At 36.8% G+C, this 114,925-nt stretch overlaps 6 protein-coding genes and 1 long non-coding RNA gene across 8 annotated transcripts; 6 read left to right on the forward strand and 1 right to left on the reverse strand.

Moving 5' to 3' along the window:
* Positions 1 to 1,447: 1,447 nt before the first annotated feature.
* Positions 1,448 to 14,367, forward strand: LOC109081452 (receptor-type tyrosine-protein phosphatase alpha-like). The gene is made up of 22 exons (XM_042747556.1): positions 1,448 to 1,570; positions 2,466 to 2,553; positions 3,301 to 3,696; positions 3,849 to 3,863; positions 4,293 to 4,377; positions 4,664 to 4,737; positions 5,094 to 5,230; positions 5,431 to 5,521; positions 5,681 to 5,757; positions 5,872 to 5,908; positions 5,997 to 6,094; positions 6,294 to 6,413; positions 7,556 to 7,722; positions 8,287 to 8,422; positions 8,513 to 8,662; positions 8,780 to 8,873; positions 9,148 to 9,224; positions 10,319 to 10,453; positions 10,617 to 10,742; positions 10,839 to 10,990; positions 11,961 to 12,096; positions 12,364 to 14,367. Exons 1-22 carry the CDS (start codon positions 1,550 to 1,552, stop codon positions 12,436 to 12,438), a joined length of 2,487 nt encoding a protein of 828 aa, XP_042603490.1. The 5' UTR covers positions 1,448 to 1,549; the 3' UTR covers positions 12,439 to 14,367.
* A 2,194-nt stretch (positions 14,368 to 16,561) lies between these two features.
* On the forward strand, positions 16,562 to 18,494 carry gnrh2 (gonadotropin-releasing hormone 2). The gene is made up of 4 exons (XM_019096440.2): positions 16,562 to 16,885; positions 17,149 to 17,288; positions 18,126 to 18,209; positions 18,338 to 18,494. Exons 2-4 carry the CDS (start codon positions 17,151 to 17,153, stop codon positions 18,374 to 18,376), a joined length of 261 nt encoding a protein of 86 aa, XP_018951985.1. The 5' UTR covers positions 16,562 to 16,885; positions 17,149 to 17,150; the 3' UTR covers positions 18,377 to 18,494.
* Positions 18,495 to 21,148: 2,654 nt separating this feature from the next.
* LOC109081455 lies at positions 21,149 to 26,709 on the forward strand. Its single transcript, XR_002016225.2, has 4 exons — positions 21,149 to 21,265; positions 25,082 to 25,258; positions 25,469 to 25,501; positions 25,716 to 26,709. It is a non-coding gene; the product is annotated as an uncharacterized LOC109081455 (long non-coding RNA).
* Positions 26,710 to 27,961: 1,252 nt separating this feature from the next.
* Positions 27,962 to 31,113, forward strand: LOC109081454 (beta-1,3-galactosyl-O-glycosyl-glycoprotein beta-1,6-N-acetylglucosaminyltransferase 4-like). The gene is made up of 3 exons (XM_042748358.1): positions 27,962 to 28,596; positions 29,126 to 29,210; positions 29,300 to 31,113. The coding sequence occupies exons 1-3, from the start codon at positions 28,554 to 28,556 to the stop codon at positions 30,576 to 30,578; spliced, it is 1,407 nt and encodes a 468-aa protein (XP_042604292.1). The 5' UTR covers positions 27,962 to 28,553; the 3' UTR covers positions 30,579 to 31,113.
* A 14,735-nt stretch (positions 31,114 to 45,848) lies between these two features.
* LOC109046052 (beta-1,3-galactosyl-O-glycosyl-glycoprotein beta-1,6-N-acetylglucosaminyltransferase 4) lies at positions 45,849 to 52,044 on the forward strand. The gene is given in 4 exon segments (XM_042747907.1): positions 45,849 to 46,032; positions 46,498 to 46,590; positions 50,244 to 51,443; positions 51,445 to 52,044. Coding segments are annotated over 2 exon segments (1,257 nt in total). The 5' UTR covers positions 45,849 to 46,032; positions 46,498 to 46,590; position 50,244; the 3' UTR covers positions 51,503 to 52,044.
* Positions 52,045 to 52,923: 879 nt separating this feature from the next.
* Positions 52,924 to 67,779, forward strand: fam169ab (family with sequence similarity 169 member Ab). Of its 2 annotated transcripts, none has more exons than XM_042747904.1 (13): positions 52,924 to 53,053; positions 58,289 to 58,425; positions 58,898 to 58,997; positions 59,154 to 59,239; positions 59,951 to 60,122; positions 61,117 to 61,296; positions 61,989 to 62,111; positions 62,313 to 62,407; positions 62,807 to 62,849; positions 62,960 to 63,077; positions 64,021 to 64,180; positions 64,391 to 64,555; positions 65,378 to 67,779. In XM_042747904.1, exons 2-13 carry the CDS (start codon positions 58,291 to 58,293, stop codon positions 66,296 to 66,298), a joined length of 2,298 nt encoding a protein of 765 aa, XP_042603838.1. In that variant the 5' UTR covers positions 52,924 to 53,053; positions 58,289 to 58,290; the 3' UTR covers positions 66,299 to 67,779. The 2 variants fall into 2 exon arrangements, with proteins under 2 accessions (XP_042603838.1, XP_042603839.1); XM_042747905.1 differs by having other exon boundaries at positions 52,926 to 53,108.
* Positions 67,780 to 72,814: 5,035 nt separating this feature from the next.
* On the reverse strand, positions 72,815 to 82,953 carry lhx5 (LIM homeobox 5). Its single transcript, XM_019063848.2, has 5 exons — positions 82,399 to 82,953; positions 80,164 to 80,387; positions 77,704 to 77,981; positions 74,634 to 74,799; positions 72,815 to 73,757 (listed from the first exon to the last, which is right to left on the reverse strand). The coding sequence occupies exons 1-5, from the start codon at positions 82,569 to 82,571 to the stop codon at positions 73,393 to 73,395; spliced, it is 1,206 nt and encodes a 401-aa protein (XP_018919393.1). The 5' UTR covers positions 82,572 to 82,953; the 3' UTR covers positions 72,815 to 73,392.
* Between the last annotated feature and the right edge of the window lie 31,972 nt (positions 82,954 to 114,925).

Genomic DNA, 114,925 nt, shown 5'->3' on the forward strand with positions numbered 1-114,925 from the left:
GCATCAATGCACGGTTGCTAAGGTTTTTACCTTAACTTTTTTGCCCTTTTATGCCATTCGTTCAAATCACTAACCCCAAGGAAGAATGATACTAATAGTTTAGCAACCACCATAAATGAGTAGGAAAAACATCATGGTGAGAATCACACATGGTTTGAAATTTGGCATCACACAATTAACCAAGACAACCAGTTAAGTTGTTTGGTTTACATGGCTTGTGCCCCAGAAAACAGGGTTGTAATTGTGGGCATCTTGACCCCAGTGATTATATAGATGCCATGTAGATGTGGGAGAAAATGGAACGGAGAACTATATTTTGTATAAATTCATTGCTTTTAGAAAGTGACACTACAGTTGCAAACAAAAATGTCTAAAATCAATATTATTACTATAATTTTAATATGTATTTTTTGTAAAGTAAAGCTTTGTTGAATGAAAATAAATATTAACTCTAAATATTTTATATATGTTTATAATTATATAACGCATCATTTTTAGTGCTATAGCGCCAGTGACAATATTGGCAGGGTCCGTATAAATCTGAACTACTGACCCCACGGGGCCGTCAGACAAAACTCTTATTGTTGAGCTCTGTAAGAGTCTCGAACAACATGAGGGTGTGCAAATAACACAATATTCATATTTTGGATGAGCTATTCCCATATGAAAGGTTTCTTTATAAAAGTCTCCGCAATGCCATTTTTCGAATTGTGGCGTAATTATTGAAATTCTCATGTAAGCAGCTCAAACTGTCTCTTGATGATCCACCGAAAGCTCTTGGCGATTATAGGGCAGGGCCTGCTGATGTTTGGATGACAGGGGTTCGTTGCTAAGAAGAAATTGGAAGCTGATTGGCCCATCTGAAGAGCAGTGGCAGCACGGATGCTCTTGCTTGATGAGTGGCAGACGGGGCTGGATTATTTCAGGGTCTGACCCTTTATATTGACATGAGGATTATCACAGTTTAGTCAGTGAGACACCGTTGAGGTCAGCCTGCTATACTCTGGATCTTGGCTTCAGATGCTGTGATTATATGTTCACTCCTCACATCAACCCATCTCACATCTAAAAGCTTAATCCCCTCGGACCAAATCCGCAGGCATCTGCTGGATGAATAAAGACGCTTGGACGTTGACCGTCTAGTATCTGTTGCTCATGTTGAGATACATGGCCATGTGTGCTGCTTATGAATGGCGGTTGCCACCATACTAAAAGTCAGTTATTGATACCTATACCAGTCAAATTTCACTATTCAGTAAGGGTAATTTATGATTATCATCTTGTTTTTTATAGTTACCAAAATCAAATTTATTTAAATATTAAAAAATTCCACCAATTGCATTATCATTTTGAAGTAAACTTTTAATATTCATTGTAAGGATATTAATATTAAAGAATAAATCATTTTTGATTTTCCTATGTGATTGTGAACAGTATCATAAATGTGTGTTACTGTAGATGTAAATGTTAATGTTGTTGCTGAGTTTTAATGATAAGGCCTCCTTTTCTTTTTTCATCTACAGGAGATCATTGTGCGAATGAGTGAGTGATGCAGGTTTCGTTTCTCCAGGTAAGTTTATTAATTTGATCCTTGACAATCAGAAGGTTCCTGTGGGGACAATCCTTTCTAAATAATAATAATAATAGGATTTTGTTAGTGCTGTTAAATAGTTAAAGGGATAGTTAACCTAAAAATAAAAATTTGCTCATAATTTACCTACCCTCAGGCAACAGCTACCATCACTTGAGAATCCAAAAAATGAATACTTCATAATAGTTCCTGATGATATATTGAGGCACATGAAGAGAAACGAATGGCCTGTGCAAGAAATGTAACATTATTTACAACAGTATTACAGTCTGATTTGGTGAACTTTGTTCATCACTGAACATATTCATTTCTAAAGAACGATTCATTCACGAACCAGACTTCACTCTGGACTGTTTCCCTGAGGCTGTGGATTACAGATAATAATGTCGTAAATAACTGCACAGACTGACTTTTTCGCTTCATAAGACCTCAATATATCATCAGGATCTATGGGTATTGATTTTGTATTGCCTGCATATTCTTTTTTGACCCTCAAGTGATGGCAGCCGTTGACTTGCATTTTATGAATCACCAAGTTTGGCATTCAACAGGTTCGAATGAAACCCAAACATTCCATCAAATGGGTTTGTAGTTCTGTAACCAAATCTGAGTTTCTTTTCAAATGTAACGGGAGCCATGTTCCTGTAACACCCTCTGGCTCAGCTTGCTATAGTAGCTACGTCCCAAACTCTCGCTATAGCTTGAGTTGGAAAGATATTGATGGATCTCTAAATGTTTGGCAGAGCACTATATATTTTGATGGAGCCTGCATGGGAGGCTCCATCAAAAGAAGGGTTTCTGAATAGTGTTCATTTATAAGACTGAAACGTGGCATAGATTGCTTTTGGCTCATGTTTTGTTTACTCTGATTCAGGGCAGTATGGGTGTGTATCCCCTGCTCCTGCTACTCCATGTGGCCTTTGTGGCCCTCAGCACGGCCCAGACACTCCCTGACCCTTCAGGTAAGGCATCTTTATAGAACACAAAATCCTTGGTTAATGTAATCACCTTGCCTCCATTAGGAAAAAAAAAAACACTAAGTACCCTTAGAAGGCCTAGTTATTCTTTGGTGTTGATGCATTTCCTGCAGAGCAACTTTACCCCAGATTGGTCTTGGCTTGTGACTTTCAGTAATTTATTATGTCAGTTTATCAAATTGAGATAAGTGGTATTTAATCTGAAACATTCATGTATAGGACATTAAAAGAAATCCTTCTTTATTAAGTACATGAAGTTGTACCATTGCAATCCATCTGCTCCCACTAAAGAATGTAAAAAATTTGAGGCCCAGAAAATTACCTAGGAATTTCCTCACACACCTACTTTTGTTTAGTGAGATACTCAACGTTCACCTGTTAGAGTTTGGAGTTGGTAAGAATTCTAAAATGTTGCTGAAAGTAGTCTCTTATGCTCACCTAGGCTGCATTTATTTGACCACAAATACAGTAAAAAACAGTAATATTTTGAAATATTTTTACAATTTAAAATAACCGTTTTCTATTTAATATAATTAAAAATTAGATTTATTCCTATGATGCCAAAGCTGAATTTTTTGCATCATTACTCCAGTCTTCAGTGTCACATGATCCTTCAGAAATCATTCTAATATGCCGAGTTGCTGCTCATAAACATTTCTTATTATTATCCATGTTGAAAATTTGTGCTGCTTGATACTTTTGTGGAAACCATGACACATCTTTCTCTCTCAGGTGCAGTCCTGACCATCAAACCTACACACTCTCCTCCCACATCACCCTCTGTAGTCACCCAGACACCCCCGTCATCCACCCCATCTACGGGACCGTCCCCTGAAATTGTTGTAACTACAGGACTCAATGACTCTGTAGGCGTGGTGACCCCAGAGGTTCCCACAGCCCCTCCTGTTGTCACCCCTCCGATTCTGCCCGTCCCTACCAAGGCACCAGCCGCCCCCCCAACCCCATCTGCTGAATCCCCATCCCTCACCACCCTTAAAACTGGAGTTTTGGCAACAACAGAGCCCCCTACACCTGATCCAACACCCACTCAATCCACTTCAGAGCCTGAGACAGACACCCCGTCTGCCCCTGCAGATGCCACCACAGCTGACTTCAGCAAGCCTCCAGGTACCATTTGCGTTTTTGTTCATTTTGAAACAGATTGAGCTTTTATCCTAGTCTTTTCCAAATGTGTATAAAGAACTGTTTACACTTTCCAGTGTGTGTTCTGTCATTTTAATGGATTGCTGTTGTGTCTTTGTTTTTCTCATGTAATGAAGATGATGGTGGGCAAGGTAAGTTTCTGTTACCATTTTCACTCAAATTTTCATGCAGAATGAAGTTTTAAGAGTTGCTTATACATTACCAGTCAAAGGAATGAAGAATTGACTTGTGGTCAACCAAAATGAGGCTTTCTAAATGACTGCTGGCAATATATTAGGCTATACGTCTGATTTAAGATATAAAATAATAAATACATACATATACACATACATACATAAAAATAACAAATGAAATATCATTAAAAAATATATTTTACTTTATATATGTTACCCATGTTAAGTTTTTTTGAAATTCCAAAATGATTATTTTTACATACCGTTCAGAATTTTGGGGTTGGTAAGAGATTTTAATGTTTTTGAAAGAACTCTCTTATGTTCACCAAGATTGCATTTATTTTTACGAATAAAACACTTTAACAACTCATTTTGTCCTCAACTCAGATGACACAGCTATCATGGCAGTGATGGTTGCCCTGTCCTCTCTGCTGGTCATTGTCTTCATCATCATCGTCCTGTATATGCTCAGGTGAGCCCCAGTAATCAGAAACTTTCAGCTGTTAATTCAGTACAAAAAGTGCTTGCAACATAGATTCCAGTTAAAAAAAAAAACTACATAAAGACAAAGTTATAAGCTACAAGCAAAGTACGGAAGAACCAGCAAACATTTGCACTGTCATAATAGAACAGTTGAGAGAAAGTGTTCAGAAAGCTCCATTCATCAGGAAACCTATAATGGCAGCAGGGGGCCACAGGACTGAATTGTCCAGTTACCATGGTAATGATTGGCTTTTTGTTCCACTCCATTGTGGCAGGTTTAAGAAGTACAAGCAGGCAGGGAGCCACTCCAATTCCTTCCGCCTGACCAATGGCAGAGCTGATGACACAGGTAGGAATCAAAGACAGTGTGTGTATATCTGTGACCGTTCTTGGGAATTTTTGTTTTTAAGAGTAGCAAATATATTAAGTAACATTCAAATACCTTCTCAGCTTTTTATTTTTACATCTTGACTAAGAGATTTGTGTATCACATGAGAGCTTTATACCTTGAATTGTAATGTGTTGCCCCCTACTGGTTGTCCCGAACACAACACAGATAAAGGACAAATTGCAAGTCATTCTTAAAATGTAAAAAAAAAAAAATAAAAACCTTTTTGTCAGAAAAGATGCTTATGTTCCTTATGTTTTTCTTTTTTCCACTTCATGTTTCTACCCCATTCCTTACGCCTCTTTTCCATCTCACAGAACTTCAGAGTGTGCCGCTATTGGCCCGCTCTCCTAGTACCAACAGGAAGTACCCGCCCCTTCCTGTCGACAAGCTGGAGGAGGAAATGAACCGCCGAATGGCCGATGACAATAAACTCTTCCGGGAAGAATTCAACGTATGTGCACAAACAAACACAGAACCGTACTGCTCCAAATCATGAATGGACAGATCAGAGTCATGACTTGAAATTTCACCATCTTTAGAATGACATAAAAATATGGCATCTAAAATACATCATATATATTTGTGGTGTTGGTGTGTATCTCCTCGTCATGCTCTCAGCCTGTACGATTAGCTGTTTTTTTTGCTCTGCAGGCGTTGCCTGTATGTCCCATTCAGGCCTCATGTGATGCTGCCTCGAAGGAGGAGAATAAGGAGAAGAACAGATATGTCAACATCCTGCCCTGTAAGGCTTTCACACAACTTATCTCCAAACCAGAGCTGATAAAGCATGCTTATACCAGAGCTACAAGGCCTACAAAGGAGTTCATTATGTGAAAATTGCTGTAATAAATAATGCTGGGAGCCTTATAATCTCTGTTTTATTTTTTACACCTTTTCTCAGATGATCATTCTAGGGTGCATTTGACTTCTCTGGAGGGAGTTCCTGACTCAGACTACATCAACGCTTCCTACATAAATGTAAGTCCACAAGCGCAAGACGTTTTGTTTTGAGAAAAAAAAAAATTGGGGATATGAGCATGTATGCTTAAATTCTTAAGAATCCATTATAAACTATATTTTTTTTCTTTTCAGGGATACCAGGAGAAAAACAAATTTATTGCTGCACAAGGTAAAAATGGCTCTAATTAATTGCATTTATAAATACTTTTGCATTTATTAATCAACAAAAAAGCTAAACTCAAGATTGTTCATTGCAGGACCAAAGGAGGAAACGGTCAATGACTTCTGGAGGATGATCTGGGAACAGAACACTGCCACCATCGTCATGGTAACCAATCTGAAAGAGAGGAAAGAGGTAAATGCCACAGGAAATCTATTAGATGTAGTCTAGTGTCAAAGGAGAAGTAAGCTGATCTTTGATTTTACAGCCTAAGCTCTTATCGCGGTCTCACATAATGGATTTAGAGTGCAACTTTGAGTAGGATGGCCATTAATAAAGATGCATGATCACTGCGGCGATGATGATTATGATAGATTGTGCTTCATATCCGCAGTGTAAATGTGCTCAGTACTGGCCCGACCAGGGATGCTGGACCTACGGAAATATCCGCGTGTCAGTGGAGGACATGATGGTTCTGGTTGACTATACCATCCGCAAGTTCTGCATTCAGCAGGTTAGAAGCTCAGATGTTTCTCTACAGTCATTAGTGGTTGACCAATATAATGGATGGGTTGATGAGTTGGTTGTTTTTTGCCATTTTGAAATTTGAAAGTGGACAATAAATGAACTCATTTAGCTAATTAAAAGAAGTGATAGCTTCCTCTTGTGTCACAATATACCAACAGTCTTAACCATTGATAATGTGGGGTTTGGGAAGAGTCTTTAATTAGCGGCGGTTTAAAAAAAAAAAAAAAAATGCCGCACCTTCAAACAGTGTTCACACATTGTTCATGAATAAAGATCTTATAATGGCCTTGATAAACCTTCACCGGGGTTTAAAAATGACACTTTTTACATTTTGGAGAAACACATGAATAAGGGTTAGACTAGCACAGTAACTTCACTGGCATTCAGTTAAGTGTGAAATAGTAAAAGCAACAAGGAGTTAACAATATGCTTGGCCTGATGGTAATGGACAGTGATTGTTTGTTATAATAAAAGTTATAAAAGTGTACACAATAATAGCAAAATACCTTGGGGGAAAAATGTGCAAAGTAGAAATTTGAGGGAACACTCTTAGTATTTATTTATTAATTGCCATAACAACCTAGTTGTTTGGACTTTTGCTTGGTAAGCTCATCAACAATGAAAACATACACTGATATACATATAAATACATATATGTCCTATCAATTACAGGGAGTGAAATGCAGATGCATAAACAACAGAGGGATTAAGAGAATGAAGAATCCTACAATAAGTGCTGTTCAGTAAACGTGTAGACTTCGTTTTAATTGCTCTAAGGCGTCTACCTGAAGGTAGAGGCGTAAAGAGGTGTCTAGCTGAATGCAAGGGATATTTCAGATTTTTTTTTTCTGCAAACGTGAGACATGAATCTCATCAATAGTGGGAAGATGATCATTTTCGAAGCAGCCCATATTATGTTATTAATCTGGCTTCTCTGCTGAGCTGTTGAGCTACCAATCCACACTATAATTGAGAAAGTCAGCACATTTACAATGACAGCTCTATAAAAATTGAACATAACTTTAGATATGCCAACCTTTTAAGCTGTCTCAAGGAAAAAAGCCTTTGATGGGATTTTTTAAGTATTTTTGAAATTTTGTTTAGTTAATGATGATGAACTGTGTTTAGGTGGGTGATGTGTCTGGTAAGAAGCCTCAGAGGCTGGTTACACAGTTTCACTTCACCAGCTGGCCTGATTTCGGGGTTCCTTTCACTCCCATTGGCATGCTGAAGTTCCTTAAGAAGGTCAAGAACTGCAACCCACAGTACGCTGGACCCATAGTGGTTCACTGCAGGTAAAGAGCTTTATAATCTTGAGTACACTGTCATTCAAAGGTTTAGGGTTTGTACTTTTATTCAACAAGGATGCATTAAATTAACCAAAGAACATTTATAATGTTACAAAAATTTTGTTTCAGATAAATGCTGTTCTTTTAAACTTTCGATTAATCAAAGGGTCCTGAAAAAATAAAATTAAGATTTCCTTAAAAATTGCAAATGTTTTCAACATTGATGATGATAAATGTTTCTTGAGCATCAAATCAGCATTTTAAAATGATTTCTGGAGGATCATGTGATACTGAAGAATAGTGTAAAGGCTGCTGAAAATTCAGCTTTTCCATCACTGAAATAAATTACATTTTTTTAAATACATTAAAATAGAAACTACTTTAAGTTGTACTAATATTTCACATTTTTTCTTTATTTTTGATCAACTAAATGCAGCCTTGGTGAGCATAAAAGACTTTTAAAAACATTTTTAAAAACCTTACTTTTGAACAGTAGTATACTGTATATTTGAGCAGTTTTTTTTGAAAGTTCACGATTTCCAGGAACTGATTTTCATCTGTTTGTCTCAGTGCGGGTGTTGGCAGGACAGGGACCTTCATTGTGATAGATGCTATGCTGGACATGATGGGGGCAGAGAGAAAGGTCGACGTCTTCGGATTTGTCACACGGATCAGAGCCCAGCGCTGTCAGATGGTCCAGACTGATGTGAGCTCATACAAACCTCTCATTAACGCCCTAATACAGCTGTATTAAGTCTCAAAATACTCATGTCCCACCCTCCATCTCTCCCTACAGATGCAGTATGTGTTTATATTCCAAGCTTTGCTAGAGCACTACCTGTACGGGGACACAGAGTTAGAAGTGACGTCTCTGGAGTCTCACCTGAATAAGCTGTACGCTCCTTTACCTGGAGCCGGCTGTGGAGGAATGGAGGCAGAGTTTAAGGTAGCACACACAGCTTCTTTTTTCTTGCTTTTTGGAAATAATTACTGGTACCATGTTGAAGTGTAGTACATGTTTTCTTATCTTATGTTTTATTGATTATCTTTTTCTCCCTTTTAGAAACTTACCTCCATTAAAATCCAGAATGACAAGATGAGAACGGGGAACTTGCCTGCCAACATGAAGAAAAACCGTGTTTTGCAAATCATTCCATGTGTGTTGTGTTTCAGTGTTTAATAATCAGACTGTGATTTGGATGAATAACTTTTGAATAATCAAAAATGCACTACCGTTAATATGTAAGAGGTCAAAAAACACATATTTATGTAGTTTATACTTTTTCTAGTATATAATTGTTATAATTTATCTTTATGCTTTTATCTTTTTACATGTTATTTGGCAGTTGCTTTTATCTAAAGTGACTTGTAGTAAATGTATCAGCATGTGCATTCCTTGGTTACTTTCTGAACCTACACTGTTTCTTCCAGATGAGTTTAACAGAGTGATCATCCCTGTAAAACGAGGGGAGGAGAACACAGACTACATCAACGCCTCTTTTATAGATGTGAGTAAAACCCGTCTGACCTCAGCCAACAATTACTCGCAACTCACCGAGATATCGCTCAGGGAAGCCTGGAGGGAATGCTTCAATATTCCACGCTCTGTTGAGAGACCACACAGCAGGCTTTTCTTTTCTTTTGGGAGTGGTTTAAACATTTTTCTGTCATGAAGTTATATGGACGCCCATGTTGAGATTAGGAGCCTGGGATGCTGACCATTGCAGTGTTTTAAAACCTAGTGACAAGCTCACTGGAAAAAAATCAAATGATTATAAATGTATTTATTTTCATTCTATACTAAAAAGTATCTTTATTACAAACTTAAAATCAGTTGATGCTGAGTGTCGAAAGTTTAGATTAGTCACTTATGAGGTTTAATGACAATTAGGATGTTGCCTTAGAAGGCAGCTGTCTAAGTAGGCAGTGAGGCAGCTCACTAGGTTTTGGGAAAGACCTCACGTGTTCATCCCTCCATCGCAGATCAGTCAAAGTGTGGCAGCTTTGTTGTGGCTGAAGCTCTTAATCATAAGGTAATCAAACAAAGGAACACTTCTCCAGTGCTGCTATAATGGAAACTATAGTGATAAACAAAACGCCTTTTTTGTCGTATGTTTTGAGCCTTTTTACCGTACGTGGGGTCAGTAATTTTTTTTATTTATTTATTTTTAGAAAGAGAATTTATTACTTTTATTCAGCAAGGATGCATTAAATTGATAAAAAGTAACAGAGATTTATAATGTTACAAAAGAGATCTATTTCAAGTAAATGCTGTACTTTTGAACTTTGTTCATCTTTCGAAAACAATGTTTAAGAATTGAAAAAGTCTTCAACATTGATAATAAGTAGCATCACAGGAATGAATCACATTTTAAAATATATAGAAATAGAAAACAGTTATTTTGAATTGCAATAATATTCCACCATTTGACAGTTTTTACTGTCATTTTAATCAAATAAATGCAGCTTTGGTGAGAATAAGAGACTTCTTTCAAAACATTAAAATCGTAATGACACCAAACTTTTGAATGGTAGCATATATCCAAAATATCTAGTGTATACAAATGTAGTCATATTTGTGTGTGTGTGTGTGTGTGTGCAGGGTTATAGGCAAAAGGACTCGTACATGGCATGTCAGGGGCCACTGCAGCACACTATTGAAGACTTCTGGAGAATGATCTGGGAGTGGAGAAGCTGCTCTATCGTTATGCTGACCGAGCTGGAGGAGAGAGGACAGGTAAGTTCACCTGCCTCCTTTCTCTTTGTTCGTAACATCTGTAAATATGCTAACTCTACTTCTGTGGTTAAAGATCTGCGCTAGCAACAGAAACATTAGTGCATTTTCAACCCTTAGAGGTGGGGCAATAGAAAAATAAATCTCTCTCCCCCACTCTCTGCAGGAGAAGTGTGCTCAGTATTGGTCTAGTGACGGTGTGATGGTTTGTGGAGACATGTCCATTGAGTTGAAGAGGGAGGAGGAAAGTGAAAGCTACACGGTTAGGGACCTTCTCGTCACCAATAACAGAGTAAGTCCATTTCAGAGGATCTCTTGAAACACTGCACTGCATTTTAACGTTTGCCATTGATGTAATTGCCATTCTCCTTTTTCTGTCTCTCTGCAGGAAAATAAGGCTCGTGCTGTGAGGCAGTTTCATTTCCATGGCTGGCCAGAGGTGGGCATCCCGTCTGACGGGAAGGGTATGATCAACATCATCGCTGCAGTTCAGAAACAGCAGCAGCAGTCTGGAAACCACCCAATCACTGTGCACTGCAGGTAAGCCACATCTACTCCTCTAGCCAGTCAGGAAGCTGAAACATGAAATCTTATTTTACATCATTTGTAATAATATATTTGTATATTAATAGATATTTATATTCATATTGTAATATATTTTTGTATTTTATAACAACAGATTTATTTGTATTCTTTTGATTTCACATTCAATTTGGTGGCTTTTTGTGAGGCATGATTTACATTCCACATGCAAAACCTATTTTTATTAAAATTTTCGATTGCTAAATTGCAAGATTACACCATCATTCAAAAGTTTAGGATCGGTACAATTTTAAATGTTTTTGAAAGGCTGCATTTATTTGTCGATAAATACAGTAAAAATTGTGTTCAAAAGAACAGCATTTTTTTGAAATGGAAACTTTTTACAAATTTTTGAAATAGAAACATATTTGTCTTTACTGTCACTTCAATCAATTCAGTGTTGAATAGTGAAAAGTGCTTATTTATTGTGATTTTTTTTAAATCCTACTGACCCGTTTGAAAGGTAGTGTATTTTTAACTTGAAAAGGCTTTGGCTTGTCCTTTTGTGCTCCAAAGGGAACCCATAAAACAAAAACAGGAAATAACAAGTTATTTAATGCATTTGTGGTTGTTACAGCAGTATACTACTCGGCTTATTACATAATAAGTTATTCAAACTTACCATAAATCTTCTAGTGTGGATACAAGACATTTTGGTTAGACTGGAATGCCAACTTGAATAGGTCTCACTGGTTTGGCAGCTTAAGTAAGGTTTAGTGGTTTTGCAATGCTGGAAGGCATCCATGGGTGCTTGGTATGACTTAACCAAAACCTGTCCATAGTTACATCTCCAAAGCAATGATGAATGATGAAACAGTTAGAGCTGCAGTGTCCAGTGGGAATTCAGGGTCAGCCAATTAAAGAAAGCCAGAAACAGACTCATTAATATCCACAGAGCGGTGAGTAATTGATGTTTGTGTGTTAACAGTGCCGGAGCAGGGCGCACAGGGACATTCTGTGCTCTGAGCACAGTCCTGGAGCGGGTGAAGGCGGAGGGCATTCTGGACGTTTTTCAGACGGTGAAGAGTCTAAGACTACAGAGACCGCACATGGTGCAGACACTGGTGAGAAAACACGTCACTCACGATGCAGTGTAGCTCTACTGAATTGTTAATTGTCCTAGTAAAACATCATCAGAAGAGGAAGAATAGAGGGGCGGGGTGATATGTTATTTTCATTATAGAACTTTGTTTGTACCTCTATTTATTTGGAAAATAATCCTCAAAACAAAAGTTACATCACATTTCTACACCCCTGTTTTTATCTCGTTTTGTTTCTAGTACTTTAATCCAAGTCCGTCTCAACTCATTACATCCTGCTTTTCCCCACAGGAGCAGTACGAGTTCTGCTACAAAGTGGTCCAGGAATACATTGATGCCTTCTCTGACTACGCCAACTTCAAGTAAAGCCACACCCACCTGCAGAAGATCGGACAGACTTTCCCAGTCATGCACTCACGTCCACGCTTTCACAAAAACACAGCTAAACGAGACGGACTGCCAATGCAAAGCAAAAGGGAGTAAAAATCTTTTGGCTGGCAAGCATGAAAACACATTGGTGCTGAAGATGGAAAGAAAACAAACAAAGAAAACACCATTAGAGATGCCTTCTTGAATATTTTGTAATATTGCTCTTGTTAATAAGGGCCTTACCCATTTCTCTCAGTGTAAATATGCTCTTGTATTTTTTTTCATTTGTTTGGTTTTAGAAGCCATTCTGTTGCGGTTTTTAGAGTGACCTTAATATAGTTTACTGGTATATAAATGCATACATGAATGGCGCTATAGAGACAGAGCAGTAGCAAGATAAGGGTGCTTTTCACTGGGTGTTTTAACAAGAACTTCCTTCTTTCTTTGCAGTTGAGTGACTGAAACCTATTTGAATGGGAGCTCAATCCCACTATGCTGTTGCCTATAGCTACATAATGCACAACGCGGCCAAAATCAACCAACCGTGGCGCATCAGCGACTGTAAACGCGTGCGTTCGCAGAAAACACTTCACTGTGCTTTTTGATTGTGTTTACTGGATTGACAGATATAATTTTTGAATCCATTTTTTTAAACAGGGCCGTGACTAAGGCGTCCCTTAGAACTGAAGATGTTAAGTGTGTCTTTGTGGTGTCCGTTATGTTATAGTGTGCAGACTTGGTCCAAACTAGACAATGGTAGAGGAAGATAAGACTGAAAAAGACAAACAGGAGGAAACCCTGAGTGTTAAGACCAGAGAAATTCCACTTAATTTTTCTTTTGTGTTGTTTTGTCACCTTGAAGTTTCATTCCATTCCCAAATATCGCTCTAAAAGCACCTTCTGTATTTGTGATTATAATCAATGAAGTGATGCATTTACTTGCCCGGATGTCTGATAATTGGCTTAACAACTGTGATTGACCCCATATGGTTTCATAATGTACTTTCCTTCATTCGAAGATAAATGATCGCACCGGTTTCTCTAGTTGCAAGGTACTGGTGTAAAGTTGATCTAGAAAGTTCCAATAGAAATGACACATGATCACCTGATCATCTGTTCCTGCCCGTGTAAAGGACTTCAGCTGTGGTGCTGAAGTCAACGAGCCCTTTCCAGCTCCACTGAGCCAGTTAGATTGATATATGACGCTTCAGCCCTCAGCGGTGAACACTTTCAACTTTTCCAAGCATTAAGACCAGGCAGATGGTAGAATCACTCACCTGTCTGTCATTCCATGGTAACAGGGTTCTTGATGGAAACTGTTATTATTTCAGATCCATGATATTCCGAATGATGAATTGCGGATTTCTATTACAGCTTGCTGTGGGCTTCATCTTAAGATATTCCATGAAATGCTGACGGATTTGCTTGAGTATTGTGTGAGTCAACTAACCCTTTCAACATGAGACACTGTGCCAATAGAAGCCTCTCAGGGGCAGGATCCTTCTTCAGAGGTGGGAAAGTGCCTCATCACGTTCCTGTAGCTTCAAGCATATTCCCGCCTGCTCTTTTGTAGCCCACGTTCTCCCGATCCATTGGGACATTGTGGCCTGTACGGCGTATGATAATCTGTAATGGAACCCAAGTGGTTGCTTTTCTGTGCTTTTGGTTTGTTTTCAAACTATTTTTTCCTTCTTTGCTTACATACCATATAAAACCATCCTGGAGGAAGCACCAGACTTCAGGACAAGTCCCTCAAAACCCAAGCTCTTAATGTACGCAGAGCAATCTAGTTCTTCTGGTCAAGAAGGGAAGACACGTATCTGGGGCTCACTTCATTCTTTGGTTGAATGTGACATTGAAACGGCCTGCTTGGATAAGCGAAAGGACAAAGACTGAAAAGTAAAGGATTCCACTCTCCAAAAAAAACAATGAAAATTGAGGATTTCATCTGAAACCTTTCTCTTTATTTGGATTGTTTCTAAATTTCAAGCTACAGCCTATTTTATGTTCCGGGAATCCTAATAATGTTACCCTTTCTGGTTTTTCTTTTCTGTTCATGCACCCTTCTTGTACATAATGTAAGGTTATTTATATTTCATTCCTATCTGTTGCCTTGCTTTTATTTTATTTTTTATCTTTCTCTCGCTTTTTTAAGAAACTTGTATATTAAACTGTACTGGGACCATTTTGAAATGTATTAGGTTTTTTTTTTTTTTTTTTTTTTATTCGGTATTATTGTCTTAAAATCTAAAAAAAAAAATTTATTTACATCTGTTTTTTTTTCCTAGTGTTTTGTTATTCAAATTTGAATATATATGTATATATATAATTATATATATGATGCAAATTATATATAATTATATAATGCCAAATGGCCAAACCTAATAAAAGTGCTTGAGATTTTATCTGCAGTCATTTTACTTTGTGTATCTCTGAAACACTAGAAATATAATTTACTATCTATACTAATATATATATGTATTATTTTTTTTAATTTTTTTTGTATGTAGTAAATTGATCTATAGTGACAGTGAAACATAGTACAAATTCATCAAACGGTCCTGAAACAAAAAGTATCACAGTTTCCATAAAAATATTAAGCGGGGCATCCTTTTTCAACTTGAATAATAATTTTAAAAAAAAGTTATTGAGCATCAAATCGGCATATTAGAATGATGCCATCACAGGAATAAATGTATTTTATTTTAAAATATATTAAAATAGAAAAAAGTTATATTAAATACTGTTTTGACTTATTTTAAAGAAATGCCGCTTCTGTGAGACTTGATCCCTGAGGGGCCATTCATGCTGAGTGTCACGTCACCTGGTGTCACCTTGTCTCCCATCCTTCCTGGCCCTTCAGACCTGGTGTCAGACCTGAGATGTGGATGGATTATCACCACAGACCCCTGTACATGTTTAAACACCATTTGACAGGAACTCAATCAGAGCTCGAAACTCTGCGATGAGTCAGTCGTACTCCGTCCGTCACACTGTCTGCTCCGATCACCCCGAGGGAGAACTTCTGTGTAATTAAGAACACAGTCAGAGTGGAGTGTTTGCACAGTGTTTTTCTCTCTGGGCCAGTGTGCGTTTCGTGTGGGTCAGGGGATCACAAATGACGGATGTGAGGTCACGCTGGCCACTTTTTACAGCTTAAAGGAAATGAGCTAGACATTTGCCTTTTTAATAAAACATGCTCATCGTCTATCGGGGACACTGGAGTTGCCATGGTTGAAAAAAATATGAAAAATTACAGAATATCCTATACATGTATAATAAATATCAACAGTTTAGATGGCTAGTGGGACAATAAATGTAGATTTATTATAGTTTTATATAAATAAAAATATACAATTTCTTTATAGCCCACACTGCTGTTGATTATTATTTCAAATAAATGCTGCTCTTTTGAACTTTTTTATTCTTCACAAAAAAAAAAAAAAAAAAAAACCTAAAAGAAATATATCATGATTTCCAGAAAAAATATTAAGCAGCACAACTAAAAAAAAAATAAAATCTTGAGCAGGAATTCAGTATACTGTAGAATGATTTCTGAAGGATCATGTGACACCAAAGATTGGAGTAAGTGCTGCTGAAAATTCAGATTTACTATCACAAATTGATGTAAAGTACATTTTAAAATATATTTAAATAGAAAGCGTTCATTTTGAATTGTAACAATATTTCACAATATTACAGTTTACAGTGTATTTTTGAATAACTAAATGCAGCCTTGATGAGCATGACTTCTTTAAAAACATAAAAAAAGTCTAACCAAAAACTTTTCAACAGTAGAATTATAGTGTATATTCCCATTTCTTTTGTTGCCTTAAAAAAGTTTACTAATTTAATTTAAAAATAATATTAAATTAAAAGAATAATTTAAAAATATAAATATATATTTATTTTTGTTTTAAAGAGTTCATAATTATTTGATAGATAGATAGATAGATAGATAGATAGATAGATAGATAGATAGATAGATAGATTGATTGGTTTTGAAGCTAAAAATCTGAATAGCGTCAAATTTACGCACGTGTGACATATTGTTGCCAAATCATGAGTGTTTTGTTGGAGAAAGGACACTGTCCCATGGGGGTCAACAGTGTTTGGAGATGATAATTGGAATTGAGCTTATCATACACATGCTCTTCTCCCATTGGAACCGCAATGACCACACAAAGTGTTTGAGAACTGAGGAGGTCAGTGTGTGTGTGTGTGTGTGTGTGTGTGTGCTTAGACAGGGAGGGGAGATCTGGTGTGATACATAAATTGTGAGGAAGAGGAGGAGGAAGATTCCAGAGAATGAGTGGCAGACGTATCTCTGAAGCTCACTGAACCGTTTACTTGAGGGAAAGGAGACCATATCAGGATTACCAAGACCAGGACTTCACAGTAGAGGAGAAGATCCTTCAGGAAAAGACGTGCCAAAAGATACAAGGTAATCGCAATGTTTTGGTTTGTTTAGTTTTGATTTTAGGCTGTAAAACTGATTTGGTTGTTATTGACGTATTGACAGTCATTCGGTCTCCATTGTGCTTTATTGACTCTTAAAAATCACTGTCATGATGCTTTTCAGTCAAACATTAGTTCTGAAATTGTTAGACTGGTAAACGCAGACCTGACTAACTTTTAAACATGTCTATAGCTTTTAGCCCCTCTTACACTCAGTTCAGCTCATCAGTCTCTGTTCTCTTCCCTCAGTTATGGTGCACATCTGCAGGCTGTTTGTGGTGATGGGGATGTTGCTGTGTCTAAGTGCCCAGTTTGCCAGCTCTCAGCACTGGTCTCATGGCTGGTATCCTGGAGGAAAAAGAGAGATAGACGTTTACGATACCTCAGAGGTGTGTGAATGAATATTACCAAAGAAATTTAAGTCTATAAGAAAGAACAGTACTGGCAGAGAAGGACAGTCTTTTTGCAATATGGCGCAAAATGTAAAAACGTTAACTGTAACCATTTGGTTGGTAAGTTGGTTTGGTTATTAGATTTTTGGAAATTTTATTAGATTTAAAATGAAAATACATGTAATTAAGAACAGTTTATTTATATGATCTATGTAGTTTTCAAAACAACAGCATTTATTTAAAATAGAAATTTTCTTTAACAAGTGTCTTTACTGTCATTTAGGTTTTGCTGTTTAAATAATGTGTATTGTATTATTATTGTATTATTGTCATGTGTCTTACGTTGATGAGGTTCTGCACTGTTTTTACGTTTATAAGCCACATGAAATAATACTAATTTATATAGTGTTTTTGAACCATACTATACTAAAGTGTATTATACTGTATATATTATAGTATTTACAACATTTATTAATGAATGCTACAGCATACTGTAGTATTAACGATAATGAACTGATAAACTGTAATCAAAACTAGCATAGTTTTTTACTACAGTAAACTGCAGTGTATTGTAGTATAATATACCCTGTAGTTGTAGAAAATGTAGTACAGTACTGGGTAAAGTCATCTGTTTATATTACTATAGTTGTTATATTACCACAGAAACTATAGAATTACAGCAACAAATTAAATCAAGTACTTTAGGTACTTTAGTAAGGTTCAAAACCACTATAGTAATTACTATAGTATTTTTTCATGTGGGTTGTTAAGGGAAAGGTTTATTTCGATGTGCTTTAAGCCATCATGTTGCTTTCTATTTTACTTTAAAATCAGGTTTCAGAGGAAATTAAACTCTGTGAGGCAGGAAAATGCAGCTACCTGAGACCCCAGGGAAGAAACATTCTGAAGACAATACTGGTGGGTACAGGTGTTGTTTTGGCTTGATTTTTTTCCAACAGCAAATAGCCTAGTGATTACATAAGCTAGACGTGACAGGATATTGTGAATATTTCTCTAAAACTTGACTAACTTATTGGCTTTAACAGCTGGATGCCCTCATACGGGATTTCCAAAAGAGAAAGTGACACCAAGATGAGGCAACAGCCTGTGTCCAAAGAAAAATCCTTTCCAGCAAACACATTAGGCCTGCATTTCCATCCAAATTATACATATAATTATTTTGTTATTCTGTGATTTGTTTTTGTATGTTTTGTATTTCGTTCTGTTCTCATATCCACTGTGAGTGTTTTTATATTGGTTGTGTTATGTAACCATTTGCAGCAGTTCCTACAATAAAGGCTTTATTTTGGTATTTTGTTTTAATCGTTCGGTGTCTTTTTATTAGTTATAGGTATGTTCACCAATTTTGCACAAGACAAGAGCGAAATTGTTTTAAAACTACAATGTTGACTGTATGATTAATATATATATATATATATATATGGGAAACATGGGAAAAAACCCAACCCCACATAAATATATTTATAATATTTATAATAAAATACTATAATAATTATTTATAAATAAAAAAATATTTACATAGGTTTTCACCATAATTAGTCTACTGTAGTTCTTAAGTCCAAATAATAGGTTATACTTTGGAATTATGAACTGAATTCACGAATTCTGGGGATGACAGTATGAATAGAATATGGGTGTGACCACATTACAGATAGCTAATGAGTTCAGACGGGAAACACTGCACCTCTCATTGATTTCATATGAATTACATAAACATAAAATTATTATTATTTTTATTTAAATTGTTGATTTTAAAAGTAGACATTTCGAGCTATCTATAGACATGGTTCTATGTCTGTGGTGCATGAGCCTAGTTTATTTCTGACGAGTTTCAGAAGGAAGCTCAGGGAGACAGACCGAAATGGCAGAAAGCACACCCTGTTAGATTTCTTTATTTTACAACAGAGTTTTGTAATGTTTTGTTGTATTGAGGGTGTCTTACCCATAGACATATAAATAGGTATTTATATGTCTATGGTCCTACCACCAAAACTGACGGAGCTTAAGCTCTTTCCGCTGTTATCAGGATGGCGCGTGCGGATCGAGATCCACTGACCGGAGATGTGCAGTGCCTACTTGTTGTGCTCTTCAAGATATAGCTTCAGTTGCTGTTGTTTGTGATAGAAATGAAGATATGTTACCTGTGATGTTTATCTTAAATAGGCATAGAATAAAATGAGTAGCCTAGGCTAAAAATCAGTTGGCTATTATAGGCCTATTCCATGTCATTGTAGATCACATACAGTAAAATTAAAATAACATTGAATAAAGTCACTTCTGTTTTGTCAATAACATGCAGCAGCCAGAAAAAAAAATGTCATGTGGTCACACCCACACTCTATTCATAGGTATCATTCCTCTTTATTTCATTTTAAGTAGAAAATCAAATGACCAAAAGATACACGGACCTAGGGGAATAACTTTTTTATCGTTTTTGTTTCATTATTTTGTTGTAGCCTATTTTAAAATATTTTAGTATATCAAAGGTACACACACACACACACACACACACACACACACGTGTATATTACATTTTTGCTAATCAAAATAAATTTTGTTTTAAATATTCATTTTGTTTAGCCACCAGATGGCGCAAATGTACATACTTATCAAAATTAATTCGGCCCAGGAAGGATCAAGTTAATATTGACAGTCCTGTAAAACCCAAACTTAATGCAATGCAAGACCTGTTCGTTTTTAAGGCTGAAGCAAATATGGTTATTATGTAATCAAGCATGTGCTGTGAAATTAATATTCAAGTCCAGTTAGAACATAATGATCCTACTCAAATATCATCATGCCTTCACCAGTGAAAAGAATAGAAATGATCAGTTTAGACAATATAACCCATTAATACTCAGTTGATCCTGGTACTGAGGCTGTTGATATCACAGGAGATAGTGAGGGATGTAGTGTAGCAGGTGAAAAAAACATCCACTGCTCCAGACAAGTTCCCTTCAGAGAACCTCAATCCGTTCCCTGGGTTATTCTGAGCATGAAAACACACTGAAACCGTTATGCCACCATCATGTCCTCTCCCCCCCCCTCTCTCTTTCTCTTAAGCACACACACACACAAACACACACACACACAAACACACACACGGTAATTTGTGACAGCCTACAAGACTCACACTCACATGGAATATAATGTATGTTCTCTTCTAATCTAGAAAATAGCACAACTTGGACAAAGGCATTGCATTCACGTGTAGGTTTCATATTAAGTGTAGACAACATAAATGTTTTCATCTGCTTCCAGCAACTGACGACATTCCCTAAAGGAATACAGATCATACAACAGAAAACATGCACAAAATACAAAATGTGCATACTTACTCATCAAATAGCTGTGCAATCACAATCATTATTTTTGTAATACAAATGTAACTATGTGATGATGAAAAATGAAATAAGCAGGAATGAGTTGATTTAAACATTGCAAGCACCCAGCTTTCATTTCTTCTGGCTGCAGGGACAGACCTTGAAATATGAAAGAGCATTTTGTTCACTACTGTAACTAGAATATTTACTGCAATAACACAGATGACTTTTCTATTTTCTCCTGTGTTGTGTATATAGAGATTTGGGGTTTCACTACACTGAAAAAAATTAACATGCATGGCAGGTCTTTAAATTTACAAAAATGAAACATGTATGTATGTACAACACAATTAATTTATGTTTCGGTTGTGAACATGCTTTAATCAAGTATATTTCACTTGTTCATAATGAATGTTGTATGTACACATTTCTCTGTGGTTATTTTTTAGTGATTTAGTTTTAAATTGTTATTATTGTGTTTGAGTTTTGACACAAAGTTGAAAGTTGTTTGATGTATTGCATCATGGAGAGGGATGACAAACTGCGTAAAAGGAGAAATTGAATCGAGCGCCAAAAACTTTGAAGATTCAGCAGCTCGCCTCATCTCAGACGACAACGATTCAGTGGGAAGTAAGTGAAGTCAATCAAATTGTTTTATATTTGTTTTCAAATAGGCGATATTTCCTCTAGATAACAGTTTACGTAGTGTATAACAATTACAGTGGTCAATTACCGACACTTTAACACTCTACTAGTTTATCATTAAGCGTCAAGAAACGGTGGCCAGTCTGTCTGTACTGAAACTTTGCTGACAGTGTGAATTGCCCTTCCACACGGGACGTGCCAGTCACGAGTATCTAACGTTAGCTCATATTTTTCTAGCTCATTTTTAATGAGATATATTTAGAGGTAAAACCCGGGCGATTTTTCTTCAGGCGGTGTAGAGACGGTGAAAAGTGGTGCTCCTGCGCCCGGTGTTGTGTAGTATTCGGTTCCTGTGGAAAACTGTTCCCGTGGGTGGAGTTAACGTGAATATTCATTAGTTTCCTTGTTGTGGGCGTGTCCTTGAAACAACGCGCAAACGAATGGAACTGAAAATATTAGTGCACGCTCCTCAAATCTCTACTTGTTTAATGGATTATTTTAATAACTGAACATTTAAATACAATAAAGCAATACAGAAAAATATATAAAGTTAAAAGTTTTACACAGTAAAGTGCAAAAGAACTATAAAGACCAATAGGTATCACTTTACAATAAGACCTCTTTAGTTAGCCTTAGTTAATGCATTAACATTCAAGGCAAGGCAAGTTTATTTATATAGCACATTTTGTACACAATGGTAATTCAAAGTGCTTTACATAAAAGAAGGCTGTAAAAAAAAAAAATCATGAAGAAAAATAACCACAAAAATAAAACAAGCAATTTAAGAACTTTGAAAATTATTTAAAAATTGACTTAAAAAGAATTTAAGACCGTTTAAAAATAGAAAATGATTTTACATTAAATACAGTGCAGTACATAAAATATAGTGTAATCAGTTCGGACATTGCATAGTGCTCATTCAATAAATGCACAGATAAACAATGAGCAATAGCTACATTTTGCTATAGAAGTTATTAATCTTTGTTAAAAATACCAGTCTTAGTTCATGTTAGCTCATTAAATAACACAGTTGCAACTTTCAGTTTTAACAATGTGTTATTAAATATTGGAATACCTAAGATTAATGAATGTTTCAGAAGAATTTTTCATTGGCAGTTTTGTTAACTAAAGAAGCCCTAATGTAAAGTGTAAATGAACAATAAAGAATCAAAACACTTTCAAACAAGTATCTAGGGCATGTTGTAGTCCAGATTTAAAAAAAAAAAAGAAGTTTGAAAATAAATAGCCCATTAAGTCTAAATATTTAAGTGTTTTGGCGCTTGTGATGAACACCACAGCAAATCCACAAATCTGAATGGCTATTTAAAATGATTTAAATATGTTTTAGAAAGTAGCAGCTGCTTATTTATGGGGTTTACAGGGTAAGGGCTGCATTTTAGCGCCATCTGCTGTCAGAGAGTGAAAGTGCTTTAATTCAGCGCGTCTCTCACATGTTCCTCCATGTGCTTCTCTTACGTGCTTGTTTACAGTAGAGCGCACACACTCTTTCAAGCAGCATACAGCGGTGTTGTGCATTATGACCAGTTGATGGGAAAAGTATTCTTAAAATGCATTCCAAATTCTGAATAATTTGTTATATATAATTATTCTCGGTATTCAGAAGTGCCCACGATAACAATGTCGTGCATATACATTATCGCATTACCGAAGACCGGCACAAGTCCACAGCAAAACAATCAACAAGCTAATAACCTATCGTACCTAATATAGTTTTTACTATTTGGTGTATTTCGCTTTTTATATATTTCATTTGTGGGGCTTTATTTTTAATAGTTTGGCTGAAACAAACCATTACAAATGTATCTGTGGCCTAATAAAATTGATGTGAGCATCCTGTGTCATTCTTTTCTTTAATCTTTTTTTTCATATAAATAACCAGGCTTTATTTTTTTTTTTTTTTTAATTAGTATATATATATATATATTAATTATTCTGTATATCAGGTAAAATTCAGCAACCCAAGGAATATACCTTTTTTAAAGTATATTGATACAGAATGAGTCATCAGAAGGAGTCATACAACACTGATTATATTTAAATGTAATGTCTCTTTAAAATGGACTTATAAAGTATATCTCATTAGCATAGCATATCACATTTTTCTTTATTGTATTTAGTTAACAGTCAAATACAGAGCTTAACAGTTTAGAGAATCTGAGAAAGAACTACTAATAATAAATACTATAATAATGAATATCATATATAAACATATTGTGTCGGTTCTTTGACCATATGTTGCACTGAAAAACAACCTCATCATGTCATGTTTAAGAATAGTGTGTGAAAACATCCAAACTTTCATGATCCATTGTGTTAATAATGTTTAACATTTGAACATCTTATTCAAAACTGTTTTACATACAATGAAACCCAAATGTTTTTGTTAGCCAAACTCTGTTCTCCTGTCTCCTCCTGAGATTAATATCCTCTGAGATTAATTAAAGTTAATATTTCAATAATTTAACAACACACTTAATGTTGACAGTTCTCTGATGTGGGTTAATAGTAACATGACATGCAGGTTAACAAATAACATGTTTTCTTTATAGTAAGTGTTTTATTTTTACTGTTTAAAATTATGCTAAAAAATGATATTGTAGATCACATAAATATTAGTTACATTCATTAAATGTTACTATGATAAGTACAGAAGTAATTGCTTTATGAATATAACTCAAATTAAAAAGACAAGGAAGGTTGTGTGAAAGTATGCATGTGGAATGAAGCAATGCAAAATTAAGTGTCTGAGATATTGGCACTTGATGAGAACAGCATCCATGTATGTCCAGTTCATGCAATGATCAACTACTGTACAGTGACTTCAGCTCTCTCATCCAATCTAAACAGGGACTTTACATGATGATAAATATATGTGGAAACATCAAATTATAGCCATATTATAACATTGGTGATGATGAGACATATGATTTCTTATCCAAATGTACAAATAATATTCTTGGAGTAGCTGCTGACCTATGTCCAAGAAGACTGCATCAGAACAATGCTTTAAGGTTTATGCAGTGTTTATTTATATAATCAATTACAAATGCGAATGATTATAATATTAATATTTTAACTGCAAGAAAAAATGTTCTCTGTATGTACGTAGCTTATTTAGGTAACAGAAACACTGGCTACATACAAACTATACAAGATTTTATAAATGATACAGGATAGCTATCTTATAGCTATATTTATTAGGCGACAGATATATTTGTTTCAAGCATTGTTGTGAACACACTGCAGTAATAGTCACCAGTAGCATAGGCTAATCAAACTGTAATTGTAATGCCCCAAAAAATGAAATGTATAAAAAGCTAAACACATCATAAAATAAGAAACTATATTACCCAAGGTTAGCATAGGTTATTCGCTTATTGTTTTGGTGTGTGCCTGTTATCAATCAAACAAAACAGCTTACAGACGATTATCATATTACACAAACTGCATTGTTTTGACACTGTTGCAATGCTTAAATGCTTAACATTGACACTATATTACATGTTCAAAATAATCCTTTAAACAAGTAGAGATTTGATGAGCGTGCACTGGTATTTTCAGTCCCATTCATTTGCGAGTTGTTTCAAAGACACGCCCACAACAAGGGAACTAATGATTATTCTCGTAAACTCCACCCACGGGAACAGTTTTTTACAGGAACCGAATATTACACAACACCGGCTTTCACAATCTCTTCACGGGTGAAATATTTATAATGTATTGAAAATAAATATAATATTAAATACTTAATTTACAATATAACGTTACTCTTTCTGTTAGCGGCAGTCACGTCGGTTTCAATTTGTTATTGAAACTATTATTAACAACCAAGTCAAGACTCGACTACACAAAACGCTGCTGCTGCGAGCCACTTCCACCGTCTGTAACTCCCCAACCGAACCTCGATGGACAACTGGACCTTTTTGGATGCACCCAGCGGAAAAGCCCTGTTATCATGTCAGTTGACTAATTTGTTTTATTCGCTGTCTCTCACAATAATAATAATAATAAAGCAGTGTTCTGAACATTAGAATTAGTGTGTTTCCTGTTGTTTTGCATTTTTCTTTGCCTTATGACTAAACATAAAAATGTCTGTTCATCTTTACTTTCTGAATTTGTATGTTGTCTTTTAATTATTAACTTATTATAAAAAAAAATATTTTATAGGTCCATCTTTGCGCACACACAAGCTTTATATGGGTAAGTATTTTAATTTACTTTTCTTTTACGGTTAAATCTTTATTTTTGTGACTAAGATACACATAATTCAAAATATACATTTTGTCATTCCAAATAAACCAGAAATTTTAAATGTAAATTTTTTTTTGTGTGTGTGTGCTAGATATTTCTCAATAGGCCTTTGTTAATAGGACTTACTTCCATACATTTACCTAAATCAGTTTGTTTTGTGCAGAGCATGAATGAAGTCTGCATCAATGAGGCCACTGAAGACACCACTGTTGGGATTTATGTTTTCAAACAACATGCTTCTGATGAACCAGAGGATGTTGGTGTTGTCCTTGAAAGCATTAAAGGGATAGTTCACCCAAAAAAATCTAAATACTGTCATTAATTACTCACCCACATGTCATTCCAAACCTGTAAGACCTTCGTTCATCTTCAGAAACAAAAAAAATTAAGATATTTTTGATTTCCTCCATTATGAAGAGTCCTTTTTTTTTATTATTACTGATATCCTTCCTATGTTTCTGGGTCTTGGAACATTTCAGTTGCATTGCTGTCTTCGGAGGGTCAGAGAGCTCTCAGATTTCAACAAAAATATCTTCATTTGTATTCTGAAGATGAACAAAGGTCTTACATGTTTGGAACAACATGAAGGGTGAGTTATTAATGAAAGAATTGTAATTTCTGGGTGAACTAACTCTTTAAGATGCATGGTTAACCTTCACAGTGAACTGTAACAAGCTATTGCTCTATTTTAACTTTTTCACATTGTGCAATGTTTGGATTACTATTTTGTATATGCGCTTTTAAGTCTACTGTGATAGTTAATATTTTTTACAAATGTCTTGCTGTTCTTCATCCAATTTGTCAATACATTATGTATTTTTGGTTGAATATGCTATTGATGCATTAAAGTGTTTTTTTTATTATTATTATTCTTCTGTGTAATCAATTTATAGCAACTGTGCTCAGTCCTCCATTTGTAAATGTGTAGTTAACAACTCAATACAAAAAAAATAAAAGTACCAACTCTTGCTTTTTGCCTTTGTCAATGCCAGATGCAATTTTAGAATTTTGATTTTGTATTCACACATTTGAACATGTCTACAGTACAGTACATGTAGAATTTAATGAAGCAAGTTAGGTTTACCCAACTCTGGTACCAGAGACATAATGAAATTGCTTTAGAGTTGCATAATATTTTTGATTAATACTAGCATTAAGAAATCAATGAAATCACTTTAACGGTACACAATGCATTTGTGTAATGACAATCAGGAACTACAAATAATATCTTGAATCAACATGATTATTTTAAGTAGTCTTAACATGAATGAAATATGTTGGTTTGGCAAGCAATAAGTCTTTGAGAAAAAGAGGAAAATTATGTCAGTTGAATACATTCTGATCATGTGGGACCGATGTACACATTAAAATTAAGTAAATTCAAAGCACTTTTTTCAGTGTATTGCACAATTAAAGAAATAGTTCAGCCAAATAAAATAAAAAGATCTTGTATTTTAGCTGGTAGTAATGGTTTGACATTTAAAAGCGTATAAGCCTACTTGTGGAATATTTTTGTGGATGTTTTTATCAGCTGTTTGGACTCTCATTCTGACGTCAGTGGCACCCATTTAGAAATATAAATATATTCAGACTCAGACTCAGCTTTATTGTCCCATTTAGGAAAACTAGATTAGCAGCGAAGTGCCAGTACACTAACCACAATCCATGCACACATCACCATTTCACCTATAAAAACATACAATGTAACATTATACAACTTCCCAAAACATACATTAAAAGTGTATCAAACACTGTTCAAATTCATAAATTTTGAATACCAAATACATTCTCCTCCACCCCCCCCAGACTTATTTAATAACTTAATGGCCACAGTAACAAATGACTCTTTAGTTATTTTCAACCTGCATACAGGGACTCTAAACTAAAATGACGGCCTGGTGGCAACATCTGAAACTCAGTATGTAGGGGATGGTCAGAAGTACCAAGAATAACCTGAGCTTTCTTAAAGACAGAATTATGAAAAATTTCAGCAAGCCCAGTTTGATTAACACTGATAATCTTGCCTGTCACCTTCACCAGACTACATAACTTATTCTTATTTGACAAACTCAAATTACCGTACCATGCCACAATGCAAAAAGAAACAGTGAAACAGTTTCATCATAAAACAGTTTCCTCAGGAAAAATAATCTTTGTTGAAAATGTTTACAGACAGCCAAAGCATTGGGTTGGAAAGTCAACTTATTGTCTATAACCACCCCCAAGTATTTATTTGTTTTGACAATTTCAATGTTCAAACCTTTAATTGTTGTCATCCAGGGGCTCCTGTAATCAATCACCAGTCCTTTGTTTTATTAACATTCAACTATTGGTGAGCAAGTAGGCTATGTGTTAAATTGTTTGAGCCCCTGCCCCTTTAATCGCCGACGCTATAAAATGCCCCGGATCGCGATTTCTACAGAATTTACTTGTTTTCTTACTTTGTTTTCTTGTTCTCCGATTGTATTTTTAAAATTTTACTCAAGATTACGAATTCGATCAAATGTAGCCCATACAGAGTTTCTGGTTTCTTTCTAATGAAGCAATTTGATTTTTTCCAAAGGGGCTTTGGGGTTATCATGGGAGAACAGACCGATATTGCGTCAACGAGGTGATTAAAACCACACGAACCTGCTGAAGTTGTACATTAGACATATTGGCTAACCGAGTCACTGAGTTAAGTGTGAACGTATGACGTGTTGCCGCGAGTTATAAAATGTACTAGCATGTTCACACCCTCATGATGTTCCACCCCCGCGCGACTCTCTTTCAAAAGTCAGAATTTGAAGGAATGACAGCGTGCTGAGAGACGCCATTCACCTTTACATACGAAGTGAATGATCACTGTCGTCTCTTTTTGGTCCGACGGAAGAATTAATTTCATACGGGGTTTGAAGAAAGATGGCAGAAGTTTCATTTCTGGAAGAAGTATGCAACGTTATCAGACCAACCCAACCTGGACTTTCCTGTCAAGTTATAAAACCGGATTCGAACAAAAGGCATGGACTCTCTTACCGGCTCTGACTCAGTGATGAAAGAATGTGGTAACGTAAAAATACTTACATTAACATTTAATCATAAAATACTTCTTATAATAAATTAGGGCTCTTGGAGTTTACAGTAACAATTTGTGATTGTTAATCTATTGTTTTGTTCTTAACACATTCACTTCCTTTTAATGAAAACTAAACTAGAATTGGTTTCAATATTGGTGTGGAATCCAATGACACAAAAATATACAAGTTCTACAAAAAATGTTTTTTGCACAGACTAGCCAGTCTAGAACAATGTGTGTATATATACATATGTATGTATGTATGTATGTATATATATATATATATATATATATATATATATATATATATATATATATATATATATATATATATATATATATATATGGATATGGATATGGATATGGATATATGGATATATATATGGATATATATATATATATATATATATATATATATAGATATTAATTATATTCTTCAATCATTCTGAAATATTTGAAAAGCTGAAGCTTCAGTTTAGGCCAAAGTTTTAACATTTTGTCTATTTTAATGACAACAGGAGGTGCTGCTCATGCTAACCAAACTCATGCTGGTGTTCAGTCAGAGGATAGTGTCAATAGTGCTGGGCTGAAAACATTGCAAAGGTATGGCTGGACTTCCTATAGTGTACTCACCATCAAATTCATATAGTACACATTACATTATTAACATGAGCTTTAATTTTTCCCTACAGAATGAGAAGATTGTGGCTCCGCCTCAAACTGAGAAATGTGATATGTATTGCTTTAACCCTGGCACTTATATGTTGCTTCACGATCACATTATCAATAGTAGAAGGAAGAGGACAGGAAACAGGAGTGTCTGAGAGCATGCGGCTGACAGAACAATATGGCATTAATTGCACAGCAATATATGAAATGGAACCAGTAGAACTGGGCAAAACTTTAGTCATTCGCAAGGAAAAAAGCTACGTAGGGCAAACCGACAGAACTATTGTGAATGCCACCTATGACTGTGATTGGTTTGTTGTGTCACGGGGCTATGATATGATTCAAGGCTCTGAGTTTGAGCGTGAATTTCCCCTTGCTTATTCTTTGGTTGTTCACCAGGATGCTGCTCTTGTGGAGAGGTTGTTAAGGGCCGTTTATATGCCTCATAACATATACTGCATACATTATGATCTGAAGTCCTCAGATGACTTTATTTCAGCAATGAAAGGTCTGGCCCGCTGCATCCCCAACGTCTTCATTGCCTCAAACCTGGAGAGGGTGCAGTACGCGGGCTTCTCACGACTCAAAGCGGATCTTAATTGCCTGTCTGACCTCCTAGATTCTGAGGTAAAGTGGAAGTATGTCATCAACCTGTGTGGTCAGGACTTTCCACTGCGGACAAACGCTGAGCTGGTGTCGGATCTAAAAGAGCTGAAAGGCAGGAACATGGTGGAGAGCAAGTGGCCTGGAGGAAAAACAGAGCGCTGGACTTATCATCATTTACTGAAAGATAGTAATTCAGTGTACTATGAGACTCCTGTCAGCACTTCTGAGATGAAATCTCCACCTCCTCACAACATAGCCATGTTCGTGGGCAGTGCATACTTCACACTTTCAAGAGAATTTGTGGTTTTTGTGAACCAGAGTTCCCTAGCCAGTGATTTCTTGGCTTGGTCTGAGGATACATACTCACCTGATGAACATTTCTGGGCGACTATGATCCGTGTGTCTGGAGTACCAGGGGAAGTGCCAAGTTCTGACCCTGAAATCTCAGAACTGAAAAGTAAAACCCGTCTGGTGAAGTGGTCTTATCTAGAAAGGATTTTTTACCCACCATGCACTGGAGTCAGTATACGAGCTGTATGTATTTATGGTTCTGCTGAGCTCAGATGGCTCCTGAACTATGGCCACTGGTTTGCTAATAAAGTGGATCCAAAAGTGGATCCTGTTCTTATGGAATGTTTAGAGGAGATGCTTTCAGAAAAACGCCTGAGGCAAAAACTGCAGCAAAATGTTCTATGAAAGATTTTTATTTTACTGGTGAGACTATTGGATTGATGTTAAAAAAGAATACTGTGCTGTTTTTAGGGAAATCGATATTAAGTTGAGTATTTTATTTGGGGTTTCTGGTAAAAATATTATTCTTTGAGAATGCACTTTTTATTTTGTTTGTATTTATGTGATTCAGCCAGCATGAGAGCAATTCTTTGGCAATAATTTTTATGGTTTAACATGCCAGTCCTCTAATTTTTTTAAGTGAATACTTGTTCTGTTGTGTATGAGACGTAACATGAGCCAAAATGTGAATTTTATTAGAGCAAAGTGAAGGAGCACAAATACATTGCCCAGTTCATAAGAACAATGTAGTAAAAAGTAAAGTGGCACACATTTGTCCGTTGCTGATGAAACATCTATTTTGTTTATCTGAGCAAATGTTACGAAGGAATAGTTCACAAAGAGAGAGAAAAAAAACAAATTAGCTGAACATGTACTACACAAAGAGAGAGAGAAAAACAAATTAGCTGAACATGTACTCAACCTCAGGCTATCCAAGATGTAAATGAGTTTGTTTCTTCATCCAAAAAGATTTGGGCTTGTAAGAAACAAATCCATCAAGGTGTTTTAACTTTTGAGTTTGTAATCCATAATAACGCTTCCTCCAGTGAAAAAGTCCATCCACTGTTGCCTTCCCACATCAAAATCCACCGTCATATTTGTTTAGAACCGGTTTAGGCTTTTTTCGCTTGCAAACGGTACTTGATCTGTGCATATTTATCTCAGATTCAGATGAGATGACTTTTTCACTGGAGAAAGCCATATTATGGATAGGGGACTTGGAAAGTAGAGGAATTTAACAGGAAACAACAGTTTTATGTTAAAAATGTCTTAATGATGGATGTGTTTATTTGAAACATTCAGCTTTTCTATTCACAAGATTATCATGATACTTTCATCAGCTGTTTGGACTCTCATTCTGACGGCACCTATACTCACCGCAGAGGATCCATTGGTAATGCTACATTTTTTCAAATCTGTTCTGATGAAGAAGAAAACTCACTCTCAGGATTGCCTGAGGGAGAGTACATTTTCAGAAAATGTTCATTTTTGCATGAAATATTCTTAAAAAAAAATCTATTCTAGAATGGCAGGGAAAAAATCTGTATATTTTTCAAGCTTTTTAAATCACTGGATCTTCCACATGTCCATCTCAAATGGAGAAGACTTTATGTTGGTTCAGAGCAATGACTCTGAAACGTAAGCAATAATTCACTGAGAATTAATTTGCATGTGCCAATGGGCCAGGTTCACAGAAGGAATAATGCAAATCAAGTAAACACAACACCCCTACAACTAGACACAATCTGTGTGTTGCAATTTCTTATCTTGCAGGCCAGTTTTGAAGGCTTGTAAGAATGCAGCAGACATCCCTGGATCTGGTATACTCCACTGGGGCTATACAGCATTGCTCCAAAACAATCCAGGCCCCTAAAATAAATAGCTCTATAACATTTAGAAAGGGTGCTTAACTATAATTTGATGAATATCTGCTGTCACTATTAGAAATATTTGATTTTTTTTTTTTTTTGCATTTGGTTAAACTGGATTCCATTTGATTAGTGACTAAGTCCCAGGTATGGCTGAAAAACCACATGCAAAGTCTTGTGAATTTACCCCTGAACATGAAACTCTGTTGATTTTATCAGAATGTAGATACTTGAGAAATTCCTTTAAATTTATATTCTTTCGTTTCACTAAGCTTTTTAATGCATATTTTTGTGCATTTTATACCTATTTTTTTGCATACAAAATGAAAGGGTAGGTTTACAATTCCTGATGTTTTATTGTTTTTTAATCCCTTTAATAATCATCTGTGGTTTATTGATGTATTGATTCATTTATTTACAATGGTTTTCATTTCATATGTTCACAGTGCATTAATTTTGTGTCATATATCATGCGTTTAATTATTTATTGTTACATGCGATGTCGGATTTTGAGTAGTAACTGAAATGCAGCAACTGTTCAGATGCTTAGACTGGCTTCAGATATGCAGATATGCACATTATTCCATTTCATTTAACAGTACATTTACAATATATTTATATTTTATTTATAAAAAACATAGTAAGAAGGTTTTAAATCTGAGTTAATTTTTTTGTTCGTTTTATTCTGCTGATGTCATGAATGTTGCCTAATGTCATGAAGGTCACTAACTCAACACATGTATCTCCAACGCACATGCATTTTTAACATTTCTAATTCTTTTGGAGTTGACAGTTCCATTTGATGCTTTACGGCAAAGGATGCCAGTATATCCTAAATACATTTTTCATCAGTTTAAGTTTGCTCTGTTGTGTGTGAATGATTTGTTCAACTGTTAAGGCCTGAATTTTAGATCCTAATGACACTCAACATTGAAGAAGGAAGATACTAATTCAGTTTGGTCTGTTTTATAGTCTGATTGCACAGATTATTTAGAGCAATAGGGTTGGATGAAGAGTGATTCCAGATTTATGACCAACATATCCAAATTAACATTAGGCCATAGGCATTTGCTTACATGTTTGTTTGCCAAAATACAGTGTATTATTAGATGCAAAATCTTTGGCAACATCAGCAAAAGTTGTTTAATGCAGTTATTTAATTTTTTCCTTTTAGATGTTTGTAGATCTGTTTGTTTTGGGGGTTGCAACTCACTCGTTAAACCATTACCATTCACATTCACATGAGTAGTCTATGTCTATATAAAATTTATTTATTGTGTTTCGGTTTAGACTTGCCGTGACTTTAGCAGCAACAGAAGGAACAAAATTTGTTTGAGGAAAATAATGGACAAAGTATGAAAAAAATAAATAAATTGTACATATTTTGAGCAAAGTTTGGTGTGAATTGCCTGGTTCACCTATGAGTGAACTGAGAACTCAAAACTTTCTCATTAGTCTAAAAACAGCTTATAGGCCTATTAAAGCCATCACAAAATAGTAAACACCGCCTCCGCAGAATAAGAAAAAGGCCTGCTTCTATATTTGTTTAGCCCCAGCCACCAATTCACGCACACAGTATGTAAATGACAAGAGTGTCAAACGCAGTTCTACGCAGAAACCAGAGATAAACTGTATGTGATGAACTTTATTTTTTAATGAAGTGCAGGATCGCGGTCTTTTGTTCACTTAATTTTACCGCGAATTCGTTTACAAGCAAGACACAATTCGACGAATGATTTTCAGAAAGATTGAAACTATAAAGACGATGATTTGGTGACTATTTTGGATCTGGCAGTAATGTTGCAACACACAAGTGTAAGTAACTGTTTTTATTACGTGGTCACTTGCTTTGTCTGTTATTACAGATTTTTTGATATGTAGGCATACAAAGTATTTATGTGGTTTTAACCTAAAACACAGCAGCGTCTCTCTGTGAAGGGTGAAGGCTGTCAAACATACACAGCTGTTAGCAGGGGAGTCATGCACTCATTATTTTTGAGGGGGCACGTCATGTGACACACAGCAGCAGCCACAACAGCATATTGGCAAATTATTATTAAGCATTTTTTTTTTTTTTTCATTTTTATTAGAAACATTCCCAGACGCACGAACTATATCATGAAATATCTCGATTCTCACCTTCATAGATTATGATAGATAATATGCGATGGTCAAAGTAGCCTAATAATGTAATCTATTAAATATGCATAAAAACCTGTCTGTTTACTTAAGTAACAGATATGGGTATCATGCCATAACATATGTTTATATTTCATATCTTTATATTGTACAGAAAGAGAGCTAAGAACATTTACATTATCAAAGAACATTTTCACTGACAGTCTAGAGTTCAATCACTCTCATAATCTCCCATTAAAATCACTGAAACTATTAACACTGTGAAATCAATATCTTATTTATAGATTCGTACACACATCTGCACTTTGTTGTTTCTGAATTCATCAGAAAGAGGTATTCAGTTAGCGAGTGAGTGAAGGAAGCACCGGCATTTTAGCGATGACTCATCGGAACACCTTTGATTAGCCATTGCATTCATAAGCTCAACAGAATCTTGTGTGATTGGTTATAATGCGCAGTGCTGTAAAAACGCGTCTGTCTCTGGTTCAGCGCCAGCGAACGCAGATCTGAATTTAGGAGCTGATAATATGACTAACTGAACGTTCTCACGCCAGTGTGATTGTATCAAATATAGAGAATATTAATCGGCTATTTTTTGTCTTTTGGAAGCTGCATTCAAAATCCACTTGGCTCAAAAATCTGAGGGGGCACGTGCCCCTTCACTTTGAATGGGCATGACGCCTCTGGCTGTTAGCCAATCATGAGCATTTACTTCTGAGTCTACAATCTGCAGTGCTTATTCAAACAGAGCTTTCCGAAGAGGGGTTTCAAAACAAGACAGAAAACAGCATTTTCTAAATTATATTATTTTGATGTAAAAATATTGATAACATGATAAGTGCACCTCGGAGAACAGTACAAAATAAAAAAACAAAGGCAGTTCATGACCCCTTTAATGCACTACATTTATTGTGTTTTTTGTCGATTTGGAAGGTAATAGCAAACCTACCTCTCCTCGATATTTTGAGGCGTTTGTGTCTGTAGTGTATAGAAAGAAGACAAAAGGGTACACTTCACAAGTACCATTAACATAGTTACCAAGAGACATTTGCCAAGTTTCCACCGAAATTACCCGGAACAATTGTACCAGGAACTTTTTTCCCCAGGAACTATTTTCCCCCCAGACCTGTTGCTTTCTGCGTTTCCACTGTGGTCTGAAGTACCGTGAAGATTAGGCAAATAGTCTGGTGATGTAGGTCTGCGCGTGTTTCTCAATACAAAGTATGCAAATTTCGGACTTGCATCCTCGGTAGTTCAGACTTTGCATTCAACTCGGGAGTGTGATCTCCTGCAGACAGGACGATCCAAGTCTGGTAATTCTGCAAATAGCAGCATACTTGATAACATCAGTCAGCTCACCTTGGTTACTGGAATTTTCCTCACTGTATATTTACAATAAAATAAAATACATTTACATTTAGTCACTTACCAGACGCTTTTATCCAAAGCGACTTACAAATGAGGATAATGGAAGCAATCAAAATCAACAAAAGAGCAATTGATATTCAAGTGCTATAACAAGTCTGAGTTAGCTTAAACGCATTACACATAGCAATGGCTTTTAAATAATATAATAAATAAAAAGAAAACATAGAATAGAAAAAGAATTGAGTCCCTTGCTACCTCAGTGGTTCCCACCTCCTTCAAAAAATCTGTCATCATCCCTGTGCCTAAGAACAATAACCCCTCTTGCCTAAATGACTATCGTCCGGTTGCCCTCACGTCAACAGTCATGAAGGTCTTTGAGAAACTTATAAAGAACAACATTTGCTCCTCCATCCCTGATACTTTGGACCCTCTTCAGTTTGCCTATCGGCCCAGTAGATCCACTGAAGATGCCATCTCTCACATCCTGCACTCTTCTCTCACGCACATTGACAGCAGCAGTGGGAACTATGTAAGGTTGCTATTCATCGACTATAGCTCAGCTTTCAATACTATAGTCCCCATCAAGCTAGCTTCTAAACTCTTGGACCTCGGCCTGAATTCTTCACTATGCAACTGGATTCTTGATTTCCTCACTGGTAGACCTCAAGTGGTGAAAGTAGGCCAGTTCATCTCCAACTCCATCACCCTGAATGTAGGAGCCCCACAGGGCTCTCTCCTGAGTCCCCTGCTATACTCTCTCTACACACATGACTGCGTGTCTTCCCACAGCTCCGCATCTATTATCAAATTTGCTGATGATACTGTGGTTCTGGGCCTCATTTTCAACAACAATGAAGCTGCATACTTGGATGAGGTAGAGAAACTCACATCATGGTGCCAGGACAATTGTCTCTCTATGAATGTGAGTAAAACTAAAGAGCTGATTGTGGACTTCAGGAAGAGACAGCAGCAGCCTTACACTCCTCTTATGATCTGCGGGACCCCTGTGGAGAGGGTGAGCAGCTTCAAGTACCTCGTTGTAAACATCTCCAAGGACCTGACTTGGACTACCCACATTCAAACTCAGGTTAAGAAAGCCAGGCAAAGACTGTACCATCTGCGTCAGCTGAGAAAATTCAGGGTCTCACCAGCAATCCTGAAAACTTTCTATTCAGGGGCATAGAAAGTGTATTGACTCAGTGTATCTCAGTGTGGTATGGGAACAGCTCCAGTCAAGACTGCAAAGCCCTGCAGAGAGTTGTGCATTTAGCTGAGCACATCTCAGGCTCTGCTCTGCCCTCTCTGCAGGGCATCTACCTCAAACGCTGCAAAAGCAGAGCTGTAAAAATCATTAAGGACACAAATCACCCTGGTAACTGTTTTTTCACTTTGCTGCCATCTGGTAAGCGCTTCCGTAGCCTGATGGCATAAACTGAGAGATTTAGGAGGAGCTTCTTCCCCCAGGCCTCAGGCTCCTAAACTCAAACTCAGTCTATTAACCTCTACATGACTTCTCTTAATTATCAGTAAGATACTAAATATACTGACATTGACACTTGCACACAGCAATTTCTATAATTTTTAGTTTTGCTGCTATGTAAATACCCTTTACAACCTATTTGCACATTCTCCTCTTATACATTCCTGCTCATCTTAATATTTATTAAGTCTTCAGTATACTGTCCTGCACATTTTATTTTATAAGCATTTTATTTTATTCTTATTTTTTTTTATCTTACTTTTTCCATATGATTTTTCTTTTTTTGTATAATTTTCTTGTGTTTGTATTCTTTAATAATTGCACTGTCCATGGAGCTGACCTGACTCACATTTCTTTGATGGTTTTGTGTTATAGATATAACCATGTATGTGACAAATAAAAATCTTGAATCTTGAATCTTAAATCTTGAGAAGAGTGTTAGAGTTTTTTTTTTTTTTTGCTTTTGTTAATTGTATAATAAATGAAAAGAAAACAGATAGACAGAAATAGGATATCAAATACCACTGCCTCCTTTCGTTTTCATTTAAACATAATAATAGCCGCAGAAATGTACTTAGTTCAGGGAAATGTGTATATATACACAACCATTACAATGAAACGAAATATTATATCAATTGCCTCTTTTTATTTTCATTTTAACATAAAGATAAATTGAATACAGACCAAAGATGACCTGTTAGATTAACCCCAAACAAATTATATTTTATGTTTAACCACTAAAGAGATATCAGAGCCAGTGGCAAATGTCAGAAGGACTAGCCGAGTTGAGACTGTCCTAGGTGGATACATGAATGCTGAGCTTCCGCTGATCGCATGGAGCTGATCGTCTCCGAAATCGGAGAAACACATTTTTACATAGGCGCTGTCTTTATAAATAAACCACAGATTTGAGTTTTAAACAACTACATTCTCGCCTGAAATACTTTTAAAATTACATTTCATGTCACAATAACAGTAATATTTTGAAAATGATCCAAATAAATAGTGGTTGAAATCACAATGCTGCGTGAACTCAACCAATCAGCATGTTTAGCACCCAAGTCGCGCCCCCGAAAGTTTCGGACCTTTGAAAAAGTACTACCTCGTGAGCAGGGACTTTCTGAGGGGCATTTTTTTACCCGGAACTTTATTTAGATCCTGGTTCCTGCGGTGGAAACACACTGAGTAGCATACCAGCCCAAAGTCCCTAGTTCCTGGGTAAAGTTCCAGCCGTGGAAAAGTGGCTATTGTTACTTGAAAAAGTGTCTGTCAAACAAGTTTCTTTTCTCGTCTCAAAGCAAATTAGCCAGGCAACACAAAGCCAGGATTAACCTACACTGAAACATACATAAAGAAAGTTGCCGTCAAGCAAGTTTCTCATGTTTTATGCCACTCGACATGTTATGACTCACATGACTAATACTGATCAGAAATAAAAAGAATAAAGAGGTGGGCACGGCCACATTCCATGAATTCAGGTTAAGGATGATTGCAGCAACACACCAGACAAAGTATAAGCAGACATGACCTGAAAGGAGTGCCACTGGTGACATCCCAATGAATAGCCAAATCTGCCACAACTGCCTTTAGCAAATATGATGCTGCAGGCTTCCTATCATTTATTATATATGACAATTACATACCTTTATGTACCTATACCTTAATATTTGTTTTGATTTTGGGGATTGTGTTTTACTTATTCTTTCTTTCTTTAATTATTTAAGCGTACTGATCATTTACAGTGCAGGAAAAGTTTGTTTCAATTATTATTTTATAATGGGTAATCCTATTCTTATGGAATGTCTAGAGAAGAGGTACATTTCAGTAATTCTTTTGACTAAAATGGAGAAGGTAAAAGATGGCTCTGGCAGTCTTATCTAGTATAATAAATTGAGTTTGAAACTCTATTTTGCTGATTTTAACAGAAAGTGAATCCTTCTGGATAACAAAATGAGTAAAACGTGTTCTGTATTTTTACCTCCCTTTTAACACTACTATTTTTGTGTCAATTTTGTTCACTATAAACTATAAGTTTGTTTAGCCTTTATGATAGTTAATTTTGTTTCAATTTATAACAGTATAAAGTAGCTTTTTTGAAGCATGTGTGATAGAAATTTGTGATATTGTTAAAGCATGTGTGATAGAAATTTGTGATATTGTTAAAGCGTGTGTGATAGAAATTTGTGATATTGTTAAATCACTGTAGGGTGAATTCGGGTAATCTGGGACATTTTTTGCAGTTTTGACTTTGACTTTGCGATTTATTTCGATATCTATCTAGCACATTAGATCAACGCATTAGACTTTTCTGAAATCCCTAAGATGTTTTCTAACCACACCAGAAGAAAGAATGTTGATGTTATACCCAGAGGAGACATGCCACACCTATTAGTGTTTTTTGTGCCAAAAAAAAAAAAAAAAAAATTCTGCCTGAATTTGATAATCTGGGACAGGTCACTAATCTTGGACACAGGGCCGGCCCGTAGCATAGGTGACATAGGCAGTTGCCTAGGGTGATTGGTGACTTGAGGTCTTCGAAGGTAAGGTTTTTTTTTTTTTTGTTGCTTTTGTGACAATCGTGTTTTGGTACTTGAGTTTTTTAAGAATAATGATTTCTGACAATAATTAACATAATTTTAGTACTGATCGATCATCAAACTGATTAAAATAATGTTAGAATAAAATAAAATTGACATCAACAAAAAGCATAAGATTTGACAACATGTCATGTTGGACTAATTTAAACACTTTCTGCTTCATGACATAATTATAATACATCATCATAACACATTAATTATGCATGGCACATGCAGTCAAAATAGTTTTGCCATTTATGTCCTCTTAAAGTATCATTTCTAAAAAATAAGTGAAAAAAGAAAATTATCAGGGGCACTAGGAGGGAAGCGATGCAAAGAAGAGGAGCAGAAAAAATATCAATATAGAGGTAAGAATCACAAGTTAACGACTGTGTATTAGCCCGTGATGTAGTATTTTGAAATAGCCTTTTTAAAACATCTTTACTGGCAACACTGACACCGTGGAACATTTTTGCTTGAGTTAACTGCTTATTTAATTTTACTTTATTTTTTCTTTAAAATAAATGTAAGCTTCTGTAATGTTGTTTTAATATCAGTTACATTACTGCTTGCTTTTAATTCACCAAAAAGTGTCTAAATGTCTTTCTGAAAAATACCATGACTAGGACTATAATCTAGCATTCATCAAATGAAATATTAAAGTTTAAGTATGTAATTTTCCACTGTACGTATGCACAAAATTTAAATCAAAGATAAGGGTATGCTAATTAGACTAACTAGCTAGCCAGCTGGCCAACATCTACAAATAAATTACATAATGTAGCCTTTATTCTGTTGCCTTTGTTGTCTGTTAGACTATTTTAGGCATTTCATATTGCTCATATTGCCCTTTGTTGTAACTTGTCACTATAGGCATAGTTGTGGAAGTAGCTCATGTCTTGTCTCTCAATAGGCTATTTTAACAGATTCACTCATAAAATACTTACAAGGCGGTTCAACATCTCCATTTATTTATTAGCACAATTTATTTACTACTTCTTTATGTGGATACTTATCATTATTTATGTTATGTTACATTATAGTAAAGTTTTTAAAATTCTGCATTTTCTGAATTTTTTAGTGTGTGGGGGGGTCATTTCTGTACACAGGATGAACAATCAACTGTGTTGATTTATTTTAATTCATTTAAAACTATTAAAATTGTTTAACATGTTTAACATTGTATTAACATTTTAAAGAATCAACTAAAATTTAAGCAATAGCCAGCAACAAATTGATTAATGGATTATCCCATCAGTTATTCAAGTTCTCCATTCTATTAAAATTGGGGCTACTCAGGGAACTGCCTTCACTAGCTCTTTGTACTCCGCAATAGCTCCCTTCATTCTACTCTCATTCCATTGGTTTAGCTTCTTCTTATTTCTCTCATTTCCCTCTCTCTCTCTTCCTCGCTCTTTCTGTTGCCATCTCTTTTCCTGATGCTGTGGTACCATTGTATTCTGTAATACATTTCATTGAGTTAATTAAAGGCCATGGATATTTTCATATTTTAGCTGACTAATGACTGTGTGTGTGTGTGTGTGGGTGGAGAAGGGTGGGTGTGCGTGCATGTGTGTGTGTCCGTGTGGGCATGTGGGTGTGTGCATGTGAGTGTGTGCGTGTGTGTGTGTGTGTGGTTGTGTGGGTGAACGTGACTGGAACAACATTCCTATCAACCAATCAGAACTGATGGATAACTTTTCAGGAAATATCTGTTTTAGGCTTACGATCAGGGTTAGGTGCTTCTACTCCCTTGTTAAACCGCTATCATTTCACACTGATTTTAGGAATAAATTATGGGTAGGGTTAGGTTTAGGGCAGGGGATTGGGTTAAGTCTATATTTTTGGACAGTTATGTTGACCAGGATCAACAAAAGATGTTGATCCATGACGTGTCTTACTTGGCAAAATCACAGCAACCGGGTGTGCGTGTGCAGGGTGTGTGTGCAGAAGGGTGGGTGTGCGTGCATGTGTGTATGTGTGGGTGTGCGTATGCAGGGTGTGTGTGTGTGTGTGTGTGTGTGTGTGTGTGTGTGTGTGTGTGTGTCTGTGTACAGAACATTGTCAACTGGCCTAGGCGCAGATCCCCCTCCTGCACAGTGATCTGAACTGTTGTATATACTAAACTAACTGGGAATTTGGGAAATGAAATTAACTGTTTACTTCATCCTGATACCTTTGCTTGCTACTGGAATACGTTTCCCAGATTCCATCTCTGTAGCATCTCTTTAGCTAGCTGGTTTAACTAGCTGCGAGCTACTGTGAACTTATGCGAATGTTATAACCTCCAGTAGTCCACATTAACACCCATTTTTCATTATAGCATATATTATCCCTTTTCATTAGACTAATAAAGTCCCTAAATACATATTTCCTCCATTTGAAGACTGTCCCAGATTACCCAAAGCATGCTGTCCCACATTCTCAATCTTATTTGATAATATGGGACAACAAAGAAATGTTTGAAAGAAAAAAAAAACTAAAACACATTTTCAACACTTTAATACATATTTTGTTGCCTGAATAGATCACAAATTTCCAATAATTTTTTTTTTTCGATTTTGCAAAACAATTCCTGCGTTCACATTTTAATGTGATTTAAAAAGTGGTCATATGATGCGATTTCAAGTTTTCCTTTCTCTTTGGAGTGTTACAAGCTCTTGGTGCATAAAGAAGATTTGTAAAGTTGCAAAGACTAAAGTCTCAAATCCAAAGAGATTTTCTTTATAAAAGTTAAGAGTCAACCACACCGCCCTAAAACTGTCTACGTCACTATGTGGGATGATTTGCATAACACTGCCCAAATGTTCGCGCAAAGAAAGAAGGCGTAACTTTGATTCTTGCTGTTGCCAACGGCACCATGTTGTGGAGACACTGTTCCGTTGTGAAAATGAAAATAATTTGTTTCCCCTTCCAAAAGAGGACACAACTAGAAATCAGTGGTTAAGTTGTATTTACAAAACTGTTCCAGAACAGTTCAACCCAAATATTCAGATGTGTGCAGCGCATTTTACGGAGGACTGTTTCCTGATCCTGGGAGACAAGACTACAATACTGGCTGTTCTGACTCACAGTCGGTGAGTAAGTTTACATAGCCTATGTAAAGGATTTGCTACTGATGATTCAAATGAGAGTTTTGAGCAGTGTAGAGTAGCAGTTCTCAATTCCAGTCCCCTGTGGAATCATCCCCATGAAGTCATGTGATTTCAGACACATGACATCCATGCTAAAATTATAGTAAAAGTCCTGTTGACTAAGTTTTCCCTTACGAAAAAGAAGTTTATTCAAGTGTGCTATTAGTATACTTATTTTAAACTAAAAATAGGAAAGTATACTTTTAGTTTACTTTTTATGTACTTCTCAGAAATGGCCTTTATGTACTTCTAAGATATATAATTATAATGACAATTAAGTATACTTGACTTATACTTACAAAAAGTCAAAATATACTTGAACTTTACTTAAGTATACTTAATAAAATAAACTTGAAGTATACTACTTTTTGGTAAGGGTTGTTAGAACAGGAAATGAACACACTGGAGTTTAGGTGTCCCAGATTACCCAATGTACCAGATTACCCGAATTCACCCTACATATTAATCAAAGGGCTCATATTCGCTCTGTGAGAAATGTGGCTACACACCAACATAATGAGTTAATGACAAATGATTTTCATGAGAGAGTACCTGTGTTTATGTTTCACGTCTCCATTCTTTGAACAACAAATATAAAAACATTGTGTGTTCATGCTGATCTGTCTGGTACACACCTGAAGTTTTTTATGCTCACACACCGAGCTATTTGTTATGCCTGTATCACATTCGATGTCTCAAGTTCTATGGCACTGTGAATAAGTCTTTTTAATTTTCTTATACTGTAGAAAAGACCGTTTTAGAAAGGTTGATATTCAGAAAGTTGTACTGTAATGTAATAACATATTAAGCTGAGCATGAATGTAAGCAACATGGATTTAGGCTGTTAACAATAAGGATATGGCACAATAGTGTATTAAAAGAAAATGGCACAAAAGAACACTATAACCCCTTTTTTATGAAAAGCATTGGTTTGTTTGAAATCACAAGCTCACATTACCTTTTAATCATGTGAAATCACATGAGAGAGAAAACATGTCAGGGGTTTGTGTGTGTGTGTAACAGTTAGTACCAGCACTGGAGTAGGGCGAGGTGGTTCATGAATAAACCAGTTGTATGTGTTTGAGCTCTGCAGCAGACTTCTTCCCGACAGTCCAGTCAAAGCAGCATTACGTCACGAAAGTTCGGACTCAGAGGAAGACCGCGAGGATTTAGGGTGCCATTTGAGACAGGGCCTATGTCGTGGCCCTGAGATCATTTTGTTGAGGTAACCACATCCTTACGTCGTGGCCACGATTTCTTGTTGAGGGAACGACATATTTTTCTCGTGGCCACGAGTTAATATCATGTTGGGGCACCATAATTAGGCCCATCTGTGCAAATAACTACAAATTAAAATAATTGCAGTTAAAATCGTTTCGTTTGAATTAATGACTCACTCAATAAGACTTGCTGCCACCTGCTGGTGGTTTACTTTCATATTTAAAAGTATTTAGTATTTGTATATTTAAAATAATAATAATAATAATTTAAAATTTTAAACATAACATTATTTTTGGAGTTGTAATTTGGCAGCGTAAATGCACATGGCATTTGTGGCATGCTACATTTGAGCTCCATTACATTTGTCTGTGTAAAAATGCATCTAAAATGCCACTTCAGCTGCCTTTATTCTGCAGTGGAAAGATCTGCTTGTTGATTCTGATTTCATTCGTCTCGTTATATTAACTGTAATTATTAGTAAAATTTATTTAACAGTTTGATATAAAATATTATGCATACATTTAATAGGGTTAGTAAAAAGACTGCCTTTTATATAGCCAAAAATTACCTGGAAATCAGTTGAAGTAAATTTTAGTATGTAGTCATGATATTTAATCATATAGAATGTAATTTCCCAGTAACAGAATTATATATGAAAATGCTGAGTGGCTAGCAATCTTAGAAAACCACTAGCCACAGTGGCTGGTTAGCAAAAAAGTTTATGTCAAGCCCTGCATATATGTATATATGCGTGTCCTTTTATGGACCAATGGAGCCTGGAACTCCACAAGTTTGGCACTATGCCCATACAATGCAAACAAGAGCCCATTTTTTAAGATATCAACCTTAAATTTGGAACACAACTTTTTAGATTGTTTTCTAGCAGGTTTTGATCACACATGCATATTTTGTAAACAATATATTATATAAAATATAAAATGTACTTCAGTATATTCTACATTTTCATAAAATGAAACTTCTATAAATTCTTTTCAATTTAACTTTTAGAATTGTTTTTTTTTTTTTTTTTTTTTTTTTTTCGGACAGTGATTTTTTGGACATTTTCAGGGTCAGTACTCAAGAAGTGGGACTGGCAGTTATTAACAGGTTAATCATTTCTGATGATCACTCCTGTTTAAAAGGAAACTGTTAAACAAGTTTTCTGTGTTTTTGCCATGCACATTCCATGAGAGAGACACTAGTATGATTATACTCATTATGAGAAAAGTTAAGCATGAGGACCTGATTAAAATTACCGGCTTAATTGCTTTGGATTCAAAAAGTTAAAATTCTTCAAATACTCCATTAATAACAACACAATACTACACTTAACCCCATCTTACTTTTTAATAATGTGAAGAATAATGTCAAGAATGTAGTAGTCATTTGGTGGAGGAATGAAATAAGACTTGGACAATTAGTAGCAAGGATATTTTATTGACCTCCATACATATCCTGTAGTGTATGCCACTACTGACATAAATTCCATTCCTCTGACACTTTTGGCCTCTAGTAAAAAAATAAAATAAATAAATACATAAAGATTCCAAAAGGGAGTTTTAACATTGATCCCAAAGAACCTTTCAGTAAAACATTCTTTGAAGGACCATTTTACTTGTGGTGTGTGATGAACATAAAAAAATAAAAATTATAAAGAACGTATTGTGGAATGAAAATGTTCCATGAATTTTACAGGTTATTTCTGATTGTGGGGTACGTGGGAAGACAGATTACAACAGAAGTGGAATGGGGCTGCAGAGAATTGAAAGGAAAAAGAAGAGTAGATGGAATCCTGTAAAACAGGTTGAGATTTTTCTTGTAACTGTGTAAGGAAATACTGTCTGTGGCCTGTTACCTTTGCTATTATATTTCACTGTGATAAAAGTACTGCCTGCCTTTTGGAAAGCTGTCTAAATTCAGTTGTATCTAGACTTTTGAGTTGAGTATACCATTGAAGCATTTAAGGAAAAGTCTAGTAAGTTTGTTTTTGAGGCAGTTGTTGCCCAATGAAAAGAGTTGCGCAGAGTGGAAAAATTCGAATTTTCGTTGAATATTGGGGTTTAGCCTTGTACGGTAAGTATATATATATATTTTTTTTTTTGTCATTTAATTAATTATTATGTTTAAGTTTAAATATGATGTAATCAGCAGACAATAAAAGTTTGACAATGATATGTTAAAGGAATAACCATTTTAATCACAATACTTTGAAGGGGAACAGAAACATGTTAAAGATATGAATCTTTCTTGAATGAAGATCAGGTGTGAAGTTTTACTTTTTTTTGGTTACTGGGGTTAACCTTGCCCTGTTATAATTTTAATGTGCGCAAATAACACTTTTTAAGATGAAAAAAGGTTAATATGCAGTTAAATGTGATATAAATGATAATGCGAATGAATCAAATGAAAGTTTATAAATAATGCACAAATAATAAAAGGAAAATTTAACTTTCTAATATTTATCATGTTTTTTTTCTTTACTTTCATTATATGGAATTATTATTTTAATGTTCTTTTGACATTTTTTTTTCGTTCCAGTTCTAGCAACAATAATGAAGGATTATGAATGAATGACTTGAATGAATGACTCCTCCCCTTGACTGCAGCTGCATACTTCTGTGAACATTCAAGGTGCGTCATAAGCAACTTAAACAAGACTACTGTCTTTTTGAGAGACTCATGGAAAAACTTAATTTGTTCAAAACATTCAAGAAAGACATCACTACACCACCAGGATTGTGTTGCTCTGATACAGGGACGGGATTTTTGTTGGTGGAGCAAATATAGATAAAGTGACTGGGAATACATATGTATACAGTGGGGAAAATATTTATTTGATCCCCTGCTGATTTTGTAAGTTTGCTCACTTTCAAAGAAATGAAGGGTCTGTAATTTTTCTGGTAGGTTTATTTTAACAGATAGAGACAGAATATCAACCAAAAATCCAGAAAAAAACACATTATATGAATAAATGAGGCATCTGGCTCCCACAGATTGGTTATGTGCCAAAAACTGTTCTCAAGTAAAAGTAAAAGTACTTATAGAAATATTTACTCAAGTAAAAGTACTAGTCTGAATAGTTACTTGAGTAAGAGTAAAAATGTATCAAATAAAAAAACTACTCAAGTAGTTAGTTACTAGTTACTTTGGATCATATACTGTATATCTAGTCTATTTTTATTTAGATATATAGATACAATGTAATGTGTGTGTGTGTGTGTGTGTGTGTGTGTGTGTGTGTATATATATATATATATATATATATATATATATATATATATATATATATATATATATATATATAATTTTGTTTTTTTCATCAGCCTTTACGCCAGTCTTCAGTGTCATATAATCCTTCAAAAATCATTCAGATATGTTGATTTACTATCAATGATGTTCTTTTTAGCATTCTATTCATCAAAGAATCCTAAACAAACTGTCACAGTTTCCAAAAATATTAAGCAGCAAAACTGTTTCCAGCACTGGTAATAAATCACTATATTAGAATGATCTCTGAAGGATCATATGACTCTGAAAACTGGATTAACAGCTGATGAAAACTCTGATTTGCATCACTGAATTAAATTATATTTTAAAGTATATTATGTATTATATATAAATAACCTCTGACACGGAGAAGAGTGAAAACTCCTCACACGACGTTACCGAAGTTACCGAACATCTGAACATAACGAACCAAAAGCACATTGACGGATCTTCTTCCATCTGTTCTGCAAAATGTAAACAAATGTATATTTCTGCAAGCGTAAATATTGTGGAAATTTTAATATTAATTGTGTCTAGGCCAAGGCATTCCTCCTGGAACAGAGCTAACGCGGTTTTAGGTTTGGAGGATATTCATTTCATAGTCTGTGACAGCATATTTAATGTAAAAATTATACATTGTATTTAATGTATAAGTTACACGTACAGCAAACTGGTAATGTCATGTGGTATCGTGTACTGTAATAGAATGTAGCCTAAGGTAGCCTATACCTGTTGAACCGTAGACAGCACACGTTGTGTTCATCTAATAAAGATCTTCATCGCTAGCAAACAATATCCTTTGCAGATTTGCTTTCAATTGACTGTAGATCCAAAGCCACGTCTTCAACGCTCTTTATGTGTTGAAACTTTGTTACAACTCTGAGTGAGAATTGCTTCAGACGGCTCAGCACGCGCGGCAGGGAACTGAACGAATAATTCAAACTGATTTGCGAACCAATTCACTGGTTTGCCAACTGGTTTGATCAAGCTTTTGAACAGTATTGACTCAAAAGAATGAATTATTCGCGAATGGGCATCGCTCATTGCCAAGAGAAAAGTAGACGGCGCGTTTGGAATAAACTGAAGCATTTATAACTTGTATTGCATTAAGATAAAGTAAAGAGAGGAGCGTGGCCCACAGTAATGAAGTAAAAGTACAGTTTTTTCACTAAAAATTTACTTAATTAAGAGTAAAATTACCTATCTTTAAATATACTCCAAAAGTATTAGTTACCCAAAAAATGTACTTAAGTAAATGAAACGAAGTAAATGTAACTCGTTACTACCCGCCTCTAGTTATGTGCCCATGTTGAACACAGATTAGTCCTGAAGTTACTCCTAATGTCAGCTTGTAAGGTGTATACGACACCTGTCCACACAATCTGTATCTTCCATTCCAACCTCTCCCACCACCATGGTCACCACCAAAGAGCTGTCAAAGGATGTCAGAGTCAAGATTGTAGATCTGCACAAGGCTGGAATGGGCTACAAGACCATGAGCAAGAAGCTTGGTGAGGAGGAGACAACTGCTGGTGTGATTATTTGGAAATGGAAGAAATACAAAATAACCATCAATTGGCCTTGGTCTGGAGCTCCGTGCAAGAACTTGCCTCATGGGGTAAAGATATGATCATGAGAAAGGTGAGGGATCAGCCCTGAACTACACAGGGGGAGCTTGTTGTTGATCTTAAGGCAGTTGGGACCACAGTCACCAAGCAAAACATTGGTAACACACTATGCCAAAGTCTGAAGTCTGACAAAGTCTGACAAAGAACATCAAAATGATTCAGAAAAGGCTTGGGAGAAAGTGCTGTGGTCAGATGAGACCAAAATTGAGCTCTTTGGCATTAACTTGACTCACCGTGTTTGGAGAACACCATCCCTACAATCAAGCACGGAGGTGGAAACATTATGCTTTGGGGCTATTTTTCTGCTAAGGGTACAGGATGACTCAATCGCATTGAGGGGCAAATGGACGGGGCCATGTACTGTAAAATCTTGGACGAGAACCTCCTTCCCTCAGCCAGAACACTGAAGATGGGTCATGGATGGGTCTTCCAGCATGACAATGACCCGAAACATACTGCCAAGGCAACAAAAGAGTGGCTCAAGAAGCAGCACATTCTCCAGACCTCAATCCTATAGAAAATCTGTGGAGGGAGATGAAACTTCGAGTTGCCAAACGACAGCCAAGAAACCTTAAGGATTTAGAGAGGATCTGTAAAGAGGAGTGGACCAAAATCCCTCCTGAGATGTGTGCAAACCTGGTGACCAACTACAAAAAACATCTTACCTCTGTGCTTGCCAACAAGGGTTTCTGCTCCAAGTGCTAAGTCATGGTTTGCTTGGGGATCAAATACTTATTTTACTCACTGAAATGCAAATCAATTTCTAAACTTTATATAATGAGTTTTTTTTCTGGATTTTTTGGTTGGTATTCTGTCTCTATACATTAAAATAGCGGTTCTCAATTTCAGTCCTCGCACGCCCCAGCTATGCATATTTTGCATGTGTCTCTTTGTTAACACACCTGATTCAGATAATCAGCTCTTTAGAAGTGAGCTCCGTGCATGAACCGTGTTCCCATTGATATGGTCCCTACACAGTGTTCATTGCTCCCTACTCCCTGTGCAGGGGAAATCTGTTGAAGTTTACCTCATTTCAGAACATTCATTCAAGCATTTGTGCTGTACAATGTTTTCACACATGGACAAGTGTGACATCATATACCTCTGTAAACATACAAAATGTGCAGAGCAGGGGGGCGCGAGGAATGGAATTGAGAACCGCTGCATTAAAATAAACCTACCATAAAAATTACAGACTCTTCATTTATTTGTTAGTGGGCAAACTTACAAAATCAACAGGGGAACAAATAAATATTTTTCCCACTGTAAGATGTAAGTTAACTTTTTTCATTGATCTGTTTTATGAATGCAACATAACACTCTAAGCTGTGCTATATTGTATGTTGAAAATTCTTAATGTGTAACAAGAACCTTTATTTCTCCCTACAGAATGAAAAACTTGTGGCTCCACCTCAAACCGAAAAACTTCTTTTTTTCTTGTTTAGCACTGGTACTTCTTAGTTGTTTTGTCATATTTTCAACTGTAAATGAAAGAGGAAGACTGAAACCTAGAGTGTTTGAGAGGCCACGTCTGACAGTACAATATAAAATTAATTGCACAGCCATATATGAAATGGATCCAGTGGAACTGGGCAAAACTTTAGCCATTCGCAATCAAAAAAGCTACGTAGGGCCAAACGATGAGGCTGTTGTGAATTCCACCTCTGACTGTGATCAATTTATGTCACAAGGTTATGATGCGATTCAAGGCTCTGAGTTTGAGCGTGAATTTCCCCTTGCTTATTCTTTGGTTGTTCACCAGGATGCTGCTCTTGTGGAGAGGTTGCTAAGGGCCGTTTATATGCCACATAACATATACTGCATACATTATGATCTGAAGTCCTCAGATGACTTTATTTCAGCAATGAAAGGTCTGGCCCGCTGCATCCCCAACGTCTTCATTGCCTCAAACCTGGAGAGGGTGCAGTACGCGGGCTTCTCACGACTCAAAGCGGATCTTAATTGCCTGTCTGACCTCCTAGATTCTGAGGTCAAGTGGAAATATGTCATCAACCTGTGTGGTCAGGACTTTCCACTGCGGACAAACGCTGAGCTGGTGTCGGATCTAAAAGAGCTGAAAGGCAGGAACATGGTGGAGAGCAAGTGGCCTGGAGGAAAGCAATGGCGCTGGACTTATCATCATTTACTGAAAGATAGTAATTCAGAGTACTACAGCTCACCTGTCATCACTTCTGAGATGAAATCTCCACCTCCTCACAACATAGCCATGTTCGTGGGCAGTGCATACTTTACACTCTCAAGAGAATTTGTGTTTTTTGTGAACCAGAGTTCCCTAGCAAGTGATTTCTTGGCTTGGTCTGAGGATACATTCTCACCTGATGAACATTTCTGGGCGACTATGATCCGTGTGTCTGGAGTACCAGGGGAAGTGCCAAGTTCTGACCCTGAGATCTCAGAACTAGCAAGTAAAACCCGTCTGGTGAAGTGGTGGTCTTTAGAAGAAAGATTTTATCCACCATGCACTGGAGTCCGTGTGCGAGAAGTGTGTATTTATGGTTCTGCTGAGCTCAGATGGCTCCTAAACTACGGCCACTGGTTTGCTAATAAAGTGGATCCAAAAGTGGATCCTTCTTATGGAATGTTTAGAAGAAAAACTTGCCGAAAAACGTCTGCAGAGAGAAGTATGAATAATGCACTCTCATTCCGGAGATCAATAGTGGACGTCAGGTTGTGTGTTGTAAGTTATTCTCTGTCGCCCCCTGCTGTGTACAAAAGAATGGAGCATGAGTTGGTTCATCAATGAAATATTGCATTGTTTACCATATTACCTGTGCAAAATAGCTACAAATTCAAATAATTGCTCCAAGTTAAAAAAAACAACAACTAATAACTACATTTTGTGCTCATTGCAGATTAAGTTAAAATTTTAAGGTAATTTTTTGTATGTTTGAAAGATACTTTGTAAATTATTTTAAATTATTATTATTATGAGTTGTTTTTTATATTGAAATAGTCTAGCAAAATAACAGCATTAATAAATGAATTATCATGGCTTTAAGTTCAATAAATTCAAAAGTTAACCAGATGTAAAAACGAAGTAAGTGCTCTTAAGTCTATAGTCCTCTGTTACCATCTACATTCATATGCATTGTTTTATCTTCATGCAGCAGCGTTAAACAATTTTGCAGCATGAGTGTACAAATATTTGTCATGCCAATAAAGTATCTTAAAACTGAAACTAATGCATGTAACTTGCTTATTATTAGGCAGGGATGAATAAACCTAAGAAATCCAGTTAAGACTGTCATTATGCACAAAGAACAAAAATAATTAAGTGTGCTACTTGCATTTTTCAGCACATTATTATTTCTTATATGTGTAATTTTAGTTATTTTTATATTAGATTATACAGTATTATAGTATAGTATTATTTTTCAATTTCCATTTGAATTTAAGTAATATGATTGTCATTTTTAGCTGCTTTTTATAGTTTAACTATTTAAATTCTGTTTTATTTCAGTTTTATTTTTAATAATGGTTAACCTTATTCATGTTTTCATTCATTCAAGCTTACAGAAATCTGAATAGGCATACCCATCATACACATAACCTGAACGTCAATCTATAATTAAAATATGGACCTATTAAAAACTTTTCTTCTGCTTATTTGAACTAAATCTGTTAAATCTTTTTGTAACACTTTTTATTTATTTGTGCAGCTTGACTCCATGTTTTTCAGCAATTCGTCCTTTATTTTACTGTTTGCTCTTTATGCTCTGTGTTAACACATTTCTTTGAATAATCAATTTCTCAATGTGCAAACCAGCTATTTTTATACAAATGAAAACAGCTTTAAGCCTGATATAGCCAATGCAAGACTTAAGCCTATTTTTACACATACACTGACAGAGTTATCCTCTTGCTCCTATACGTCACATTCTACACGACACCCTGTGAAACACTTTTCCTTATGCATAACGGTCTTCAAAGATTGCCTTTCGTCACAATTTCATCTATCACTTAATGGAATTTTGATTGAGTGGAGTGTAGTTTGCCTCTTATGACACTTAAACATAAGAGAAATATAGTAATCTCCTCAAATCCTGTACTTTGGAGATATTTGAGACCTCTCACATCCCGTAGAAAGCAGCTCCACGGGTGCGCGCGCAGGGCTGACCGCGTCCCCGGGCCGACGCTATTAACAACAAGCGAAGGATCCGTGACACTATCGGCGATTGGTAAAAACCTGCTCAAATATAAAACACATAAAACCACATCGTCAGCAGGGTTAAGGTGAGTCGACAGGTTTCTTTCAGTCGCGTGCATGGTAGGTAGTTTTTCTCTTGTTGAGAAAGCGAACTGAACTGGCACGGCCCAGTATTGGGGGGATGCAGTTTATTTAGATGTCTAAGAGATGAAATATACTTAGTAATAATCGATTATTTAAGATTATATCTTTCACAATGTGTCAGGAGTGCCCGTATTTGAGACGTTGCGCTGAAATGTTACATTACATTACTGGACATCTTGCTAAAATCAAAGAACGACTGAGATGTGCATGCGACTTCAGGTGAGGCGCACACATATTGGGTAAATTATGAACGAGCGTGCGCACGCACTCACGCACTCACGCACTTTGCGAAACTCGTGTTTACTTTCTGATTCCTTTTCATTTTCAGTAACTGATGTCATTAAGTGATTGACAGGTCTGGACGTTAGCATTAATTTCTTATTATGTAGAATTGTTTTACTTTTGGTTTTGTTTAGATAGTTTGGATTCTTCAGTCTTTACCTTCATTTTTAACGTTATAATTATAAAATATCTTGAAGCAGTAGATTTATTAATGCTTTAGTTGAGTTATAGGTCGAGTTTTTTGTTGATCAGCATGATAGTGGAAACGTCTTCTGACACACCCCCTTAGTATGGATCGTGCCTTTCAGTTAGTGTAGCCTAAATGTGACAGACAAAAAAAAATGCTTAATTTCTAATTTTAATCATTTTCAAGACAAATTTTCGCTTATTTTGAATAAAGTGCAATTAGTCAGTGGATTTCACAAACTGCCAGCTAGCGATGTCCTATCGTCACTTAAGACGGATCTTTTCGATGACTCGGTTGAAGCGGTGCAATAACAACGATGTGTTCACGAAGCTGTCCGTGCGAATCTTCAGATCAACTTAAATTATTAGACCGATCAAACACGAGAACTGATAAGTGAACCAAATTGACAAATAAGACGAAAAGCTTTTTACTTCAATACAAAATGTTAACGTTAACATTGAATTCTATGGACTTGATGAGTCGGTTTTAGGTCCGGTTCTTTAAAACGAACTGTTCGAAAGAACCGATTCGCGACTTCCTATGACTGGAGCTTGTTGTGAAGGGGGTATTCGTGTCATATATCGTATCTTCCTTCCATGGAAAGAGAACACTGTGTTCTTTTTGAACGAGATAGAGAGAGGGGGGGTTCTGTTAAAAGTTTCAGATATTAGTTTTGAAATTCAGACCATAAACTGAGAATTGCATGCTTTTGCTGACATAAACAGCAAACATCAACAGCATATAGTTTGATTTGTTAACAGTAACTCTGTGTGTATATTTGTTATCGACACGTGATCACTAATTAGTCTCTATAAAATCTGTTAAATATATTTTTCTTCTGAATTTCAACCTGCACAGTTAAACCAAGTTATTGTGTACTTTGCTTTCCGGTCATGTCCTTTTTGACCAAACCAGTTCAATCCAGCACCAGAATTCAAACAACTCGCCCTGTCCTCAGAAACCTCACAATCTCACACACACCCTCCTTGTTTTTATGAGCACATCATCCACTGCCTGTGATGTGTTTCTCTTGTGAATTGTTATCTTTCACTAGTTTGAGTTGTCATCTTTCACTGTCAGTTCTTAATTAAATCGCCCAACATGTTGGAATGTTGCATTTACTTGTAAGACATGTTTTGCATTGTCTTGATAGCCTTCCACCTTATTGTGCTGAGTCAACATTAGTGTTGATTAACTATGTGAAAGAGGCATTGCCTCCAGAATTTTCTTTTTGTGCTTGAATGCTGATTCTATCTGACAGTGTGTGAAAATGAAAGAATGAGGGAACTGGCTCTTTTTGTTGTGTAATGATCGCTGTGGTGACCACATACATGTTCACACAGGCGTACTGTCCGCTTGTGAGTGTTATGGCCAGCCGTTCCCTGTTCAGGCCAGATGACTAGGCCTCTGTACTGTCATAGCTGCTTGTTTTCATAGAAAAGAGAGTGGGGCTAGTTGTCACAAGGACCAACCTGTCTTCACTTCCACGTGCAGTGGCTGTAATGCACTAATAACACCCCCTGCTGATTTTGGCCTTGGATTTATTAAGTTAATTGGCTTTATATGCTCTGCTTGCGTGATACTACAACAGAGACAAGAATAGATTCAAAAGCCCTCAGTGAACCATGGCTGTGGACCCAGAATAGGGGGTTTCAGATCACTAGCTTTACTCTGGAATGCTGGACTCCATATGTGCTTAGTTGCAAACATAAAGTGTGTGTTTTAAAGAGGAGAGAAGAAAACAGCAAATTAGAATGATTTCTGAGAGATCATGTGACACTGAAGACTTAAGTAGACTGCTAATTCAGCTTTGCCAACACGGAGTGAATTAGGATTCAAAATAATGAAGTAGAAAACTGCTATTTTAAATTATAATGATATTTCGCAGTATTACTGTTTTATTATTGATCGTAATGGTGAGCATAAAGGTGTGGACACACAAATTCACTTTCAGGTTTAATAATTTAAATGGCAATGAATTTTACATGAGGGCAGAAGATTTCCCCACACACAGATTTCACAACTGGTTCAAGTTAGTGACCAACAGAAAGCTGAATGCTTAGAAATGGATTTTGAGCTGTGCTTTAAATATATATAATATAAATATGGTATACCCTGAATTATTAGGCTTTGCTTAGATATATTTGTAAGGTTCTAGGAGATAGATATAGATACAGGTATAAGGTTCCAGTTGACAAAGCTCTCTCTGTCTGGATTTGCTCATAGCAGAGAATGTTGGGGGTCCCAGACATTTGTTTCCGGCTTTTCCTGTAGACAGCAGTTACGCAACATGTGCCGCCCGCCGCACAACATGCTATTGATGTTTTGGCCTTCAGCTATAGCACACTAATGAAGCTTCATTTAGACTCATGCTTAAGTTGCATTTAACAGCAAGCAAATTAAAAGGAAAAGCATTTTAAAAATCAGTCTTTTTATATGATATTCATTGGATAATGCATATTAACAAAACATGCAACAAGCAAAGTGTTTATAAGCTAAAAAAAATTCTCTCAACTAGTTTTATTTAAAGATGTAGAGTGAAACTTCTCCACCTTTAATGTAAATTAGAATTGCAAAAAATACTAAATATTCCTGTGCATTCTGCCTTGCTATGATCCTTTTTGTTTTCGCACCAAATATAAGTTGATTTCTCTGATAGTTCACAGGACACTCTGAGCCTCAGGTCCTGTGGTGCGGCCCTCTGGCACATGTAAAGAGATCATGCATTCCTCTGGAAGAATGCAGGATGTCAGGGGGGTGTTTTGGTGGCTGGCTGGGTTTTTGTGGCTCACGGCTGTTGTGTATGACTGTGTGGGTGTGCTTGTATGGACAGACATAATATTGATTTCTTGTGTGTGCCGTGTCCTTGAAAGTCACAGCTGTAGAATCTAGAACAATGTAACAAGGCAAGAACAATGCAGTGTTAGCGGTCATAATTTCAATGGCAGCCATCAATAGATTTAATTTTAAAGATCACATCACTTACAAAGTATAACAACAGTTTTAAAGGGTTTTATACTTCTAATTATTACTTTTTATGTAACCCCCCCCCCCCCAAAACAAACAAACAAACCCAAAAAACTTACTGGCCCCTGGACGCTAAAAAGTGGTGATCTTTTTAGTAGTTGCACTCCTACACTCATTCCAGCCTTTTTAGATTTGTTAAAGCAGTGAAGCTTGGCTGTGTGTATATATGTGAGCAAGCATTTGTGTGTGTGCTACTGTTCGGTCTGATTGTCAGCATGATACAGATAGTTGTTGACAGTAGGGGATTCATTGAGGCTGGGTGAGGATGAACAGCAGCCAACTGTGATGTTCAGGATAGTGTCTGCACTGTTGGAACAGAGAATTTGTGTTTATGAATTTGTGTTTTGTCTCAGGTTTGTTTGCATATAATATATTTATATGGTCCAAATTGCATGTGCAGGGACTTTTGAGTTAGTGTGAGAACTGTTTATTCATTAGAGTTGAAGTGTTGAGTTTTAATAAAGTGAAACCTTGGCTCCAATATCTAGTTAATTTATAGAGATCGTGGGTCATGCACACCTAGAAATGTGCAAACTTCCCTTATGACTATTGAATTTTTCTGTACCCAAACTGATTATTAAGATTTCATGTTGAAAAGTCCAATATTTGTTTTATGCTTGCACTAAACAAAGGTCAATGTTCAACTTTATTTTATGCTCAACTTAATTTTAATGAAAAATAACAAATGAAAAAATATATGATCATAATCTATGACATAAATACTATCATAAACTAGGTAAGTGGATAATTCAGCAGCAAAAGTTATTCTAGAAAAATCATGAGTCCACAATAATTTTATAAAATCTAGCCTAGAAATAACATTATTTAGGGAGGAACAAATAAAAGTGAATAAGTGTAGGTCTAAGTCTGGTAAAATGTTACACATTGCTCTTTGTGTTGTTGTAAAATGCATTCATTAAAAACAAGTAAATATATATATTTTTCTCTCTGCAGCAGAGAGAAGAGTTTACATCAACTCAAATTAAACTATGGAATGGCTTCAGAACACTTGAAATATAGTGCACAAAAACTTTATGGTGCTTTATAATGATTTTGTGCCTTTCGTGGGGCTTAACAATATCACAGAATATTATATGCACAATATCAGATTAAGATCGATCTCATCTGACCGATAACCGATCCGACAGACAATGCCAGTATCAAAACAGATACCGATACTGAGTATCAGATTGATGCATCCTTAAAAATTACAGTTGAACCACTGATATCACATGGACAGTTTTAATGATGTCCTTACTACCTTTCTGGGGCTTGAACGTGTCAGTTGTTTTACCATCAATGGCGGGTCAGAAAACTCTCAGATTTCATCAAAAAATATCTTAATTTGTGTTACAAAGATCTTACGGGTTTGCAATGAAATGAGGGTGAGTTTTTTTTTTTTGATAAATTGTTGCTGTTGCTTTAAATAAAACATTAGCAAGGAATTAGCTTTTTGCATTTCTCACTCATCAGTATGTTAATTTGCTTGCATGTAAAAAGCATTTTGAAAGAAATTATTCATGAAAAAATTCTGATAAAATTTGACAGAGTAAATGATTAAAAACGAACAAACAATTGACTTCTTATGACAGAGCACTGAAGTTGTAATTTTTGTGACCTCTGCAGGGATGGAGTTCCCTGTAGATGTGTTGGTGTCTGGCAGACATGAGGACCTGGAAAGTTCAGCCCAGAGCTACATGAATAAACTGCTCTACAGCAACCCAGATAACACACAATGCCTTACCCTACCTAACACGAGAAAGGTAACAAACACACACACACATGTTTGTTTCTTTGAATTGTGGGGACTTTTCATTGACTTCTATAACTTTTATATTGATCAAACAATATTTTTTTTTATCCCCTAAACCAACCTGTGTTCCCCACAATGTAGCATAAACAAGTACACACACACACGACAGAGAACAGTGCTCTGATAATGTGGAGAATATCAGATCATACTGAAAACTGTGCAAAGTTATAGGCCTATCCAATTTTATAATTTGGCTTATGTAATATATCTTCTAAAATGACCATAATGTGTTGAGAACAACATTACAGCTCAAATTATACACTGAAGAATCTAGGTTTTATTAAAAAAAAAAATATGCAAGTGCTTTTTTTTTTGCATTTAAACCCTTTAAAAACTGGCCCCATTCACTTCCATTGTGCCTCACCAACAATTAAATTGTAGCCTGGAATATTCCTTTAAGAATCCTGTTCTGGCTCTTTTAGATCCGGATCAGTCCTGCCAATGTTGGGTTTGTTCCTCTTTATGGAGCCAATCTCAAACACAAAGTCCTGGCTCTGTTTGCTCCTGAGGACCAGTTCACAGGTAGCTCGCTTTCCTTTCCTTTTTACCCAGCACAATAACATCATGAATAGATTTTATGACAATAACATCATGGATAAACTTCTAGCAAAGTCACATTTGAATTTCTTTAGCATCTTATTTACCTTTATACCGCTTTGCCTCCCTTTTGTATTCTAGCTGTGGCATTGTTCTTGGCTGATCAGTGGTACGCAGTGGAAGATATTCTCAGAACGTCAAATACTGCAAGAGAAGGCCTTGTAAAGGTAATCTTTCATTTTTTTGGAAAGCTTAGACATTGAACTTTTTAATGAAATTATTCAGATACATGTTTGTACTTTGAAAAGTGTCTATTCAGAATGTCACTTCTTTGCCAAGTCAATAAAAAGCAGAAATCTGACATTTTCTTCGATGCCTTGTTAAGGACTTGCGAATGTTCTCAAGCACTCCTACGATGATCTTGTGTGTGTGTTTTTTTATAAATAAATGTATTTTAGTATGTGTGTGAATGTTTAATTATAGAGAGAGAGAGGAGGAAACAAAAGCGAGGTTTGAGCAGTGAAATGTAGTGGTTTGGCCAAACAAATAATTGCAAACAAGCAGTAGTTTGTGGCTGATCGGTGAGAGGTCTTTTTGTCTCAGGCTCCATGCTTTGCATACATAGGCTTGCTTTAGAAAAAAAATTAGAAACATTTTTAAATGTACACAGGCATTCTTTTACTCACTCACTTAAAAATACACAGTGCACCCGCATTTTCTTTTATGCTTGCATTTGCTCATTCCACTGTATTGTGGAGCGTAACACACTCCATATGTTGTAATATCCTGTATTATCCAGCCAGTCTGGATTTCCTCTGCAGGAATATCATCCTTATAACTTGACTGTTGCATTATGTTTCATTATTTCCCAGTGAAACTTCAGATGCAATTTATGAAACACAATTGAATCTGTTTTGTGAATAATTGTATTTGGGCAGGTAAGATCTGTGGGTGAGAGGATTGTCTTGTATGTGCTAAACCGCATCATTTACCGGACGGCGGAAATGGGTTCTAATGAGGTGCCCTTCCTTTGCCACGGAGAAGAAGTCTTTGCCAAAATCCTCTGGAAGAATGGAGAGGCGGTGGGCTTCTACTCGGTCAAATCTAAAGGTCAGTCCTTCTCCTTGAAGAGTCTGGCAGTGCTTTAGAAGCATTGCTCATTCTGCCCAATGTATGAGTAAGTTTACTTCATTAAATAATCTTATTTAAATAATTCAATAAGAGATATGAAACTAGGCCTTGCTTAGTTTATAAGAAGGCAATCTCTCAAGCTTCTGTGTTGTGGCTTAGTAATAAAGAACTTGGTTTATGCAAAAAGGGTATAGAGTCCAAGACCAAAAAAGCAAAAAAAAAAAAATTAACATTATTTTTATTATTATACAGATGAAGGATTGATAGACCTTGAAAGCTGTAACATATAGAAGCCCATTTCTGCATAAGAAAAAATCATGCTTTGGTAAATTATAGTATATATGTTATATTATCAGTCAATCATAAGAGTAGTAGTCAATTATAACAAAAAGTCGTAATTATAATCAAAAATTAGAAAACAGAAGTGGGACCTCATTAAAATGAGGATTTTGTTGTGTCATAATTATGACTCATCTCATAATTAGGACTTGCTATGTTGTAATTATGACTGTTATTCAGACATTTTATATCATAATTATGACTCATAATTTAGACTTAACTCAATTATGACATCAGAAATTTTAGTAATTTTACTCTCATTATTATGACTTAGTATCTCTGTTTCGAATGTCATATTTATGATTGTTTTGTACATCATAAATCTGAATTTTTATCTCAAGAATTTGTCTTTTTTATGTCATTTTTCCTTCTAAAAGTCTTTTTTTTTATTTAGTGAAACAGCTATAATTTTCTGAAGGTAATTATATTAGATATGATGATCATCATTACTGTTATTAGTTAATAATTATTATAATATTATTATCCAATATAATTTTAACTGTTCGTGAAAATAAGTTTCACTGTTTTAAGATAAACTATATTTTTGATAGTATTGTAGATGGAAACCAGTGTAACATGCAGTGATTTCGCACCTGACATTTCTTCTGTCTGCTGTGTTTGTTCTCCCTTACAGGTAGCTTGTGTAATAGCTTTGTGAGCCAGTGCTACCTACTTCCTGTCATGGACTCTATTTTTGTGAGGAAAGATCACCGTGGTAACGGTCATGGCTTGCAGATGTTGGAGGACTTTGTGGACTCCTTTAAAGATGACGAACTGGGCTTGAAATACCCTTTAACACCAGCAATGCAAAAGGGTCAGAAATCTTCTTCATTTCTTTGTAGTTTTAAATGCCCCTTAACTAGTTTGTAACCGTATACTCTACAAGGAAGGAAAAAGATTTGAATAAGGTGACAGTGTAGAATTTTAGTAAGCAAATGACTCTTGCAAATGCCTTGCACTGTTATTGTATAGAGGATTTGTTTTGAGACTTGCTCATAGCTGTATTGAAAAAAGAAATGCTGTAATATTAAATATTAATCAAATGTTATATATATATATATATTTAAAAAACATTTTCATCATTGATAATTACATCAAACCAGGGTCTTCTTGAGCACCAAATCAGCATATTAAAATGATTTCTGAAGGATCATGTGACTCTGAAATTCAACTTTGAATTACTTTTACAACTTTGAAATAGAAACATTTTTTAAAAATATTTCACAGAACTACTGTTTTTTTTTTTTTTTTTTTTTCAAATAAATGCAGCCTTGGTGAGCATAAGAGACTTCTTCCAATCACATTTTTAAAAATTTGTACGATCCCCAAACTACATTGTATCTTAAACTTGTGTGTATATATCACATGCAGTATATATTTCACAAATTGTTTACTTTTTCTATATATTATCCAATTAGATTGTAAATAAATATAAAGAGCTACATTTCTTTAATATGTTTTACTAAATGTACATAAAGAGTCATTTAGAAAAAATATATGCTCCAGTATGCAGACAGTACCTGAGGACATACCCGGCCGATGTGGACCTGCTGTGGGAGGTGGAAGGAGTTGGAGGTCCCTACCAGAAAGTGAAAGTGGCAAGCAAACTTGGCTCCATGACACTACAATGTAAGTGCCTCTTCCTGGGTCATATCTGCCACTGGCCCTCTTGAAAGTCCTAACAGTTGTGGGTTTGCTTCTCAAAATGGCAGCTTTTACCAGTATATTGTCATTGTTCATTGCAAGTGGCATCACACAATCAGCTCAGTTTCACTTCTTTACTTGATTTATAGTTTAGATTTCAGATTTGTTGTGTCCATCTCCATACAGGCAACCACAGTTCATGGGCAGCAGAAGAAAGCAAAAACGGAGAGGTTGTGGTTAATGAAGTGGAGATGACCGAGGAGAGCTCCCTGGACATCACGGTAAATTTGATCCTATCGCTATGTAGTATATCTAGATGTTTTTCTTAGTGTTGTGTTTTTTAGCTTTAATAGCAGTTGGGCTAAAGGGGATGAATTTACAGACACTTCTCAGAAACACGTTTTAGCTTGTGTACAGTTACTGTAACTCTAATTTTCTCGTTCTTATGTGGAATATTTGTGTCTTTGTTTTTTTATAGCACTGAACTGAATATGAACCTATTTTACTGGGCTTCTTTAGTCAGACAACCCACAGACTAGTTTATCTGGGAAATATGTAGTTTTGCACATGCGTCATTGTTGTGCTTTTTTCTGAATAGGAGATATCTGTACATGTAGGTATTTATAGAATCTGTTAACCCTTGACTGAGTAGAGTGAATTGTTTTATTTTGGTTTTACAGGAGGATGTTGTGGTAGTCAACAAACATCTCAAAGTAGCAGAAGGTTTGGATCTGTGTTCAATTTATCATTCTAAAACACCCTTTTCTGCCAATTCAGGCAGTTTAAGTGGGTTTTAAAGCCTTTTCTTTTTTTCTGTCTTCATCTCGCTGTAGAAATTAGTGCCTTGCCCATTTCCACACGCACACGGAGCAGCGAACGCAGACAAAAGAAAAGGCCACGAGAAGAACCAGAAGAGAGTGCCGTGGAAAACCGACCTGAAAAAATCAACAGGTCTTTAAAAACGCCTCACATATGACACCTCAAAGACTGGTTGCTTTCAGAAGTTATCCTTAAGATTACAGTAATAGGGATTTACTTGTGTGCCACTGAGATAAAATGTGTAATATCATAATGCAGCAGATGGGCTCTTAAAATGACCCTCCACCATGGGTCGGATAGTAAACTGTTGATATTAAATCCTGACTGGAATAAAATGTTAAATTTGTAAAGTGTATTAAATGTGGAAAAAATCCCATAGACCCAAACCGTTTGGGGAGTGACCCAAACCATATCTAAGGACTAGAAACCTCTAGAAACCACATAGAAACACATAGAACTTTCATTTATTTTAGATTCATGTTTTTAATAATACATCAACTAATGACAAATTATGCAAATTGATATTTTTGTATTAGTACATGTAAAAATTATTAACATTAAACCTAGATTAATAAATCATTTCATTTATGATATACTGCTATTCAAAGATTGGGGTTTGTAAGATGTTTTTTAAATGTTAAATAATGTTAAAATGTTAAATAAAATATTGTAACAATTTGAATGTTAAATTGTTTCAAATGTCCCATGCACACAGGCTGTGTTTTAGTTGATAATCAATACAGTGAATATATATATATATATATATATATATATATATATATATATATATATATATATATAAATATATATATATATATAATAAAAAAAATTTAATCCATGTAAAATATATTTAAACAATTTTTTTTTTAAAAACAATCTTATGATGGCAAAGCTGAATTTTCAGTCGTAAGTGTCACATGATACTTTAGAAATCATTATTATGCAGATATATTACTCAGTTTCTTATTATTATCAATTTTTAAAACAGTTGTACCAGAAAATTTAATGTATAATTCTAAAAAGACCAAATTACTGTATTGTCCTCTGTCATTTTTTACCTGTATACTGAATTTAGAGTGGTCGAACCAGAAACAGAGACAGAACATGATGCTGTTGTGCCAGAGACTAAAGAACAGACGGATGGAGAAAGTGGAGCAGGAGAAGATGGAGCAGCAACCTCTTTCCAGGTGGAGGAGGCTGGATCCAATGAGGCCCCTGCAGACACAGAAATTCTGGTGAGGGACAGCAGCATCCTTTGTTGGTTGTCTTATCTGGTGTACTATTTCATCACTGGTTTATTATGAGGCCAAACAAGTTGGCTTACAACAGTTGCCGATGCAAATTATGTTTGTGGTTCATAAAACAGTATGCACATTTTATGTCAGTTCACACATACAAATATGTACAAACCCAAATCAGGTATTGAATTCTCTGTTTCCCGGTGAGTGGCAGAAGTCAATGGAGAAATGACTGACAGTCAAGAAGAAGAGAATGAGGGGTCAGCAGTCACAACAGAGGATGCACAGGCCACCCAAGAGCTCCCTCTAGAGGCTGAACCTGTCATCCACAATGGCACTGCTGAGGAGATGGAGGCAGAGGGAGAAGCACAGGTAAACTATTTAGTTCAGGTTAATAAGGTCAAGGTTGTAGTGTTACATGATTTGAGCAATATGTAAACACTACCATTTGGGTCATTTATTTGTTAAAAATTTTAAGAATGTCTCTTATGCTCACCAAGACTGCATATATATTTGAGAAAATACTGTAAAAACAGTATTAGTGTGAAATATGTTTACAGTTTAATATAACTATTTTTCTGTTGTAAGGTATTTTAAAATGTAATTTATTCCTGTGTTGGCTAAGCTTAATATTCAGCAGCAATTACTCCAGTCTTCAGTGTCACATGATCATTCAGAAATTTTGTGAAAACCTTGCTACATTTTTTTTTTCTTTTTCAGGATTCTTTGAGCTCAGAAAGAGTTTATTTAATTTAAAATATAATTTTGTAACATTGTAAAACATTTTTTTTGTTTACATTTTAATGCATTTTTATTAATAAGGTGGTAATTTATTTCTTAAAAATATTTTTTTTGTCTCAAACTTTTGAGGTGTTTTTTGTATATATTATATTATTATTATTTTTTTTAATTTTTTAACAAAGAATGCTGTTAACATTGTCACAAATCTTGTAGATGTTGCATAGCGGTCAGTATCTTGGCATAGCGGTCAGTATGTTGAGCTGTGGTGCTAACATGAGCAATACAAGTTCAAACCCTACTCACAACATTTTCCAATCTCTTCCTGAATATTTGGGTAATTTTATGAAAAATGGAATGCATAGTCATCATATAGTGTTTATTTTTTAATTAAGAGCATCATTTTCACTACTTAGACTAGACCTAAACAAAATCCTAATCTGGTTTGTCTTCTTAGATGACATCATTAACACTCCTGAAGAGTCTGGAGTAGTGGAGCAGATGGACCAAGAACTTGTTACTGAGGAGAAACAGGATGCAGAGGCAGAAGTTTCTTCTCCAGTTGAGGAGGAAGAGGAAGTTCAGCAGGAAGAGGAAGAGGAAGTAGCTTCTGCAATTGAGGATGTAGCTTCAGCAGTTGAGGAAACCGAAGACACTGATCATCCACAAGCTGTTCCTGAGGCGCCAGTCATTCCAGCAGACCTGGTTGAGTGTGTTTCCTCTGTGCAGGACAGTGATGCAGCAGAGGAAGCAACTGCTCCTGACCAAGAAGCTCCAGAGGAGGAGACATCTGCTTCTCCTAGTGCAGCAGGTGAAGGAGAAGTCATTATAGAGACAGAGGAGTCAGCTCTGAGCCAACAAGATGATGAGACTGCCTCCGATGAGCCACTTGAGACAGAGGAAAGCCAACCTGCAACAGAGGACTCTGAAAAAGAGGAAGAGGAAGAGAATTTACCTGAGACGGATGAAAAAGATGAAGAGGAGGACACTGCCACCACTGAAGATGATGATGATGATGATTATGAGGGGAAAAGCTCTGACACAACTCACGATTCTCCTCCTGGGGTTCGAGTTCTTCGAGGAGGCAGGATCAAACCCGTCCCGCCAACACCCAAGCGCACATCCAGTAGACTGAGCAAAGCTGTGGTCATACAGGTGGTGGATGAGGAGTTTGATGATGATGAAGAGGAGGAGGAGGAGGAAGAAAAGCTCACAAGCACTGAAGAGGAGAAGGGGAGCACAGAGGAAGATGAAGCTGCCGTACAAAATTCGGGAGAAGAGGAGGAGCCGCCAGTGATTGACAGGAGAGTCTTGCGGAGGAAAACCAAAGTGATCCAGTCCACACCCACAAAAGCAAAAAGACGCAGTAAAAACTGATTTCATACATTCTTCATGACACTCCATTTCAAAAAACATAGTATGTTAAGTTAGTAGGCAGTACTTGGTACACACATATACCACAATCTGAACTAGAGTATAATCTATACTAAAGCATTGAGCATCTTTTATACTTGGGTTAGGGTTTCTAACAGGCAGTGTTTACAACATCTAGTTTTTGGTTTTGTTTCATGACTAAAAGAGAAAATTAAAACAACATGGCCAGTATTTCATAAGCACAGTCCTTGATAATAATGCTGACTGCTCACAATTATATCTGTGATTTTAATCGCCCTTACTTTTGAGTAACCTGATGCTTGTTGAATGCAGCTTAAACTGCTTATAAAAAAGCAGCTATAAGCTTGCAAATTTACAGTGTGAAGATCTTATTTTAGGCGTGCTGCTGTGGATTGAGTTTCACCATTATCGTTTCAGATTTTGTTCTTACAAATGTTTTGATTTTCGGTTTTGTTTCACCTCACACAATAAGGTTTTAAGGAGGTCCTTTCACATTTGTTACGGCCTTTCATATGATAAGTTATAAATTTTTCAAAATTACGTGAATTAAGGCATTGCTGTGCACGTCCCCATACATACACACGCACATATACATATATTCACACATAAATATGCAAGTATGTTTATACCTGAGGGAAGTGCAGGTTAATATAAAGTTTACATGAAGGCTAATATGTTAACTGTATGGTTAATTACTGTATATATATATATATATATATATATATATATATATATATATATATATATATATATATATATATATATATATATATGGCGGGTTTAGCCTACAAAACAGATTTGCGTTTAAATATCTTAATGTCTTATTTTAAATACCAACTCTAGATTATATATTAAGCTGAAAACTAGTACATTTTTATAATCTTTATAATTGTGGGTTTAAGTAGTGTAATATTAAGACTCGTGTTGACACCTGTTAGCATTTTACTCATGGTTTCTATCGTTGGCATTTTTCGTTCTGCGTGTCCTTTAGTAAATAACGCATATATATGGTCTAATCATATTTTGTTAAAGCTGTGAAAGAAATTGCTCAAGTTTCGGTTTTTGAGTTTTAATGTGGGTGACCACATGAGGGCGCACTTGGATGTTCAAAAAAGCCATTGAGGTAGTTTCGTCACACTCTTTGAAGACTGTTGTTTGTCTTCGTCATCTCATTGTTGACACCTGAGGTCAGTTTCTTGCGTTATTATATCAGGTGAAAATATGGAAAAACTCCAGAAATGACCTTTATATGTGTATTCTTCCAGATTTTCTCTCAACTTAAATGAGTCAAAGTTCATGCTTTTTGTTGACAGAAAATCAAATAAAAGTAGACATTTTTGATCACAATATTGAGTGCTTTAAACTTTATTTACTTATTTTAGGTGTTTGAGCTATATTTTTCTGGAGTAGTTTTCTCAAACTGTGATTTTTTTCCTGTAGTAAATAAATACCTTTCTTGTATATTCCATGTCCTCATCAGTTTTTTTCAACCCTTTCACATGAATGTGTAAATATTAATACTCTGTGCTCTGAGCTGTGTAAACATACACATATGGATGAGGCGGAGTGATTTTGTACAGCTGGTTGAATGATATTTCGGTGCCAATCATTTGCTAAGCAAGGTGTGTCAGAGAGTGCATGTGCCGCCTCTTTTGTGTTTTCTAACAAAAGCCACCCAGCTGGCTTTTTCTGCCTTACCCTAGCTTGTTCTTCCAGCTTTTATCCATTTTAGCAAATTTTAGTCAATTTCCACATCTTTTGAATTTAGTTTTTCATTGACTAGATGTGTCCAGCTGCTAATCTTAATAGAGAATTGGTAAAGGGATATTTTGATAGGTTTTAAAGGAAATAGATGGAAACCAAACAAAAGATTCCTCTTTATGTATATTTCACGCATTTTGAATTGTGCATGGTTTTTGCAAACCAGTTGTGCAAGGTATATCTCTGCAAGTGTGTGTGTGTGTGTGTACCTGCATGTATGTCTGTGTATTTGTGGTGTGGGTGCACTAGCTGCTCGGTGTGTGTGTGTGTGTGTGTGTGTGTGTTTTATGGTCCTGGCTGATTAAGCTTGGCACTGTCAGGAGTGGGTTTGTGTGTGTAATTAATGATGTGTCTCCTGCTCTCTCCCATGGTAAAGGCTAATAGGATTTCCCAGCCCCAGGCTACAGCGAGGAGAGGCTGGGCGCATGAGGAAGTGTGCAGGAGAGGAGAGGGGAGGCAGATTGCAAGAGGTGACAACGCAGGAGGTTTGAGCAGGTGGAGGTGAGAGGTTACAGAGGATTCTGGATGGTTTGGCCACGCTTGAGCGAAGAATTTGGGCTGCTGTGGGAAAAGGAGAATGTGTTAAAACTGTAAAACTTCTGGAGAAAGAAACTGCTAAAAAAAAGGGACATGTAATTTAACATTTTATGGGGGGGAAAGATTTTCTAGTCATTTTGAGTTTTTTTTTTATAGGAAAGGTATTCAACTGTGTTTATAATATTGTACTGTATATTGATGTATTACAGTGTTTACAAATATTTTGAAAATTTGAAATAATTATATTTATTTGAGTTTATTTTCAGTCATCATTAGTTATATTCAGCTAAAATAGGTCAAAAGTAACTAGCAATTTAAACCAATTTAAACCGTATAATATCTATTTTATATTTGCATCAATATTTTAAAAAAACTAATGTAAATAAAAATAAACATAATAGTATTAAATAATTTAATTTCAACCACTTTAAACTATTTCATATTAATAGTATGTATTATTTACATCAATTTATTTATTTTTATTTTTCTACAAAAATAATTTAATAATAAAGTATTTTAATAGTATTGTAATGTATTTAAATATTTACATATATTAAAACAAAAATAGAAATACAATTACAATAACTAGTATAATGCATCGTAGTTTATTTTCAGTCAGCTTTAAAGTTAGTTACAGCTGAAATAGATAAACTGTAACTAGACCATTTAATATCACTGTTGTATATACTATATGCACAGAATAGAAAACAGTGTAATAACAATCCTTAAAATAGTTCTAGCAAACAGGTTTATAATGTCCAATTGGGACAATTTGGGCTGAACTAAAAATACACAGCAAATCTAAATGTAATTTCCATCTAAAAAAAAAAAAAAAAAACCCCACGATCAATTCATTGACACATTTGTTTAAAGCAAAAACAACTTTTAATTGTTTAATTTCCTCTGCTATGTTCTAGTTTGCTCAAATAAAACTGTTCACGATTATGCTTAAACGTTTGACCTTCGAAGAGTCTGCAATCAAAAAGAAAATGTGCAAAAATAACTAATCTCTAAAGAGAAGAGAAAAGGTGACAAGAACAATAATAAAACCTAGGCTGAAGAGTGCGATAGAGTAAGCAAACTGAAGTGAGGAGGGATGATGAGAGGCTTTGCAGTGAAAGAGACTTTCTAGGGGGTTCCTGTGCTGTGGGGCTGATTGTGTGCCGGGTGGAGGGGGGCATTGTGGGATAGCATGGGACGGAGAAACGGGAGGGAGAGAGGTGTGAGAGAACGAGCAGGTGATTTATAACAACAACAGAAGGCTTCTCTCCCCTCCACCACCTCCTCTTCCCTCTCACTGAAGCAAAACAAGGAAATCCATTACAAAAAGGCTTGTGTGATAATGGACTTTGCTCTGTGTTTGTGTGTGTGCAGAACCAAGACATCGGATATATTTGGCTAATAAAAGTGTAAAGATTTTTTCTGAGATGTACAAGTGTGCCCATGAAGCCCCGGTTTGTATGTGTATGTGTATACAGACACATTTTCAGTCCCCGAGCTCCTTGCCTTCTCGTCCTCACCTCCCTGAGATAAAGACCTCTATTCTACCTCACCGAATGAGAGATGGTGCTGGCAGGCTCCAGGGAGCAAACAGAGAGAAGGAGAAGTAAATAATAGAGGGATATGGCAGGCAGTAATGGTATGGTGGCACTGAAGACCACGTTCTCCACGGCAGGAGGGGCTGCATGCAGGATCTAGCCCGGCTCAGAGTCTCCCTCTGGGGGAGGAGATGGTGTGGAAGAGCCCGTGCCTGCTCCTCTCACATTACCCCTTATGTTAAAACCAGTCAGGGGGAAAATTGGGGCCTGCGTGGTCCTCCGCAGGCCCACCTGATCCCACTGAGACAAGGGATGGGGAAGGAGGGGGACCTACAAGTCTCTTAATGCATGAGTAATAAGTGTCATAACCTTGAAAACATGTTGGGCATTAAAAGCAGATACATGTGAAATGCATGTTTGTTGTTTGAATGGTGATGGCTGTCAACACCGATGTAAGAGAGAGTAGGAAAACTTTGCAGATTAGTTTGAATGGATTTACAGAAATGACTGAATTACTTATTCATATTAAAAATCATAAATTATATCCTCACTTTGGAAGTACCCATATAGGGCTTCAAGAATTTATTTAATGGATTTATTTTAAAAAAATATTCCTGTGACAATGTTTCAGGTTGTCCCCACCTGATGGCAGACCTAGTATCAACAGCTAAGATCTTATTTTTGTTTTTTTTTGTGGGTTTTTGTTTTGTTTAGTGATATTTCTTTGTTGATTTGTTTGATAGTTTGTCTTTACTTATTTGCTCTAAGGATGTTTTAGTTTTTTTGTTGTTTTTGGCTTTAGTGATTTAGTTTGATTTGTTTCGTTGGCTCTAAGATGATTTTAGTTTGTGTTTTGTTAATGACTTCTCTTTTGTGATTTGTTTTGTTTGATGGTGTGTTTTGTTTAGTAACTTAACTGTTTTGTTTGGTGGTCTCTTAAGATTCATTTAGTCTTGTGTGTTGTGACATTTCTTTGGTGAATTGTGTGGTGGTTTAGTTTGTTCAGTGATTTTGGCGATTTGTCTTGTTTGGTCAGCTCTAAGATTGTTCTTGTTTTGTTTGTTTAGTGACTTCTGTGATTTGTTTTATTTGGTGTTTGTTTTTTTGTGATTTTTGTTTGGTGGACTATATGATTGTTTTTGTTGTTATTTGTTTAATTGATTGAGTGCTGTGCTGAAAAACCTTGTAGTACTGAATTTGAGAGATTTATATTATTTGTAGTTAAAAAATGCAGATTAACTAACTTTTTTTTTTTTTTTTTACAAAAATATATAATATAATAATAATTATATATATATATATATATATAATATATATATATATATATATATATATATATATATATATATAATAAGAAAGTTAATTTTTTCGTTCATATTAAATAATTTTTATTAACAGTAAAAAAAAATAGAATGAAGTTTCAGTGAACCTTTACTATGAGTGCTTATTCGGTTATGCAAAATTTGAGATTTAACATGAAAAATTTGGTTTAACAACAGTTAGCAAAAAATGGGATGTCTTAAGAAATTAAATTAAATGTAACCCATTATATACTATATATTTTGAGTACCTTGAATCCTTTAAACCTAAGTACTATAGTGTCAGTTTCTACATTTCTCTCTTGTGTCAAAACTAGTTAATTAAATATAAAATTATGCCCCCCCATGTCCAGGTGACATTTGTCTAGACAATTGTTTTTCTTCTCTAGCCCATTAGATGGCGCTTGCTTTCAGTCTGGAGGCTGTTCAGGGTGCAGTGGTAAGTCACAGATGTTGCCTGTCCCGTCCTTTTGTTTCCCCCCATTGAGAAGAGAGACCTCAGCTGTTAAAGGAGATTCTTCATTATGGCTTCAGTGTTCTTTTGAAAATCATTTCCATTAAAACATTTTTTTCAAAGCAAGGTACTAAAGCGAAGGTTAAATGAAGTTGAACAATGCACAAGCTCGTCAGGCGTTTCTGCAAGCTTCTCAATGACAGATCACTGTGTGGGCAAAGGCCTCTATGTATAATATGGGGGATGGGTAAGGCAGATGTCTCCATGTGTTGCAGGTGCATATGTTTGTTTTTAAGTGTGAATACTGAAGAGATAAAAAAAAAAAATCCATAGTTGTTACTGATTTTGTCCTCTTTTGAAGTGGCGACTTACTCTTGTGTGATGTCACAAAAGCTAATGGTGATGTCATGGAACTTTAATTAATATAAAAATTTGAATTGTTAAATTGGTAAACTATTACTGAAAAACTAGCTAAGTGTTATTGTCCCAAGGTGTTTTCAAACCCAAAATCATTTACGTCTCATAGTCAACCTAATGTTTCGTTAACCCTTCTTTGCTGTGTGAGGGTCATTTTAACTCTGGTAGCTTAAACAGAGATTTACAGCAACTTAACATCAACGTGTAGAACTTGATGTCTTGCATACTAAAATTAGAAAATGCAATTAGCTTGTTGGTAATTTTAAGGTTAGTTGTTGAATTGCAAATTGTAACTCTTGGGTCAATTTGACCATAGCGGGGGTAACAGTTCTACTTCAACAAAAAATTACTTTTTCCCTCTGAAACATGTTAAAATTTTTGATTCAGTGAACCTAAAAGTCAAATTACGTATCAGGTATTTGATTAGCACAAAGTGTGTTTTGGCAGGCATAGATTCATCAGAACACAGGTATACAGAGTGTTCATCAAAATGTTTAATGAACCAATTCAGCAGTTAATGAATGAATGAACCAAATATGTTACAAATGGACCAGTTTTAAGACAGAAAAGAAAACATTTTTTTTTTTTTATTTGAACAAATTGAGCCTCAGTATCTCAGAAAAGGAAGAAACTAAAGCCAACGAACGGATGAAAATGGTTTTACCTTTAAGTACTAGCTCGCTTCTGACCATCAAATGCAGTTTGACAGCTTTTACTAATCAGTAAGTCAAAGCAGTAGAAAACCCCATGGACGAACATCTGCGCTATTGTCGCAATCGTAATATTGAACTCAGGAAACCATAGAATCAAACCAATGTGATTGGTCAAGATGACCACTGACAATACACATCCTTTGAGAGTAGAAACTAAACCGCAAGACAGGGTCATTTGCACGATGTCTTTCCACCTTACAGGTCCAAATACTGGTTTGTTCTGGTCTATGACCAGCGGATAAACCCTCCCTCAGAAACCTATAGCACTAAGGCAGACCAGTTTAGGGTGGAATTCCCTCTTGTGTCCATAGTTCAGAGTCTTTCCCATCTCTCTGTCCTACCAAACAGTGTTCTCCCCCATCTCTTGACCAGGATGGGACATGGGGCCGCTGTAACTGGTGTTGTTGGCCAGGGGGAAGGGTGGACTCGGACCCCCTGTGAAGCCACCCTCCCCTTGTGGATTGGGATGGAGAGGTCCGGTCATGCCTGGCTCAGGACTGGGGGTATCTGTGTGGGAGATCATGTCCGTGAACCTTTGGTCGTCTGAGGGGTGGTGAGCGGAGACCTGGCCGCCCTCCAGGGCTCCTGAACCCGAGCTGAGGAGATAAGGGGACTCGGCTGGAGATTGCGCCTGTGAAGAAGGGGGTCCGTGAGGGAAGAAATCGTAGTTGACCACTGGCCCGTAGTAGTCACCTTGGTATTCTGAGGAGAAAAATAGAGTGCGATTAGTAATGCTTCTGATATTTAAAAGAAAAAGTGCTTTTTCGGTTAAGTACACTAAAAGAATGGTGTAGAAGCAGTTAGATTGCTAGCCAATTCCACAAAGAATTAAAACAAACTGAATTAAATGTTAAATTTTAAAGCAGAAAAGCTGAAAGAGTATATTCTTGTAAAACATACTCCAATCTGTTTTGTTTACCATTTTGAAAAATCAGTGTACATGACATTTAATTAACTCACAATGAGTAATACTTTTATTTGATTCCCAATTTCATGTTTTTCTCATTCTCCAAGACAATGTGTCAGAATAGTTTGGATACGACCAAAAAAATTTATTACGAGAATGTAACAAAGACAAAGCTAATGAATGAAAATACTCTAATGAAAGGTGAGGAAAGAGGATAAATAAATGTGGAAATGAGTGCAGAGGCATGTTTCTTCATTTTTACTCTCATATCCATCCTCTCGCTCCATCATACCTTTGCGACTGGCCTATATAATTAGTGCTACAGAAAGTCATTAACATTCCTCCCCAATTCCATTATTTTTTTCCTGCAGTTGTGATACTTTAATGTGCTAATCAATCATCAAAAGACATTTTACTATAAAGAAACGCCACTTGCTCGCTGAGTGATAGATTCTGTGTTTTTTGGATTCTGTGTTAAATCTCTGAGGGTTATACTGAAGCATCTTAATACCAACGAGAAACTGCTTGTAAGAGTCTTTGTGCTTTCAAGGTAAGAGGAAAGCCTTGAAGATACAGGGGGTGTGTGTGTGTGTGTGTATGTGTGAGACAGCTCATGTTGCTGTGTGTAAATGTGTGTTTTGACAAAAAGAACATTCTTTGTGTTTATGTACCTCCATAGTAGCTGTATCCTCCAGGGCCCATTATGTCAGGGTCCTCTAGTCTTCCTCCGAGTGGCCTCATTCTGCGTGGTCCCCTGAAGAAAGCGTGACGTCGAGCTCCGAGAACGCTGAGCTGCTTCATTCTGCGTTCTTTAGACCGCCGATTTTGGAACCACACCTACAAGGCAAAGCCACCATTATATACCATGTAATTAAAACACAGAGGTAAGTGAGATGAGATGCACCTCACATGTTTATACATTTCACATTACTCTCCAATTAGAAAACAGGTAATTTTCTACACTTGTTCAAGGCGACCTGATGGTTTAGATGAGTGGTGTAAGTAATAACACCACATAAAACTAAACGAGATGTTTACTTTCATCATGAATCGTCTTATGTTGGTTGAAGAGACTTTGTTTCTTCACAAAAGAAGATATTTTGAGAAACAGTTTTTGTCCATACACTGAAAGTAAATGGGGTCCAAACAACTTTGACCCTGTGAACAGACAAATTTTTTTTTTTTTTAATATATATCTTCAAATCCTATACAGGTTTGGAATGAAATTAAGGCGACTTTTCCTTATTTTATTACATTTTTCCTTAAGGGTTGAATTTTTTCATCCATTGCAGGAGGAAAATAATACTCTTAGTGATGTACAAGCAACATTCCTGTTGATTTAATGGTATTAGCAGCACATCTGCTTGAAGAAACACATAAACAACTTAATGAGGGAAATTAACACAGCAAATGTTACTGGTCAATGTTCATCAAAACATTGTCACAGTACTTTCTAAGCTTTGAAATGTCATTTTATATATATATATATATATATATATATATATATATATATATATATATATATATATATATATATATAATGTGACCAAATTAACTAAATACCAAGAGGATGAATGGAGCAGTATGAAATATTTACCAAAGTTAGTCTCATTATGACTATCAAAAATGTCATACAATTGTAGGTATGCATGTGTTTATACATACATACATGAACAAATGTTCTCTTGTTTCATGTTTATATTGCAGCTCAACCTATTAAAGAAAGAAACACATAATAACTGATCCTGCCCAGCTTGTTAAATAAGTCTTGTCAGAATACTGAACTACAATGCAGTAGATTCTTTAGATTTATATTCCTGCGAAAATTAATATGCTGTGATGATTTCACCAGTCCCTCATCTTAGTGCACGCACGCACATAATTTCTGAGACACTGCGGTGCTGACAAGTATCGTTTGATCATGGCGCCGCCAGCTCATTACAAATAGACCTGATATAACAGTATGTGACAGATGCAATATCAGACTCATCACTGTCGAACATTGTTTCAATCTTTTAGTAAGACCAAGGCAATCTGACATACCACTGTGCTGGTGGAACTCAAATATAACCTTTTAGTCAAAAGAATCACAGCCGTGTGCCTCAACAAACACCGCGAGGGCCGTTTTTCACACTGTTGTCATATAAACTGCTTGCGCAGGAACAAAGAGCAGAGGATGATGTGAAAATGTCTGACATAAGGTGACATTGTTATGCATGATGGTACAATGTAACACATTCATGCCTGAATCTGCATTGCCACTGCATAATATATGCTAACAACAGTTAGTCTGCTCTGGAGGCACAATCCTGCCATGTACGAAAGAGAAAAAGAGAGTGAGAGAGACTATATTAGAGAGACAAAACATGTTCTCTACCTAAAACCACTTAAGCATTCCTCTCCATGCTCAGCAAAGGCAACACCTGCTTATTGAGAACAATCGGCTAACTGTTTGGTACATTTTTATGGAAATGTTTTGCCTCCTCCTGAGTGAGCGTTGCTTAGGGATTACACACACACATGCTGCTGAACCGGCATGGCTCCGGAGGGCTCCCCGCGCAGAGCGCAATCCACATTTAACACATAACAAATGAACGAAGACGTGTGGCAAAGGCCGTCTCCATTTTGGCTCAGAAACAAAGCATTGAGCCTTGCTGGGATTCAGAGAGGGTTGCGATTTCTTGATGATGACAGTGCCACGTGAAGATGAGCTGTGTGCTTGAGTTCACAGATATAACCCAGGATAATTTAAGTCATCAGAGATCAAGAATCAAGATCCTTTTGCTTTTTTACGTCTATATGGAATTCATATGGACCTGATGAAAAAAATCTGTTTTATTTTTGCTGAATTTGATCGTTTCTTTAGATTTATATTCAAGTTATCCTTGTAATTAATATTTTGATAATGTGTCTAAATACTTTTATGTTTCACTGATAACTGGTAACGGCCAACACCTTTTCAATTAAATTTCACCTCTTCAATTATTTGAGCATTTTAAAAACAGAAAGTTCTTAAATTTTATGGAAACCTTTGGCTGTAATTGCTGTCAGAACAGATTGTCTTTCACATTCATATTTTCTCAGCAGGAACTGACAAGCCTTTCATGTAGGTGACGTTATCTTGCTTTTTTTATTTATTTATTTTTAATCAGGGCCTACTACCTGATAAAAATCCATTAACAACTTTAACTGCTTTACAACTGTGAAAATTCCAACTGATATTTGTATTTTGTCAATCTATATGTACCAGAACATTACCTCCACTACAAATATGACAAATCAAGTATGTATGTATATAAACTTGCTCATTACCTGTTATATTATAGGCCTACTATTATTAACTGGCATACAATTCCTTTAGATGAACTTCCTGAACAATTTCAATGTGTCTCCCTTTTTCACTTTATATTTTGTAAGGTTTGTGAGTATTGGCATGACCAGTTCAAATGTCAACCTTTTGTACAATACTGATTAATTAAAACTTTGGACAAATAGCCTATATCAGCATAGAAATTTAATTCTAATAAACATTTGATTGATCTCTATGACAGTAGTGGTTGTACTCTGTAACTGTGTTAAATAAATAAATGACAAAAAAAAGATTCGCTTAAATTCATTCAAAATTCATGCTTGCATTATCTGATAGAATGTTTAAAATCTGAAAGAAATATAGATATAAAATGGCCTAGATAAATATGACCTAAAAATGGTCTAAATAAATGAATACATTTAAATTCTTACCTGTATGACTCGCATGTTGAGGCCTGTTTCCTGCGCGAGCTGCTCGCGGATGTGTCGCGTGGGCTTCGGCGTCGCCACGAACGCGGCTTTCAGAGTCTCGAGCTGTTTGGCCTTGATGGTGGTGCGCGGGCCCCGCCGCTTCGTGCACGAGTTTTGCTCCTCGTTCTCGTTGTTGTTAGTGTCCTTATCTGAGGATGTGGAATTGTCCGTCTCCTTCGTGTCGTCCTGGATCGGATCCGGAAGATCGGGCGATAAACTCCGGTCCGTACATGATGACACTAGTATGATGAAGGACCAACAAGGAACATATTAGACTCATTGCAAAAGATTTTTAGTGTTCACTGTAATATACAAACACCATCCTCTTGAGATAGGCCTAACAATAGAAGCTCTTAGTAGGCTAATAAAAATGTGCATTGTAACATCTTATAATGTGTTTTGTGAATGCACGCTAAAGAAATAAATATGTAGGCCTGCTATAGACACAAATTTACATAGTTCTAAACTAATTTAATTTGATCGGCCTGTAATATTCCATTTTGTGTGTAAAATTGATTGTGGGTTTCACGCAAGATCATCAAATATTGGACCTTTTTGCTGTAATATGACAGACTAAAAAAAGAAAAGAAAAAGAAACAAAGAAAAAGAACAAAAACAGGGGTCTAAACGTGAATCAGTTCTGCAAAATATCGGAGGAATTAAGTCTGGTTGTCTCTTGGGACAGGCTGCTGTGCTTGATAACAGCTTGTCATTGTCTGAGAAGCGCGGATAGACGACTACAGACGTTTATCTGACAAGAACGCATGGACTGAGGAGAATGAGTTATGGACACTTTTCCATAGGTGGACAACACTAAACCAAAAGAGTCGTCAGCTTGCAATATAAAAAATGGATTGACTGAATCATATTCACGTAGCCTACATGGACTATCATGACATATTTTTTTTTTTTAAACAAAGGCTTGCATTTACTTTTATATTACAAGTTGTTCTTTTAAAAAATAGCGAGCTTAATTTTGCTCAAATGTAACACTAGTTTTGCATGATCAATTAAAAACCGGTGAGATTTATCCTTATAGTGGCCTTGGCTGGATATGCTATTTTATTTAGCTATTTTTTCTTTCTTACAAATATCCATTTATACAAGTCATTCAAATCAAGATTATTGTAAAAAAAAATAGCACGCCACAGATTTTAAAAGACCATTATTAGCATTAATGAATCTGAGTGTTGTACGGCCCTTTTAAAGCGACTGGACGAAGCACTCAGTCGCTGTTAAATTAATTGGACTAGCACTGACCCACAAGTGGAGGCGATAATGATGTCATCTTGTGTTGGGAAACAAACAGCCTGTCCGTGATTCTGAACACTCGTGAGCATCACAGTCACGGGGACACGCGTAAACAGTGAACCAACTACCTCTGAATCGGGCTAGTAGTTTTCTTTGAATAGGGTTTTACATTTGAATACAACACACAGGCTCTGTTAATGTGCATTTACATCTTTGAAAGATACGGAGAGCACGTGAGACAATACTATATAATGAGTAGACAACAAACAAACACACCAAATTAAAATGTTTTTAAAAAATAAAAATGTGTATTGATTAATTTAAATGAAAAACGAATGCGCTTTCCTGAATGTTAATAAGAGGAATAGATTCATTTTATGAAATCGTATTATCTAGTTTAAAACGTGCCAAGTTTAAAAAAAAAAAATAATAATCGTCTGTATTCGTATTAGTTAAAAACAAACAAACAAACAAACAAAAAAAAAAAAAAAAAAAAACATTGGCCTATAGTTTTGTACAAAAATATAAAATATTTTAGCTACTTAATGAATGATGTCATATGGTGTAACCATCAATTAAAAAGGTCTAGCCTAAAATATTGTTCTTGGACGCTTAGCCTAATCGTTATTTTCATATATCTTTCCTTCTTTGTGATTTCTGAGTTTTAAGCATTTCATTTAAAAGATCAAAATTAATGTAATGACCTTGACACAGTGATGAGGGTCTGAAGGTGTTCTCTCTGTTTGATAGATTTCATATCACATGACAACAAAATGGCTTCCTGCATGCTGGTTGTTCCATATTGACATCGATATAACTATTAATCATGTTTTAAAAATAATTGCTTCACTGCTTTTTAAAAATCAATAACAATAGGAACAGATGACAAACTACTTGAGCTTAACTTATTTTTCAGAGATCTTTGACGTTTTTACTTAGGCCTATACTTTATACCACAAAAAAATCTACATTAATTTCGAAACTGGAATCATTCAAGTCATTTTATATGAATTGCCGTTTCAATGTAATTTTGAAAAAACTTAATAGATTCAGGAAAAAATAAGCGCCAAGTCATTGACCCATAATTCACACAACTGATTCAGACTGATGGAAACCTTCTCTCTCTCTGTCACACACACACATACACACAGCTCCAGTCGTCGTGCTCACCTGAGTTTAAATTGACCTCTTTGATAGCGCTCGCGCTTATGTAGTCCTCTTTACACACAAATTTGTTTTCGTCGATGACGTAGAGCTCCTCGCCCGTGGACAGCTGTTTGTTGCACACCATGCACGTGAAACAGTTCAGATGGAACACCTTGCTGCGCGCTCTTCTCACGAGGTCGCTGGGCGAAATGCCCTGCAAGCAGCCCGCGCATTTCGTACCAAAACGCCTGCAGAGAGACACAGAGATGAAATGCAGAACAATATTATGTGTGTGTGTGTGTGTGTGTGTGTAAATACTGTAAAGGACCATATTGAATACCTAAAAGCATTCTGCAATTTATTTTCAATTCCAAGTACGTGTAAATCCTGCGTGTAGTATGTGTATGCAATTAGTAAATGGTCAATTCTGTATATCTTGAATATTATGTTACTAAAATGACTGCAATAATGTGGAGCACGCACACGATTTTTACTCACTGTGTCAGGTGACAGTGATTTGAAAAGTATGTTATTATGAGATAATAATGTAGGCTATAATTTTTCGAAATAATTTTAAATCATTTACACGGAAAAAATATATTTAATATTTATAACGGGCATTAGCATTTTAATAAACCCTGTCATAATTCCGAAGGAATTTGGCAGTAGGCTCAAGAAAAAGTCCGTGAAATTGTGGGATAAGGCAAGATACCAAAACCTAATTTTAGGTGTTAAACACAAACGCAAGTCAGTTCACCTGTAATATTAATATCTTAACATTAGTGTAATTTGTCATTAAAATAAAAATAGAACTACGTTTTTGTGTTCATAAACGCATTTACAAATACAAAACCTGATTTTCTTACATTTATCCATTCATCCTCTATGAATTGAGAGATAATCCGCCAATTACAGGTTGTTGTTTCTTTTCTGATTTGTTAATCTGCGCCTACAGTTTTTTTTTTTTTTTTCTCGAAGCAGAGGGATAAATAACACAGCTCCTGTAGTTTGTTCAATTCATATTTCAATGACAATGAGACGAGAAAGACCAGGTATACAGGCCGGTCTTGGTCGTGAGGCACGTCAAGCGCACTACTCCCTTCTGTTTCTCCCCTCGGGTTTATTTTAACACTAATGTACTAACTCTTCCCCCATTTGTTATGGTATCGAGTCGCTCTTGCGCTTTTCAAATGCATCTCTCCCAGTGAAAGGCCATAACACTACTTACACAACAAATGGACGCATTACGGGTGATTACTGTTTCGCCCCACTAATGGCTCCACATTCAAGCGCAGAGCTGGAGGGGCCCCATAGAACGGGATGGTCAAGGCCGTTTGGGATAACAATGGCACATATGAAAGCTTAAACACTGGATGACATTAAATAGCACAGAGAAATGTAAACTAGAAGAAAATCTGACAGAACACACTTAGCGATATAAAGCACTAATATAAGTAAATAAGCGGCCTGTTCTGAGACTACAACAATATCATTACAGGTACGCAACACAGGTGTTTTGAAACTGTCTTGTTTGGGTTTTAATCTTTTAGGAATTTAGTGCATTTTTTTTTAAAGAAATTATTTTTTTTTGTTTAGGAATGTAGCTAGGCTGCTGTTAAGAATATTTCACTAAGACTAATAAAGTTATTTTTAAACACTCATTTTATTAAATCGTTTCTGAATTATTAACAAATTTAAATTATCTTGGCTATTTTATCAGTTTAAGGTTAACTGGATTTAAATGATATATTTCCTGTGTGTTAAAAAGAAATCCTTGTCGCTGGAATTTTCGTTTATATTTCTGGATACATTTAAAAAAAAAACACAGCAGTCCGTTTTGTTCAATATTTATAAAAGGCCTAGTTATCCAATATATGGCCTACCATGCAGGATTCAAATGCATAATAATAATGCGCAAAATAATAACGTGTTTTCGGGTATAATAAACAATTACTTTACTAACAGATATTTTTTCCCACAATCATGTGCACAAAGGTCTTCAAGAGGAATCCTCACGCCGAAAGCGTGTGAATACAATGAGCAATGAATGGGTCATCAATCAAAAGCTATTAATGAACGACGGAGGATCAAAGGTTTAACAGTACATTACACATTTTAGGCAGGTTAATCCACAAAATGAGCCTCATCCACATAAGAGGAAAACAAGGGTAGGTAAATCCTACATGACACATTCTTCAAATGAGGATTAGTCCAGAAGTTTGACGAGGTGAGGCAGCCCAAACGCAAGCAGCTTCTTACCTGAAAAAGTCCATTTTGCAATAGAGCTTTCCATCCCTGGAGAAACATTTTTCGGTCAGGTTGCAGTTACACTCGCAGCACTGGACACACTTGGCGTGCCATGCGCGGTCGAGAACGTTCAAGAGGAACCGATCGAGAATGGGCCTCTCGCACCCCGCGCAGTGCACCATCATTCCGCCCTGGAGGGGACCGAGAGCCGACCTTCCCAAACGGGCACCACGCCTCGGATTGGGGCCACACGAATCGGTGCGGAGCAACGTCTTGGCTTCTTGGAGAGGGAGACAACAGCAGAGCAAATGTTCCGTCTTGAGAACGAGTCTCCACCACGCCTAGAGGTAAACACTCCGGACGTGATTGTTATGCATTGTACCTGTGGGCATCCAGAAATCCACGGAATCAGAAAATAAATCTATTCGTTGCAGAGAGTTTGCTAACAAAGAGGCTTCTCCAAGTTTTCCTCCTGGTTTAGTTTTGTACTCTTGATCCACCTGCGTGTGTCCACTCACCTCACCGACACTTTTTGCATCACTCTGTTCCAGTTCGCGGGAGCCTCTCGCATCCGCATTCAGGTTTTGATGACGTTTTCCTTGTACTTAAGCCGCGGTGGCCAATCGCGGACAAGTTGCCATGGCAACGGGTTTAAATATTGGTACTATCAGATTCCTTCCAAAGTTCTACCTTGGGTTTGGTAAAACGTCTATAAACGCTTATGCTGGCAAAGCTAATTATTTCTTCGACGTGCTATTTTTTGTTCCTACCGATTTTGAACTCGACCAGTAAAATCAGAAATTGTGCTGTGTGTATTTAGTTAGAAGGCTTGCGTTTTTGGCCTCACCAGACTTGGATCCTGGACAGCACACTTGGACTGGAAGACGCTGTTAAATTTTTTCATAGACTTTTGAGATGATTTTTATTAAGACGATAATGACTCACTCCATTTATTTCTGTGTAATTAATGCAGCATTTGAGACTTAAATCGAAGTGGCAACAACAAGGTAATTAATTGTAAGAATGGTCGATAAATAGAGACCGATTTATAGACGTTAAATGTGCACGTCTTTAGCGTGATATCTAAAGAAAATAAGTGTAGAAAATCCAAACAGCCATCGCTGCGTCTTAATTCTGAAGGAGTGATCTGTGCGCGCGGGTGGGGGATCCCGTTCTTTTCTCATGCATAAAGCTATTTACAGGGAAATGCACTGGATTAAGATACTGGCTCGCATCAATAGAGAGTACCGGATCGCACAGCAGTTTGACAAAGTAGCCTCAAATCGAAGGGATTTTAAATATTTACCCAGGTAATCATTTTGTTAGCTGAGGAAATGCAAACATTACAGGTAGCTATTCTGCTGCATGTATGTCCACACGGAATTCCCAATATATTATTTGATTTATCATTTAAAAGGAAAACAACTAAAATATCAGCGTACGATTTTTTTATTAGCCAATTATATGTTCGCCCACATTTCCTTATGCATTAGCGTTAAACAGCCTATTGTGCAGTAATATCATTGCAGCCCATTGTCAGAAAGCTGTGTTTTCATGGGTTCTGAAAGCCAGGCATGTCTGTTCACTGGAATAAATCCGGATCAGGTCACCCGTGGTCTGTCTACCTGCTTCCCTCTTTGTAAACAATAGCACGTAGTTTACAGTTGTGTTAGTGTATCGGATTAGAACGCGAACGCAAACACCATAACCAATGCTGTGCCCATTGTTTAATAAAATACACGTCTGTGACTATTTAAAGCAACAAAACAAAATATAATAATAAAATGTATTATTATTATTAATATTATTATTATTATTATTATTATTATTATTGTAAACTTATTAGAAATGGGTTTCACACAAAATACCTAAATAAATCTATCTATCTATCTATCTATCTATCTATCTATCTATCTATCTATCTATCTATCTATCTATCTATCTATCTATCTATCTATCTATCTATCTATCTATCTATAATCTCCTGAAATTAATAATCCTTTTACAACACGCAGGGCTTAAGCAGTGACTAAATAGCGTTTGGTAATATTTGGAGTCAGGGGATGCCGGTGGGCTGCATGCTGGAAAAAAGGAGAGCCAAGGGCGAGTTTCGGGACCCCCGCTGTTCTTGGCAGGCAACAACGGCAGCGAGTTTGGCTTCGCTTACATTTCTAATCCCTTCGCGATGCACACTATTTATTTTCTCACTAAGTATTGTTTTGTTGACTCTCCATTTAAGAAATCCTCAGTTTTCCCCCTGACGTTACCCTCCGCGAATAAGCAAATATGAGTGAAATGCACGCTTGGGCTACTTCCAGTCATTTGCATATTTTTAAATAGCTAAATGCTAAAATTAAAGGTGCCATCTGTTTACAATCGCCCTGACAGAAGAGCCATTAACAGGCTGGCCTAACCTTGTCGAGTCTTTTTGGTTAAATAGCGAATCAGCCCACAGCTTGTGCGTACACACATATGCACCCAAAACTATGTGAACAACTCTGCTTTTAAATGACACAGAACCTTCCACTTGCATCACATAAGAACCAACGCGTTATCATTTGATGCATGGAAAAGCTAGCATTTGGGACTAGAAAGAGAGCCTATTCTTTTATGCCTAATAAATAGGCTACAGTGCTATGCAGCTCTAGAGAAAGGACCCTAGGTCTGCAATGCAAACAAACGCTAGTGGAACGCGCAGAGGCACCTGTGCCGATACAGGAACTGTCCAGGGTGCTGAAAACAGCGGGAGGGATTTGTGCTGGCAGTGTGTGAATTATACAATGACTTCCAGGAGGGATGGATATTATAAACAAATTTCGATATTTTAAAAGCATTTTTCTTAATTAAAATACATTTTTGCTTAATTATATGTAGGATAATTTTCAAAGCGCAATGTGCACGTCTTTTTTTTTTTTTTTTTTTTTTTTTTTTTTTAATAGCCTATATACCATATATGTGATTTTTTTGTATAAATGGCGCACTGTTTCTATAGTTACCTCTGGGAATGGGGCTTTTGTTGGTTTGCATCAGTGGAATATGCGTTCTGAGAATAACTGCAACGTTTGGAGACGTTGTGAAACATAATGTGTACATTTGGAAAAAAGAACGCTGGGGAAAAAACAATATGTACTTTTACTACGACTTTTTGATTTTACTTTCGGTTGATGCATTTTCATTCATATTTGGTCATTATTATGACATATATGAACAGAAGTTGACTCTAATTATCAAATATGATTACATATTAACATATTAGCTACTCTCCTAAACATCTAGTAAGCCATTCATTTAATCCTCTTTAAGATGCACTAAGACCTTAATCATTCAACACCAGACCCCAAGTTAAAGAAAAATAGTTATTATGGATTATTCAATGAGTGGATAGTGATTCTTGTATTTACTTCTGTCTCATTTTCTTAATCATGTTCAACTTTACATTCACCTAATTCATTAAAATTTAAGAGGCAGAGTCAGAAAACTCTACACAGAAAGCCTGTTTCATTACTGTTCAATTCAGTGTCGACATAATTACCTTAAATGATCAGTATTTTGATGATCAGCATAAAATCTATAAATTTTGCTGGCAATGCACATTGGCATATAACATTATGTATAAAAGAAGCAAAGAACAAACAAACTATTTAATGCATTTACACTTAAATGCAACCAGCTTTGCAAAGCTCTATAAATTATAAGAGCAGAGCATATTTTATTCATTTAAAGGCAAATGTCCTTATTATATCGGTCTCAAAGGCTTTGGGTGTCTATCAAAGATATCATACAAGTGTGATCTCTCGAGTTTGCATAAGTAGGACATGAATACATGCATAGTAGATAAAACGCCTCAGTGTTCTTTGTGTAATTTACAGACAGAAGTGTTTAGGGGCCTAATTTGTGCATGCTTTATTTAGTGGACATTTCCTCATATACACACAAACCATTAGCATGAATGAAAACACACAGAAGGAGAAAGAGAAAGAAACTAAAAGCACATATTCATATTTCTCGGACCAAATCCGTTCTTCTGACACTGGAATCTTAATTTTTAAGAGTGTATATTCCAAAACTCTTTTTTTTGTTTTATTCTGAAAATACACTTAATGTTCTAAATGATATTATTTTAAATATTAATATTTTTAATAACAAAATCAAATATTAAATACTAAAATAATATTAAAAGTATTAAAACATATGCAAAGCAGAAGATACACAGAAGGAAAGGCATAAATGTAAATAGACAAAAGGACATGAGAGACACGAACGTACACACTTTGCAATGAGCTCCACTCAAAACACGTCTCCCTGGAGACATTGCAGTGAGTGGCACACCTCCACTTCCCCTGCACAGACCTTCATTCTCACTGCCAGAACTAGCCTGGAGGGGCCAAGCCATCTCAGCATGTTTTCTATGCCGCACCACAATCCACCCAGTCCACCGCACACACAGGCAGGCAGGCAGACAGACACACTCTCGGCCCAAAGTGCCATTAGTCTTGAAAGGTAGGAGAAGGGAGAAGAGGTGAACAGGCATCTCAAGCATTCCGATTTGCGAATGCCCCTCCCGTATCCATCCACCAAAGGGGTACATGACTCCCCAGGGCTGAGGCAGCATGGCTGGGGTATGCCTGGAGGGGGCTGCGAGCCGTGATGCGGTTGTGGGGGTCGGTCAGTGTGATGGATGGTTGATTGGTAGCTGTCCCAGGGGCCTCCCTCTCTCTCACCTCTGGCGCTGGGAATTAAAAGGCGGTTTGTCTCTAGCGAGTCCTCAGCTGCTGAAAGCAGCCCGGCAATTTCACAGAGATCAGAGAGGGCATTACTGCTGCCTGTCAGGGGAGCCGTCACACAGCCGGACACCACAGGGTGGGGTGGTGAAGGGGGGCCGGCTCTTACAGGCATGCACATGCACGCTGATTTTCACATAGAAAAACATGTGAATGCATATGAGGCTGTGTTTCTGTGGAGTAAGACTTCTCTGAAGAGCTGATCCGTCTGAGTGGAGTAGATGCAGACACACACATACACACTTGCATTCTCACATGGCCTTTTATCGACAGTCCTGTCCATCTCACTTATCTGTTCTAATCAAAGCTCTCTCCATTTACACCCAAACTACCCTCAGAACACCAATGCGAGACCCCTGTCCTGATGAGTATAAATACACACAGACATTCACACTTCCAACACTCTCACAGCCACTGAAACACCAAGAAACTTATTAACAGCCACCAGACAGTTTTGGTGGAAACCAGCTGGTCAGAAATGCAACTGAGCTGTCAGTTGTTATGTCCGTGGTTGGCGGTTTAAAGCGAGTAAAATGTCTTATCACAGAGGGTCCACCAATTCATTTTTGAAAATATGCATTATATTTGAAAATTTGCATTATATATAAATAATGAAAACAATGCTATATTTAAAAAGCTAAAGTTCAGAGTTCATCTAAATGTTTCAGCTTAAGAATGCACATTAATAATGATTAATTTAATGACTTTGAAATATAAGCATCATAAAGTATGCAAAAATATTAATATAAGTTATTATAAGCCTGGCTTACATATATTTAACAGAAATAGTTTACCCAAATATGACAATTCTGTTATCATGTAGTCATCTTCATGTCATATGAAAGCAATATTATTTTCTTTTGTTCTCTGCAATATGATATAAGAAGTTTAGCAGAATGTCTGAGAAACAGGTTTTGCTTTGTATTTGATCAAAAATGCCGTAAAAACAGTAATATTGCGAAAACTTATTACAGTTTTAAAATGTTTTCTTTAAATGTATAGGAACATATTTTAAAATGTAATTTAATCTTGTATTTTCAGCAGCTGTTACTCCAGTGTCCTTCAGAAATCATTCTAATATGCTTATTTGGTGCTCAAGGAACATTTCTTATAAATGTTGAATAAAGCTGTGTTGCTTAATGTTTTTATGGAAACCATGATACATTTTTTTTTTTTCAGAATTCTGATGTATAGAAAGTTTAAAAGAAACACTTATTTAAAAAAAAAACTAATTCTATCATTATGAATGTCTTTAATGTCACTTCTGATCAAATTAATGCATCCTTGCTGTATTAAAGTATTTCTTTAAAAAATCTTACCGATATCAAATGCTTGATCAGTAGTGTTATTGAAATCAGTGAATATGATTGTAAAACATAGTGCCAGTTGTAAGAAAGCACTATGTGTGTTTATAAAAGTATTTGAATTGCATGCCTGCATGATGTGTGTGTTTGTGTGTGTGTGTGTGTGTGTGTGTGTGTGTGTGTGTGTATAGGGTACAGACCCTGTCACTGAGGCATGATGAGAGAGATTACCTGCAGCCTTTGGTCCATCTTAATGAGGTAATGAGTGGAGAGGAGGGGGGCGCTCTGCCTCTGCCCTCATATACTCCATTAATCAGAGCAGGTTGGGGGGGTCAGACACCACGGCCAGAGCCCCAACCCACCCCCATAACACACTAATGGACTGACTGAAGGTGCATTTAGTTAAATGGCTCTGACTGCTTAGATTGATGGAGAGGAGTAGGGTGAGAGACAGAGGGAGAGAATGGCAGGATGACATACAGAAGGCAGAGGATGACATACAGAGAGGGAATAAGACGAGTGAGATGATGGGAAAAATCAACAACAACTGCAAATCAAAAATAACGACAAGTCGAAAATGACACCTTCTAAGATCTGTTCTGTGAGACACGAGTTAAAATTAAAAGCAATTAAAATTAAGAGCGAGGAACAATGAGCTACTATAAGCTGAACTTCAACTTCTTGGGTTTGGTTGAAGTTAGTTTAATATTATATTTTTAACAAAAATAAATAAATAAATGTTCTCACAAAATTGATTGGAAAGCAAACTATAATTGGTGGACCCCATGAAGTCTGCCACCCACAGACCGCTATTTTAAATGATTCATTACATGTTTCATCTTATGGTTTTTATTATAAATCTATGTTATAGAGATAGAAAAGCAATTGGTGTTTTAAAATGTTGACATCACATGAATACTTTTCATATGAACACTTAATGCACCATCCAGCTGCAGTGAACCTCTTTGTCCATTGATGGCTATTCGAACATATCAGTGTATTCTTACAAAATACTGACTGACCTTTTTGCAACACTGAAGTGCTAATGTATACCTTTCTCAAGGGATTATAAATCTCTTGACGTAAACCACAAAACCATTTTATATATATATACAAACACATACATGTACTATATATATAGACAATCACAGTGTATATATCACAAACACACACATTCTATATATATATATATATATATATATATATATATATATATATATATATATATATATATATATATATATATATATACATATACATACAGACAATCAGTGTATATATCACAAACACACATACTATATATAGGGGTGCACGATAAATATCGGCCGATAATTAATGCACATCACGTCAGTAAAGCAGATTCTCTAATCCGTGTAGTAAACGCTGCTCTATGTGAAATCAGCACCTGATGGAATATACCGCTGTTTAGAGAACCGGCTTTACTGACGAGATGCGCATTGATTATAAGCCGATATTTATTGTGCACCCCTAATATATATATATAAATAGACAATCAGTGTATATATCACTAACACACACACACACACACACACACACACACACACACACACACACACACACACACACACACACACACACACACACATATATATATATAAATGGAAATGCTACATAAAATGCAATCCTAAAAGTTTTTAGAACTTTTTAATAGAAGGTAGACAAAAAAACAAAAAAAAAAACAATCAAGTATATCTCTGGTTATTCTTCCACATCATTTACTTGATCTAACAATCATTATTTACAGTACAGGCTGTTGCAAAAACAAGTGAAAATTGATATATAAATCATAAATTATGAAAAGCAGGCAAATCTTAGAGAGAAGGAAAGAGAATGAGGATAGATCAGAGGACAAAATGAAGGGCATGGGGAACGACGGCAGACTGATGGAAGGAATGAAGGATGGAAATGAGCAAGAAAACAAGAGCGAGAAAGAAACTCCCAGAAAGGAGGGAAAGAAATGTTTGAGGTATGTGTGAAAAGGACGACAGTGAGTCAGATTCAGAGAGGGAGGAAGAAAGAGCTTGTGAGGGGAGGAATAATCTGAGTTCTGTATGTGCGGTTGTGCCCTGCTCTCCCCTGGCTGGCCGCCCCAGCAGCCACTTGAATTAGCAGCCGAGGATTATGGGGGAGAGGCTCATTAATGGGGCAGACAAACAGCAGCCAGTGTGAATATTTGCACCTAGAAATTGAAAAGATTAAGTCCTATTTGACAATGACTGGCAGGCTCCACGCTCGGAGAGAAGCTACTGTTAAATATTCATATGCTGCCCGCAAGGCTGTCTGTGCATGAGCGTGTGCATGTCCTTCTCAATCCATGCAGAAATGTGCGTATATATCTCAGAAAGTGTGTGTGAGTGTGAAGGGGGATCTTTCTTAGTGCATGTTTGAAATGTTTGAGTGCATTTGTGTGCAAATGTCTGTACTTTTGTTAATGCGAATCCTTGAAAACTCTGGGCGTATGGAAGGTGAGGAAAATGAGAGCTCAAGTTCAGCCATTTTCTAGTCTTTGGTATTATGCGTAGTCATATGAAAACAAGCCATTTGCCTTATTTCTCACCATATGCCCTCAGGTCAATTCACAAGGACATTTTTCAGGCACATTTTTAAAAATAAAAAACTTTTTGAATCACCTTTGACACGGTCACAGACTAAAATCTGGCCTTGGGTTTTGAAAATAAATAAATAAATAAATACAAATTCCTGGCACTACTGTGCCAAGCTCTGTATTGTCTATAAAATGCGATGAAATGTGAAATATCTTTTTCATATAAAGCACATTATTCATAATGAATCTGTAGCTGGATGTCACCTGTGAGATTGGACCATTCTCAGGGAAATATTTCATCAATCAGAAGAGATTGTTTGTTTTTCAGTCAAGAACTGGTGGGCCAGGCCCTTTTGCATCTGTTCTAAGTCATTCAGGGGTAATTCTAGTTCTGCTTCAAGACTTTATCTCAAAATGACTCATTTTCAACAGTGCAGTGACACAAAAATATGTGAAGAGTAGCGAAAAGAGTTACTGATTTTGATTATGGCTTGGTATGCTATTTGTGCAGAGGTTCTCTGCTACATTACATGTGGATTCGGTGGTTGGTCCATGTGCCCACCTACATAGGATGGTGATTAATAACGTGCCCTTTAGGTGTCTGGTTAATGCCAACCCCCCACTGGCACTTCCCTTTAAATGGCAAACTCATGACACAAAGTGGGAGCTAATCTGACAACTTCTATTAATCTACTGATTCTTTTTTTAGGTATAATATCACACCAGAAAGCATCTTACATAAATGAAGACTTATTTGGTTATTTAGAACCACCTAGAAATATTCTACACAGTTTGCACACTTCTCCTTGGGTGAATTAAAACTAGAAGAAAACAAGATGTTGGTTTGTCAAATTTTTGCTTGATGGTTCTTTGGTTTTGATACTAAAGTTGAGGTAAAAAAATAATATTTCTGGCTGAAAAAGCATGAGCAATTTCAAGAAAAATTTACTTTAAAAACATTTAGAAATTGGTGCTTCTTCAATTACGGCACCTTCATGCCCCAGCCATAATAAACTTTTTCTTTGGAAACAATTCACACCATCATTTTAATTTCTTCTAACTTTTAAACTGCATTTTATGAATAGATTTGATTTCTTACACTTGTCTCCAATTCAGATCTTCAATATTAAAATTTGAAAATAAATCACGAAATTAACATAAAATGTGTAAAAATGTATCAGGTGAAAATGTTTATCTGTTTCTTCAATTGGCATTTCCATCACAACCAACAATTTTGCATATAAAAAAGTTGTTATAATTTTTTTATAAAAAGGAGACGTGTGTTTGTAATGAAAGCTTTATTTTGATAGTCTCCTTTAGAAATTCAGTTGACTAAAAGTAACATTACAACTACATGTCAAGTATCTCTAGAGTATAAGTAGAGTAATAGTAGACTGTTAGTAGCACAAGTTGACATGTACTTACTTATAATCAGTAGAATGTCTGTTGGGCGACCATCAAAATAAAGTGTTAGCAAATATTAAGCAGACAATGAACTAATATTTTAATGACTGTTAATGAAATGTAGTTGCACAGTTACTTATTGTAAATGTCTAAAGGGCACCATCAAAATAAATAGACGCATGAAGCATGTAACGTGTGGAAATAAAACTTATTGTGTGCAATTTGCAATCAACCTGCAATTTTGTTAATATTATGCAAAAAGAGAGAAAATATAATTTAATTGTGTGTAATTACGATACCTCTGAATCCTAGCTATGAAATTAGCCTAAGCAGGAAAAAGGAGTCTAAAATGTGTTTTTCATTTGCAGAATGTTATACCTTCAAGACGTTACTGTTAAGCACATACACACAAAAAACTAAATTCCCCTGTGATGCTTTTTCCCCATGCATTGTTGGGTGGTGGATAAATAAATTTGGTGTGAGAGTGAACAGAGTGTATGTTTTAAGATTTTTTTTTTTTTTTGTAAAGGTCCACAAGGCCCATGGTTGAAGACATTCACACACCAAATACTACAGTGCACTATAATCACAGCACTGTGTCTATGCTGTGAGCACACCAGAGCGCAGCGTGAAGCCACTCTGACACCCCGTCGATCAGCCTGCCGTGAAGCTGCCTAGCTGGAGATCACCTCCAGCGAACGCTCGCAAATACAGCAGCAATTCATTTCCTTGACAGGACTGGATTCTTCAGACCTGACAAAGCTATTTACCTAGCATGCCCCAGTGCTAGCCCATGCTAGCGCTAATGTTTTCTCTCCTGCAGAGGATCAATATCTTTGGAAGTGTACAAACAGCAGTCCCTCGGTGGAACAGATCCTGATGTGAACGGCTAACAGACCGGCGGAGATGGCTGACAGCAGCTCAGCGCTGAAAAACCAACAGCAGAGAAATCAAATCAACAGCACATGCTAATGGGCCTCAGACTGAATCAACATTAGTGAGCTGTCAAAAACACTCCGCTCCAAGCGCTAATCAAGGCCAAATTAGACAGAATCAACACAGTCACACAGACTATATCAACAAGTTGTGTAAATCCACAAATATGGAGATACGGAGTCAAAATGCCACTGCAATTTGAAAGCGACCGAAGCAACAGAATAGTGGAAGATCTTAGCTCATGTTTGACTTCATTATCTGATTTTATGAGTCCCAAAAAATTGACACTAGAAAAATAAAAAGTCTACACTAGAAAAAACATATATAAACATACATTTAAACAAAATGTTGCATTATTGGTGTTTTATGTATACTGCACTGTATTTTGGTAAGACTTTCACTCTGCTTGTTAAATGATGATTTAAAGTTGAATGACAAATATTTTATGTATGTGAAATTATGCATGCATATGATGGAGTGCAAATTTTAAATCTCTTTGTAAATACACCCAAAATGCGACAAGTACACTTTATTATTTTTTTTATTTTGTATATGCATACATGTGTGTGTGTCGTGCATGTGAGTGTGAGTATGTGTGCACGAACAAGGCAAGGTGAGCTTGTGTGTGTGTGTGAGAGAGAGAGGGTGAGTGTGTTTAATCGCCTGCTCTGCTGTGATAATGCTGAAGCCTGTTATCAAGTCCATCTCTGCCTGAGGACTCAGCGGAGGGAGGCACGCTCACACACACACACACACACACACGCACTGCTCTGCATATCTCTAGCATACACAGCCCTCTCTCTGTGCATGGGGACCAGGGGGGCCAAGACAACCGATGTTCACCATAAACCTCTGACACTCATTCTGTGTCTGTCAGTTTCAGTATTGCGCTTCTCTTAGAAAACACCTGCTTCAATCACCACACCTAACATTATCAAACCGGCCTTTACTAACATTTATTAGTCATTCTCTATAAAAGGAGGACAATCTGAATGGATTGACCAGCCCCTTTGACCAGACGCAACATTTATGCCAACGTACATCTCTGTGTTAAAGCTCACCAAAAAATGAAAATGTGGTCATTATTTACTTACCCTCATTTCTTTACAAACAAGTATGTGGTTACATTTTCTTTTCCCTAAAATGATAAAAGTGATCAAGGCTCCATACAACTTGTGCGCTATACTTCAAGTCTTCTGAAGCCGTACAAATAATTAGATGTAGAATTACATTTTTGGTTTTGAAATCAAATATGGTGCAGGGATTATACAAAATTGAAATAAAAAAACAAACATAATAGTAATATAAACATGTATAATTGTTATGTTAAATGTTATTTTTTTCCTCATCATATTTTAATCAACAGTATGTTTAAATAAAAAACATCAAATTGCCATTGATAAAAATAAAATTTTAGTTGACAAGAAAGAACAAAATTGAGAAAAAAAGCATAAATTTTATAGTAATTTAAAAGTAATTTAAACATGCATCATTTGTAACATTATACATGTGCATTGTTAATATCTTAACAATTGTTTCCTCGTCATATTTTAGGCTTAAATAAAAAAACATCAAATTACAGTTGATAAAAAGTTGACAAGAAAGTGCAAAATTAATACAAATATTTAAATATTTTATATATTAAATTAAACATGTATCAACATTTACCAAAAATGGGAAGATCTTCATGTGAAATCATGTGAAAATCTTTTTTCTTCAAAAAACATTATTAGTGCTTTGTTAATATCTTATGGCGTTTTTTTCTTTGTCATACTTTAATCGTCAGTGATTTCATTCATTTCACTCTTATAGCAATATAAGATATAATATTGTAACTATGTTTTGCCGAATTAGTGGCAACTTCTTATGAATTTGTACAATAGGGGTGGAGCTTCATGCTAACGTTTTTCTGAAAATCATATGTTTCCTTACAAATGACGTATGAATTTGCCACCAATTCACCAAAAAAGCCATGATAGTGAATAAATGACAGAATTAAAATTTTTGGCCGAATTGTTTCAACCGTGACAAATGCATACCAGCAGAAGGACGTACTCCACTCATTACTCTATAGCCAGAACAATCATCTCTGATCAAATATTCCAGGAATCCACATCCAAGAGCAGGTAGTTTTGACTGGTGGGAAGAGCGTAGCTAGCATGGGGGTCCAAACTCTCCATTCAACTATAATCACCCCCCCACCAAACGTGTACCCAACCCCCCATTTGGCTAATTATTCGTTTTTCAAATGCAAAGTGCTCGGGGAAAGTGAGATGATTTCTCCTCATCTGCTTAGGAGGCCAACGAACGCAGGGAGGGAAAGAAAACCACCCGCAAAAAAGGAGAAGACGGAGAGACCTGCGAAAGAAATGACTTTCTCCTTCATACGGCGGAGGTCTTTGAAGTCGACCACAACGGAGGGGAGCGGGAGGGAGGGGTGGTCTCCCACCAAAAAAAAAAAAAAAAAAAGTAAAGCGAGGGAAGATCGTGTTAACGAGATGGCCTCTAAACATGAATTAAATGGTGGGAGAAAAGAAACACGATCAAACCTCTCCTACTTAGGCTACTTACAAACCCCTTTCAGTGCCCATGAGGTGTTTCAAAGCCTGGATTCCTGGCCAGAGCTTCTTAAAGGAGCACGGTGTTGAAGAGGCCGAGTTTTAGGGAGGGCGGGTGATAGACTATAGACATACATCATAGGCCCTGAATGGGGATGTCAGGGACTTACACGGTGACACCAGGTCAGAAGTGCTAAAGGATTACAAGCTCACTAAGCCCTCAGGATCCCTTGTTTTCACTGCTTCTCTCTGTTTGTTGTTTTGTTGCGGCGCAGACGTGGGGAAGAAAGGAGAGAGTGGACCGACGGACGGGAATTAGTGTAAAAGCCTGTGGAGGAGAATGGCATCTCATTCACACCTCTTGTTGGCTGTTTTCGAGGCCCCCCAAAACAGCCCTCCTATGCCTTGTTGCTGTGAAAGCACGTTAGGTTGGCTTTGTGCAGACAAAAGGAGACACCCCTCCCTGTTCTCCGGACCCCGCAGGAGCAACAAGAGGATTTGGCACGGCACGCTAAACCCTGAGCCGCTCTCACTTTGATTGGCTTCGGTAGGAGAGCTCCCTCTCTCTTTGTTGATTAATCAAGAGATTTTCCAACTCTCTTTCTCTCTCTCAAACTCTATTTCTCTCGAGCTCTCCCCACCCACTCTCTCTCTCTCTAGCTATCGCTCTCTCTTTCTTTGCCTCCAACAGCTTTGAAGGTATTTGGCTTCTATGACATCATGTTTGCCCATCAAAACAATTTCTTTATATATGATTAGAACTTTTATTAGTAAGCATTCTATATTCCGAAACTGCTCGAATACTGCTGGAATGACACCACATGTGGCATTGATTAGGGTAGACTTGGTAATGTATCCATTTCCCTATTTATTCATGGATTTCAGACAAATTTTGGATTCAGGATCTAATGTAAATTTGGAAGTTTTATGATTTTGACAAATCAACTGTGCAATGAACTCTAAATTGGTGACACTGATCATGCACAAATGTTTAGATGTTCTTAATAATTGTTAATTAATCATCAGGTTTTACACAAACTTATGGAGTTCATGCATGCTGTCGTTAAATTAAGAAGACAAACCAAATACTAAACATTCTGAAATTCATGTTTTTTTACATCCACTTCAATTGTTATGCTAGTATGCAAAACAGAAGCAACTGTACTACATGGTCTTAGACTTTTTGGATCCTACTGTATAGCAACCATGGTGCATTAACATTAACATAATTACTTACATTGTGACAGATACCAACGAAGTCATATCTGTTTGTCATTACCGAGAGCATCATGTGTGTAAATAATTATAAACATTATTTGCTCACATAAAATCTATAATACTACGCCAGAAGTGGTCTTAAATGATCCAAAAAATAATAAAACAACAAACAGCGAGCAAAAATTGTGAACTGGAGATTTGAAACTAATGAAGAAACTACAATTAAAACATTTTAAAACTATGTCAACTGTGTGCAAGACTTGCTGTGTGTATTAAAGATCTCAGCATGATTTCTAGGATTACTCTTTACACTGGTGTGGCAAGGATAGTACTAAGAACATCAAAACTACTTGTTTTTTTTCATGTTTTATACAGAGGAGAACGAGTAGAAGGGAAAAGGGATTAAAAAAATATTCAAAATCACATTGCCAATACGAATATGCTGACCGCAATGTCATTTGCAGTCTGACAAAGCTGTTTTTGATTGGTTCTGGAGATATCAATTACCAAGTGGACAGACCAAGCTATGGGAGGAAATAATATTTGAAGTACACTGTAAATGACCAAATATCACATGCAGTGGACATTCACATCTGGATTGTTCACTGAGCCTTTTTGCTTGTGTGGGTGTTCGAGACAACGGAGTCAGCAAGAGAAAGTGAGCGATTGAGCAAGAGAGATAAACAGAAAAAAAGGGGGGTGGCTTTCAACAATAAATCAAGTTCCAGACTAATCTATTTAGCATGCTTTCACCATTATCCTGTCAGTGAAACAGCTAATTAATTAACTGATTCTACAATGAAGAGCTTTTGAATGAGCCCATTTAGGTAATTACTACCAAGAGCTGTTTGGGCGCGTCATTTACTGCAGTCACACAAGCACCCTGGCAGCCGCAATAAAGTCCCTATCCTGTACAATTAGAAAAATTAAAGATAATATAGGTTATGGGTGTGTAGGTGTGCCTGTGCGCATATTTGTAATTGTGCAATGTGAGTGAGACAGAGAGAGTGGCAGTGAGAAGTTCACATCCAGGAGATGATAATGATAGCACTGTGTCTAATTCAAGCAAATCAATACACAATATACCAGAATAGCAATTACCAACCAACTGGTTATATATATATGTGTGTGTGTGTGTCTGTGTGTATATATAAAAATGTGTAAAACTGTAATATTTTTATATATACACACTCAAGGAATTTTATCTCACTATTTTAAATAATTTTGTCCAAATCAGCCTAAAACCTTAAAATCTATACAATCTATACAAAAGAACGCTATTCATGGTGAACCCAAATAAAAGGTTTCAGTACCAGGCTATTGGTTCACTACAAAAGACAGGACAGGATCAAGACCAGAGATAGGAGGGGGAAGATCAGTGTGAATGAGCTCAAAGTGTGGGAAAGCACATCATCCAACTCTGACAATGCTGACATCAGTATATAGAGAACAAGACCTAGACAAAAGAAGATATTTGCACCTCACTCGGTGTCAGCGGTCAGAGGTTCATCACCTTTGGGTTAAAAAAAAGAGGAGAACAAACTCTCCTCATCAGATCAGCTCCACTTGATCAGTACATCTCAATAATGGCTTAACGAGAGAACATCCCCCTTTTAGTGGCCTTCTTTCAGGATGGCTGTCTTCTCGTTGTGCCCAGGGCTTCTATGTTTGCTTGAGCTCTGGACGCCAGGCTGAAAGGCCACAAGCACTTTAAATATGAACAAAGAAAGAGACCATGAGGTAGATGGAAAAACTAAAACGTTATTAATCGAAATAATCAAAAATAAATGTTTTTGTGTACATAAAATATGTGTTTGTATGTATTAAATATATTTATATGTAATATAAATTATATGAATATAAATATGTAAATATTTTCAAAATATATACTGCATGTGTCTTTATATATACATCATAAATATACACAGTACACACATATATATTATGTAAACAAAAACTTTTATTTTGTATGCAATTAATCGGGATTAATCATTCCCCTGCACTAATATATGTATGTATATTAGTGCTGTCAAACGATTAATCATGATTAATCGCATCCAAAATAAAAGTTTTTGATTACATAATATATTCTGTCCTAGATGCGTGTTCCATCTACGCAACATTGACAGATAGCTAACAGGAGTCAGAAAAGGGCAGACGCAGTAGTAAAGTTGAAAGTTTTTACTGTTTTGTTCTTTCCTCTTCTTTCTCTTTTTTGTAAAACTGAAATATACAAAGATTACAAATGTCTTGTTACAAAATATTCTCAAAATAAACACAAATGAATTTCCGCTGTTTACAAATATTCTCTGAGCACATATTAAAAGGCTACAATCAGTTCTTCTTAGTGTAATTATAAACAAATTGCCATCACCTGTTGAATAGTTCGTTTTTTTTAAACTCAAACTAATGAATTACAAATATTTATATACACATTCATGCAAACACTGCAAAAAAGATAACAAACTTACAGGCAAAGCCTTTCTGAGGCACAAAATGTAAAGAAAACAGAGAGATGACTTGTTGGCCCACCACACAGAAAGAAAACTAGAATACAGTGGCTATTTCCTGGTTAACCTCTAAACCCAAGAGTCACATGACCTAAACCAACCACTAAGAAAATGGTTTACAATAATCAATTTCTTTGTATAACATTAAACTGCCACAAGATGGTGCTAGTAAATAAAAAACAAATGTATGTCATGACACTCCCCGCCTGGTATTGTTTAGATACCACCATATAACCTGAGAATGTTCACATAAGACCTCACAAATATCAGTCCTCCGTTGGCATGAGCAGAACTGTTTCCGATATAGGTCTGAGGAATGTCTTGATTGTCCCATTCCTTGCAACTCTTAGTTCAACCGTTCTGACTCTTTTGTCACTGCCAGGAAAAGTCTTGGTCACAAGAGCCATAGGCCATTCATTGCGCTTACTTTGAGCATCCTTAAGAAGGACAACATCGCCCTCTCTTAGATTTCGTCGTTCCTCTTGCCATTTGTTTCGGCTTTGAAGCGTTGAGAGGTATTCACGCCTCCATCTATTCCAGAAAGTATTAGCAAGATGTTGCACCCTTCTCCATTGCTGTCTATGGAGATTGGTTTCCTTGAAATCACCTGGAGGTGGGAGGAGTGTATGACCCTTTTGAGTTAGGAGCATGGCTGGCGTTAACAAGAAAGGTGAATCTGGGTCTGTTGAAATAGGAACAACGGGGTCTTGAATTAACGATTCCTGTAACCTCTGCCATCAAGGTGGACAATCACTTCATGTGTCAAGCGGGAAGGACTGATCTGTTGGAGCATGGAATCTAGTATGCGCCTGGAGACTCCTATCATCCGCTCCCAGGCTCCTCCCATGTGGGATGCATGAGGTGGATTGAAGACCCATGAACAACCCTCTCCACTCAGGTACTTCCTCACACTAGGCTCTTGAGGATCATTTACCACAATTTCCAGCTCTTTACAGGCTCCTACAAAATTGGTCCCGCAATCAGACCGAATTTGTTTGACAGGACCTCGTAGAGCAAAAAACCTTCTCAAGGCGTTTATAAAGGTGGATGAATCCATACTGTCAATCAGCTCAATATGTATGGCACGAATACTCATACAAGTGAAAAAGAACAGCCCATCTTTTGCTCTGAGCTTGTCCTCCTCGCGTGCGCCTTGCGACAACTGTCCAAGGTCCAAAAACATCAAGACCGACGTTCGTGAAGGGAGGTTCAGTGCTCAGGCGATCGATGGGCAAGTCCGCCATCTTCTGCTCAGTTACCTTCCCACGAAGCTTGTTGCATATGATGCACTTGTGTACAATGCTGTTGATAAGCTTCCTAACACCAACAATCCAATACCCTGCATTGCGGATAGCTGATTCAGTAAACACACGACCCTGATGCTTGACTCGATCATGGTAATACTCCACAAGTAGCTTCGCAGCATGACTGCGTCCTGGAACAATCAAAGGAAACTTCTCTTGGAGATCCAAAGTTGCATTTTTAAGCCGACCTCCTATCCTGAGAAGACCTCTACTATCTACGTAAGGGTTCAGTTTTTTCAGAGCACTGTGCCTCGGGATGTCATCTTTTTTGGCGATGCAGGTGAGCTCTTCTTGGTAAGCTTCCCTCTGAATACTCTTGATTACAACTTCCTCTGCTTGTAACAACTCTTTCACTGTACGAGGCTTAGCACAGTAGTGCCATGAGCTGCAGGCTCTTTCTCTATCATCAGACGACTTGTAAATCTGGGCGACCATGTATGAGAAAAGCTATGGCTCTGACTAATGACCTCCAAGAAGAGAATCGCTCGAGTCGTTGACATTCAAGATGAAAATCATCGGATACAGTAGTAGCAAAGAGGGCGAACTTCTGTGTCCAACTCTGGCCCGAGGAGGTCAAATTCCCTCTCCTCCAGAGACAGATTCGGATCCATTTGCGACAGGAAGGCAGGTCCTGTAAACCAGGTGGTGGTGCCCAACAGAGCTGCAGGAACGGAGCGGGTGGCATGATCTGCAGGGTTATGCTTAGTAGACACATAGTGCCATTGCATTGGGTTTGACACTCTATGGATACGCTGCACTCTGTTGGCTACGTATACATAGAACCGTCTTGTCTGGTTATAGATGTACCCAGGGACGACTCTACTATCCGTGTAAAACTCCACAGCATCTAAAGTGAAGTCCAGCTCGTTTGTGATTATCTCTGCTATCTCTGCAGCTAAAACCGCAGCTCCTAGTTCCAGCCTGGGAATGGTATGAGCAGCTTGTGGAGCTAATTTGGCCTTCCCCAATATGAACCCAGTGTGGCATGCTCCTTCGCCATTGATGACACGAAGATATGCCACTGCTGCAATCGCTTTGACAGAAGCATCAGAGAAAATGTGGAGTTCCTTCCTCAGAGCTGTAGAGAGAGCAGTATAAACATATGTTCTAGGAATCTCCAGCTGTTTTAGATCTTGTAGGGATCTCCTCCATGCATTCCATGCTTCTTCCTTGTCTTCAGGGAGGGGAGAATCCCAGTCACAAGTCTCACCTGAGAGTTTCTCGTAGCAGGAATTTCCCTTCAATGATGACAGGGGCAACGAACCCAAGTGGGTCGAAGAGACTGTTGACAGTAGCCAGTATCCCTCTCCGAGTAAAGGGCTTCTTAATGTCGGTTACATGAAAGGTGAATGTGTCCCCCTTCACATCCCAGCTAAGTCCGAGACTACGTTGGATGGGGGTAGGGTCAACTTCCAAGTTGAGATCTTTGAGTCCCTTTGCATGATCTTCAGTCGGAAATGCATTCATTACTTCCTTGCTATTAGAAGCAAACTTGTGCAATTTTAAATTTGAAGTTGCCAGCATTTTCTTTGTTCGTGTCAACAGATCGATTGTTCCGGCAGCTGTGGGTGTTGACAAAAGTCCATCATCGACGTAGAATTCTCTCTCTACAAAGTGTCTGGCATCTGAACCATATTCCTCCTCACCATAAGCCGCTGCTCGTCGAAGACCATAAATGGCTACAGCAGGAGATGGACTATTACCGAACACGTGCACCTTCATGCGGTATTCAATAATCCCTTTGCTGGTGTCATTATCCTTGAACCAGAGAAAACGAAGGAAGTCTCTATCTTCCTCTTTCACAATGAAGCTGTGAAACATCTGTTCGATGTCTGCAGTTACAGCTACCAGCTCCCTTCTAAAACGTAGTAAGACTCCCAAGAGGCTATTATTTAAGTCAGGACCAGAGAGAAGAACATCGTTCAAGGAGATGCCCTGTTTTTGCGCGCTGGAGTCGAAGACAACTCTGATCTGATCAGGCTTCTGTGGGTGGTACACCCCAAAGGTAGGTAAATACCAACATTCCTGGCCTTCTCGAAGAGGAGGGGCTACTTCGGCATGGTCACGATCAAAGATGTTCTGCATGAAGGTAACAAAATGAGACTTCATCTCAGGCTTCTTTTCCAGTGTGCGCAAAAGGGAAGTTAGGCGTGTAAATGCCTGTTCTCTATTATTAGGGAGTCGTTGGCGAGGTGTTCTGAATGGGAGTGGTGCGACCCAACTATTGCTCTCGTCCATGAACATCTCTTTATCCATGATGTCAAAAAAACGCCTGTCTTCAATAGACAATCCAACTTTATTATCCTCCTTTGTCCTCTCAAAGATGGTATCTCCTATGGCATAGTCATCAAAGATGAAGGTGCCGTGCGCCAGAGATATCTCAGGCGGAGGCTTGATGTCAAACTTCTCCCTAACACTGAGTTTGTTGGGACATGGAGGAAGTAGAGAAGGACATCCATTATCAAGTACATGGGTACGGTAAGCACTAAGTGCTGCAGACCTGTGGACAGATCCTAAGCAGACGTCTCCGACTACGACCCATCCTAGGTCTAGTCTTTGTGCGTAGGGTGCGTTATTAGGACCATTACGTTGCTCCCGTACTTTATGAACCTGAAGGATGTCACGACCCAAAAGGAGAAGAATTTGGGCTTCTTGATCCAAAGGAGGAATGCAATTCGCGATGGGCTTTAGGTGAGTGTGCCAACGTGCTGCATCAGGTGTTGGTATCTCGGCCCTATCGTCTGGCATATTGTTGCATTCGATCAATGTTGGCAAATTTCACCTTCATTACTCCATCTAAAGACTCTATAATGAAACCAGTAGCTCTTCTTCCCGCAGTCTCTGTCACACCTGCACAGGTACGTAGAGTATATGTTGAGTTCTCTCCTTTGACATGCAGCAAGTCGAAGAACTTGGTTCTAGCGAGCGATCTATTGCTCTGATCATCCAGGATCACATAAAGCTTGATTGCTCCTTCTGGTGGCCTTCTGGGTAAACCTTAGCCAGGCAAATCTTAGAGCATGACCGTGAACATTCACCGTAACCACAGACTTCTGTACACTTGGAAGTTATAGCAGGTTGAGGCGTGTCTTTCTCTCTCCCTCCCCGCCATGATCAAATAAGTTTGAAGGCGGTGGTCCTGGATGAAGCGCTGCGATATGAGCATCACTGCCACATTCCTTACATTTAATAGCTGCCTTACAGTCCCTGGCCAGATGAGTGGTTGTTGCACAGCACCTGTAGCAAACACCTTTCTCCTTTAGAAAAGTCTTGCGCTCATCCAGAGGTTTGATCCTAAAACCTCTGCAACGATTAAGAGGATGGGGCTTCTTATGAATCGGGCAGACCTTATTCTCATCATCCAACTCATAGTTTGAGCTGTGTGTCTGACTCACAGTCGCTGCTGACACTTCCGTCTTGTGAGTGTAGACTGAGCTTTTCATTTGTCTCTTGAATTGCTGCTCTGGTTTCAACACACTATGGATTCCTGAAGACAGAGCAAAACTTGGATCGTTGGGTGTTCGAGCCTCTCTGCTGATGAAATCACAGAAGAATGAGAATGGAGGAAAGGCGACTTGATGTGCTGATTTGTACTGAGAACCTTGAGCCATCCACCTCTCCTGAAGACTGTAAGGTAACTTATCTACGATGGGAGCAAAACACCACGTGCGGTGTCAAGATAAGTAAGTCCGGGTAGGTAGCCTTCATGTTTCGCAGACTCCACTTCCTGTAGAAGATCTCCAAGTTCTCTAAGCTTTTTCGCATCTTTGTTGCTGATTTTTGGAAAGCTATCAATCCTGTCAAAGAGGGATTTCTCAATAATCTCTGGAGAGCCATAGCAATCTTCCAAGCGCTCCCATGCTTTTCCCAAGCCTGCGTTTGGATTACCTGTGTGCACAGCTCTGATCCTTCGCACATGTTGTGAAGACTGTTCTCCCAACCATTTAGACAGAAGGTCTAACTGCTCAGCAGCTGATAGGTGCAAACCTTCAATTGCGTTGATGAAAGAGGACTTCCACGCCCAATAATTCTCGGGACGATCGTCAAACTTGAAGAGCCCTGAATTAACAAGCTCTCGGCGTGCTAAGTACCTGGCGACCTCACTCACATTAGTGTCGTTGTTGAACGATGGTTGTGGTGTTGTCTTATATGGAGAAGAAGTGAACGGTGGAATTTGGTATTTTTTGACTAGTTGTTTGCACTGACTTCTGAGGATGCTGCGTTATACTCTCAGTATCAGGTTTATTGTTAGAATCTCTGACATCCCAAGATGCTAAGCGATGATGCCTTGGAGGTGTCTCAGGCCTCAACACATGGACAATGGGCTTTAGAGGTAGTTGACATGGCTCATCTCCAGCCGGAGACAATAACCTCAGTTGAGACTGATTCATGACGTAATCACGAGTGTGATCAGAAACTTCTTTCACATCGGAAATCCTTTCTCCAAGTTCACTATCTGCTGCTGCCTCCAAAACCTTCGTCTCCGCAATGGCTGCTGCCACCTCACTTTCATGCTTTATAGCTGCCAGTGACGCTTCCATGCATGCCTCTGTAACTTTCAGTTGAGCTTTCTCAATCAAGATTTCGGATTCTTTTTTAAGGAATTCAGTCCTGGCCCGTGCAGCTTCCAGTTTAGCGCGAGCCTTGGCAGCAGCTGCGCTAGCCGATGAGCTTCTAGATCTATTAGTCGAAGCAGAAGCTATAGATCTTGTTTCAAATGCTTGACTTCGCTCTCTAGCTTCCCCAGCCTCCATAGCTTTCTCAGCCTCCGTAGATTTCTCCGCCATCATGAATTGCTAATACTGTCTAGGAGTACAGGGCGTGATGATGAACGAGGAATGATGGAGTTGAAGCTTGCTTTCCTTGAACTTCAGTACCTACTGAGCGGTTGCCTTTTTACTATTTCTGTCCTAGATGCGTGTTCCATCTACGCAACATTGACAGATAGCTAACAGGAGTCAGAAAAGGGCAGACGCAGTAGTAAAGTTGAAAGTTTTACTGTTTTGTTCTTTCCTCTTCTTTTCTCTTTTTTGTAAAAAACTGAAATATACAAAGATTACAAATGTCTTGTTACAAAATATTCTCAAAATAAACACAAATGAATTTCCGCTGTTTACAAATATTCTCTGAGCACATATTAAAAGGCTACAATCAGTTCTTCTTAGTGTAATTATAAACAAATTGCCATCACTGTTGAATAGTTCGTTTTTTTAAACTCAAACTAATGAATTACAAATATTTATATACACATTCATGCAAACACTGCAAAAAAGATAACAAACTTACAGGCAAAGCCTTTGTGAGGCACAAAACGTAAAGAAAACAGAGAGATGACTTGTTGGCCCACCACACAGAAAGAAAACTAGAATACAGTGGCTATTTCCTGGTTAACCTCTAACCCAAGAGTCACATGACCTAAACCAACCACTAAGAAAATGGTTTACAATAATCAATTTCTTTGTTATAACATTAAACTGCCACAAGATGGTGCTAGTAAATAAAAAACAAATGTATGTCATGACATAATATATGTATGCTGTTTATATATATTATGTTTATATAAATACACACACATGCATGCATTTCAGAAAAATATGTTATGTTTATATATTAAATACATTTATTTATAATATACATTTTATGAATATAAACATAAACATGTAAATACATGTACATATTTTCAAAATATATATTGTGTGTATTTATACATACATAATAAATATACACAGAAAACAAATATATTATGCAAATAAAAACTTTTCTTTTGTATGCGATTAATTGCGATTAATCGTTTGACAGCACTAATGTATAGATATTTATATCAAGTAATATATCTATGTCAAGCAATTTCTTCTGAAACATGACAATAGACCGCAAAGATGATCATAATTTCCATTAAGTGGTTGTTTCAAAATAAAGATAAAATTGTTGTAAAGTTAACATGCATATAGTTTACATCATCAACAATGTCAGAAATGCTGTTGTGTGAATTTAAAGGAATAGTTCACACAAAAAAATATATGCTGAAAATGTACTCACTCTCAGTCTATGATGAGTTTGTTTCTTCAACAGAACAGATTTTGAGAAATTTAGCATTACATCACTTTCTCACCATTGTATCTTCTGCAGTGAATGGGTGCCGTCAAAATGAGAGTCCAAACAGATGTGAAAAACTTCACAATAATCCACAAGTAATCCACATGACTCCAGTCTATCAAGTGTGTGCTTGTTATAATCCATCTCATCACTGCTTCCAGCTAAAATCCAAGTCTTTTATAAGTAAATTGCTTTTAATGGTGGAAGCACTATTTTGGACTATGGACTGGTATTTTGGCCAGAAACAAAAGTTTAAAGTAAGAATGCCTTAATGATGGATTTGCTTCTTACAAACACACAGCTTTTCACATTATAAGATGTTAATCGATGGACTGGAGCTTTCTCAGTTACTTGTGGCATGAGGGTGAGTAAATGTTCACTTTTGGTGAACTATTCCATTAACGTGTACTGAACCTGGACTAATTCAGTCTTACTAAAGCAAATGTCTTTCTTTTAAGATTTTATTGCACTTAGAGCACTTATTAAATAAGATGTTAAAAAGTGTACTACTTCTTTGGTCACGTCTTATCTTGTCAACTGAGCCATTGGTACAAACAGCTGCATGATGACCCTGGGTGTGTGTGTAGGAAGGGATGACATGTATGTGCAGAGGCGTTAGTGAACAAAGGTGGTCTGAATGGAAAACCCAAGGAAAGGCTGACTGACTGCATGTTCACTTCCTGCTTTGTCTCTCCATTTTACAATGAGACAGCGCTCAATACCTCTTCACCCGAAGCTTCATCACGAACACTAGCCCTGCCTCTCATGAATGAACCTCTGTCAAGGCCTTTCTTCCAGCCTTCATTCGTTAGCACTGCAAGACATTAGAGATTTGGACAGAGTAAGCAAGACAGCAAGAAAGAAAGAGACTACTGGCCTCATGTGAAACCATATTTCACAGTTTATGTTTCCAGACAACACCTGTCATTTCAGCATATATAGGCCAACATCAGCACATGAACATATAAACACACACACGCACACTTCTTTTCTTCACTATCACCTCTCACACACACTGTACTTTTTGCACCTTGTGAAGGACACAAGGGGCCATTAATTACTGGAATGGGCAGTTTTAAATCTGGCAGAAGGACGCAGTGTTGTTCCTGCAGAATGGAACGTAATTAAGGGGAAAGGCCACACGTCAGCACCGAGCAGCCCGCGGACAATGCTGATGGGGATTTATTACTTCAGCTCATAGAGAGGGAGAGAGTGCAAGAAACTGCGCTGGGGCAGCAGCCAGGGTCTCACACACATCTGAGTGAAATTGAACACAGTCGCACATGTGCATGTTGATACAAACACATTCGCTTGCATTTAAAAACATACAGCTCACTCACACTCTCTAGCACATGCAGAAGGTCACATATCCCCCTTAAGATTTCCTTCGGCTAATTACGTCTTTTCTTTTTGGAAGAAACTGCAAAATTTTTTGACCTTACATGAATAACATTAACCTACGGAGTTGTGTATGCGCTTGGATTTTCACACATTTTTTTGTGCGCTGACACATTAAATATTGAATATTAACCACCTGTTATGTTAAAATCTTGGTTGAATAGTAGCTAATCAATGCATTTTTGGCTAAATGTGAGAGGGCACCAAGGAAATGAGAAATTTACATTGTAGCATATTGGTCCTCTGCAAAAGAGTCTATCGCAAAAAGATGCAATTAAGTGTATAATATATTTAAAAATTAGTTAAAAAACAAATTCTGTCATCATTAACTGACCCTCATGTCGTTCCAAACCCATAATTGTAATATTATATAAAAATATGGTGCTTATGGACAAGTTTGATAGTTGCTTGTGACAAAAATATGATCTCAAATAAGAGCCACAGTCAACACCTATAATGTTGCATGTGCTTGAACACTGGACATCAACTCATTTCTGTATAATGCACCTTTATCTTGTTAACATATGTTTAGTTAGACAAAACCATGTGTACTTGTAATGAAAGTTGTCAAGATTTACCTGAAATTCTCAAGATGATGCATTATGCATAACGTGTTTGGTTTTTACAGCTCTAATCTAATTACCAGAACAAAGCCCAGAAAACAGCATCCTGCGTCGTCCACCAAGAAACCTTAATTAGCAACATCTGTTTGCCCAAAAGACACCAGGTCAGTTTTCATGTTCCACAGAGCTGCGGATATTTAGGAAGGCCTGAGGAAAGCAGTAAAGGAACGCACGAATGACAAGTCATATTAACACCCCACTGTTCATCCCCTGGTGTTTTTTAGACTGTGTTAGCTGCTCAGTGAAAATAACCCCAGAAAAGAAGTTACAAATTGGTAAAGGAGAGCAAAGAAACCCACTCGTCCGCTTTTTAATTTCCTTCCCCCTGCCACCTTCTCCAGTAAAGCGTGTTGAAGGCCTGATGACTCAAATTACACCTGGGTAGGGTGTTTTTGGCTATTGTACAAGCTAAGCAATCATCTATATCAGTGCAAAAGAGAACTCGGGGTAACAGAAGGCTTATAGATTGAGAAAGGTTTTTCACGGCTGTCATAATCTCACACGCACAAGCTGAATTGTTCGTCTTCACAGAAGCGGAACACCTGAGCATCCATGTGAGACGCGAGACTTTCCAAAGAGTCTGTATAGTGTGGAGAGGGGCCAGGTGTCCTGAACACAACACATTTAGCAAGAGTGATGATTGTGGCTGAGCTTTGAAGGTGCGATGAATTCCACAAACGGAGGCATCTCTCTCCCCTCTCTGAATGCAGACTTTTATTGACGAGAGCTTGCGAGCATCTCTGTCAATATACTGCTGTAAAATGAAGTCCCCTCCATTCTTTCGTTCCCTCCTTTCCTCTGAATGGCTTCACCCTTCTCTGGTCTGTGTTCCGCCTCCTTCATCTCTCTCCAGCCATTCCTCTCGTTCTGCTATCGGCCCATAAAACACTCCCTCCTCCCTTCGCCTTGCTCTCTTCCTCTCTCGCTCGTGAGATTTGCCTAACAATGGGTGGCTCTGCCCAAGGTCAGATAAGAAGCCACAGTCCAAGAAGCCACAGTCACTGTTTCTTTCATCCGTCTTTTTTCCCCTCTCTCTCTCCCCTCACAGCTTTCAAATTATCTCTGCAGCACATAATAATAATTACTGAGGACGGCGGAGAGGAGATAAGGGAGAAGCGGCGGATGGGAGAGAAGAGGGGAGGGCGAGCACCGAGAGAAGGAGTGTGAAAAAATACGGCTGCCAGAGAAAGAGAGAGGTTGAAGAATTATTATTGCTAGATGGAATTGGGTGGGTGGGGGGCGCTCAGAGAGAACAACACTGCTAATGTGCCTGTAATGAGCAAATCTCTATTTTTCTTCGTATGAAAAAGTGTGATTTTTTTTTTTTTTTTATGTATCAGTGCCTGTGCCTCGGATATCTATTATAACATCTGTATAATGCTATTTCCGTGATTTTCTCTGATTAAGTGACATGAATCTTTTTGTTTTCAAGGTCAGATCAAGTTTTGATTTTTACACATTTGTAAAGTTTCCAGGTTATAGAGATGAGGTGAAAAAAGTTATTTATTTTTTTATATAAAGGAAGTCATTCTAAGGAGCTGCAAAGTCATTTTCTTTATCTGTACGTCTATACTATTTTTGAGAAATATTTAAAACGTGATTCTTTATATGAATGTATCTTTAATTATTTTTTTTTTCTAATTTTAAGCATAATCTTCACTATATTTTGTCCGATTTAAGAATAATTTATGCTGTTTTCTTTTAATTAGTGTCATTTTAACCAGGAACACCACAAGTATAACTAGATGGGGGAAAAATCCCCAAAAAGTACAAAAATTATCATATTTTTTATTTTTTTGGGGGAAGTTGTTATACACTGTGTCAGTAAGTTTTAGTCCAATGCTATAACATACAGCATTTTTAGAAAAAAAAAAGTTCTCTGGGTCACAGTGACTGCAACATAAGGGTTAAAACAAGAACTGAATTTAAGATATGTTTTCTAAAAACAAGACCTCATATCTTTAGCAGTTTTCTTTCTTCTAAATGTATAAGTATGTTTACAAAAAAACACAGAACTACTGATTAAGAAAATGATAGTTTGCAACGCGACACACTCTATCAAAACACTTAAAAAATTAATTACAAATGATCCAGAATTACAGTCATCCATAATATTGCGATATTAAAAATTCAAAGTAAACAAACCTAAATAACTCATCTCTCATTTTAGGAAGTGATTTAAAACCCCAAAGGATTCCACACAGAGATTTATAGATCATCCAAAAATTTGAAAGAAGCTGAAAGTCTCTAGAGGTTTTTACTGAACAATAATTTCCAGTCTAAGTTGCATTGCAAATACCCCTAAATCCCATCCTGCTCATCCTGCACCTCCATTCTAAACACCCCTTTCCATGCACTTCCGGACCCCTAACCCTTCTGACCCCCATAATGTTATCGGGAAGCAGGCTAAACCATCTAATCCCAGGTCCTGTGGTTCCCCACACCACCCAGAGGAGCTTCTATCTGCCTAGCTGAGGTGCTCTGTGCTGGGCTGATATTTGTGGGCTGAGAGGGGGGGTCTGGAGATGCCTATCAGAGCTGCTGTTCAACAGTCTACAACACACACACACACACACACACACACACACACACACACACACACACACACACACACACACATAAATGTCACCCCTGACATGTAGATCACTGGCCATCAGAACAATATTCTGAGGAAGCCTTATCTCTGAACTCAAGCTTCGTTGTCTGGATGACCCATAGTGGACCGATGACAAGGGAGGAGGGGGATCTGTCTATCCCAGTCCACCTGCTTCTCATTGGGTCACCATTCTCTCTGCTTTTTGTTGTGGCTTATGCTGGACACAAATTGGGTTTGGATTTGTGTTATTTAGATATCAGGTACACGGAAAGCTAAATCACCAAAGGCTAGAATTTGTACTTTAAAAACCAAAACCATCACAAAACCTTTTCAGAAATCTCATTAGTGCACAAAACTGAAGTCAAACAACTTGTGGAAGTCACCTTCTGCAAAGATTAATCCACATCATATATTTAGTTCAACCAGTGTTTCAGGAGATCTGGACAAGTAACAGAAAGATGAAATGCTTAATACTAAAGAGAAACCTTTTCAAATTTGTTTTTATTATTTCAAAAGCATTGGGTTCAAAGATTGAAATCAAATCAGAGATTATTTTTCTGTTAGACAGCATGAACATACTTTAAAGCCCATTCACCCTAACTATCAGCGATTGTCCCTATGAATGTCTATGTTTTCAAAGAAAAATTCCAGGTTGAATACAGGCAACACAAGCTCCATCAGCAGCATCTGTGGCTTGCTGTTGATTGTCACTGAAAATTCTTTCAATTCGTCCATCAGTTTCTTCACACAAATGAAGATGCATACTATAATGCACTGTAATGATGCACTTACAATAAGGGTCTTTGGGGCATGTTAACCAGATGGTTTAAAAACAAAATCTTTTTGCTTCTTTTTAAAATGGATTATAAACATTATTCATGGTGCTGTAGACCTGCCCCATAGACTTCCAAATAAATGTTACTGTAAACATCTTTATCCTGTTGGACAAATGGATGGCATATGGCATTTTCCTATGTGTGGCTTTTGAAAGCACACTTCATGTTTTAAAAGTTTAATATCAGAAGGTACATCTTGCTTGGTAAACCAAATGAGTTGTCATTAAACATAAGTAATATATAACAAACAAAACAACTAAAACAAAACAAAATAGAAGAACAAAAGAAAAACAGCTAAAAACAAACAAACAAAAAATCCACAGAAAAACAAAACAGAAACAGAATAAAATAAGCCAAAAACAAAAGAAAACAAAAAACAGAACAAAACAAACACTAAACAGAAGTTGACAGACTAAAACAAAATACCACATCATCTGTAACACAACAGGCCCACAGCACACATTATCCCCATGGAAGGAAACAAATGTGAATTAGATGTGGATATGTAGAAAACTAAGAAAATGGAAGAAATCAAGTATTCTTGATGAGAATGGGTGTGTAGTCATGTGACACAAAATCTGCATGTGAACTTGACTGGTTGAACTTTACTGACGACACTGGGAAACGCTGGGTGTTAATGTTCAGTTGGAAATAGAAACACACAGGTATAGTGTTGAAATTACATGTAACACCCATTATTTTACCTGCATAAAATTTGAAGTTTTAAAAAAGAACACTATACCAAATTATGCAGTCCTTTTCAAATGTTGACCCCAGCATGTGAGCATTTCAGCATATGTGCTTATCGTATGATTGTTAAGCAGAAATTTCTCATTTGCCTGTATTAATTAAAAAAAATAAAAAAAAAGAGGAGGAGGAAAAAAAGTGTTTGTTTAATATGCATGAAAGCTTTCCACTGGCCTCTGGAAAAGGGAGATAAAGTGGACATATCTCTGAGAGTTATGATAAGTGTGTGCATTTGTTTGCACATGTGTGTGTGCCTGAGACATATCTCTGAGCTGTATGATAAGACACATCAGCACATAACAACACGGTGAAATGGAGGGAGGAGGGGGAGAACGGATGGAGGGAGAGATTGGAAAAAATGAATGACACAAGGGGGCGTTTCTATTTCTCTCTCTCTCACTCAGTGTGGGTCCTCTGGGAAAGGTCGTGCGGCACAATGCAAACATGTCTGTGTGAATAGCTCGATGGGAAGAGGACAGCTGTTTGAGATGACAGTGATGGCTGCTAATGCTCAATCTGTCTGCCTCCCCACAGACCTATTCATACACACACACTCGCACAATGACCACAATGAGTTAACCGCAAAGCACAAATGTGCTACTAACACATTTACTGTACACACTTGCCACTTGTGCATGGCAGAATGACAGCCTCAGTTCCTGTGTTGTGCCTTTATGGGCAAAATATCCTGTCTCTAATATTCACTGATATATAATAAGTCATAACAGGAGAGTGATTTATCATAGAATGTTGTGATGTATGTAACGGGTATTGGAAACATTCACAGGCATATGTAATTTTCGCTGCTAAGATCCATTCTTGCTTGTGTATGACTAGAAACACACTTTAGACAAGTTCGCAAATGGAAATGCTTGACCCACTCATTCATATGTTACTGTGGCAGTAATAAACCTCCAGGGGGTCACAGAGATATATATTCTAATTACTGTATGCATTAATATTCACTTAACTAACTTGTCCAGAACGATTCTCTTCAAACTTTTGCTTGGCCATGACATTAGTTGACCTATAAGAAAAAGCTGTAGAAGAGTTTACTTTAATATGTACTACAGCACTCCTTGTGGCAATACTTAGAATGCAACGTGCATTTTTGCTGTAAATTTTGTTCTGAAAAGTTTCCAAATGCAGTGATGCATGAATTTAAGCTTCTGTAGAAGCAATCAACATACTTGTGTTGAACATGCACAAAATGTGTAAACACTTAAAGGGATAGTTCACTTTTAGATGTAAATTTTTTAATTAAGGTTTTATTTAAATTTTGTTATTTTTATTTTTATTTTTTTTGTATTTTGTGTTACAAGTTGTATGTTAATTTGTTTTTTAAGTGGGTGATTAACTGAGATTTTTAACTCGAACCGTTGCAGTCTGTCAGTCATATAATGTAAGTGGATGGGACTACTTCTTCTTGCTTTACGGTGGATCACAGACTTATAATTGCATTACCGCCACCTCTCTCTCAAATGGAGCATTGACACTCCTAACTAAGATTGTAGATAGAGTGTCAATGGTCCATTTGAGAGATAGGTGGTGGTAATGCACTTATAAGTCTACGATCCACTGTAAAGCAAGAAGAAGAAAAAGACACCTCATGCGCAGGCTGTAGAAGAAGACGTGAACCCAATCAGGACAGTTTAGACATTG

The sequence above is a fragment of the Cyprinus carpio genome, chromosome B21 (genome assembly GCF_018340385.1).
Source record: "Cyprinus carpio isolate SPL01 chromosome B21, ASM1834038v1, whole genome shotgun sequence".
Classification (NCBI taxonomy): domain Eukaryota; kingdom Metazoa; phylum Chordata; class Actinopteri; order Cypriniformes; family Cyprinidae; genus Cyprinus; species Cyprinus carpio.

Bases quoted from the DNA above. Each gene is read 5' to 3' on its own strand.
- LOC109081452 (XM_042747556.1), top strand. From the start codon at position 1,550: ATGCAGGTTTCGTTTCTCCAG. The intron at 6,414-7,555 runs GTTAGAAGCTCA...AACTGTGTTTAG, and splicing joins GCAAGTTCTGCATTCAGCAG to GTGGGTGATGTGTCTGGTAA. The intron at 10,743-10,838 runs GTAAGTCCATTT...GTCTCTCTGCAG, and splicing joins TTCTCGTCACCAATAACAGA to GAAAATAAGGCTCGTGCTGT.
- gnrh2 (XM_019096440.2), top strand. From the start codon at position 17,151: ATGGTGCACATCTGCAGGCTGTTTGTGGTGATGGGGATGTTGCTGTGT. The intron at 17,289-18,125 runs GTGTGTGAATGA...CTTTAAAATCAG, and splicing joins ACGTTTACGATACCTCAGAG to GTTTCAGAGGAAATTAAACT. The intron at 18,210-18,337 runs GTGGGTACAGGT...TGGCTTTAACAG, and splicing joins ACATTCTGAAGACAATACTG to CTGGATGCCCTCATACGGGA.
- LOC109081454 (XM_042748358.1), top strand. From the start codon at position 28,554: ATGGACTCTCTTACCGGCTCTGACTCAGTGATGAAAGAATGTG. The intron at 28,597-29,125 runs GTAACGTAAAAA...TAATGACAACAG, and splicing joins CTCAGTGATGAAAGAATGTG to GAGGTGCTGCTCATGCTAAC. The intron at 29,211-29,299 runs GTATGGCTGGAC...TTTTCCCTACAG, and splicing joins GGGCTGAAAACATTGCAAAG to AATGAGAAGATTGTGGCTCC.
- fam169ab (XM_042747904.1), top strand. From the start codon at position 58,291: ATGGAGTTCCCTGTAGATGTGTTGGTGTCTGGCAGACATGAGGACCTG. The intron at 63,078-64,020 runs GTCTTTAAAAAC...TACTGAATTTAG, and splicing joins CGACCTGAAAAAATCAACAG to AGTGGTCGAACCAGAAACAG. The intron at 64,181-64,390 runs GTGAGGGACAGC...GTTTCCCGGTGA, and splicing joins CTGCAGACACAGAAATTCTG to GTGGCAGAAGTCAATGGAGA.
- lhx5 (XM_019063848.2), bottom strand. From the start codon at position 82,571: ATGATGGTGCACTGCGCGGGGTGCGAGAGGCCCATTCTCGATCGGTTC. The intron at 80,388-82,398 runs GTAAGAAGCTGC...GTCTCTCTGCAG, and splicing joins TGCAAAATGGACTTTTTCAG to GCGTTTTGGTACGAAATGCG. The intron at 77,982-80,163 runs GTGAGCACGACG...TCATCATACTAG, and splicing joins AGAGGTCAATTTAAACTCAG to TGTCATCATGTACGGACCGG.